Source organism: Lemur catta, chromosome 21 (assembly GCF_020740605.2).
Source record: "Lemur catta isolate mLemCat1 chromosome 21, mLemCat1.pri, whole genome shotgun sequence".
In the NCBI taxonomy this organism is placed as follows: Eukaryota; Metazoa; Chordata; class Mammalia; order Primates; family Lemuridae; genus Lemur; species Lemur catta.
The window spans coordinates 19466941-19593180 of NC_059148.1; the positions used below are offsets into that span (position 1 = coordinate 19466941).

Below are 126240 nucleotides of genomic sequence, written 5' to 3' on the forward strand. Positions count from 1 at the left end.
TCCCTTGTTTTGGCTAGTTCTTTCCCAGTCTGTCTTCAGAAGAGTCAGTTACTAAGAAATGCTTGAGCCTCCATTTTTTTAGGTGACCAAAAGAAGTGGGAACGTTAGTGTTCACAATAACAAAACTATCACTGTGCTTCCGTCTGTCCACAGAACACCCCCTTCCCAGAATAACTACTCAGCTGTGCAGGAAGGGCTCTTGTTCATCCAGCTTTGGCAAAGAAATATTACCTGTTTAAAAATAACAAAAAAAGAATGTTATAGCCGAGCCTCCTGCCCAACTGGATCTACTGAGCTGATTACTTGCCTTGCATTGGAAAATAAGCAATGGGAATAAGTGTAGCTACTATACTATTCTGTTTTTCTAACTGTGGATATCTGAAAGAATCACAGTTATAAGTGAAGCCAAATTAATGCACACTTTTCAGTAAGGAGTAGAAATGGGTTAATTAGCCATTTAGATGCAGATAGGAGTTGAAGAAAAGACTGACTATGAACTCAGTCTGTTGCAAGAAGCAAAGTGGGAAGCATCTCTCTTTGGGAGATTGCACATGTGATCAGTAGATATGTCTGCTGCAGAGTGGCAACTATCAGGCTTTGAGATGGACAGATTATAAAATCTTATTTCTCTCTACAGTTAACTGAGGTGATTAAGTGAATAAGAGGCATGTTTAAGAGTTTAGCTTGCAAGTTTTCTAGCTTTCCATCCTATCCTTGTTTCAGCCAGAGTTTTCCTTTAACTGGCTGGTCTTGATCAAAGACCCCTGAGCTGACGAGGGCCAATGTTTTATATGGAGGCTGCTCAGAATGGTTCTTCCACAAGGGGCTATCCTAAACTGGAAGTTGGCCCTTGGAAAGCAGTCTACATGATTACTCTGGCTAGTCCCATTCCCAAATGCCCAGAGGGGTTCAGCAGCTCTGAGTACTCATCCATCTGCAGAGGAGGAAAAAAACGGTCAACCTACCCAAGGTTCTGGATTTTACTATTGGCACAGAGTTATTTTAAAGCTTCTATTTAAAATGTTTACAGTGAGGTCTAAGATGAAAATCTCCACACCAGGGGTTGCAAACCTGATGGTTCACAGGCTGCATCTGGCTTGCAGGAATGTTTTATTTGGCCTGCATGCTATTTTGTTTTTTAAATTTTGAATTGGTTGCCAACACTTAAAATTTGGGAAATATCACACAAAATGCCAGATATCAAGGTTGGGTGGGAGAATGGGCTCACATTCTTGCCTGGTACCAAATAAGAAAGTGGTGAATGTCAGCTGCCCCTTTAGGCAGAGCTTGAGCTCCAGATTGTCACCCACTGTACACTCTTCTCCCCAGTCCTGTTTTGCTCATTCCTGCTGCTAACTGGCCCCTAGAGGTGAGTATGACCTCCAAGTGCCTTCACATAACATCTTTGGCTCTCACAGTTCTTGCTTCATTCCTTAGGTCCCTGTGAGACTATCTGTTAAAACACTCTGGGCAACACATACCTGGGGGGGCCACAAAATACTCTTCCACGACACGATGAGAGTTTTGTAGTAGTTCTTCAGCACAGTTGCCTTCAACTACATGGTCGGATCTCAAGTATAGACATCTACGAAACCCAGAAGCTCAAGGTTACCTTCTCAGAAAATTGGTCTTCTAGGGCACAGTAGACAGGGCCGGTCAAGAATGGGAGAACAAGGGACCAGTGTATTTTTAAGTTAAGGGCACTGCTCAAAAGATAGAGCAGCTGGGGTCAACAGGAAACCAAATAACAGTCTACAGTTTATAGATTCTCCCCAACAACTCTGCACTAAGTGCTAATTATTTCTCAGGATTTGATATGTCTAACAAATATTTTTGGATGATTACTATGGACTTTTGGTGGGGACAGATAAAGGCAATTATAAAACAATGTGTTAAAACTAACAGAAGTAAGCAAAGCCTGTAAAGGGAATAGAAAAGGTTCCTAACTCAGCCTGGGTGAGGAGTACATACTAAGAATAGGTCGCATCAATGCTCAAGAATGGGCAAGAAATAGCTGGATGGGGTGTGTGGGTGGGGCGATGTGGATAGGCAATGCACTTCCTAGCAGGTACAGCAGCATAAATCCCAAAGCAAGAGAGAGAGCCCAGCAGATTCAGAGGCAGGGGGTTTATAGCAGGCTGCAGTGCGGCCCCCTTGAAGCAGAAGAGGAAGCTAGAAACCTAAGCAGAAATGGAGGAGGAAACTTGCTCAAGAGTGACCTGCTTAAGGATATTGGCTCCTAAGTCACAGAACTGGCATCTGAGCCTCTGGCACCCCTAAGATAAATGCTTTTCCCACCAGAGCCACGTTGGTGGATATAAAAATGCCTGTCCTTGAGCAAGATGTACCACAAGCATAGCTCAAGAAACTTCCAGTGTTCTCTGGGCCTTGTTGCTTTACTCGTCTTCAGATGGCAAACTGGTGAAACCAAACAGGAGTTTAAACAGGCATGAAGTGTCACTAACTGTTTCAAGGTATAAAAGTGCATGACAAGATGTCTGAGCCTGTTTCCAGATACTTGGGCTAAAAAATAAGCAGTCTTCTAAATCACTGATAGGGGGGCAACCAAGCTCTCAATGCCTTGAGTGGACACGGACTGAGGGCAAACCCTAATGTCTGAGTCACGTCACAAAGGGGCAAGGATGTGATGTGAACATCTCAGCAGAGGCTGCACATGAGGGCTAAGTTCTCATGATAAGATTCTTTTAGGAAAGGACTAGTTCTTCTCTTCTTTTGTGCACGCCGTCCAGAGCTAGACACAACAATATTTATTCACGGTGTGAAGATTGTGGAGCTGGAGTCTCTTCCAGAGTCTGGCACTGTCTTAACTGCGTGGCCTTGAACAAGTACAATCTGTCTAGGCCTTAAGTTTCTTGTCAAAAAAAGTGAGGGTTATACTAGGCTTTTTTCCCCCCTTAACCACACAGAGATTATGCATTCATTTAAGAGAATTTAGGAGAACAGAAATAAAATAAAAATCATCTATAATTGTACCATTTAAAGGTAACCATTAGACTTTGTGGAGTTTGTTTTCTGTTGAACAGTACAACAAAATGGCTAGGAGCTTAGGCTCCTAAGTCACAGCTGAATTCAAATCCCAGTGCCACATGTCACTTATCCTCAGCATGTTTAAGTTTCCTAATTTAAATGCTTCATAAGATTGCTGGGAAGATGAAATGATGTTAAAAAGTAAGATTTGGTAATGCTGAGCCTGCATGCTCATGGCAACAAGAGGTGGGTGCAGAGTGGCACCTGCTCCTTTCGGAAAGAGTCAGTGCCCCCAGTACACTTCAGTCCCCCCCACTAATTCAAAGTCTGCTCTAAACTCATAACCCGCCTAGCATTTGAAGATTTTGAGGTGACTCTACTACCACCAACAGGAGGTTAAAAGCTACTGCTTCCCAACGGTAGAACTAATAGCAACTGATTTATTCACTTATTTGGTAATCAAGTTTCCTATGTAAGTGTAATTTCCAGAAAAACATAATTCACTCCTTTGAATACCACACTTCTATTATTTGCTGTCAATGATGGAGTTGTTCCTAGAATAGACCCACACTTCCTTATTTTCTTGATCAGAGGCTATTGAACCTAGGGTCTCTGTGACGGTGGCCCTCTAAGCAGACCCCTCACTTGTTGGTAAGTTTCTTAATTTTCCTGGACCTCAGAATCATGTATAAAACACTTAACAGGACCAGATGAGTTCTTCAGGTCAATTACTGATTGACTAAATGTCTACCTCACCTCCTGTTTTTCTCAATCAGGGTTCTATTAATATAAGAGAAGTTAGACCAAATACCATAAGACAGCCATTTTCATGATAAATCATCTTCTCTCATACATCTGGGCTAACATTAGATATGTACTGCCCGTGGGAGAATTGAAAAAATAGTCACTTGAATCTTTTCTGTGTTCTGGTTCAGATGAGGAACCCTGGTTGAAAAGGGCTTCAACTGCAAACTAGCAATCCCTGCCCGCTGAAGCTCACAGACAACTCACTTAAGCCAGTAACTGTGGAAAATGCTGCTACAAAGGCTTCAGGAAGTGTGTGGCAGCACAGAGAAACAGGTGACTCTATATGTGCTTCTGTCGGCCCTTGGACTGTGATGGGACAGTTCTGCCATTGCTTTTCTTTCTTTCTGTCTCTTCCCCGGTATCTGGTTGTCAGGAAGAGTTTCTCTGGCTACCATCTACTTCTATCTAAAAGCCTTTTCCCTCCCTCCTAACTTATTTCTAGTTTGACACAGACTGGAATGGATTTGGTTAAGAGTTTTTGGTTCAAATAAGGCTCTGAGGGGCCGGGCATGGTGGCTCACACCTGTGATCCTAGCTCTTTGGGGGGCTGAGGTGGGAGGATGGCTTGAGGTCAGGAGTTCGAGACCAGCCTAGGTAACATAGTGAGACCCCCATCTCTATGAAAAATAGAAAAATCAGCTGGGGGCGATGGTGCATGCCTATAGTCCCAGCTATTTGAGAGCCTTAGGTGGAAAGAGGATTGCTTGAGCCCAGGAGTCTGAGGTTGTAGTGAGCTATGATGACTGGACCCTAGCCTGGGAAACAGAGCAAGAAGACCCTGTCTCAAAAACAAAACAAGACTCTGAGGGACACTCGAAGCATTGAATTATTGGCTTCAATTAGAGAGGCGGTCAGCTAAGTCGGTCTCCGGATTTGAGAGGGAAGAATAAAGTTCCCAGGAGTTGACTTTAGCTGGCATGTCCAGAGCAGCATTTGACAGCACAGGCCTGAGTTCTGTTTGGTTCTCTTCTTAATACCTATGAAACTGGGCATGTTACATAACCTTTCTGAGCCTCAGTTTCCTCATCTATTAAACAGATACTTGTATTTACCTTCTACGATTGTATGAGAAAACAGAGATAACACACATAAATTCTCAGTCCTCGGCATGTAAACATGCTAATGCTTTTTAGCTCAACCAGATGCTATATTAATGTGCAAAGAGATTTCTATTAGCCAGTCAGGGCTTTTACAGCTAGTATGGCTATTGCCTAAAACCATTTAATACCTGTCTTCACTTTAATGGGTTCTGTTTCAAATTCAGTGAGGCAGTGTGTTCAAACATTAAAGTCCTAAAAATGTCACATTAAAATGATTAATGGGAATCACTAACCCAAACCGGTTTCCAGATTTATGAAAAGAGTACAGATCACTGAATGCCAACTTGAGATGACAGTTACCAGATCCAAATCCCCTGTCATCTTTTGTCACAAACTCTTCCTTTAGTAATAATGGTTGCATTTCTTTATATTTACCCTCTAGATAACTTGGGAAATTCCGACTCCTCTTTGTGCTTCTACCTTCCCCAAAGATATTAATAAAGAACATTCATTCGACAAACATTTACTGAGTACCTACTCAGTACTAGCCGCTGTGAACACAATGAGCAAAAACAGACATGTTCCCTGGAACCTGGATAAGCAATAGGAAAGGGACAAAGTTCCCTCAAATAGATATATAAATACATGTAAATATCAGCCCTACTGAGTACCAGGAGAAAACCACAGATTTTGAAAGAGAACCTAACTCAGTATAAAAGAATGAAGACTTCCTTGAGGAAGTGACAGTTGCAATCTGAAGAAGAAAATTAAGCAGGGACACCACAGGGGTAAAGGCAAGGGCCCAGAATTCTAAGGGCAGAGCATGGAGAGCTAGAGGAACTGAAAGAAGTTACAAAGGAGAGGTGGGCAGGGGCTAGGTTAGATAGTGCCCTACAGGCTATGGCGAAGCTTTTGTCTTTACTGTAAAGAGCAGTGGAAAGCCACACGAAGGGCTTGGGTAGGAGAATGGCATCAGATTTCTGTTTTGAAGTGCTGTGTAACTTTGGGCAAGGACCTGAGCATCAGATTGCAAAGTAGAGAAATGATTTGCAGGAATCAAAGGCTGGAGGTGAGAAGAACAGTTAGGAGGCTAATAAATTTCACATAGCACTTTACACAAAGGTTTTGGTTACAGATAGATCTGGCTCTCTCTATTGTCACTGACTAATGGCAGCTAATCTTTCTTGTTCCCACTTGTAGTTAGGAGGTTTTTTGTTTTTTAATTCCCATCAGGAAAAGGCTAGAGTTACACATCCATCCTCCTTAAGAAGTTGCATCCCCAAACAGCAAACAAGTCTGCGGCTGGCAGGAAGTTTTTCAAAAAAGAGAATTTTCTTTAAAAATATATTAAGATTTGGCAATGATTAGTAGAGGTGAGTAGATCTTTCGGTATTCACAAACTAGTTTTGTCAATGACTCACCCCTCCCTACTGCATTACACTACATACTTCGCTAGTTGTATTACTCTGCCCTCTAAGGCACTTGTGGTTTTGGCCCCTGGTATAAAACGAAACATTAAAGCTTTCTTCCATATTCCCACTTTCTTTAAAACTTAACATTTTGTTAACAGTTTCTTGCACACTCATTCAGGAAACAAAACTTAATGCATACACTAGAATGCATAAAATACATTATATGTACAGTATTAGTAATACTGTTCTAACTGTACCTTTTTTTAAAGAATATGAAGGGGGGTGGAGAATGAGGTTCAATTTCCTTTTTTTTTTTTTTTTTTTTTTGAGACAGTCTTGCTCTGTGGCCCTGGGTAGGGTGTAGTGGTGTCATCGTAGCTCATTGCAACCTAAACTCCTGGGCTCAAGGGATCCTCCTGCTTCAGCCTCCCCATTAGCTGGGACTATAGGAGGGTACCAGTACACCCAGCTAATTTTTCTGTTTTTAGTAGAGATGGGGTCTCACTGTTGCTCACACTGGTCTGGAACTCATGACCTCAAGTGATCCTCCTGCCTCGGTCTCCCAGAGTGCTGGGATTACAGATGTGAGCCACAGCATCTAGCCCTAAGTTTGCCTTTTTTTTTTTTTTTTTCTTGAGACAGAGTCTCACTTTGTTGCCTGGGCCAGAGTGAGTGCCGTGGCATCAGCCTAGCTCACAGCAACCTCAAACTCCTGGGCTCAAGCAATCCTCCTGCCTCAGCCTCCCGAGTAGCTGGGACTACAGGCATGCGCCACCATGCCCGGCTAATTTTTTCTATATATATTTTTAGTTGTCCAGATGATTTTTATTTCTATTTTTAGTAGAGACGGAGTCTTCTATTTTTAGTAGAGAGGGAGTCTCGCTCAGACTGGTCTTGAACTCCTGACCTTGAGCGATCCACCTGCCTCGGCCTCCCAGAGGGCTAGGATTACAGGCGTGAGCCACCGCGCCCGGCCATAAGTTTGCCTTTTTAATTAAATATATCTTGGAGACCTTTCCATATCAACATATTTGATATTATTTGTATGCTGATATATTTATATCATACAGATAACATAGTTATTTGTTTCGTTATTTTTTTGCAACTGTCAAATATTCCATTGTATGATGTGTTTGCCATTTATTTAGGTTGCTTCTGGGTTTTGTTTTTGGTATTATAAACAGTTTTGCAGTGGACACTTGTGTATACATCTTGATGCACTTACAAAGGAATTTCCATAGAAAACCACCTGGTTAGAAAATACGTACATTTAAATTTTTGAGACAGGAATACAACAGCAAGCAAGTCAGACAGCTCACATTGTAATAAAAGAGACATAACAAATCAACAAAAGTAATAACAAATACTTTAAAAAACCCCAACAGGATAAATAGTGAGTGACTGGAATGGGAGAAGAGATTTGGAGTAGTCAGGAGAGGCCTGTCTTAGGAAATGAGCTGAGATCTGAGTGCCGGGAGGGAGACAGCCATGCAAATATTTGGGGGCAAAAAAAAGCGAACGGCACATGCAAAGGTCCTAGAGAGGGAGGAAACTTGGCTCGTTGGAGAAGCAGTCAGGGAAGCCAGTGTGGCTGGAGGATGCTGAGCGAGAAGGGCGAGCAGTACGTCTGAGTGGGGAGGCAGAGCCTCTATGAAGTAGGACCTCGAAGACGATGATTAACAGTTCGGATTTTGTTCCTACTAAATTTAGGAGTCAGGAGACAGGATCCATAATGAACAAAGGGAAAAGTGAAGCTATTTACCGGGGGGTGACCGCGGGCAAGTTCCTGAATCGCGCTAAGGCTCTTTCACCCTCTGGGAAATGGGTCACTAATCCCCACCGTACGCGGCTGCGAAGGCGCCAGCGAAGGTTTGGGGCCGCGGGCGCGAGTTACCTGTCCTCCAGGACGGACTCCATGGGCTCCACCCCGTCGGTGTGCACGGCGTGGAGCCGGTCGGCGAAGGCGATGGCTTTCTCCAGCCGCGCCACCGCCTCGCGGCTGCCGAAGTCCACGAGCGCTAGGCGCTCCAGGTGCTCGATCACCTCGGCGGTGACTCGGCCACTTCCCTAGGGGATGAGGCGCGGCGTGTGGGTCACCAACGGGACCTGCTCCGCCACCCGGCCTGCTCCGCCGCCCGTCTAGACGCCCCCGGCCTTTACCTGCGGACCCGCCTTGGAGGTGAAGCCCCGACGCCCGCCCGGCGGGGCCCGAAGGCCCAGCCACACTGCCCGCGCCCACATCCCGTCCCTTCCCGGCCCCCGTAACGCGCCCCGACGTAACGCCGAGCGACGCGCCTGAGAGTGATGACATCAGAGTGCGCTGCCGCGGCCGCCCAACTGTCGCCATGAACAGCGTCGGGGAGGCTTGCACGGACATGAAGCGCGAGTACGACCAGTGCTTCAATCGCTGGTTTGCCGAGAAGTTTCTCAAGGGCGACGGCTCCGGGGATCCGTGCAGCGACCTCTTCAAGCGTTACCAGCAGTGTGTTCAGGTGAGCCCTCCCGCATCTGCCACAAGGCCCCGCATTCTCTGCGGTGGCCCCCGCCACATACACCGCGTCTTGCGGAGGTTGGGACGAGGAGGATCGAGAAAAGCCGCAGTGGGGCAGTGGCAGGAGCCCTCTCCCCTGCCGTCACCACCGAGGCCGCTTGGGTGTCTCTCCGAATGAAAACGTCAAATGTTTTTGCAGTGCTTTCCTTTTTAAGGAGTAACACCCTTTGGTTCACTTGGTGCTCGTTCGAAACTTTCAAGGTGGCCATAGTTATCATATGTACTTTACACTTGGGAAACTAACCCTTAGAAATAGGAAGTGATTGGCTCAAGTTGACTAGAAACAGGTTTCCTTGATTCTTTTGTAGGTGGTGCACTTTTCCTACCATTGCTGTCAGGGGACTGGGCGGGGTTAGCCTTTCTCTGGCCGGTTAGACACTGTAGAGGGTCCCGTTGTTTTTGTTTTTATAATCTTTCATTGCCCTGTTTATCTTTCTCAACTAGTCCCCGCCGGTTGCAGCTAGGAAATTTTCATTCCGGCACAGTGGTGTGGAACTGCTTTGAATTATAAGAGCATTGGGCAAAGCACTTCCAATAAGTGAAGCTAAGACATCCTCAGGGTAACTCCACGGGATAGTTGCTATCTTTATCCCACTTACAGATGAGGAAACTGAGGCTGGCTCAAGGTCACACAGCCTACAGCAAGTCCTGGGACCCAGATTTGAACCCATTTCTACCACTAAGATAAAGTGGTGATACTTGCTTTCAAATTTCACTTAACGATTCCCTCACACACAACTCCTCCACTCTGTCTGGTCTTACACTTGATTTCTTCATAATGGCACTTCTGTTTGTTTGTTTAAAAAGTATGTGATTTGAATCGTGGTTGCGAGTCTTTACAGTCCAGTCTGGTTTTACTTTTGTACCGTCATGTCTTACTTACAAAGCTTGGTCCTCAAGTTTCGTATAGATCTTCATAATGTGTTTTCTCCTCCCATCAGAAAGCAATAAAGGAGAAAGAGATTCCTATTGAAGGACTGGAGTTCATGGGCCATGGCAAAGAAAAGCCTGAAAACTCTTCTTGACCTTGACAGTCACCTTGAAAACGGATTCCTCAAATCAGGAAATTGAGGACTCTGGATTTTGTCAACTAAGGCTGTGAAGATAGCCATCACATATGATGAGGAATTTAGGAGAGAGGAGTTTTATTTCCTCCTCCTTGATGTTTTCCTCTTTTAAAAGGCGATGAATTCTTTGCTTTGAGATGATTTCGCACTTGCTCTGGCATCTTGCAGGAACTCAATGTGCTAAAATTGAATGATTTCTTGGGGTTATGGTTGCAATATTTAGTCTGGGATCAGCTTTACATATACCTTCTATCTAGATAGTGATAAACCGGTCAGGATGATCAAGGTTGCCTGACCTCTTGATTTTTGCTGCAAAGGACATTAACTACACTGTACTGGGGTCATTGTTGATTAAAGCAATTGGTTAGGACCTCTTTTTGTCTCTCAGGGAACTAATGCTGTGAAAAGGGATCTGGGCACAACAGTTTCAATCAATGCTTGGGAGCACAGTTTTTATTTTTATATATAATAGTAACTAACGGTTAAGATGACTGGTGGCCTGGAGTAGCAAAGAGGAAGACAGCTTTTAACAATCGGATGGTTCCCTGCCTTAACAAGAGGCATCAGATTAAAATGTGAAAGCTTCAAGAATGTTGCAGTGAACACCATCTCAACTTGGCTCACAATGTAGTTCAGGAATGAAGATACTTGGAGCAGCTGTGGAGGAAGAACCTAAATTGTAAAGCTTTGCTGCTGCCAGCTTTCAACCCAAGTCAATGAATTAAGTCTACCTGCCTATCATAAAAATGCCAAAATGCTGCATCTGGTTAAGTGGGGGAGAAAAGGTGTTTGCTTTATTTGCCTTGTTTACCCACCTTGCCCAGTAATGTCTGTAATCATGAAGATGGAATAAATTGAACATTTAGTTTCTATCATTATTTGCCCCTGGAACTCGGTGCACTTTATCAAACAACTATTACCCTGTTACCCCACATCTCATACATACACTGGGGAGAGTTTTGTTTTTTATCCTTTAAAGGTGAAGATTTGTCTAAGCTAGGTGGTATGGTACAGCAATTAGAAGCTTCACTGATTTCTAAAATTTTTTTTCCACAGTAGGCTACACAGATATCTTATAGTAGATTTGCATTATGGTACCAAGAAGTGTCAGGATCAGGGGAGCACTTACATACTTTAGATTGTCATGTAATCCCTACAGTTGCCTATCTTGAGTAATTTGGTTTAACATTATACGCTCAAAGATAGTATGAAGGCTGGGCGCGGTGGCTCACGCCTGTAATCCTAGCCCTCTGGGAGGCCGAGGTGGGTGGATCGCTCGAGGTCAAGAGTTCGAGACCAGCCTGAGCGAGACCCCGTCTCTACTAAAAAAAATAGAAATAAATTATCTGGACAACTGAAAAAAATATATATAGAAAAAATTAGCCGGGCATGGTGGCGCATGCCTGTAGTCCCAGCTACTCGGGAGGCTGAGGCAGTAGGATCGCTTAAGCCCAGGAGTTTGAGGTTGCTGTGAGCTAGGCTGACGCCACGGCACTCACTCTAGCCCGGGCAACATAGTGAGACTCTGTCTCAAAAAAAAAAAAAAAAGATAGTATGAAACTTTATTTACAGAAGGCTGAAATTCTGTTATCTTCTCTCCACTTTACCAGTTACTACTACATATTTAATGTGACCAATCCCTTTATGTCATTTCAAAGCATTCTATATTTTCTGACTGGTTAAGGTCTGTTATGCAAGAATTATAAAAGAGATTTGGAACCCAGCTGAGGGAGGCCAGGTATATCTATCCTAAAATCAGACTGGCCTCAAGCAAAACAGCTTTATGGGGACTCGGAAGTGCAGGCTGTTATACCACAAAATGGCAAACATAATAACCATTCTTTCCTTACTGTATATGGCTTTCACAGTTTCTACATCCCTTACCTTTGCATTACCAGTTTAATATAACGTACTGCAAAATACCTTGTAGCCTCTTGAACCTTGCCACAAAACTGTCCCATTGAGCCTTGAAAATAAACCAGCTCCAAGCAACAATATTCCTTCATTGTAACTCATATTGAGAGGTCTGTTTGATGTGAAAGCCACATACGCTAGCCCAGAAATTCACTTCTGAACCTGCCTTTTGGGAAAATTGCAGGAAATATCTTAAGCAAAGCTCTTCAATTTCAACTGAGAAGGATGTTCTACTATAGTTGTCAGAACAGATTTAGGAATCGCTGAAGTATAACTCTGAAGCTCAAGCTCAGGTCTTACACCCTATTCATATTACTGTCAAGTCTGAAAAGACCAGATACTAGTAGCTACCTTGCTTTATGGACACAACATGCCAAAAGGAGTAACAGTGTACTACTGAGAGAATAATTCTTTCTGAATGTTCCTCACCCTATTTTGACTTCATGCTCTTCATAAAGTGACTCCAACTACCTCAGCTACTTCAAAGGTTTCAAGTTTTGATGAGTTAATTGTCTTTTCAGAGTGATTTTGTAACTGTTTCCCCTCCTAACTCTTAAGGCTAGAGGATAGTTTTAATTCCAAAAACAAATAAAGCCAATACTATAAGAAGAAATGTGTCACACTGCCTTTATTTCTCCAAAGATTTCTAACCCTGCCAGCCTTCAGGGTGCTGAGAGATGGGTCTTACCCCAAGGTAAGAACTTGACACCTTTAGAGAGAGTTATCCAACTACAGAGAAGATTCTGCAGCAAATGCTGGTGGAATGGGACAAGAGAAAGACCCAGAGGAAGCACTTCCTCTTGAGAATCAGATACCCCTTTCAAGTGTAAACCGTAGCCATTGTGCTGGCCATTCAATGTCTTTGACACCCAAAGTCTATCAAGGACCCAATCTTGATAATTAGCTCCATGGTACTCCTGGTCCCTTGACTTTACCCCCACCAGGCACAGGAAACCAAGGAGCCTGTTGCAAACATTGTTATTCGGCAGGCTGGACTGGACGCGAAACACTGTAACAGCAGCCATAGACCTTCACTACAGAAACAGAAATGACATTAATGCTAATTTCTGAGGAAGAACGCAACCAAAGAATGTAACTCTGAGCTCATGACCAATCTAAGTTTAAAGTGTTTATTTAAGCCATCTCCTGCCACAAGCAAAGGGATGGGAGATCAGTATACTGGTAATGATTTGATAAAAGGTGAGCGTAAGGTCCCGTACACTTTTTCTGGTCCGTGTGCAGAGTAATGGTCCAAACGGATGCTGTGGTCCCCAGTGTCTGAGTAGTGGTCCAGGTTCTCTTTATTCATCTTCATAGCCAGTAGGAAGCGGATTCACTTGAGGGTTGTGGAATAGAGTATGGTTACCATCTCCCCAGGGGAAGGGCTGTGGAGTAAAAGTGTCAATTAGACAATTCCAGAAAATAGTTCAGAAAGAGCCCTGCCATAAACCGCTTAAAACAGGGTGACAATATATAAAAACAAAATGGAAATTAGTCCTTTGTCTACTGGTGCATTTCAACCTTCCCATTATTGAAAGGAGCCCTCCTTAAAGTAGATAGTAGAAAAAGCAAGCACAAGCCTCTTCCTAGTAACTAATGTATTCAGTGCTGTGTTTATGAAAGTGTAATCCTCATCACCTGGATCAGAATGGTAGCAGTCGGTGTACAGAGATGCTTATTTAAAAGCAGATTTCTGGGTACCCTCCTGGACTTGAAACAATCTGTGGATTGGGAAACCACGACTCACCGTCAATTATTTTGCCCACCACCTTTGAAAAACATTGCTCTAGGGCAATGGTTTCCAGCCCTGGTGATTTTGCACCTCCAGGGAACACTGGGCAGTGTCTGGAGACATGGGTGGCTGGAATGGTGGTGCAGGTACTACTGCCACCTAGTGGGCGGAGGCCAGGATGCAGCTAAACATTTTACAATGCACAGGACATCGGCTAACCTACCCCAAACAATTACCTAGCCCAAAATGTCAATAATGCCAAGGTTAAAAACCTTGCTGTTTGGCTTCTAATTCCACTGTACAAGGGTGGGAATGGTGCTCAAAGACTCAAAAATTTAAGAGTCGAGTTTAAGTTTTTACGAGGCCAGTCCTGCAACAGACTAGGTGATGGAGTATTCATTAAAGAACAAGAAAAGGCCCTTGTTAAAGATACAGCAAACAATGGAGATCATTATAAGATATCTATATCAATAGCCAAATGATAAAATAGTTGAGAAGGTATTGGTGAGGAATAGAGAAACCTGTCAGTCTCTTCGTTACACAGCTGCCAGATGCCCGGGTCTTAGAAAGGTGAACCATCCTCAGATTTTGCCACTCTAATAAGGTTTCCCAAACCTCCAAGTTTTCTTCAACGGACAACTGTATCAGAAGGCAGGAGGTGAGATAAATCGGATAAAAGGGAACTGAAGGGAATTTGTTGTTTGACCTTGAAGAAAACTGAGACATAACCCCAAGTCTCAGTTTCCCTTCCATAAAATGGGAAATATAAATTCTGTTTTGTGAGGACTAAACAAGAAACTACACGCCTGGCACTCAACGCTGTTAGGGAACGAAGAACTTGGAGGAGGGCATTATGATGAAAGGAGAACGGACGTTTGGAGAGACTGCAAGGGCGTACCTTGGTCCTGATGCGAAGATGCGGGTAGGGGATGAACTCGGGTCTCTCGTGCTCTTCGTGGCGCGACTTCAAGAAGACATTCAGCATGCTCACTCCCACCCCGGGGAGCGCGACGAAGAAGGTGAGGGCCCTCCACATGCGAGCTGCGGAGAGGCCACAACCGCTCAGCCCCGGAATGGGGCCTGCCTGGGTCTCACTCTACCTTCCCCAAGGCCTCACGCCAAGGTCAAGTCCCGCCCTGCCTCGCCCGAGTAGAGCTGAGGCCCGCCCAGCCGACCCCAGCCCCAGTACCTGAGCCCTCTTCGCCGTGGGCGCCACTCGACATAGGCCGCCCCAGCTGTGGGCGGGACCGACCCAGCAGCCCAGAAACCCTGGACACAGCCGCCGCCATTTTCAACCTGGACCACAGCAGCGCCGGAAGCGGAAGTAGAAATTAGACTCTGGGGGCGGGACCACAACCTCAAAAGGAAATTCCTATTGGGCGACGCCTTCCCAGGGTATTAACCTGCGCAGTATCTTCCCCGCCGACCCAGTCCTTGTCAAAGCCCTCGGAGTCCCTGAGCTAGAGCGAGCATGCGCTCTGCACCTCCCTTCAGGCTTCGCCTTTTCTTTCGTGCGCATGCGTATGCCGTCCTCCCGCCTCCCTAGCTTCTGCACCTTGGTGTGTAACCCCCAGAGAGGTTTGTGCAGGGCGACCTGGCATCTCGGGTCGCTCCCTTCGTTGGAGTCCGTGGGCAGCATCTGGAGGTTCCGAACCCAAGCCACCCTAACATTTCATTCCCCTTCCTTGCCATCCTCCGACTCTGCGTTAATTTTTTCATGGCACTATCGTCATCGTTATTATTATTTTGTCTGCCCTCTCCTTACTAGAATATAAATCTGTGATGCCAAGAGTTTGCCACTGCAGCATTCTCAGAGTAATCTGGGAATGGTGTGATCTGGAATCGTGCCTGGCACGGGCAGGTGTTTAATACAAATTTGCTGAATGAATGAATGGCAACAGGAACTAGAAAAAGCACTGGAAGTTCTGGATTCTAATCCTGGCTCAACATCCCCAATTTTTGCCTCTGGTCACAATGGCTTTTTCTCCCTTGAAATTCTGGAAACAAAAATTGGTATCTGTTAAATTTTGTCTATACAAATTTTTCCTCCCCATCCCTTCTTCCCTTTTCTTCCTTCTACTGGTTTAAAGCAGTTTTTAAAATAAAAAGTTAAGGCTCGCACTTGTAATCGTAGCATTCTGGGAGGCTGAGGCAGGAAGATCGCTTGAGCTCAGGAGTTTGAGGTTGTAGTGAGATATGATGACGCCACTGCACTCTACCCAGGGTGACAGAGCAGGACTCTGTCTCAAAAAATACAGAAATAAAATAAAAGTTAAAAATATATTGTTTATATAAGATAAAATGACAGTAAACTTTTTTGATTATAGGTCCCTTTAAGAATGTAATGAAAGCTTTGAACCCTTTTCCCCCAAAAAATGCACCTGTATGTAAACACACACAGTTTAGCAGGGGGTCTTAGGACCCCCTAAGAGTCTTTGGACTTCAGATTAAGAACCCCTGGGTAGGAAAACAAACAGGGACTGTAGTGTGAGAAGACTGGGCTCCTATCTTGTTCCCTTACAGCCTGTGTGGCCTTGGGCAAGTTAGCAGAAACAGATGCTTTAAGGTCATGCAGTTTCATGAAGACAAAATGTAGGATCGTATTACTAGAGCTTTATAATCTGATCTAGCATTAAATCTTTCTCTGAGTAGCCTGAGTTTTTACATTTCATGGTGCAATCAGGATCATCAAATGCCTCAAACACAGCCAAAGGGTATGTGAGGCCCCACAGTGTGGCCATAGAAAGGGTCCAAACTCGCAGATCAGGAGATCTTGGGTTCAAATCTCTGGTCAGCCACCAGCTATGCTTCCTCTTCTCTAAAATAGGAATGTAATATGCATTTTTTCATTCCTTCATCCAACAAATACTTATTGAAACCCAGCTCCACCTTGGGAAGTTACCCAACCTCCATCTGTATTAGTGAGGGTTTATTTAATAAATATTAAGGTGCCTACTATGTGCCAGGTGTGTGCAGTAGTCCACAAGAACTATAATCTCTCTCTCTCTCATGCAGCTTACATTCTAGTGATGGAGACAGGATTAAATGAAAAATACCCAATGCCTGGAATATATTAAAAAATTCAACAAATGTTCATTTTCTCATAGGGCTTTCATACACCTTGCAGGATGGCGCTGCTAAGTAAAGATTCTGTCTATCGAATGCTTGGCAGTACATACATACAGTATACACTTAGGTATAGTAGCTATGTTTTTTGTTTTTTGTTTTTTTTTAGCTTACCCAGAGGCCTTGTTCTGAGTGAGCTATGATGTTATTGCCAGGTATGCTCAGCATTTGCAGAGGCTTGGGTGAGTGAATTTAGACAGTCCAAGAAACCAAAATCATCAATACAAAGAATATCTAACATTTATTGAGCACTTATTTTGTGTCCATATCCCATGCTAAGCACTTTACATAATCTTCCCTACCTCAGTAAATGGCCACTCCTTTCCTCAAGTCAAACGCTTTGGACAAACACTCTGAAGTCATCTTTGACTCTTTTCTCTCTCCCTTTTTCTCTCTGTCTCTGTCTCTATCTCTCTCTGTCACACACACACATTTCATAACCAATCCACCAACAAATCCTGCTATATCCAATATCTGACCACTTCTTACCATCTACTGCTACCAATTTAGTTAAAGTGTTCTCATCTCTCACCTGGACAATTACAACATCCTCCTAACTGATGTCCCTGCTGCCTGGTCCCCTGGTGGTCTATTCTCCACATGGCGATCAAAGGGATCCTTTAAGTCAGAGCACCTCCCTCCTCTGCTCAAAATCCTCCTATGGCTCCCACCTCACTCGGAGTAAACACCCAAGTCTTTACATTGGGGTACAAGGCCCTACACACTGTCCCCAGTCACCTCTCAGACATCATCCCTTCTACCACCACCACCCTCTGCCCACCACTCTCCAGCTACATTGGCCTCCTCACCTTGCCTTGAACACACCAGGCTCTCTCCTGCCTCAGGACCTTTGCACAAGCTCATTTCTCTGGCTGGAAGAGTTTTCTCCCAGATAGCCCCATGCTTTGCTTCCTTATTTCACTCAGGTCTCTGTGTAAAAGACTTGTTATCAGAGAGGACTTCCCAGACCAAGTCTGGAAGACATTGAGCCAAGTCTGTATGGCATTGGGGTTAAAAGAGCTGGCTACAGCCCCAAACTGCCTGGGTCCACCAGTCACCTAAAGCTGTGTGACCTTAAGCAATTTCCTGCACATCTCAGAGTCTCAGTTTCCTCATCTGAAAAATGGGGAGAACAGTATCTACCTCACAGGATCACAGTTGGGATTAATATGCTCAGTGAGTGCCTATCATGTGCCAAGCGCTGAGGTCACGCCAGGGAACAAAACATAGTCCCTGCCCCACAGTGTTTCGGTAGAGGAAGGCAGACAATAAGCCTATAAATATTTAATACAGCAGATGGTGGTAGTATGATGAGGATAGATAAGGCACTCTAAGGAGGATAGAGTGTCAGGGTGGGGAGGGGATGTTTCACTTTAGGGTGGTCTTTTGGAAAACAAAAATATTTCAAGTCATCCTTGAGCGTGGACAGAAGCATCCAATGTGTCCTTGGGGTGCTTATGCTGCTGCTCACTGTGACCCCCACCCCCAGTCCCCCGTGCAGGGAGCTTTCCCAAGGCCATGGCCAGCCAGGCTTAGATTTGACGTCATCCTCTCTGGCAGCTGGTGATGTTTACGCTCGTGTTGAGGCCACTCAGGCTCTCTCTGATGCCCTATTTTCTTGCAACAGGGAGCTGGCGGGTGAGGCCCTCAGTACTGGGGGCAGCTGCTGGTGGTGGAGGGGGTGCCCTGGGGTAAGATCAGGGGGAGGTTGCCTAGCCAAGGACAGGGCTTGCCTACGGGAAAGTTCATCTGGGGCATCCTGGCTGCTACTTCTACTGTGGTTTCTCCCAGGTAGGAGTACATTTAGCTCCTGGACCAATAAAAATTTGTCTGCCAAGAGACTAATCCTGGGAGATGGCACTGAGGCATAGCCAGGAGGCTTCAGGGAAAGCCAGGGTGTTGTGACCACCACCTCTGTCCTCTATACAACTTACCCGAACTGCTCGGCATCTTCAATTCATTCAGTGAGGATCTCAACCGTGTGCTAAGACTAGGGCCACAGCAGTGCCTTCATGGAACACCCAGTCTAGAGAGAGAGACTGACAAGCAAACAGGTTACGACAACCAGTGTGACGGGTCCTGTAAAGGGGAGGCAAGACAGCATGGGCCTTGGCATGAAGTTCAAGTCCCAGGTCTGCTACTTAACTATGTAATCATGAGTAAGGCAGGAATGTCACCTCTTGGAGCCTCATCTGTGAATTGGGTTATTTTAAGGACCTAACAGGATAATAGATATTAGCTAATGTTTATTTTATTTTTTATTTTTAAATTTTTCTTTAGAGACAAAGTCTTTCTCTGTCTTTTTAAAGGGACCTGCGGGCCATGTTGAGTTCTTATCCAAAGGGTACTGAGAAGCCTCGACTTTAAGCAAGGAGAGAGGTGATCGGCTTTGCAATTTATAAATATCCCCGATTGCAGTGCCCCTGGAGGTTTGCATAGAAGGCTGGGTTTGAGGGTCTCTTTCTTTGGGGTGGGAGGGGGACCATCCAATCAGGGCGGGCTGAATAGTGTAGCTGTGCATGTTAGAGCACTGGATTCGGATCCAGAGCTACCTGGGTTTGAGCCTTGGCCCTAGTCCTTCCTACTAGGAAGACCTAGGGCAATCTGTTTTACCTCGCTAAGCCTTTCTTTCTTCATTTATAAGTGGGGCTAATAACTGCCAATCTTCCAAGGATGTTGAGCTTCAATGTGACCATATAGGTAGAAAGCCTGGCACCCAGCAGATGCACAGTGAAGGGTAGCGATTACTTATTTCCACACTTCCCACTCCCACCCCGCAACCCTCTGCCTAGCCAGCCTGTCAGCTTTGGAGAACAGACCCCTGGTATCACCCATAAAACTCGGTGCTCAACTATTTTTCCTTACTGGTCCCTGTTTATGTTCATCCACTTGTCACCACCCAAGGCTTGGCTCGGGCTAGCCCCTCACTGGAAATGCCCTCACCACACTGTTCCCTACCTCTGTCTGCACACATCCCACCTGTCTGCATACATTCTCACCTCCTCCAGGCAGCCTTTCCTGGTTACATCCTGCGCCCGGCCCCTGGTCCCTCAGTGATGTTTAATCTCACTATACCTTGTACAAGGACCATTCCATTTCTTCATTTCCACTGTGAGCTCCCAGAGACCTCATTTTTTTCCAGATTCCTCTGAATTCCCTTGAAGCCTGGCACAGAGCAGGCATAACAGAATGTTTAAGAACTCAGGCTTTCAGACAAAGCTGGATTTAAATCCTGGCTCTGACCAGGCGCAGTGGCTCATGTCTGTAACCCCAGCACTTTGGGAGGCTGAGGTGGGAGGATCACTTGAAGCCAGGAGTTGGAGACCACCCTGAGCAACCTAGCAAGACCTCCATCTCTACAAAAATAGAAAACTAGCCAGGTGTGGTGGCATATGCCTATAGTCCCAGCAACTCGGGAGGCCGAGCCAGGAGGATCTCTTGAGCCTGGAAGTTGCAGGTTGCAGTGAGCTGTGATCACGCCACTACATTCCTGCCTGGGCAACAGAGCGAGACCCTGTCTTGAAAAACAAACAAACAAACCAAAAAGCACCCAGGCTCTGATGCTTTTGCTGGACAAATCACTTCACCTTTCTGTGCTCAGTTTCATCTGCGGAATAAGGAAAGTCATAGTACCTACTATGATGGTTGTTGGGAGGACGATGTGTGTAAAACACTTAACACCTTGCCCAACAAATAGCAATTCGTTGCCTTGTTTTTGTTTGTTTGTTTTGTTGTTGTTGAGATAGAGTGTCACCCTGGATGGAGTGCAGTGGCATCATCATAGCTCCCTGCAACCTCCGACTCCCAGGCTCTAAGTGATCCTTCTACCTCAGTCTCCAGAGTAGCTGGGACTACAGGTGAGCGCCACAACGCCAGGCTGATTCTTTTTTTCTTGTCTTTTCTTTTTTTTTTTTTTGAGGCAGAGTCTCCCTCTGTTGCCTGGGCTAGAGTGAGTGCCGTGGCGTCAGCCTCGCTCACAGCAACCTCAAACTCCTGGGCTCAAGCGATCCTCCTGCCTCAGCCTCCCGAGTAGCTGGGACTACAGACATGCGCCACCAGGCCTGGCAAATTTTTTATATTTTTAGTAGAGACGGGGTCTCGCTCTCGCTCAGGCTGGTCTCGAACTCCTGACCTCGAGCGATCCTCCCGCCTCGGCCTCCCAGAGCTAGGATTACAGGCGTGAGCCACCGCGCCCGGCCTATTTCTTGTGTGATAAGAACAAAAGCATTTACCAAAAAGCAGATGGCGAAGTTGCTACCGGCACTGCCGTGGCTGCTGCCAGCCCCGCTAGACTGAACGCCCCGTGGGGACGAGGACCCCCCCAGCCGGGCGCGCGGAGGGCGCCGAGCGAACACTTCACGGCCCGGTGCCCGGGCGGGGGCGGCGCCGGCAGCCGCGCCTGCAGTTCCGCGCTCGCCCGGTGGGTGGCAGGCTCCGCGTGTGCCGGCGCCGCCCACCGGCCTGGCCGCAGGAGCCGCGCCTGCGACCTTCAACGTGGCTCAGGATCCTTGAAGCAGGGAGGGAGGTGGAACCTGCGAGAGGGATGGAGGGAACCCAGCCCGGGCCCGAGACCCTTTCTTAAGGCCCTCCCTCTGAGATTTCTCCTGCATCATCCGCGGAATGGCACGAGGAAAGAAAACTTCACGTCCCAGAGTGTCTCTCTGCACCCCTAGCCCCACCCCCGCCCAGGAGAGAGGCCCTGCCTAAAATCTTCATCATCATAGATCATAATTCACAGGGCGCCGCACAGGACAGTTTGCTAACTGGCCCCACCCAGTAGCTCCCTTGGTCTTGGGAGGGAGGTGTGTCAGCACCCCAGTTTTGCAGAGGTTGATTGTGACTTGGAGAGCTTAGTGCCTGCTTAGAGAGACAGACCTCAGCTGTGTCTAATTCCGAATCTCTTCCCTCGGCCCACCCCTGTGTGTCGAGCTGAGACATCCTTGCAGGGCTGAGTGCCCATTTAACTTCCTGCTATTAATTGTTAATGCTAATATTAAATAGCACCTACTTAGCCTACCCTTACTGAGGTGCTGGCACTGGGCCTGTATTATCTCATTTAATCCTTCCAACAACCCCACGAAGTGAGAACTACTACTACCCCCATTTTATACTCGAGGAAACCGAGCCTCAGAGAAGCAGAAATTGGCACAAGCTTGACAAAGCCAAAATGCAAATCCCCAAAGTCTGAGTTTTCAACCAATACATCCTTTTTTCTTAAAAATTAAGTATTATTAATAAATAGGTATATATCTATATAGTTCAAATTACAAAAAAGGATGAAGAATGAAAAGCCTTCTGCTTATTGTTCTCCAGACACCCCAGTTCCATTCCCAAGACAGTTGCCACAGTAGAGATTTCTTTTTTCTTTTTTCTTTTGAGACAGAGTCTTGCTCTGTTCCCCGGGCTAGACTGCCATGGTGTCAGCCTAGCTCACAGCAACCTCAAACTCCTGGGCTGAAGCGATCCTTCTGCCTCAGCCTCCCGAGTAGCTGGGACTACAGGCATGCACCACCATGCCTGGCTAATTTTTTGTATATGTTTTAGTTGTCCAGATAATTTCTTTCTATTTTTTTTAGTAGAGACGGGGTCTCGCTCTTGCTCAGGCTGGTCTCGAACTCCTGAGCTCAAATGATCCACCCGCCTTGGCCTCCCAGAGTGCTAGGATTACAGGTGTGAGCCACTGCACCCAGCCATACACTAGAGATTTCTGACATATTCTTCTAGAAATATTCTACACTTAGACAAGCACCTATTTCACTGCCTCTCACACACTCGACTCTGATTTTTCTAAAGTATGGGAAGGACCGTGTCCTCTGCTAGAACTAGATGTAATTTCTCTGCACTAATGCCTTGGGTTGGCATTCAGGGCCTCCTGGGGGCACCTCCACCCACCTTGTGCCTCAGTCGCATTGCCAAGCTCCACATCACGTCATTGTCATCACAGCGCCTTTGTCTCCACCTTCTCTCCAACTGGTCCGACTATTGTCATCTCTTTACCCTTTGAGGCCCCCCAGCTAGAATCTCTCTCCTCCCTCTCTGCCCCCAGAAACCCTGCCAGCATCTCTCTTTGGCATATTTCATTGTCCCGTGTGGTGTGTGAAGTGCGGCTGTCTCCATGCCTGGCTCTCCTGCTAGATTATTAATTTTAGGCATCTCTTGTCATCAGTCAGGTGGCCTTATAACGGCACCACCATCCATCCACCCAGTCCTCGAGCCAGCAAACTAGGAGTCTTTTTCATCATCTCCTTCACCCTCATCCCCACATGCAATCAGCCACCAAGTCCTGTGGATTTTACCTTAGAAATGTCTCTCGAATCCTTTCTCTTCCACCCCTGCTTTAGTCGCAGCTACTGTTCCATCTCCTCTGGACTGGGCAGTAGCCTCCAGGCTGGTCTCCAACCTTAGGGCCTCCGCCCTCCAATCTGTTCTCCACCTGGCAGCCAGGGGGAGCCTTCGAAAGTGCCATACCATCCTCCCCCGCCACTTTTTTTTTTTTTTTTTTTTGAGACAGAATCGTGCTCTGTCGCCCCAGGTTAGAGTCCAGTGGCCTCATCATAGCTCACTGCAACCTCAAACTCCTGGGTTCAAGTGATCTTCCCACCTCAGCCTCCCAGAGTGCTAGCATCACAAGTGCGAGCCACTGAACCTGGCCCCGCCATTCCTCTTTGAAACCCTTCAATGGCTGCCTGTCGCCCTTAGGATAAAACTCAGACTCCTTACTCCACCCTCCAAGGTTCTAAAGGTTGCAGTCACTGTCTGTGTCCACCATTACCACTAAGGACACCTCATTCATCCTCTGAGCTAGGCATCATTCTGTTTCTGGAATATGCCATGCCCCTTCCGACCTCAGGGCCTTTGCTCATGCTGTTCCCTCTGCCAGGAGTGAACTTCCCACTGTTCATCTCGCTAACTTCTAAGTAGCCTGGGAGCTTAGTAAGAGCAGGGCACTTGTCTTGCTTCCTCCTATACCCCAGCACCAAACGCAGGGCCTGACCCAAACCAGGTACTTAATCGAGTTGATATTTAAACCAGTTGATTTTTAAATGAGTTGATTCTGCTTCGTTAAGTTTTGACACAACATCTGGACTCTTAACATGCAATATAACAGCCCATGTCTTCCGTTTTTATCTAACAACTTTGTGGGCTCCACAGCTACAACCTAAACTCTACCCAATAGCCACACCCCTATGTCTATGTTTCCCATGACAGTCTGCCCATCTGCCCAGTAATAACAAATACTAATTGTTCTTTAAATTTTTTTTACATTGAAGACTTTCTTTCTCTCTCTCTTTTTTTTTTCTTTTTTGAGACACAGTCTTGCTCTGTTGCCTGGGCTAGAGTGCCGTGGCGTCAGCCTAGCTCACAGCAACCTCAAACTCCTGGGTTCAAGCAATCCTCCTGCCTCAGGCTCCCAAGTGGCTTGGGACTACAGGCATGTGCCACCATGCTCAGCTAATTTTTTCTATATATTTTTCGCTGTCCAGAGCATTTCTTTCTATTTTTAGTAGAGATGGGGGTCTCGCTCTTGCTCAGGCTGGTCTCGAACTTCTGACCTCGAGCAATCCTCCCGCCTCGGCCTCCCAGAGTGCTAGGATTACAGGTGTGAGCCACCGCGCCCAGCCTACATTGAAGACTTTCATTGTTATTTTGCTATTACTGTTCTTCTGATGACAAAAGAAAATATACCTATTATAACAACTTCAGACAGAAATGAATTAGAAGGGTAAAGTTCCCCGTGGGCCCACCCTTTAGAGCTATTGCAGATTTAAAGGCACCTGTAACATTGTTTCCATTTGTAGGTTTTGCAGGGGAGAAAGAGAAGGGCACCTGGCCTGTGAGGCTGGTCTTGGATGGTTTGTTTCTTTCTTTAATTTCTAGCCTCTTCTCCACCCCCAAGTTATGCACACAGCCTTGATCCCAACGGTATACATTACCTGTGTTGAAGTTGGCGCAATTGACTCTGGTGGAGAGGACGTCTACTTAAACATTGCCTGTGATGGAGACCATTCTCAGGCTTAAACAGACTCTAGGTCTCCACTCAAGTTCGTGAACATTGACTAAACTTGAACCCTGATGCAAAATGGTGAAATTAAAACACTTGATAAAATTCCAGGTCAAACTGAACCCAAGTTCAAATCTTGCCTCCATCACTTCCTGTGTGGCCTTGAACAAGTCATTTGCTTTCTCTGAGCCTCCTTTCTTCACTGATACCATGGTAACAGTAAGGATAGGATCACACTCAAGCCATATTGGCTTTTTGCTAGTTCCTTGAACAAGCCAACCTCATTCCCACCTCAGGGCCTTTGCACCTGCTATGCCTTCTACCTACAACCCTCTTCCCCCAACTTGTCATGTTTATGCCCCCACTTAAATATCAGACTTCTCAGAGAGGCATTCCCTGGCCACTCTCTCTAAAGGAGTCCCTCTTTTCTCTATAGTGAGTATCATATTAATTTTTTTCATAGCACACTTTTTTTGGTTTACTTTGTTGTTCATCTCTCCCATTAGATTATAAACTCCAGCTGGAGGTAATGGTGTGGGCCTGCAGTCTTAGCTTCTCGGGAAGCTGAGGGGGGAGGATTGCTTGAGCCCAGGAATTCAAGGCTAGCCTGGACAACATAGCGAGACCCTGTCTCAAAAAAACACAAACCAACAAATAAAAAATATATTATAAATTCCATAAGGGCATTTAACTTGTCTTCTGTTGTTATTGTATCTCCAACACTGCACAGTTCCTGGTGCATAAATGATAAAATGATAATACTTCACATTTTCTGAGGTCTCACTGTGTGCCAGGCACTCTTCTAAATATTTCATAAGAAAATTCATTCCATTCTGAGAACGACTCTTTGGAGGCAGTAGGTACTATTATTAGCCTCCTTTGCCAGAGAAGAAATTGAGGCATTGGAAGGTTAAGTAACATGTATCCAAGGATAGATGATTAGAAAGTGACCATATCTGGAATTTTTTTTTTTTTTATAGATGGGGCTTTTGATATATTGCTGAGGCTGGACTCGAACTCCTGGGTTCAAGTGATCCTCCCGCATCAGCCTCCTGAGTAGCCAAGACTGCAGGTATGTACCACTGCACCCAGCTCCCGTCAGGGTTTGAATCCAGGCTAGGCAGGGCCAGAGTTCTATTACCCACCGAGAGATGAGTTCTCCGTGGTGGCCATGAGGGTTATTCCAAGAAGGAGGAGAAGCTGAGCTTCCTCTGTAACAGCGGGGATCTAAGAAGCAGGTGTTCTCCGGGTCCCATTACAAAGGAATTCTCCCCTTATTCAAATGTCACCATTTACTGCTTGGCACTAAGGACTCCAGATAGAAGGACTTAGTTCAAACAAACAAAGGCTTAGCCTTGACAATGGAGGTGAAAACAGTATCCAGATTAGAAGATGATTCAGGCTTCCACTCACCACCAGTTGGCTGATAAGAAGCCTCTAGCATCCTGCAAGGCGCTCCCAGTCCCAGTTCTCTTGCACAGCCATTCCCAAGATGTGACGAAGCAGGTGCCTATATCTGGATGTTGAAAAATATGGTCAGCTCCTCAGCAGTCACCCCTGAGGCAGGGGCCTCTGTTGTTACTATATCCATTTCCCCTGGCTCTGTCAGCTGTGACCTCCCTAGAGCCAAGGACTGGGGCTTCTTCATTGCTGTGTTTCTTACCCCGTCTTCTTGGCCTGTTCACTCCTACTCATTCCTCAGGTCTCATCTTAAAGGTCACCTCCTCCCAGAAGCCTTCCTTGGCAACCCTCATAATCCATATGGAAAACTTTCCTCATTGTGCAATTGTTTGTTTGCTTGTCTGGGTCGCCTCACCTCCAACTTTGGGGTTGCCACACCTCAGTGTTTATAAGTCACCTGGGAGCCTTAGGATGCAGATTCCCAGGCTCTGACCACAAAGAGTCTGATTCTGCGGGACCCGAGGAGGGCCTGAGAATCTGCATTGTAATAGCTCACACCTGAATCTGGGGCAGGGGGTGTCAGAAGAACAACAGACAGGGCCGCTTGAGGGCAGGAACTGCGATTGCCCTGAGCCCCCATTAGCCAGTCTGTATCTGGCATGTGGGAGATGCTCGTCCATGATTGTTGAATGAATACTTGAGTGAATGAACGGTTGCCAGTGTCTTAAGGCATTCTCCAAACACAGCAGCTTGACATTGGCCTTGAAAGCACCACACAGAGGTCATATGTTTACACCAGGGATGGGGAAACTTCATGTCGGAAGGCTGCATTATTTAGCTGTAATCAAATAAGGCCACATTCAAGAAACCTCAATTAGATATGCTTAGAAGTGTGCATTATTTTGTAAAAAAAAAAAAATCTAACCACCGTGTACTTAATAATTTCAAAAAATGAAAACTATTTGTTAATTTTAAAGTTAACTAACCTTTTAATGCCTTTGTTGGGTGTACTCTTTGTTAGAAAGCGTTTGAATATCTGGTTGCAGCAGGGAGGTCCACAGTTTCAGCTGATCCTCTAGATGAGTATCAGTCATTTGTGACCTTAAGGGTGTCTTGATTTAGGTTAGGTAGGAGAATGTAGATTCACAGCGAGAAGTGGCTGAAAAGCAAGAAACCATTTTTCAGACATGTTGCCAAAGGCATGGGTATTCCACTGCATTTTTCCATATTTCAATTGTATGTTTCTTAGCATCAAACAATGACTTTAAAATGTCATCTACTGAGAGCTCAATCAATTCCATCTGCAGTTCTTTGGGTGCCTTGGTGATAACAACTAGGTGAAGCTGAAATGCTAATTTGAGTGTGATGTCATGATTCCCAAAGTCAGTGAGCCTTTCATTGTATTCTCCAATTAATAGGTCTATAACAGCTGTGTATTCTTCAGATGATTCACATATATCATCCTGCTCATCAATGACCTTTGCTAACTGAGGAAAATGTTCATCCGAAGTTTCCTTTTGAAGAATAAGTATTTTGGAAAAAGATAGCTTTTTTCAAAATGCTTGGATTTTTTGCCACATATCTTATATAGACTTAGTTTTACCTTGCAAAGAAATATTCAAGTCATTTTGATTTGACATGGTATCACACAGAAATGTTGCATTCCTATAGAAATCTTTTTTCAAAAATTTAGATTGCTGATTCTATTATTCATAAAATTTAACTGTCCTCGCAGAGATAAAATTTTGGCTAACACTTGTCCCTGTAATAGCCAATGCATGTTAGAATGATAAGGCAAATCCACACTGAATATCTCATCCTTCAACTTTAGCATGTTATGAAACTGACCAGGCCGTGTTGCATTTGCACCAGTACAGTTAACAATACTTATAATTTGTTGCAAAGTGTGGCTTAAAATAGTGGCTTTAGCACAGAGATTTTGCTGGTGCAAGATACAGTGAAAAGAAATGAGAGCATCTGGATCTGTGAACACTTTTTTTATCTGTGCAATAAACCCTTCATGTTTTCCTGTCATGGAAGGTGCACTGTCTGTACAAACATTTATTAAATTTATCAAATTCAATCCAACTTCACCACATTTATCTTGAAAGTTATCGAAGATATCTGTTCCCTGTGTTCCATTTGCAAGAGTGCCCAAAGCTAGTAACTCTTCGTAGCAAAGAATCTTCTGTTATGACCCGGATGAAGTATAAAACCTGCACCAAGTCAGTAGTATCAGTTGATTCATCCAAAGCGATTGAATAATATATATTTTCCTTTTGAAGTATTGCATGAAGTTGTTCTGTTAAGTTGAAGGCTAATTCATCCTGCCAATCAATTATGGTTCTCCTTGAAAGAGGAAATTGTTTATTTATTTTATTTATTTATTTATTTATTTTTTGAGACAGAGTCTCACTGTGTTGCCCGGGCTAGAGTGAGTGCCGTGGCCTCAGCCTAGCTCACAGCAACCTCAAACTCCTGGGCTTAAGCGATCCTTCTGCCTCAGCCTCCCGAGTAGCTGGGACTACAGGCATGCACCACCATGCCCGGCTAATTTTTTATATATATATATTTTAGTTGGCCAGATAATTTCTTTCTATTTTTATTAGAGATGGGGTCTCGCTCTTGCTGAGGCTGATCTCGAACTCCTGACCTCGAGCAATCCACCTGCCTCGGCCTCCCAGAGTGCTAGGATTACAGGCGTGAGCCACCACGCCCGCCCAGCCAAGGAAATTGTTTATACTTTGAAACATTATCGGGGTCTAAGCATCCTACAACTTCGACAATGCATTCTTTCACAATTTCTACATCGCTGAATGGCTTCCCTTTTTTCCCAAGTATATGAGCTACTTTATACGTTGTTTTGGTGGCATTATTTCCAGTTCTCATTGCTATTTGAAAGAATTGTCTTTGCTTTTGTTTTTCATCTTTTAATTTCTGCAATACAACCTTTGGTCTTCCTCCCTCTAATTTAAAATATTTGTAGTCCTTATGAGTGTTATAATGCCGATGAGAATTGAAATTTCTTTAACATTGATATTGCAGTATCACAAAGCAAGCAAACCATTTTATCTTTAGCAGAAACAAGATGATACTGTAATTCCAATCCTCGTTCAAAAATCTGTTTTCTTCCTTCAGCATTCTCTTGGTCTTCTTTGACATGATGAACTATTAAGCAGACAGGATTAAAAAATACTGTTGAGCTGTTTGACTGTTCACAAATTCTGCTTCAAACAGAAACACAGTGCACTGTTGTCAAAAGCGGATAACAGACTGGCGTGCTGGACCCCCATAAACTCTGGCCAACCATCCTCTGGCAGTAGTGGCCCCAGTCAGGCGGAGGAAGTTAGAACTAAATCATGAGCATAGCAGCTGTCAATTTAGCCCTTATGGCTTACTAATGTTCTATTGATGATTGTGCTGGTCAATCTGGGAGGATTATTTCATTGAACTTATTTATTCTTTGGTATTTTAAATATGTTCACTTTGAAAATAAAATAAAAATATAAAAGATGAACAAAAACATATTCATAAAAACAAAATAATTTGTTCTGTAAAATTTAGATTCAGGCCGGATGCGGTGGCTCACTCCTGTAATCCTAGCTCTCTGGGAGGCTGAGGAGGGCGGATCGCTCGAGGTCAGGAGTTCGAGACCAGCCTGAGCAAGAGTGAGACCCCGTCTCTACTAAAAATAGAAAGAAATTATCTGGCCAACTAAAAATATATATAGAAAAAATTAGCTGGGCATGGTGGTGCATGCCTGTAGTCCCAGCTACTCGGGAGGCTGAGGCAGGAGGATCACTTAAGCCCAGGAGTTTGAGGTTGCTGTGAGCTAGGCTGATGCCACGGCACTCACTCTAGCCCAGGCAACACAGCGAGACTCTGTCTCAAAAAAAAAAAAAAAAAAAAAAATTTATATTCAATTGAAAGACCTGGTTTATACTCTTCTGGAATGGAGGTGGGTTACTGTGGAGGCTTTAGTGTCCACTGGAAACCAGGAACCCCACTTTCTTGCTGTGCAGTGTGAGCAAGTTACTTAGCCTCACTAAGCCTCAGTTTCCTTATCTGCAAAATGAAGGTGACAATAATAGTGCCTGCTGCATAGGGCTGTAAAGAGATTAAATGAGATAAACCTCTTAGCACGGTGCCTGGCCTAGGTTCAGTGTCCAAAAACTTCTAGATTGACTGGGCACAGTGGCTCAAGCCTGTCATCCTAGCACTTAGGGAGGCTGAGGCAGGAGGATCGCTTTAGGCCAGGAGTTCACCACCAGCCTGGGTAACATAGGGAGACCCTGTCTCTACAAAAAAATAAAAAATTAGCCAGGCATGGTGGTATGCACCTGTAATCCCTGTCAACATCTCCCAGAGTGGTGCATTTGTTATCAGTGAGGGACCTACACTGACACCTCAGTATCACCCAAAGGCCAGTTTCCATTAGGGTTCACTCTTGGTGTCGTATGTCCTATGGGTTTGGACAGATGTATGATGACATGTACCAACTGACTTTTTAGAGTCTTTCCAAAGCATTCAGCTTCATTCATAGAAACATCAGTTTTCTTTTCCAATCATATTTCACCAGTTGGTCTTCCCTAATAACATGATTTACTTGCAAGAATAACTGACTGGGGAACCCACCCAGATGACCCTTGGTACAAACAAGTTACATCTTAAGTCGGCAGGAGGAGTTAGCGGCTGATCACACTAGCAATGAACCCACCAGCTGTTGGGGGCATCGCATTGTTCTGGATTTTTTACAGCATGCAAGGCAAGCCTTGGTTAGTCTAATGAGGCATCTCCAGTGAATTCTTAATCCAGTGAGTTGGTTAATTCAGAAAGTTTCAACTATTAATATATAACCATGTGTGACAAAAAGCCACCTCTCTGGGTAATTGGAATGACCAGAGCTGATTCTGTCCTTCTTCTTCTTCGTTTATATTTTTCAGTTATTTTTTGCACTTTTAAAATGGATGAAAGTTGGGTGTTTTTTTTTTAAGACTTAATTAAGACTATAAGGTCATATATGCCAAGTGCTAAATGAACTATACCAGGCTTCAAATTCCTTGAATCGAGCCTATTGTAATAGACTGGACGTGACATAACATGCCTAATTGGCATAATGACAGTGGAGAAATCTTGGTATTAGGCAGCGGTTCTCAAAGGACCAGAACCAGCAGCGGCAACATCACTTGCTAGAAATATAAATTCTTGGGCTCCACCCAGACCTGCTGCATCAGACACTTTGGGGGTGGGGCCCAGCGATCTGTGTTTGAACAAGCCCTCCAAAGGATTCTGGTGTTCCCTCAAGATAACAGATGATTCATCTCCCGGGCTTACCACTTAAGAGACTGTGTGATCTCGGACAAGTCACTGCACCTCTCTGAACCTTTTTCCTCTCTGGACAATAAGAATAATACACCTACCTTACAAAGTGATTTTGAAGATTAAATGAGATGATACATGTAGGCACAGTGCCTGACACAGCACAGCAGATGCTCACTAAATGTTAGGACTAGTTAATATTATTAATATTGTTAGGAACTTATAAGTGGTAGCTCTAATTAGGATGAGAAACATTTGGGAGAAAAGGGAAAAGATGTTAGAAGCTTTAAAATATTTCTGAGCAGGCACATTGACCTTATTATGTCCCTTCGCTGTCCTAATAAACATGCTGAAGTAGAAGTAGGTATAATTATATTACGTGTCCACTTCATGGATGTGAAGACTGAGGATTGGTGAGGCTACATGAAGGTTAAGAAGTAGCAGAGCTGGGACCTAGCCACATCTGTGTGCCCCAGCCTCGAACAGATGCTGACAGATTGCCCACTGCCCAGTGCCTCCTGCTCACCACCATCTGCCCTCTGATTGTTTTCTTGGGGATCTAGAAGTCAGGCCTTTCGGCTCATCTCCGCGGCACAGGGATTTCCTGCTCCTCTGCCCGGCCCATTTCTGCTGCCTGGGACCCTTGCCCAGCCCTAGCCACCACCAGCATGATTCAGTTTTGGACCTGAGATCAGAATTCATAAATGCATTAATTTGTTAATATATCAGAAATTCCACCTGCTGTGTGCCAAGTACTGGGGGCACAGAAATGAGCAAAACAGACATGGGCTCTACCGCAGAGAACTTGAATATTCACGTGGAGGACACACAGGCCCAGACAAATATGATCCTTGCAGGGATGGGAACACAGCTTGGCTCCATGAGAGCCCAGAAGAGTCCCCAGACCCACTCTCAGAGTAGGAAGAGATCCAGGAAGGCTTCCTGGAGGAAGTGATCTTTAAGCTGATTGGGAGGTTCTCACCTTAGTGTTTCATCAGTTTCTCATTTTATAGATGGAGAAATGAGTCCAGAGAGAATTATTTAGCCCACTTTTTCATTTAAACAAGCAAACATTTCCCTAATATCTACATTCCCCAGTATTAGGCCCTGAGCCTGAGGATACAGAGGTAACTAAGGTAAGAGCCTTGCTAAAGAGTCCCCAAGTTCCCAGGGCACCTCACCACCCACTGCTCATGGCATCTTTGGTCTTTGTACGTATTTTATTTTGTTTTACCTTTGTAAAAGTCAGGATTATTGCAGTCTACTTTACGTAGAGTAAAATTTTCCCTTTTTAGTACATATGAGTTTGACAAATGCGTACGGTCCTGTAACCACTATTGTAACTGAGACGTGGAACATTGTTTGCATCTTATGATCATCCCACTTAGGGAGTCCAAGTTTCATTCCTAATGCTCTGTGTTATCTTGGGCAACGCTTCCCCTCTTTGAACCTCAGTTTCTTCATCTATAAAATGGGACAATCATGTCTCCCTTACAGGGTTGCTGTGAGGCTGCCTGGCACACGGTAAGCACTCCATAAACCCCAGCTTTCATTCACACTCCTTCTTCTTCCCTGTTCTAGCACTTTCAAACTCTCCCTCTGCCTCAGGGTCTCTCTCTTTCTCTCTCTCTCTCTCTCTCTCTTTCTCTCTCTCTCTCTCTCTCTCTCTCTCTCTCACACACACACACACACACACACACACACACACACACACACAAAGGCATTTTTTTGAAGCCTCTTGTTTCTCAGAGAGGTTTTATTTATAGGCTGTGTCTCATTGTGAATGTGAAAAGGAGAAAGCCCAGGCCCTCCGTGGACCTTTCATGTGTAAATCAGCCCGGGCCAGGAGCACAGGGTCATCAGGAGGAGGATTTCACTCTTAATTACTCCTGGAGAAAGCAGCCGGAGGGGCCCTCGCCGGGAGCCCCGCGCCTGGCCTGGCCCCGGCCCCTCGCTCCCCAGGCCGGCCCTGGGGGCCCGGGTCGGGCCGGAGCTGGGGCGGCGTTTCCTAGGCCTGGCCTTGATTTCTGCTGAACCTGGGCCAAGGCCGAGGCGCAGGTGCCTCCGGGGAGCAGGGCCCCAAGTAGGTTTCTTTGAGGGCAAGTTGTTTGGACACGGAAAGGGGGCAAACAGCTCGGCAGAGTGGGAGGTAGCAGGGATGACCGGCTAGAGTGCCGGCGAAGGCGGGGGTAATTAAAAAAAAAATTTTTTTAAAGGTCTTTTATTCATTGTTTCTTTTTTGTTGTAAAAATAACATGCTCTAGAAAAAAGTATGGAAAGATTCCCATCAGGCCTTTAACATTGTTTACCTCAGGGGCTGAATTTGGAGGTGAGAAGAGGGACATCATTAACATTTTCTTTACTTTTTTTTTAACTTTTTTTTTTTGTTGTTAGAGTCAGGGTCTCACTCTGTCACCCAGGCTGGAGTACAGTGACAGGATCATAGCTCACTGTAGCCTCGAACTCCTGGGCTCAGGCGATCGTGAACCATCAGCCCAGCCAACATGTTCTTTATACATTTACTAATTTTTTACTTATTACAATGACTATGTATTGCTTTTTGTAATTTTTAAAGGATAATTTTTCATAATATCCATGGTATTGTTCACAGTCAGCATAAGACACTGACAAAATAAAGCATAAAAACTACCATGGCCCCACCCAAAGAAAATTACTTTTAATATTTAGGTATATGGCCTTTGATGATGTCTTCTTTTTTTTCTAGAATGAATGATGATTTTCATTTTTATTTTTCTCTGTTTATTTTGCATGCTTATAGTGCACACTTTTGGTACAACTTATCGTAGTGAAGTTTTCTTCCATTCATCTTTTATCTTCCTGTGGTTTTTTTTTTTTTTTTTTTTTTTTTTTGAGACAGAGTCTCACTCTGCTGCCCAGGCTAGAGTGCCGTGGCATCAGCCTAGCTCACAGCAACCTCAAACTCCTGGGCTCAAGCAATCCTCCTGCCTCAGCCTCCCGAGTAGCTGGGACTACAGGCATGCGCCACCATGCCTGGCTAATTTTTTCTGTATATATTTTTAGTTGTTCAGATAATTCCTTTCTATTTTTAGTAGAGACGGGGTCTCGCTCTTGCTCAGGCTGGCCTCAAACTTCTGACCTCGAGCGATCCACCCGCCTCGGCCTCCCAGAGTGCTAGGATTACAGGCATGAGCACCGCGCCCGGTCTATCTTCTTGTGTTTTAAACACAGTTGTCCTTCAGCATCCTTGGGGGACTGGTTCCAGGACCTCCCTGAGATACCAAAATCCCTGGATGCTCAAGTCCCTGACATAAAATGGTCAAATATTTGCATAGAACCTGTACCCATCCTCCCACATACTTTAAATCATCTCTAGATTACATATAATACTTAATACAATGTAAATGCTATGTAAATAGTTGTTATACTGAATTGTTTAAGAAATAATGACAAGAAAAAACCCCGTGCGTGTTCAGTACAGAAGCAACTTTTTTCCCAAATATTTTCCATCCGAGGTCAGTGGATACGGGGGACCAACTGCATATATTTATGGTACCTGACAGCAATAGCTTGAAATATAAAATACACAAACCCTTGCGTTCCAGCAATCCCACATCTAAAAATCTATTCTACAGATAGATTCCTGTGAGTAGGAATAGGTAAATAGTGGAAATGAATTTGTTCATTGTGACAGTGTTTATAAAAGCAAAAGCTAGCAACAACCTTCGTGGTCACCAGTAGGGGATTCATTAAATAAATTATCACGTAACTTTGCAGTGAAATGTTTTATAATTATTATAAGAGTATATCATGTCTGGAGAATGAGAATGGACGCGCTTGGGACTCTGACTCGGGGGGATGGGCGGGACATGGACAATGTATATGACCTGAACTTATGTACCCCCATGATGAGCTGAAATTAAAAAAAAAAAAAAAAAAGAGTATATCATACATGCAAAGATACCCAAAAGTCTATACTATGCTGAATAACAAAGCAAGTTCCAAAGTGATTCATACTGTGTGATTCCATATCTATTTTTTAATTGAATAATCATACCTAAGTATATAGGCACAGGAAATTTCTGGAAGAACACATATGACACTGGTAACCATTACATTTAGAGAAAGACTAAGCGGGTAAAAAATAGCCAAGAACTTTTATTTTTGCAAATTATACCTTTGTGTACAGATGAAATTTTTCTTTTAATGTGAGCATATGTTTTATTTGTCATTTTTAAGAACTAGCTGATAAAAATGTGGTTTACCTATGTATAATTCTAATATATATTCAGTAAAGGAAATACAATGCTCATCAAATAAACACAACGTTCATTAAAGAAATACAATGTTGATTAAAGAAAATATAATCCCTCTATACCTTTCAAAGACAACCACTGTTTACATTTTGGTTTATTTCCTTCTAGTTTTAACTCTAAATATATTTTTTAACTTGAAAAAATATACACAAATAACACATTTGTCAAAAAGTTAAAAAATAAATACCACTCAAACCCTACTATTCAGAAATAACCACTGTTTACATTTTCGTGTGTAAACTGAATCCTTCTCTGCAGAGGTTTCTTTAGGGAGTTGATTTTGGTCTTTTTACACCATTCCTTCTATATAATTTGTGTTTTGCTTTTACTCATTCGATATTCCTATATGTTTTTCCATGTCTTTATAAACAATTTGCAAATATAACTTCAATAGTTATAAAATATCCCAGCAATAAACAATCCTTTACTTAAACATTTCCCTGTTAATGAACCTCTAAGTTGTTTCCAAGTTTTAATGATTATAAACAACTCAGATGAACATTTTATACTTATATTTTTTTCTCTGTGTCAAATAATGTCCTTATATCTCAGCAGTAGAGTCATTGGGCTAACAGACCCATTTTCCAGGGTCTTGAAAAGTACTGCCAAATTATTTCTCAAAAGTGTTATGTTTCTTGGCTGGGCACAGTGGCTCATGCCTGTAATCCCGGCACTTTGAGAGGCTGAAGTAGGAAGATCACTTGAGCCCAGGAGTTTGAGGTTGTATTGAGCTATAATGATGCCACTGCCCTCCAGGCTGGACAACAGAGTGAGGATTGCTTGAGACCAGGGATTTGAGACCAGCCTGGGCAACACAGCAAGATCCTCAACTCCACAAAAAATACAAAAATTAGCCAGGCACAGTGGTGCTTGCCTGTAGTCACAGCGAGGCTGAGGCAGGAGGATCACTTGATCCCAGCAGCGAGCTCTGATGACGCCACTGCACTCCAGTCTGGGCAACAGAGCGAGACCCTATCTCAAGAAAAGAAAAGAGTTATGCTTCTCTATATCTCTGCACACAGTATGTGAGATGTCATGTCCATTTCACTATGTGTGAAGGGCTCAAGCATTCTGGAGGGGGAGGAGGGATGGGAGGGGGAAGATTTCAGCTTAGCAAAATTAGGTGGGGACACCTGAAATTTAAATATACATCTCTGCCTGTTTGCTGCTAGCTTTGCCCTTTCCTTCCTCTTCTAACACTGCAACAATCACCACCAATTATCGAGCATTTACTTTGTGCCTGGCGCCGTGCTTTGCACTTCACATGTACGATCTCATTTATTTCTCACAGTAACTCTATCAGGTTGGGGAATCTTAGCATCCTCACTTTATGGATGAGAAAACTGAGGCTTAGAGAGCTAAGCGTCTTTCCTAAGGTCGTGTAGCTGGTAAGTAATGCAGCTAGGATTAGAACCAGGCAATCCGACTCCCTTTGCAAAATTTGGCATGATCAAACTCCCCTTTTACTGGTAGAAAAAGTGAGTCCCGAAAAAGGGATGTGACTTGCTTAATGTCAGGGAAAAAGCCCAGCCCAGATTACTGGACTTTTTGCACTACACTCCTTTGTCTGGTTGCACGGTGCTGATCTTGGGAGTCGGGACTGTAAGAACTCCAAAACATTGCCTTGGAAAATCTTCCCGTGGGGCTTTTGGGTTACAGCAAGACTCAGAGCCTCTCAGAACCACAGCACCAGCTTTGCGTCTCCCCTCCAGGGCTGGGTGCTGCCTGTCCGTCATAAAAAAAGGAAATAGCAGTTATGCACCCACATGCCCAGACAGGGAGGAAATCGGGCAGCCCCAGTGCTTGCATGTTCAGCCACGGCCATTCCATGGTTAAGACTATGAAGAATGAATAGGAACAGAAAAGAGGTGAGAGAAGAGAAGGAACATGTGGGAAGGAGGAGAGAATTCCGGAGAAAGGCTGCAAAAATAAGCAGTGGAGAGAAAATGGTGCCTGGAAGAAGGGAATTTGGAATTGCCTGGCCCCTGCAGGCAAGAGGACTAAATGCCCTGCCCTGGCCCGAGTTCCCACTTCAAAGAATTGTAAGGTGTCTGGACTAGAATTTCCAGCTGATACCTTTTACATAGGAGGCTTCAGCAGCACAGAGAGGAAGGCTCTCCCCAGGCCGCAGAGATTCTACCCTTGCCTCTATGGTCCTGTTCAGTAACATTGGCCCGTCATTTCTTGGCTGGAGCCCGTAGTCCCAGGAAGTGAAGATCTAGATCTTTCTTCCTTGCTAAGGCTGGGGCCCTGCTCCCTGCAGGTGTGGATGTGGATTCAGATGCCCTTATGTCAAGATGGACAGACAACTAGTAGGATGGAAATTTCCAGGAAGGCCAGGATACTAGGTATCCATCCATCCATCCATCCATCCATCTGTTCCTCCATCCTTCTGTCCATCCATCGATTCATGGAGACCCATCATGCATGTTAACACTAACCACTAATCACAGGGCCATGCTGGTTAAGACTATGAGTTCTGAAACCAACTCTTTGACTTAGAATCCTGGCTCCACCACATACAAACTATGTGACCTTAAGCAAATCACCTAGCCTCTCTGGGCCTTAGTTTCCTCCTCTGTAAAGTACAGATAATATTATGACATAGAGTTATTGTAAGCATTAAATGAGTTCATCCACTTAAAGTTTTTAGACCTGGTTCATGTCTATTGAGTAAATGCTCCTTAATGTTAGCATCACTGTTATTCTTCAAGAATGTGCGAAATGGAACCCTGAGGTTTGAACAAGGTACTGTGGAATACTATAGAGGCAAGAGCAAACTGCTTCCCAAGTCTGGAAAAGTTCCTGCTCCTTGATTTGCTGTTTTCAGGGGTCCTTGTTTGGGGTCCAGAGATGAGAGGAGGAGAGGATGCCCCCCTTCACTGTGATCTGGAGGGGTCTAGCCCTGTCCCCTTTCGGGCGCAGGCATGCACTTCCCTAGCTGCTGACAGCTCGCAGCTGAGTCCCTCTTTGTGCCCAACCCACACTGAAGGTGGCCGTCACACGGAGATCATCCTGCCTTCCCACAGTGGAGCTCACATCCTTGGACTGGTAGCTGGAAGTTAAATACTCAGCCCCTCATCCCAGCTCAAGACAATGCTGGTGGCCTGTCTCAACTTCAGGACTCTCGGGGGGTGGCTGAGGCCTCCCTCGAGACCGCATTATAACCCAGATCTTCCCTCTACACAATCCTGCTTCCTTCCCTTCCTGGCTACAGATGTTGCTCCCAAGAGCACCTTCTAAAAAAACTCTGCATCCCAATTTCCACCTGAGTCTGCTTCCCAGAGAAGTTGACCTGTTAGATAAAGGATACAGCATCACTTAAAGGCTGTTTCCCATATGTCGTGTGTGTTTATATATATATAACACTCCTGAAAGCAACCCAAGGGAGCAGGTATTATTATTACTCCCATTTGCAGATGGGGAAACTGAGGCACAGAAAGGTAACGGGATTTAGCTGGGTGTGGTGACACATGCCTACAGTCCCAGCTACTCAGGAGACTGAGGCAGGAGGATCGCTTGAGCCCAGGAGTTTGAGTCCAGCCTGAACAACATAGCAAGACCGCCATCTCTGGGGACAAAAAAAGAAAACTGAGAGGATTTGCCCAAAGACACAGCTGGGATTTGGCAGAACCAGGATTTAAGCCCAGCAGTCAAGAGCAGAGTGTGTGCACTGGACCACTACACTACTGCCCTGTGAGGTTCTGACCAAGTCCAGGGATTCTGTGCAGGGTGGGTGAACATGTGAGTATCGGGGGGTTGCATGTACTTGTGGGGTCACACATATGCGCCTGTGTACTCGTGTGTTCACTGGCAGCCTTGCTGCATGGGTGCATACACATGTTAGCCTGTGCTCTGCTGGCATGACAGCGACTGAGCAAGGCATGTGGGGACGTGTGCACACATGGTTTCCCTGTCTGGGTTCCCACAGGACCTATCTCCCTGGCTTCTCCTTCCCGTTAGTACACAGGAGGCGCAAGCGTCCAGGGGGAGCCGGGATTTGGATATTTCAAAGCCAAACTGCCATTTCCTTATTTCCCCTGTGTGTTCTAAGAGCAGGAAGGGTCTGAACTCGGACGATCGAGTTGTCTGTGGAGTAGAGTTGGTATGTGGGCCAGGGAAGTCAGAGCACAATGAGGTTTTCCCCAGGACCCAGCACCCCCAGCCTGTAGCCCTGTGTGGCCTCCAGTGGGGTGGCTGATAGCTACTAGCACAGTGGAGGCCACATAGTTATGGTTAAGAGAAAGCTCGTGGGGTCAGACTACTGGGTTCAAATATCAGCTTTGCCTCTTAGCTGTCAGATCCCAGCAACTTACCCTCTCTGATCCTCTGCTTCCTTCCCTGTAACGTGGGAGTATTATATTATAATATTAACAGTAACAACTTCGAAGTGTTTGTTGTAAGGCTGAATCCCCTTGAAATAATGCTGAACCACAGTAAGTACTCAGTAAATGTTAGTTTTATTATTATTTTGAACCCGTATCAGACAAGCAAAGGGCAGAGCAACGTGCTTGTCCAGAGGGAAGTGCTTTTGTCAAGGAGTTACATGATCCTACCTTGTGAAGCAGGTACTGTCATGCCCACTTTACAGATCAGGAAACTGAGGCTCAGCAAGATGAAGTAACTTGCCCCGGGTCACACAGCAAGGGAGTGACGAAACCAGCTTTCAAACGTTGGTCTGCCTCCAATTCCAGCGCTCATCCTACCACCCCACAGCTGCCTTGTTGTGTGGCCTAGAAGCTTCTGGGTTGTGACAACTTGTCCTGTAAACTCTCTTCTGCACAGATATTTGCCGCCTACGTGTCTCTCTCTCTGTGTTGCCTACTCGCAAGAGAATATGGAGGGATTTGCAGGTGGTCAGATTTTACGGAAAAAAAACCAGACATTTCTCATTGTGCAGAAAGAAATGCGAGTGAGACAGTGAGCAGGGAGTTCTTAGAGGAATATGGGAGGTTCAAAAGGCAATTAATGCTTCTGTCTGAAACTGTAAACAGATAGTTACTGGCTCTGACACCACCAGCACACAGACAAAAGGCAGACAGAAACAGCGCACCACAAGGAAGCCAGGGATGACTACGCCCAGGGTGGAAATTAAATGTTTTCCTGAAAGCCGAAAGGAAAACCATGGTTAAAGCCAAGCTATGACTCCAAGTCCGTGACGCCATGACAGTATAAGTTTAGTGAGTAAAGGCCCTTAATTTGTACCTAGGTGTTGTGAATCTTAAAGTCTTACTTGATATTCTCTCTTGACCTAAGTTTGTAAAACAAAAGTAATAATTAGAAGTGAGTCTTCAACATACGCTGTCATTTTAATCGAAGATGGATGTGTGTGTGTGTGTGTGTGTGTGTGTGTGTGTGTGTATAGGAAGAGAGAGAGGGAGGGAGGGGGAGAGAAGGGAGAGAGAGAGTGTGCACAACATTGGCACATTTAGTCAGAAGTCTTGGTTGTAAGTGACAGAAAACTCAAACTGATGCAAACAAAAAATCAATAGTAATAATTATTACTTACTAATTTATAACTACATCAAACAGTTCAAAGATTTCAGTGTTCTTGCCATGTCTTGGCTCTGCTTTCTTCCGTGGCTTCAATCTCAGACATTCTCCTTCCCAGGGTGACAAAATGGCTTTTCAGAAGCTCCACGCCTGCTTTTTCCTCCCAGCGGAAAAGAGCGCCTCTCTCCAGCAAAAATCTCAGAGTTTTCTCTAATTGGCTCTCGTTGGGTCACATGCCCATTCTTCAGCCAATCCTGTGGCTGGGCGGGATGACAGGGCCAGCCCTGGAGCCAAGGGCAGGCGGAGTAAGCTCCATCCAAGGTCCAGGGCCTGATACTGGGGAGGGAGAGTTCCCCAGGGAAAACTGAGCTTCTGTTTCTGGAAGACACATGTTCACCATCTGGTAGTTCCTGACTCTCTGTTACCCAAGCTTAATGAGAGGCTGTCATCAGGAATAGTAATAATTAATAATAATAATAATGGCAACACTTGCTGAGCACTCACTATGTTGTCAGGCATTATGTTATATGCTTTATACACTCTATCATCTTTTTTTTTTTTTGAGACAGAGTTTCCCTCTGTTGCCTGGGCTAGAGTGCCATGGCGTCAGCCTCGCTCACAGCAACCTCAAACTCCTGGGCTCAAGCAATCCTTCTGCCTCAGCCTCCCGAGTAGCTGGGACTATAGGCATGCGCCACCATGCCCGGCTAATTTTTTCTATATATATTTTTAGTTGCCCAGATAATTTTTATTTCTATTTTTAGTAGAGACGGGGTCTCGCTCTTGCTGAGGCTGGTCTCGAACTCCTGACCTCGAGCGATCCACCCACCTCGGCCTCCCAGAGGGCTAGGATTACAGGCGTGAGCCACCGCACCCGGCCCACTCTATCATCTTTACTCCTCACAACAGCTCACGTTTAGTTCTTATCTTCTTCCTGCTCCATCGATGGGCAAACTGGCGCTTAGAGAGTTTAAAGAACTGGCCCAAGTTCGTGCCGATAGTAAGGAGTGGAACCAGGCAGCCCTGTTCCGAATCCCCTGCTCTTAGCTTCCCCGGGAGCTCCACTTAGAGCTGGTCTATCTCCTAGAACTGCCGGCTTCGTGCCAAAGAGGAAGTCCTGAACCTTCTAGAAAGGACCAACTCTCAGGGTTAGCGGGTGTGGGATGGCAGACAGCAGCCGGATGCTCCCGATTCTCAGAGGGCTTGTCCTGGGAGCAGCGTGTGAACACCGAGAGGTCTGACGACCAGGGAAGTCCAATCCAAGGATCCTTGGGGACTCAAGAGCCAGGGCGCCTTGGTGCCCCTGCCTCCCCACCCATCAGGAGTTGTGGAAAAAGAGTGAGAGATGGAGAGATGTGCCAGGTTCGAGTCCTTGTCCTTTCGCTAACCAGCTGCATGTGCCTTGAGTAAACAAACTCCTTTGCTAACGCTGAACCTCAGTTTCTGCAACCGCAAGGTGGGCATGGTAACACCTTCCGCAGAGGTGGATTTGTGAGGATGCTATTAAATGTTTCAGGCAAAGTAACGTCACCTGCTGAACAGCCGGCTGGTGCCCCATGAGGCTAGCTCGCTCCTCTCCACCCCGGACTTAGCAAGGGCAAGGCAAGGGGAAAAAGGAAAGTACCTTTTGTCTTTTCCCAGCTGGCCGGGTGGGCGCTCCTCCCCTCCTCCTCCCCTGTCCAGCATCTACAGCTGCAATAGCACAGAATGAGCAAGGAACGCCAAGCGCCTGGGTTCGAATCCCAGCTCAGGTGTCCTCCCCCTATGCTTGTGACCTTGGGTAAGTCCCTGTCACCTCCCTCAGCTGAAGAACGTACCTCCCTCACCAGGTCTGATGAAAACCCTCTCTGTAAACGTGCCTGGTACATGGCTTGTTTGTTCTCTGGGTCTGGAACGGTGAAAGGGACCGAGCTGGGTGGGGACAGGCTGCTTTGGGCAGGGCCTGAGACATTCTGGTCAGCAGAGGGGCCGGCTCCACTCCACTTCCCATCTCCTGAATAATTCATGACAAACAGAACAACTGGGCCAGACCTGGGCCCTCCCTCCTCCTGCCAGGGAAGGGAGAAAAGTTTCTAATTACAGATCAGCCGGCCAGGCTCCCCAGGGCCCCTGGGCGCTGCACACAGGGGGTATTTATGGGAAGAGACCGGAGGGGAGGGGTTCAGTCCCAGCCCCTTTCCAGAAGGAACTCAACTCCTTTTGAAATTGTAGCCTTGGCCTCCTAAGGACTGGGGAGGGACTGGAGAAAGAAACTTAGAATAGACAGGAAGAGAAAAGCCCGCTGAGGGCTTAGAGAGAAGCAGCACCCAGCAACATGCCAGGTCAGGGAGGGGACCTGGGGAAGTCCTGGCAAGTAGGACACACAGGCCATCAAGGGAAGAGATTTGCCCAGGTCCCACGGAAAGTGTGGCAAACCTGGGCTTCAAAAGGAAGATGTCCTACAAAAATAGTTAGCTAGAAGGAATGAGATCTAGTGTTCTATAGTATGGCAGGGCGATGGTAGTTTAGTTAGCAATTTGTTGTAGAGTTCAACGATGCCACAGGAGAGGAGCTGGAATGTTCTATTTGGGGTGGTGAACATCCCGATTGCCCTGATTCAATCATTACACATTATATGCATGTATCAAAATACTGTAATGTGCACCCCCCAATATATGTGCAACTATTATGTAGCCATTAAAAAAAAAAGATGCCCTGAGTCTGAAGCCACAGCCTCTCCACTGCAGTACAATGTCCCCATCTGTGAAATGGGGAGAAGTCCAGTACCTGCCTTGCTGCGTCATTGGGGAGTTGCATGAGTTAATATATGTAAAGGGCTTAGAATACTGCCTGCACATCAACTAAAAATATATATATTAGTAGTAGGAGAGTTGTTTCTCACGTTATGCTGCGTCCATGGAGCAGCCAGTAAAAGTAAAGGAGACAAGAAGAGAAGGTTTGGGGAGATTGTCAGAACAATGACTTATGAGGCAGTTTATTACAGTGATTAGGAGTAAAGACCGCATATGCAATACCATAATATTTAATAATAATAAAAATAAAGAGTAAGGACACCAGGACTAGGCTGCTGGGTTCAAATCCCAACTCTGCCTCTTATTAGCTGTGTGATCTTGGGCAAGTTGCTATACCTCTCTGAGCCTCCTATTCATCTACAATAAATAGTAGCCATTGCAATTAGTGCAGAATAGTGAACAAAATAGACAAGGTCCCTGTCCTCATGGAACTTACCATCCAGCAGAAACATTATACTAATCAAGAGCATTCATTTATTGCATGCCTACTGTGTGCAGGTCCCGTGCACTCTGCAAACGTTCTCTCAACTACATCTCGTAGAATCTACCCCCATTTTATAGAAGAAGAGGCTGCAACTTGAAGTCAGGAGCAGAAACAGGATTTGAAACTAAGAGATTACTCAACAGCACGGATGAATTGCCAAATTAGCATGTTGAGGGAAAAAAGCCAGACGCAAACAAGTACACACTGTATGATTTCATTTATATGAAATTCTAGAAAATGCAAACTAACCTATAGTGACAGAAAGCAGATAGGAGTTGCCTGGGACGGGGTGGGAGGAGCTTGGATTGCAAGGGGCACAAGGAACTTACTTGGGAAGATGGAAATGTTTTGCATCTGACAGTGATACTAGCTACATGGGTATACGCATCTGTCAATGCTCATCAAACTGGACACTTAAAATGGGTGCATTTTCTTACATGTAAATTACACCTTAATGAAATTGATACTATAAATGGGGGGGGGCGCGGGGCTGCGTAGCATACTCCAGAGCCCTGCACCCCTTCTTACTTTATTTGAGTGTCTGATTTCAAGCTCATTTGTGGGCAGAAACTGTATCAGCTTCATCTTTAGGTCTTCCTCTCACTTCCCACCCCGGGGCCCAGCAAAATTCTTAAACCCAATAGTTCAGATCAACAAATAAACCTTGGCCGCCTTCTTTGTGTTGGGTGCTGAGGTCACAGAGCAATCAGTCTAGTGGGAACACACAAGAAAATAGACAAATAGACACAGCACAGTGGGTAAATGTTCTGACAGGGTAAGCAATTCATTACTGGGCCCCAGTAACAAATCCTGCTCTGAGTCCAGAAGGAACTTGGGATGTGAAGATTCCGGGCTCTGGAATCTACTGCCAGAGTTCAAATCCCCACGCCGCGGCTCACTAGCTGTATGTGACTTTGGGTGACCACCTTGGCATACCAAGCCTCAGTTTCCACCTCTGAAAAAACCATCACAGTAGCTCCAGCCCAGAGGGCTGTTGTGAGAGTTACAGGAGACAGCAAATGTCAGATGCTTAGCCGGGCAGGCCACAGTAAGCACCTCATAATTGTTAGCTGTTCCTAGCATGATTGAAGCGTAGGAGCTGGCAGACAGAGGAGGGGGGCTCCCCTCCCCAACCTGAGCTGGGAGAGGGGTCAGGGGTGCTTTCCCAGAGAGGTGACACTGGGAGGAGGAACTGGCCAGTTTAAGTGGCCGTGGGGGTAGGAGGGAGCGAGAACAGCTTGGAGCAAACGCTCAATAAATATTTGCTCAATAAATAAAAAAAAAAATAGAGACTATGCAAGGCCTGCCTGTAACCAGGGGGACAGAAAAGGCCTGCCAGGAGGACTGGGGGGTCCTCAGGAGGCCGGGGCTGGGTGGCTGGCCCTCGTGGCAGGCCCCAGATCTTGCTGGCCTGGCGAGACCGCACCCTGTGCCCTGCCCACTTCCCCTGATAGGTTCAGGACGTCCCCCAGACCTGAGGCCTGGAGCCCACGACAGCGGGGACGGTGCTGGGGAGGGCTGGCGGGACAGGGGGTCCTCGCGGGCCTTCTCCCCCCAGTGAGAAAGGGCCAAGTCCCCGCGAGGTGCCTCCCGCGCCCCCGTTGTCCGAGCCACAAAGGCCTGGGATCAATGGAAAGCAGGAGCGGGCCGAGGGGCCTCCTCTTTGTGCGGCTGTCTCAGGCCTGTTTGCGCCGCCGTCTCCGCGCCCCCATTGATCAGGCATGTGGAAAGATTCCGCCTCCCGGGCTCCCTTTGTGGCCGCGTTGCCAGGCTGCGCCCGGCGTGACTGCACCGAGCGGCGCTCCCGCCTGCGGTGGGCACCGGGCTGCGGGACCGGGCGGGGTCCCCAGAGGGCGGGGTTGCCAGATCCAGCAAAACACAGGGCTGCTCAATGACATCTGAATTTCTGATACAAAACAGATAAAAGAAAAAACAATTAAGTATAAGTATGGCCCAAATATGGCGCGGGACATACTTAACACTGCAAAAGTATTTGTTGTTTAGCTGACATGCAAACTTTACTCGTTGTCCTATATTTTATCTGGTCCCCTGCGAGAGGGAGGAACCGATAAAACTCCATTGCCTGGCACTTACCTCACCCCAAATTCTGGTCCTTGGAGTTGTGTTTGTTCACTTTTTGGTTTTTGGCCATATGTGAATAGCCCCTGAACTATTATTTAGATACTGTTTTTCTTTAAATAAATTTATTTTTAAAAACTTAACTTATTAGCGGTGATTTATTGATGTATACCTTTTTTTTTTTTTTTTTCAGACAGAGTCTCACTCTGTTGCCTGAGCTAGAGTGCCATGGTATCAGCCTAGCTCACAGCAACCTCAGACTCCTGGGCTTAAGCGATCCTCCCGCCTCAGCCTCCCGAGTAGCTGGGACTACAGGCATGGGCCACCGTGCCCAGCTAATTTTTTCTATATATATTTTTTAGTTGGCCAGATAATTTCTTTCTATTTTTAGTAGAGACGGGGTCTTGCTAAAGGTTTCTCTTGCTCAGGCTGGTCTCAAACTCCTGACCTCGAGCAATCCTCCTGCCTCGGCCTCCCGGAGTGCTAGGGATGTATACTTTCTATACATAAACTTGAACAAATATTAAACGTACCCCTCGCTCAATGCATTTACACCTATGGGGACGCCCATGTGACCACTCCCACATCGAGATATAGAACATTCCCATCACCCCAGAAGCTTCCCTTGGATCCCTTGGTAGTAACCTCCCCGCGGGCAGCCACTATGCTGACTTCTGTCACCTGAGATTTGCTTTAGCTATTGTTGAACATTTTATAATCTGAATCGTGTAGCTTGTACGCTCTCGAGTCTTGACTCCTTTCGCTCGACATTATGTCTGTGAGATTTGTCCGGGTTGTGAGTTGGATCAGTTGTGTGTTTCCTTTTGTTGCAGGCGAAGTATTCCGCTGTATGGCTCAACCCCTGTTGGTTCATCCATTCTCGTGTTGATGGGTGTCTCAGCTGTTTCCAGTTTGGGGCTACTATGAATAAAGCCGTTATGACCATACTTGAACTTGTCATTGTATGGACTTCAATATATTTAATGCAAGTGATAGTATTTGTAAATTCGTAGGCTAGAAATGCTACTTTTATTTTTTTCCTCCTGCACATTAAGCGGACAACTATTAGACGTATTTCTGCGAGCGTCTTTGTACCAACCAAGCTCTCCTGCACCATCAATGGTCGTGTACCAAACTGCAGGACAGAGGTTAAGAGATCCGACTGGCTTTGGGTGGATCCAGGCAAGTGAGTTAGACCCTCTGGGCCTCGGTTTCTTCATCTGTAAAACGGGGGTGATAATGTTAATTAGCTCACACAGTGGCTGAAAAGGCAAAATGGGATAATACCTTATAAAAGTACACAGCACAGGGCTGACACATAGTGGGTGCTCTACCCAAGAGAGCTACTATCAGGTGCTCCATAGACAGTAGCAGTTAAGCTGGGCAGGTTAGATGCCTGCTCTCGTTCCATTCTCATTTCAATCCTTTGAGGTAGGTACTAGTATTAGCAACCTATTTTACAGAGGAGGAAACTGAGGCTCTGGGAGGCAAAGTCACTTGCCTAAGATGGCATCGTTGGTAAGTGACAAAGGCACCACCCGGTGTGGTTTCCAGAGCTCAGTGTCAGGAGGGACAAATGAGGCTCCTTGCCTGGAGATGACACTGGATTATAAAGAGTCCTGCCTTCCTGTCCCCTATTAGCACCCAACCCCAAGGCAAGCAGGTTTCTCTTTGGAGGGCAGGAGAGCTAGGCTGGACATTTCTCGAGAGGCCGAGCTTTTCAGCCAACGGGCAGGTGGGAGGACAGACAGGCAGGGCGAGTTTGACAGGGTGAGGGGGGGACAGAGGAAGCAGGAAGCAAGAGGAAGAGCCTGGCCCTCCTGCAGCCGCAGCAACTGGGCAGAGCCCAGCATCGCTACCTGGCATCTGAAGGGCAAGGGAACTGCTGATCTCAGGCGATTAGCATAACAATCCCTGATCTGCGTCCTCGGGGCCCAAAGCTGGGTCTGCACAATCCCATTTCAAGCCAGCTCTTTCTTTAGCCGGCTAATTAGGGGGGGCGGGGGTGGGGGTGGTGGGGGGAACAACCTTCTTAAAGGGCCCCAGCACCCAGGGCCCCAGGCTGGAGCTGGAAGCAGGAGAGAATGGGACAATAACTTCAGCCCTGGCAAAGTGTGGGTACCCCCACTGTGCCTCACCCCAGACCGGAGTGAAAACATCTGCCGCCACCAGGGATTTCACTGGGCTTCTTGTTCCCACCCTGCTCAGCCCCATTGGTGCACAGCTGTAGGACAGAAACATCCCGCTCACAGCTGTGTGCCAGGGCTGGGTACTGAGTAGGTGCTCAAATATAACTCTTGTAATAAGTCACCGAAGCATGGCACCCATGGCCCAGAACTCAGGACTCCACCGACTAATATAATAAAGTCCCAGGCTGGATGCTGACTGGGGTCCTGAAGCCCTCCTTCCCCCGACCCTCACCAGCCTCCTGGTGCTAGAAGTCATTGAGCCCATTGAGCCCATTGAGCCGAGCACAGGCTTTGGGATGAGACAGAGCTAGGTTCAAATCCTGACTCTGCTGCTTCCCGCCTGTGTGATCTTGGGCAGGTCTCTTAACCTCTCTGAGGCTCAGTTTTCCCAGCTGTAAATGAAGACAATCCAAACCCTGCTCCAAACGTTGTTTACTAGTATTTGTTAAAATACCACATGGGAGTGCCTGCCACACACACTTGGGGCTCAGCGAATGGAGGTCCTCTCTCCTTCTTTTCTAGAAACATCTGCATGACTACCAATGTGGCTGTTGGTTATCAGATGCCTAGTATATGCCTGCAGGGCTCCTCCGTGCTTAAATTCTCTCTTCCATCCTCCTAACACCCCTGGGTTCTGTAAGTACTCTTTGAAGAAAAGGAAAATGAACTCCAAGAAGCAAAGTGACTGCCTTAGGCTACATAGCTAGAAAGTTTCAAAGAGAGGCTTGAGCTCACCTGACCCTAAAAACAATGGCTCAGGGGCCAGAAAGGGATGGGAGTTATTGTCACCACCACCGCTTGCCCACCCAGCCACCCACCCGGGGCGTCTCAGGTATCTTTTGATCATCGACTGTGTGTTAGGCATTGTGCAGAGAGCTGAGCACGTAGTCAAGTAATTTCAGTGGGTGATAAGGGCCTCGTAGACAGTAAAACGGGCTGTAGGCGAGAGTCCTGGGGGTCTAGGAAGTCTTCTCCCAAGGAGGTGATACTTGAATGGCAGGATGGCCATGGAAGGTGCGGGTATGTGAGTAGGAGACATGCCAGGTTGCAGGAGAGCAAGGGCAAAGACCCTGAGGCAGGACTGAACTTGGGGTGTCTGAGGAAATGCAAGGCACGGTGTGCCTGGAGCACTGGGAGACGGGGTGAGAGTGGAGTGGGCCAGGCTGGAGAGGGAGGAAGGGCCTTAACCAGGCGGGGCCTAATGGGACATGCTAGGAACTCCTCCCTCCTTCCCTCCTTCACTCCTTTCTTCCTTCCCTATTTCCTTTCTTCTCTCCCTCCCTACTTCCCTCCTTCCCTTCCTTCTTTCCTTCCTTTCCTTCTTCCCTCCCTCTCTCCCTCTCCTTTCCTTCTCTCCTCCTTCCCTCCCTTCCTTCCTTCCCTCCTTCCATGCCTACTATTCTCCAGGCACTGACCCAGGGGCTGTGGGCTTCTGAATTTCTCCATGCCTCTCTCTCTTCCCATCTCCCTTCCTCTCCCCTCCCCCTCCTCTTTGGAACAGCTGCCCCACCCCCACTGGTCCAGCCCTCCCCCCTCCCACCACGCCACCCCCTCCCCCTGACAATGAAGACGAACCCTGAGCTCGGCTCCCCACAGTATTGTCCCTTTAAGGAATCCCTAAATCCGGACACCCCTCTCCTCCCCCACCTGAGAACCAATTAGGGTTCCCGAATTCAAGTAGAGGCTTTTGTGTGTCACGTGTTTGGGGAACAAAGCCCTCTCCGGCAGGAATAAAAGCTTCTATTCAGGAGCCAGTTTGTTCTCATTCTAATCGTTTCCACTCCAGCCTCGCCTCCTTCCTGGGTTCCCAGGGCCGCCCAGCTCGGCCTCACCTTCCCGCCTCGGCACCCCACATCAGTGCCCTACCCAAAAGCAGGTGGCCACAGACCCAGGGCTCTGCCCGTCTTTTCATCCCGAGAGATCATATGACGCCACCTGGCTCTAAGCTGGGGCCTGTGCTCCAGCGCTTCCCTGCGTTATTAGGACTGTTAATATCCTCGACTCGGCTGAGGAAACTGAGGCTCAGAGAGGTTAGGGCACTTGCCTAAGGTCATAGAGCTAGTAAGAGGGGGAGTCTACACGCTTGGGCATTATTCTACGGTACCCCCAGCTGGTCCTAGAGTAGCACAGGGCGAGCCGGAAGGGAGCTGCCTTGTCCACAAAGCCCACGGGGCCAGGCACCTGCTGGGTGTTAGAGACTCCTGACAAAGCCAGGAGCGAGGATTGAGGTCAAAGTCACAGACAGGTCTGAGGCAGGATGGGCGTTGGAACTCAGGACTTTCAGGGAGACAGACTCTGGTGGAGCCCTCAGGTCTGAGAATGGAGAGACAGGGAGGGTATGGGACATGCATATAATGGAGCCATTAGGAAGAATGTATTTATATGAAATGGTAATTGACACATTGCCAAGAGAAAAAGGCAATACGCTAAACGTAATACAACCATTTGCATACGAGAAAATGGAGCTATCCACACACAAATACACGTGAACACATACTGCACATTTCTATATGCATAGAAAAACGTTGGAGATGAGCACATCATAAATTGTAGAGTGTGTGTTTATTCCCCATGCAGACTGGAAACGAGGAGTGGACAGAGGTCACTTAGTACCATTCTGTGCTGTTTGGAAAAAATATTTTCTTCCCATAATCATGTATTATTTTATAATAACTATTTTTGTTGTATTGAGGTTAACCATTTAAACATGTGCAATTCAGTTGCATTTAGTACACTCATAACATTTTCATCACCCCAAAGGCAAACCTCTAACCCCACACCCATTAAGCAGTTACTCCCCTTTCTCCCCTCCCTCTAGCCCCTGGCAACCACGAACCTGCTTTCTGCCTCTAGGGAGTTACCTATTTTGGATATTTGATATCAATGGAATTATATCATCGATTCCATTTCATATAAATGGGATCAATATGTGACTTTTTGTGCCTTGCTTCTTTCGCTTGGTGTAATGTGTTTGAGCTTCATCCATGTCGTAGCATGTATTGGTACATCATTCCTTCTTATGGCTGAATAATATTCCATTCTAGGGGTAGACCACGTTTTGTTTATCCATTCGTCACTTGATGGACACTTGGGCTGTTTCAATCTTTTGGTAGTTGTCATTGGTGCAGCTATGATCATGTATGTACAAGTTTTTCTCTGAATACCTGCTTTCGGTTCTTTGGGGTTATGTACCTAGGACCTGAGTCATGTGGTAATTCTCTGTTTTACTTTTTGAAGAACCATCAAACTGTTTTCCACAGTGCCACATCATTTTACGTTCACACCAGCAATGTTCCGAAGACTCCAAGGTTTCCACATTCTTACCAACACTTGTTATTTTCCATTTATTTAATTATTTATTTATTTATAGCCACGGTAGTGGGTGTGGGGTGGCACTTCATTGTGGCTTTGATTTGCATTTCCCTGATGGCCAAAGACGTGGAACATCTTTTTCACGTGCTTATTGGCCATTTGTGTATCTTCTTGGGAGAAATATCTGTTCAAGTCCTTTGCCTATTAATTAATTGAGTTGTCTTCCCCCCTGCCATGAAAAGGATGCATGGGTTGTCTTGTTGTTATTGAGTTGTAAGAGTTCTTTATATATTCTGGATACTAGACCCTTACCAGATATATGATTTGCAAATATTTTCTCCTATTCTGGAGGCTGCCTTTTCACATTCTTTTTTTTTTTTTTTTTTTTAATTTCAGCATCTGACAGGGGTACAAATGTTTAGGTTATATATATTGCCTTTGCCCCACCTGAGTCATAGCTTCAAGAGTGTCCATCCCCCAGATGGTGTGCACCACACCCATTAGGTGTGAATATACCCATCCCCTCCTCCCCTCTTTTCACTTTCTTGATAGTGCCATTTGATTGCACGAAAGTTTTTAATTTCAATGAAGTCCAATGTATCTGGTTTTTTTCTTGTGTTGTTTGTGTTTTTGGTGTCATAACTAAGAATCCATTGCCAACTTAAAGGTCATAAAGATATACCCCTATATTTTCTTCTAAGGCTTTTATAGTTTTAGGTCTTTGGTCCATTTTGAGTTAATTTTTGAACATGGTGTGAGGCCCAACTTCATTCTTTTGCAGGTAGATATCCTATAATAATTGTTTTTAAACCTTGTCCTTGCCATCTTGACCAATGAGCTCCAACTTTTGTGATCATACATCCCTAAGAGCAAAGAACTTTTGAGTCCATGTCTCTAACATACATAGATTTACTTATTTACAAAGTGTATACATATGTGCTCTACTGTTATCATAGCTGTTACAAAACATATGCAAAAGAAATTTTGAAGAGATGAAATAGAAAAAAATACATAGAGAAGTCCTGATCTTTTCTTGGTGGATTATTTTGAGTGCTTGGGGGTGGGGGGGGGGCGGTTCTCACACCTCTGGAGCTTGCTGGTGCTGAAGACAGGGCAAGGTCAGTCCTCCTTCTGAAGGCACAGCCGGAAGCCTGCTGCAAGACACGGGAGTGACCACTCCGGGTTGGGTCTGACTTCCCTCTTCTGGGTCACAAAGTCTGATGTCAGAAGGCTGAGTGTTTGGATCCTGGTTCCATCTATTTCCTAGCTATGTATTAATATTATATATTAAGGAGCAAGGTCCTGTCCTGATCCCCTTCTGCTAGCTAAAGAATTCAAGGTAGGCCGGGCGCGGTGGCTCACGCCTGTAATCCTAGCACTCTGGGAGGCCGAGGCGGGTGGATCGCTCAAGGTCAGGAGTTCAAGACCAGCCTGAGCAAGAGCGAGACCCCGTCTCTACTTAAAAAATAGAAAGAAATGATCTGGCCAACTAAAATATATATAGCAAAAATTAGCTGGGCATGGTGGCGCATGCCTGTAGTCCCAGCTACTCGGGAGGCTGAGGCAGGAGGATCGCTTAAGCCCAGGAGTTTGAGGTTGCTGTGAGCTAGGCTAACGCCACGGCACTCACTCTAGCCCGGGCAAAAAAAAAAAGCGAGACGCTGTCTCAAAAAAAAAAAAAAAAAAAAAAGAATTCAAGGTAGGAAACCCCTCACGGAAGGAACTGAAAGAAGGGACAGGAGAGGGAACAGAGGGAGACAGTCCTGGAAGTGGCCTGTCCCACCCTCTGCGAGGCAGTATAGGGTATGCGAGAGACATGCCTGGAATGGAGGGGCCTAGGTTGAAGTCCTACTCATCCTCTTACTAGTCATGTGACCTTGCCCAAGTGGTGACACTTCTCTGAACACTCCTCATCAGTTGTATGGAGCTGCTAGTAATTATACCTGCATCATAGAGTTGTAAGATGAGTCAATGAAATAGCATGTGAAAGTGCTTACCCTGCAATAAGAACTCAATAAACAACAGTGATTATTATTATTCCTTAAGGCATAAGGAGGAGAATGTGCCTACCCCCACTATTTACCTATTTGTTCATTCAACCAAGATGTGGAGAGTGCCTACTATGTGGAAGCCATATAATGGGGAACAAGAAGAGAATAGCCCTAATTTCAAGAAGCATATGGCCTAGGGATACACAGGCATTAGCCAAGTGACACACATGCAAACACACAAATACACATTGTGGCAAGTGCTTCAGGGAAAAGCAATGGAGAAAAGGCAAAGGAATATAGGATCAGAGAAGTGATCAGGGAAAGTCCCTGTGGGGAAGTGTCATTTATGCCAAAAGCTGAAAAGTGGAAAGGAGTTAGAGAGCCATGGAAAGGAGAGAGGGGTGTTCCAGTCTGGGGGAAGCATGCTTAGGCTGGGGAAGAGTGCCCCACCTAAGGGTAGAGTGCTCCATGTTGGGAGAAGGGTGCTCCCCCCAGATGAGGAAGGGTGTTCCAGGCAGAGGGAAGAGTGCTCCAGCAGAGGAAGGGGTGCTTCTAGCTGAGGGATGGGCGCTCCACATTGGGAGGAGATTGTTCAAAGGTCTTGCATTGAGAAAGAGTTTGGTGATTTCCAGGCTGCAAATGGCCCGCTGACTGGAGGGAAGAGAGGTGTGGTGATGAAGCTGCACAGAAAAGCAGAGGCCAGATCATGCTGAGCTTTGTAGGCCACTGTAAGGGTTTAGATTTCATTTTACCAGTGGACAGGAGTCAGTGGAGAGTTGAGCCGGGGTGGGGAACAACAGTGGCCGCTGGAAGATGAGGTATGCAATCACAGACATCTTCCTGGAGGAAGGTGGTTCCTGGACTTGTATGCTGGACAAGAAGATGGATGGAAGTTATTGGATCCAAGAGTGGTTTAGACCCTGTGTTCAAATTCAAGCTCCTTACTTCTTTGCTGTGTGGCCTTAGGATGTCACACATCCCCTCTTTTTCTGGGTTTCCCCTTCTGTCAAGTAATAAATGTACCTATCTCAGTTTTTGAGGAGGTGGAGAATAAATAAGTCAATTAGTGTAAATTGCTTAGCAAAGCACCTGGCACATTGTAAGCTTGTGAAAAATGATAATTATGGCTACTATTAATACTGTTACTGTTATCGTATGTCAGATAGACAGAGGTAGGCTTGGTGAGGGCTAATATATTAATATTTGACTCAAGTCCCAGTAAAGCACTTAGCACTATGCTTGAACATAATAGGCATTTAGTAAATATTTGTTGAATGAATGAATGAATGAATGCATCTTTCTCTTTCCATTTCTGATGAATGAGCTGTATTCTCGGGTTGGGCACGGTGGCTCACACCTGTAATCCTGGCACTCTGGGAGGCCGAGGCAGGAGGATCACTTGAGGTCAGGAGTTCAAGACTGGCCTGATCAAGAGTGAGACCCCATCTCTACTAAAAATAGAAAAAAAAATAGCCAGACAACTAATAATAGAAAAAATTAGCTGGGCATGGTGGCACGTGCCTATAGTCCCAACAACTCAAGAGGCTGAGACAGGGAGGATCGCTTAAGCCCAGGAGTTTGAGGTTGCTATGAGCTAGGCTGATGCCACAGCACTCTAGCCTGGGCAAAAGAGTGAGACTGTCTTCAAAAAGAAAAGAAAAGGAAAGAAAAAAAAGGAAAAGAGTTCTATTTTGCATCAGTCAAACAACACTGGTTGAAACTTAATGTAGACCCAGCACCACACCAGACACTAGAGGCAAAAATTGGGCCGATGGGAAATACACAATTCAACTCAGGTGCCCACTGGCTCTCCTTTGGGGAGTGTCTACTCCTCCATTTCTGCCTTTCTGATCCAGCTCAAATGCCAGCCTTCCCTTTCTTCTCCAACTTCTGCACTCTCTCTCTCTCTCCCTTGAGCCTCCAAAGCTCTCTTAGGGCCCTCATACTTTGCTTCTTATAATTTGTCCCTTTACTGGAGCATAAACTCCTCGAGAACTGGCAGCAAGCCTTATTCAGGTTTGGGTACCTCCAGAGTACCTGACACGGTGGAAAAGGCACATTTGATTCATTGAGTGGGAAGTGAAGGTGCAGAGATGGAGCCACTGATTACTAGCTGTGTGACCTCGGGCAGCACACTTCTTTCTTTGTCTCTCTAAGTTTCTTTATCTCTAATGCTAGAGGCGGGCATCAGAGGCTCTCCAAGGTAGCCTTTCTCAACCTTTTTGAAATTGGGACACTCCCGATGAATGACATTCCCACATGCTTCCATGGGCATTCAGATAAGAAAGCCTGAATTCTACGTAACCCCAGCTCTTCCTCTCTCCCTCCGGAGACCTGGTCTAAAGGTGAGGGTGCAAGAGTTACGTTATTCATAGACAACCTTGACTCCACTTTTCCTCATTTGTTTATTCCTTTTTCTTCTTCATTTATTTATTTAAAGCAAGGAAAGCATCATCAAGCTTCAGTAGAAGTAGTGGTTAAACATACCAGGCCAGAAGCCAGAGAAACCTGCCTTTAAAGCTTCCCTTTGCCATTTCTGAGTGGGGTGTCCTTGGGCAAGTTACTCAGCCCCAGTTTCCCCATCTGCAAAATGGGAGAATCATAACAGAACCAACCTCAGAGAGCTGCGGAAAGGAAAGCTCTTAGCACCATCCTGAGCATAAGGGTAGGGCTCAGTAAAGTTGTCAATATCTACTTTTACATATTTCACGTGACACACTAGAAAATTGGGATACAATACTAAAGACCGAAAACTAAACTCTCTTTTAGAAATTTGATCTGTCATGGTTTTATGACCCAGTCTTGGGGACCCTGAGGGCTGGTGGATTTCTTTGCTGGTGGGAATATATTTACAGATGTAGCTCAGTCTTTCTTTGCTTTGATTACTCTATCTGCACTCTCTTAATTTAACTTAAATCCTTTAATTTAGTCCTTTAAATTTCTTTTTGCTTTTGCCTGTTTAGTAAAGCATCATTCTCTTTTTTAATGAGGTGTAATTTACATAAGGTAAAAGGCACAAATTTTAAGTGTATAGCTTGATGAATTTTATAAATAACCACAGCCCAAATTAAGAAATAGACCTATATTGTCCATGACAGTGACTGGTCACCACGTGTGGCTACTGAGCACTTGAAATGTGGCTGGTCCACCTGACCAGTGCTGTGAGTGCCAAATATACATTGGATATCAAAGAATGTGGAAAGTGAATGTAAAATATATCATCAATAATTTTATATTGATTACATGTTGAAATGTAAAGTTTTGAATATATTATTAAAATAAATTTTACCCATTTCCTTTTAGGTCTTTTTAATGTGGCTCCCAGAGGATTTAAAATTACATATGTGGTTCACAACTGTGACTTGCATCTTATTTCTATCGGACAGCACTGATGTAGAATTTTCCTTCTTCCAGAAAGTTCTTTCTTGCTTCTAAGACAATATCTGCTCCCCTCCCTCCAGAGATTAAACAGTGTTATGACTTCTCTCTTCCCATAGATTACTTTTGCCTGTTCCAGAACTTCTTATAAATGGAATTTGTTTATGTATTTTTTCACTTCTGGCTTCTTTTGCTCAACATACTGTAACAACATCTGTAATGTTACATATGTCAGTCATTTATTCCTTTGTATTTTTGCATAGTATTCCATTGTGTGAATATATCATAGTTTATTCTCCTGTTGATGGACATTTGGATTGTTTCCCATTTCTGGTTATTATGGGTAATGCTGCTATCAATGTCCTTGAACAATCTTTAAATAGCTTGTTCAAATTATTTTTACTCTGTTTTTTGGTTGTTAAGACGAATCTAGTCTCACAGAAAGAATCCATACTCATACTAACACACTATAGGTGCCCCTCCTGTCCCCTACCCCACGTTAATGGTTTGATGTCAATTTGTTTCCTTCCACATATAGAATCATGTATTATTATTATTAATACAATTGTCACTTTGATGGTTCCTCCCTTGGTTGCCTGACTCCTAGGGATGCTGCGTAGCTCTTAATCCTTGCCCATCTTGTTCTAAAGTCTCTAGAAGACCAAAACTGGAAAACATGTGGTGATCATCTAATCCAGAGAAGGCAAACCTATGGCACACCTTCCTTTATTCTAATTCCCTGCATCCACAGCAGACATCACTAATCAATCTCAGATTTCTATTCTTGCCCAGCCCGGAGCCACTACCAGTCAATAGAAAAACTTAAACCAGTTTCCCATCTCTGCAATAATCTGGCCACTTTCCATTTTGCACATGAATAAATTAGGGCTCAGAGAGGGGAAGAGCCTGCTTCAAGGTCAGGGATGGAACCTCAGGCTCCTGATACCCTAATACTTTTTCCACTATGTTCATTGACTCCAAGAATTCTTTCCCTCATATCCCTGAAAACCTGGTCTCTAGGGAGAGAGCATTTTTGTTCCCCAGACAGGGAGTATATATGGGACCCTCCTCTCTAGCCAGACCCTCACCTTCACGTCCTGCTTGAGTATAACAGAAGCCCCTGCCTACAGCCTGGCATCCCCTCCCCTCCAGTCACCACTGACAGACCTGCGGTTTCAGTTCTCCAGGTCTGCAGTTTCAGTTTCCCAAAATAAACATTTAAAAAAATAAAAAATAAAGGAGGCATGCTCTTAACATCTTTGTCTTTGGCGCCCGAATTGTGGGATGATCAGTTGAGCAGACCGAATCACATAGTTCATTACAGCAGAGGGGTGACTTCAGATGCTGAAACCATAAAACTCCGAAAGCAACCCCCGTTTCACCAACACATCAAGCCAGCGCTGGCTGTCATTGGAAGCGACAGTGAGAAAGTGAGAAAGTGGGAGAGTCAGCAGGTCTGGACAGACTGTGGGTGTTCTCAGCTGGGCAAGCAGAATAGTTTATTTAATTCCCTCCCTGCCAGGGCAGGGGGGAAAGTCAGGGGGGAAAAAATGGAGACGGAGTGTAGCATAACGTTTGAGTCAGGTAGAGCTGGGCTCTTAGACTGGCCACCTGCTTGACCTTGGGCATGTCACTTCAGGTATCTGAGTCTCAGTTTCTTCATGTATAAGACAGGCATATTAATAGAACCTACTACATTGAATTATTGCAGTCATTAAAATGACCTTGTTAAAAAGATGTACATGAAACTCTCGTGAGTGTCTCTAGATTGTAAGCCCTGTGAAAGCAGGAAGAGCTGTCTATTTCATTCACCATCCATCCTCCAGCCCTAGCACTGTGACAGTTTCTAGGCAAGTAATTAATAAACAGCTACTGAGTACGTAGCATAAGATATGATCCTGAGCATGGGGGTGGTGGTGAAGGAGAATGCAAAGAGGTTTAGCACAGAGACCTGCCCTTGAGGAGCTGTCATTTCAGCATAACAGACAGTTCAGAACCATCTATAATAATAGGTGGATTGTATATGCATTAAATAGGTAGATAGTATAATGTAGTGGTTCATCATGGAGATTGTGGCATCAGACTTGAGTTCAAATCTCAGCTCCCCTACTTGCTACCAATCTGATCTTTATTAGCAAGTTTACCTCTCAAGGCTTTAGTTTCCTGATCTGTAAAATAGGGACCTACCTCAGAGAGTTGTTGTAAGGATCAAATGAGTTTCCTGATGCAAAGTGCCTGGCACGGAGTAATAGCCCAAAACGCCTTAGCTATTACTTTATAATTTAATACAGTTGATCGTGGCTTACAATGGTTTGACATATGGCTTTTGACTTTACAATGGTTTTATCAGGGTATTAAATGCATTTTTTACTTAAAAAATTTTTTTGAGACACAGTCTCATTCTGTCACTCTGGGCAGAGTGCAGTGGCATCTTCGTAGCTCAATGTAACCTCAAACACCTGAGCTCAAGAGATCCTCCTGCCTGAGCCTCCTGAATAGCTGGGACTACAGGCAGGCTCCTGGCTAATTTTCCTATTTTTAGCAGAGACAGGGTCTTGCTGTTGCTCAGGCTGATCCGAACTCCTAAGCTCAAGCAATCCTCCCACTTGGCTTCCCAGAGTGCTAGGATTACAGGGGTGAGCCACCAAGACCGGGCAATATATTTTTGGCTTTATGATGGGTTTGTCCGGCTGTGACCCCATCATAACTCAGGGAACATCTGTATATGACTTTGGACAAATTACTTAACTTCTCTAAGACTTATTTTCCTGATCAATAAAGTAAAAACAGTAGTTCCTTGTACAATTGCTGGGAGAATGAAATGGGAAAATCCCTGAAAACTGCTTAGCATAGTGTCTGGTATATGGACAATGCTTAATAATTTATAGATAATAGTAATAAAGGTAAAAGCAAAGTGCTATGGAGAAAAGAGAGTAAATTCATTTTGATGGATAGGCACTGGGATCAGGGAAAGGTTCATACTAGGTAAGTGTTGCTGTTGTTTTTTGAAACAGCTTTATTGAGACATAATTAACACACCATCCAATTTACCCACTTAAAGTATATAATCAATGTGTTTTTTTGTATATTCATAGAATTGTGTAACTATCACTCTAATTTTAGAACATTTTCATCACTCCAAAAAGAAACCTGTACCCATTAGCAGTTGCTCCCCATTTCCCCACAAGTCTTCCCCCATCCCCCAAGCTCTAGGCAACCACCAGTTTACTTCCTGTTTCTGTGAATTTGCCTGTTGTGGACATCTCATGTAAATGGAGTCATAAACTATGTGGCCTTTTGTTTCTGGCTTCTTCCACTTAGCAAAATGTTTTCAGGGTTCATCCATGTTGTAGTATATATCAGTACTGTAATTACTTTTTTATTCATTTTTTTGTTTTTTGAGACAGGGTCTCCCTCTATCACCTGGGCTAGAGTGCAGTAGCCTCATCATAGCTCCCTGCAACCCCAAACTCCTGGGCTCAAGCAATCCTCCTGCCTCAGCCTCCAGAGTAGTTGGGATTATAGGCACATGCCACCATGCCCAGCTAATTTTTCTATTTTTTGCAGAAACAGAGTGTCAGTCTTGCTCAGGGTGGTCTCGAACTCATGGCCTCAAGTGATCGTCCCACCTCGGCTTCCCAAAGTGCTAGGATTTCAGGTGTGAGCCACTGTGCCTGACCCTGCATTCCTTTTTATAACCAAATACTATTCTATCGAATAGAGCTGATGGACAGCTCCATCCTTACCTTTCCCTAGTGCTGCAGAGTTTTTAAGGTACTTTCATAGACATGATCTCATTTAAGTCTTGTAGCAACTCTGAGAGTAAATGGAAGCGCAGAAGACTGAGTGGTGTATCCCTAGAACGACCCAAACAGGAACAGCGGTAGCGCCAGGACCAACCTGCGGATCTTTTGACTCAGTCAAGTGTTCTCATTACTCCAGGTGATTGCCTCCTGGCTGACTCCAGAAATTTGGGAGAAGGAAAAAGTAAAGAGAAAAATTAGGGCAAAAATGCAGGAGATTGAAAACCTATGTTTACATAAAAACCTGCTTTATTCATAGTTGCCAAAACTTGAAAGCAACCAAGATGTCCTTCAGTAGGTGAATGGATACATGAACTCTGGTACATCTAAGCAGTGGTCCCCAACCTTTTTGGCACCAGGTGACCAGTTTCATGGAAGAGAATTTTTCCATGGAGGGGGGAGGTGGAGCTCAGGCGGTGGTGTGAGCGATGGGGAGCGGCTGTAAATACAGATGGAGCTTCCCCGGCTAGCCTGCTGCTCCCCTCCCGGTGTGCGCCTGGCTCCTAACTGGCCTCGGACCAGTACCAGTTTGGGACCCAGAGGTTGGGGACTGCAGATATAAGGCATGGAATACTATTCAGCACTAAAAAGAGATGAGTTATGAAGCCATGAAAAGACATGGAGGAACCTTAAAATGCTTCTTACTAAGTGAAAGAAGCCAATCTGAAAAGGCTACATACTATCTGATTCTGGCTATATGACATTATTGAAAAGGCAAAACTGTGGAGAAAGTAAAAGGATCAGTGGCTGCCAGGGGTTGGGGAGAAGGGAGGCATGAACAGGTGAGGCACAAAGGACTTGGGGTGCAGTGAATCTACTCTGGATGATACTATAATGGTGGATACATGTCATCATACATTTGTCCAAACCCACAGAATGCACAACACCAAGAGTGAATGCTAACGCAGACTATGGACTCTGAGTGATAATGATGTGTCAGTGTAGGTTCGTCGGTTGTAACAAATGTCCCACTCTGGTAGAGGATGTTGATGGTGGGGGAGGCTGTACATGTGCGGGGGCCGAGGATATATGGGAAATCTCTGTCCCTTCCCATTAATTATGCTGAACCTAAAACTGCTCTAAAAATAAAGCCCATTTACAAAATAGCAGGAGAAGGTTGTAAAATGGACCGATTATAAATGTATGGCTCCTTATCAGTCTGTGATACATTTTCCCTTCTCTTGCACGGACAAGGAATGGGATATTCTGGGTAATTCAGGGCTTTGCTTAGGTATTGCATTTTCAAAGGATGAGAACACAGTGAAATACTCTCAACACTAAAACCACATGGACCATAATTTAATCTTTAATTTTGTTGTTGTTGTCATTCTCAAAGGCTCTTCAGTACATTTTGGAGCTGTGTTTCTCCAAGAGTGGTCCAGGGAAAACCTCAGCTCTCTGCATCATTTGATAAAGGTCCTTGTTTTAAAATGCCATTTTCTGAGCCCCTATCCACCCTGAGTCTACTGAAAATCACTGGGTGATTTTAAGCACGCTAAAGTTTGGGACCCACAGTTTTAGAGTGGTGAAAGTCAAAATATGAACATCAATTATCATTGCACTCAAGAGATGCAGACATTGTGCTTAAATGAGAGTTCTAGATAATAAAATACATGCACACACCTCATCTCCTTCAAGTCTTTGCTAAAACATCACCCTTCCTGTAAGAATTTTCCGGATTTAAAATTGCATAGCACCCTCTTCCCCATGCCACCCACCCTCCCTATCACCCTTCCTTCTCCATAGCACTTACAACATCTAACTGAGCACACCACTTATTCCTTTATTCATTCATTCACTCACTCACTCATTCATTCATTTATTTATCTGACTCCTGTCTCTAGAAAGCAAACTTTACAAAGGTAGGTGCTGGGAATACAGCACCTAAGACAGTGTCTGGTATACAGAAGGTGTTCAGTAAATATTTGCACCAAGTTGCCCCTTGGTGCTTGGGCATCATGTCATTTGCCCCACTGTCCTTCTTGAGAGGATTAAAAAAACTATAAAGCAAATTATTCTTTTATTCTTTGAGCGATGCTGTGTGTGTGTGATACTAGAGAGAAAGAGCTGGAACCCCATCCTCTAATCTCTTAATTCTGGAGTCTGGGCCAGTTGCTCTAAAGATCATTTTCCCTTAATACCGCTGAGATCCTCAACTACTATGAGGATCATGTATTTACAGCTGCATTGTCCTATAAGGGCTACTCCTAGAAGGACTTGCTGCCCCTACTGTGAACAAAGTGGCCTGAAGCTGCGAGGCTGAGATAAACCTGCAGTGGGAAAGGGCTTCTCTAAGCTGACCCCATATGTGACTCTGCTACAAACCCGGTATTGACAAAAAGAGGTAGAGGCTTCCTTCTCTGAAGTCCTGAATGAGGATGCTAATAAATAGATCCTATCTCAAGCTACTTCTTACACAGTCTTGGCTGGCCCTGAACAAATGACCCTCACCCCTTTCCTGTCCTCCAAGCCACCTGCCCAACAGCGCCAGCACACAAACCAATGCCCATGAACACCTGGAGATCCTCACTCCCTGCACTTCTCCCCTGACCCCATTTTAAGGTCAGACCTGGGAATGGTCAGTTCCCTAATGCTGCAGATGCCACCTGCTGACCCTCATCTGTGTCTTTCTTCCAACACACCTGATGTTCCAGTTTGTGTTGCGATGCCCCCAGCATCCCCCCAGGGGATGCTGAGAAGCTGTGGGGCAGAGGGGAGGATGAAAACAGGAAAAAGCAAGTTTGTTGCTAGTGTTATGCTCACAGGGTGGCAGGATATACCTGCTGAGCACTCCCAGAAGGTCCCCAAGAAAACCATTACTGTGAATCTCTCACGTTCTTCCAAGTATGGTGGCTGGGGTAGGGGGAGGGAAGGTGTGCTAAGAAGAGGGGGATGGGCACCCTTCCAGAGGTCAGTTATGTCGCCCAGAGCTGCTCTACACATTAATAAAAGGTGGTTGGATACAGGAAGGATGTGAAGGTAGATGCAAAGAGCTTGTCACCAAGGGTTGTCACTGGGTTACACTGGGTGGATTAAAGTCTAAAGTCGGCAGGGGAGGAGTGGGAGGTGAGTTGGGAGGGAGGGGCTTGTGAGACCCCCAGCAGGGATGGGGATGAGGGTGTTGGTTGCTTTAGCTTCCTGCTTTGACCCTTTCTGGGCCGGTTTCTTTCTTGGCTGGATCCTTGGCTCGGATATGGAGAGGTGGGATAAGAATATGGAGAGGTGGGATAAGAAAAATGACCCCCAACTACCCCGGCGATCCAGCATGGACTTTCTCAGGGTTGTTTCCAGGCTGGAAAGAGGGAATTTGGGGGAGTTGTGAGGTGGTTCCCGGGGGCACTGGGTGAAAGGACTGGGGGATCCCAGAGACCAGAAGATGGGGGTGGGGAGGAAGGTGTTAGCCTTCATGGGGAGTAAGTCTCAAAATGAGACAGGCGGAGGGAACTAACTCCAAACGCAGTGGGTTCTTCCAATCGGACGGGCTGGAGCTTAGACCCCTGCAAAAGAAGGGGGTCATTCGGAGGGGAAGGTGCACCACCGAGCCAGCGGGTTCCTAAACTGGAAACTGGAGCCTCTAAGAGGCGCTGACTTCTCCCCCAGCCTCGGTGGGGAGGGGCGGTGAGCGTCTGGAACCGGGTTTCCCGAATCCGGACGGACAGGAGTCTGGATGGGGCTGCCGAGAGTGAGCCAGGGAGGGAGAGAGACAGGGGAGACTCCTCACACTGGGGGGTGAGGGTGGCGGCAAACTGGGATCCCAGGCGTGGGGTGCGGGGTTTTCTCAACGGACCACAGGGTCCACAACCTTGGGCGGAAGGGATTTGGGGGAGCTGAGGGGGATTCTCAGTCCGGACGGCGAGGGCTGCGGAGGGACTGGGGAAACTGATGCGGTTTCTACTGGGGTGCTGAGGGAGGCTCCCCACCCGGGACGCGAGGCACGGAGAGGGTTCCCCAATTTGGATATGGGATACTGGGAGTGGACTGAGGACTCTAAATTAGAGCCCTGGGGTGGGGGGGGACTCTGAGGTTCGGAGGAAATTGGGGGCTCCGAGGGAGGCTTCTCGCTCCGACTGGAGAAATGGAAGGATTCTCACCAGTTGGAACGTGTGAGGATTTGGGGGCACTAGGGCTGTCTCCCTCCCGACCCAGGGAGATGGGGGAATCTCTTAATTCTGGATAGCGGGGACCAGGAGGGAGGACTGGGGGGGTCCCCGATCCGGAACCGAGCTACCTTGAAGGCACCGGGAAGCGCTTCATTCCGGGAGGGCGTTCCCGCGGCCCGGCCCCCGCGCTGGGGTGGGTGGGGGGTGCGGCCGCACCCTGGTCCCGGCCCGCACCGGGATCCGGGGGTCTCTCTCGGCCCCGGGGACCCGGGAGCCCCGCAGGAGGGGGGTCCCGGCGCCGCCGCCTCCGCGGGCGCCCGGGCGCGCGGGCGAGCGCCGGGCTTTATGCGCGCAGGGCGGCGGGGGGAGGAGTCGGCAGGTCGGCCCCCGGCGGGCCCTCCCCTCGGCCGTCCCCGCCCGCCCGCCCGAGCGGGGTCGGGGGAGGGGGCAGCATGGCCTGTCCGTCCGGCCCCCTTCGCCGCGCTCCTCATCTGCCCCGCGCCGAGCGCCGCCGCCGCCGCCGCTCCGCTGCCCGCGCCGCCCGCGGCTCCCGATGGAGACTGACGCGCCCCAACCCGGCCTCGCCTCCCCGGACTCGCCGCACGACCCCTGGTACGGCCCGGCCCGGCCCGGCCCGGCCTGCCTGGCCCGCGCCCGCCCCGGCCCCGCCAACATGGCCGATCCGGGTCGGGCCGGGCCTCCCCGGGGCCCGGGCCCGCGCCCCCTGCGCCCTGGCGCCCGGCGCTCACGCGGGCCCTTTGTGTCTCTCCTCCTCCCGCAGCAAGATGTTCATCGGGGGACTCAGTTGGCAGACTACGCAGGGTGAGCGAGCCCGGGAGCGCCCGCCGGCCCGGCAGGGCACCCCGGACCCCCTGGCGCCCCGGACCCGGACACCCCAGCCCGGCCCTGCGCCCTGCTGACCCCGGGCGCCCTCGCGCTCTCTTTCGCGCCCCGCCCGGGGACCCCGAGAGCGCAGGGCGATCCGCGAACGCACACGGCCCAGCGGGTGGAGGGGAGCAGAGGAGGCTTCCAGGGGGCATCGGGGGGTGGGCTGGGCCCCCGGGACCGGCCGGCGGCAGCGCCAACTCCGCTCGCACCTGCGGCTCAAACTTTTGTGAGGCTGCTCCCGGAGCGGCGGGAACCCGGCCGGAGCCGTCCCCCCTCCAGCCCGGCTCGGCCCTCGGTTTCCCGGGGCCCGGGTGGGCGCTAGGAGGCTCCGCGGGAGCCGGGCGAGGGCGGGAGGGGGCGGCGGCAGTGGAGAGCGCGCGGGCAGCTTGGCGCGGGGGCGGCCGGGCCGCTCCGGGGTCACCGGGGGCAAAGGACGGGGGAGGGGGGAAGGGCGCGGGGGCCCGGGCTGGTCCGAAGGCGGGTGTGTGGTTACAGAAGGGCTGCGCGAGTACTTCGGCCAGTTCGGGGAGGTGAAGGAGTGTCTGGTGATGCGGGACCCCCTGACCAAAAGATCCAGGTGAGCCCCTCACCCCCTCCTCCTGCTCCCGGCTCGCCCCCCTCCACCCGCCACTCACTGCCTTGTAACCATCTGCCTCTCCCTCACTACCGCGCGCAGGGGTTTCGGCTTCGTCACTTTCATGGACCAGGCGGGGGTGGATAAAGTGCTGGCGCAATCGCGGCACGAGCTCGACTCCAAAACAGTGAGTGGCCCTCAGGGCTTCGGGGGTCCTTTGGGAGAGGGAGGCTGCCGGAGGAGAGGGTCAGGACTCTCCCCAGGGGACAGTTGGACTGGGTCCGTGAGGAAGGAGGAGGGAGCTTTCTGAGTAAGAGGGCTGCCATGCTCTGAAACTTTGTCACTAGAGTTGGGGGGAGAGGGAGGAGAAAAGCCCCAGGCCTGCGATGAGATGCTACGTGCCCCCTCCTCTATATGGGCCAGGGAGGAAGCCGCTGCCGCCCTCTTCCTATAAGTACTAATCTTGATGCCTCAGAGCAGAGCTTGGGGTGGGGCTAGGTCCCTCCCCTGGCCCAAATTGGGTGAGTCAGGGTTGCAGTGACCCACCCGGTGGCTTCTCTGAACTCTAACTAGTATTTGGCTCTGCGACACCCCCCTCCAACCCTTCATTCCAGACCAATGGCAAAGCATCACTGAATCCCCCTCCCTCCCTTCCTCCCTCCTCCCCCGACTTTTGGTCAATGAGCTCCTTGCTTTGTGTGGAAGACAGGGACCTGCTTTGCCCAGGAAGGGGATTTATGAGACGGGGCACAAGCTTGCCTGGAAACGAGGCTTCTTCAGACTAGATTTTAGGAGAAGCTGCTTGTTTGGCATTCAAACTCCTGGAACATTTTGCTTCTATCTCAGTGCTCCCCAGTGTCTTAAACCCTGCAGGGGGCGCTGGCCAAGGATTGGCTCAAGGGGAGAGGAAAAAGAGAAAGTCAGGGGTTACTTTGTGATGGGGATGTCTGTCTGCCAGGGGGCTGGGACGGCGTGCTCTCCTCTCTCCACACTCCCCCACTCTCCCCCAACCCTGGGCCTCCCTGCTTGGGTCAGTCACTGGCTCCTGTTTACCTGCAACAATAGCTGGTTGTGCCCAAGAATTTGTTAAATTACCGCCTGTCCCCAGCTCCTGTTATCTCTGCCCAGTGGCTTCCACTCCCGCTCGCAGTAATGAGCAAATGAGGCCAGGCCTCAACTTTGCCGGCTCTGAAAGGATCTTCTTGGAGCTGCCTGAGTGACCCAAGCTGGAAATGGAGAGACAGTGGCCTATTGTTTTTGGTGATTATCTGCCATCAAGCTGCCTGTTCTCCTACCATCCCCTGTCCTCAGAATGCACCGATGGCTTCTGCAGTGCTCAGGAAGCTGAGATTTAGGGGCTGGGGCTGGGGGGCGGAGGAGTGGGAGATGGATAAGAGGAAAGAGAAGGAAGGAGGAAGGAGGGTGAGATGAATATCCTTAGGAGATGGAGACCGAGACTCGCAAGGGCAAGGGCTTTGTCTGTGTTTGGCGTCCCCCGGCCTTGGCAAGGGGGTGGGAGGAGGTTTACTGTGGGGAGTCTATTTTGGGTTCTAACTTTCACCTTTTATTTACTCATTGGGTTTTATTTATGTTGCCAGCTGTGAGTCAGAGTGGAGGTGGGGCGTGTCAGGGATTGGGTGTCCGTGGGGCTGTGGGTACGTGGCTTGGGTACCGTCTCCCCGTCAGGGTCTGGGCAGGGGACTGTGTGTGGTGTGTTGGTGACTGGGAAGGCTGCTTCTGGGAGAAATAGTAGGATGAAAACGTCCATAGAGGTATGGAATCAAAACTTGAGACGGGGTAAGTGGGCCACTGTGATTTTCTGTGCGGCCTAGTGGGACTTCACAGGAGAGGAGGCGTTGCCCTAGCACTGGTTTTGGAGGTTCCATTTCTGTGGACAGATTCCAGCTGCGGAGCTTCTAGGAAGCTGATCTCTGGTCTGTGCCATCCAGGCAGGGAGAAGCCAGAGCCAGTTGCCTAGAACGAGGCTGAGTTTTGAACAGAAGGAACTTTGGGAAAAGACAGATCTTCCCTGCGATTGGCTGGTGAACTAATGAATGATGTCCACCCATGTGGGTGGCAAGAAACTCTGGCATGACCCAGCCTCATAGGCCCTGTATGGATCACAGTGTGGCAAGCCCTGTCTTTTGCTGTTTGTCACTATGGCTACAGTACCCAGGAGCACCCAGGTGCATCTTGATTTATCCCTCTGGTTGTTCACAGCCAAGGGCAAAGGTGGCCTGCCGGTAATAGCACCTTTGTTTGTGCGAGGAAGGACAGTTCACAAAGGGCCGCTTTCACCCACGTTATCTCATTTGATTCCCCACAGTCAGTTGCTCCTGGGAAAAGCAGGTGTGATTGTCCCCAGTTTGCAGATGGGGGAACTGAGGCTCAGGGGGTTCAAGTGAATTCCCAAGATCACAGGCTTGGCAAGAGGCCCAAAGTTTCTAAGTTCAAGTCCCATGACCTTTCACGTCACCAAAGACCACGCTCTGTGGCATTATCAGGGAGCTATTTGCTCGGAGCCTCAGGAGGGCTGTTAGATGTTGATAGTACTGGGGAAACAGAACTGAGCCTACTCTTGGTGATTATGAACTCTCCTCTTGTGGCCTTTTGCAGGGAAAGAGGATTTCCATTCACATTCATTTCTGTTATTCCAAAGCCAAATTGCTGCCTTATCTAGACAGGTATCTGTGTGAAGTCAGCTGAGCAAGGAAGGCCCTCCACTCACCTGATACTTGGAGGAATAAGACCTGGCTTACTTTTGTTGTTGTTGTTCTTGCTGTGAAGTAGACAGCATCATAATCTGCAGATCACCCTTTGAGGTGTGTGTTATTTGTCCATTTTGTAAGTGAACTTGACCCTGAGGCTCAGAGAGCTGAAATAACTCATCGATGGTCTCACAGCTGGGAAGCGGTATAAACAGGATTTGAACCCAGCACTTTGGTTTTATGGCCTAAATGCTCAACGACTATACTTTCCTGCCAGAGGCTGTTGTGGTTTCTGTCACCTTTGTGTCCTGGGACAAGAGAGGTCCTGGGGGGGGCTGAAGGCTGTGTGGTCATCCGTCTGAAGTGTGATAACCAAGACCCCTTCTACCTTTCCCTTCTCTTCCAGATTGACCCCAAGGTGGCCTTTCCTCGGCGAGCACAGCCTAAGGTAGGTGTGTTTGTGTCTGGGAAGAGCTCGAATACCACAGGCAACTCTGGGCAGTGATTTTCCCAGCATACCCTGCTATGGAAGATGCTTCTAGAACCTCTGGAGCATTTCTGGAATAGGCTGGGGTGGGAGGAGGGGATTCTTGATGTCCTTGCTCTGTGGCCTGAAGACATTGTGCATCTTTCCATCTGAGCTCTGGGGTGGACTGGAGAGGGCCTGCATGTGGCGGGAGAAAGGGGGTCCCTCAGGATTCACTGTCCTGTATTTGAAGCCAGTACTGTTTGGAACCTGAGTCTAATTCCAGCCTCATAGATCACAGCCTTGGTGCCCCGGGCCTCAGGGGTCAAACACAGGACACACTTAGCCCTTGAGGCTGAGCTAGGATTCAGGCTAGGGAGCTACTTCAGATGCCCTGGTCATCCTCCTACCCCTGCAGAGGGAGAGAGGACCACAGAGGCTGTCGCCTGTTGTCCTTCAGCTTAGGTTTCTCTGGCTGATTTTCTCTCAAATGCTCTCTTACCCTGGTGTTCTGGTGAGTTTTCTTGGGGAGAGGGGCAGGATGCACAAAAAATGGATTTTTGAGCACTTGGCCAATGTAGTACTCAAAACTTTTGGTGCAGGACAGGGGCCTAAGATTCTATTCCAGGCCACAGGGCAACTAGCCAGGTCTTAAATTTTAAGTGATTGGATATAGGGGACAGGAGGGAAGACTGATTCCAGTACTGGGGGTCAGGACCCCTGAGATTGCTGACTTATCAAGTGTCCTAGGACAAAGTCCCTCTCTAGGTCATCTCGGTTTTCCCCTATGCAAGGGGGTTGGTAGGAACTAGAGTGCTTTAAGATTCTGAGCCAGTGAATTCCATCAAGGCCCCCAGCTCCTGCCAGGGCAAAGGGAGAAGAACAGTTTTAGGAGACAGGAAAGGGGCATCTCTGGAAGGGGTCCAGCAAAGGCCTGAAAACAATTATGGAGCAGGTATTCGAAGGAAGCCGCACCAGGGAGCACATGGTCGGAATTGGGTTAATTCCATTAAGCAGTTTGGTGACAGAAGGTGCTTTAGTGTTAGGATGGGGCTGGGAATTGCCACGGATTAGCCATGCGCTCCTGGGGTAATTAGGACCATGTGTTCTTCCTAAAACAGGGCTGGGGCCATGGGGCTGCCAGAGGTTGGGTTGGGAGGAGGTCGATGAGGAAAATGTCGGCGTTGAGTTCAGGGAGACCCTGTGATGGCCCTTGGCATCTCCCAGGAGTGCTGGTGGGGTCTTCGAGTTAGGCTGTGGGGCTGGGGCACTGGCCCACCCCCTTCCCTGTGGTGGTCCTTAGGGAATGCATTTTCTGGACATAGTCCCCGGGGAGGGAAGCTCAAGCCAGCCAGGGGATGGGGTGCACAGCTGCCCATGACAGGCCTAGAGGCGGGGGTCCAAGGGGGGAGCTTGTGGGGGGGTGGTTCTTCCAAGAGGCTGGGGCCACAGAGAGCTTGTCAGCTGGCATCCTGGCAGGGGGGCCTGAGCCCCTGCTGGTGGCGGTAGGCCACAGGACTCAGATGCCCACTTTCTCATTCCCTCCCCTAACAGATGGTGACTCGAACGAAGAAGATCTTTGTGGGGGGCCTGTCGGTGAACACCACGGTGGAGGATGTGAAGCAGTATTTTGAGCAGTTTGGGAAGGTGGGTCTAAACTGAGGGTGCTTGCTGGGGCTGTGAACACCCTGTGGAACATGTTGGTAGCAAGCGGGGTCCAACCAGGTCATTCCAATTCCTGCAAGAGGTGAAAGGGGGACTGGGTCTTTCTGTGGGGGAGGCCAGGCCCGTCCACCTTTCAGGCTCCTGGCCCGTTTATGGGCCTCAGACTCTGACATCCCCAGGGAGAGGAAGCCACACAGTAGCTATCCCTGTTGTTGCTTTTCCCCTGTATTTTTCTCTGACTTATCTTCATGCTCCCAAGGGAGGCTGCGCTCCCGCAGCCAGTTCAATCTAGTCGCCCCTTGGCCTCCTGGGAGTTTGCACCTGTCCAGGCCACTGGCGGGCGGTTGCACCTTCCCCCACCCTTCCTGGTGAGGATGATAAGGAGGCAATAAATGTGATCCCCAACTGCACTCAGCACCCTGCTTGCACAGGTGGGGAGCTTGGGGCAGGAGCTGGGGGGCAGCTGACCCCCTAGACATTGGGGGGAGCAGGAGAGGGCACCCCCAATCCCTGATCAGGCCCAGAGGACTGGCTCTCAGCTCTGAGGTGCGTGGAGCTTTAATTTCTGGGGCTATGAAGAGGTAGGTGTGGCGACATCAGACAATAGGGTGTCCTCTGAAAGGTGAGCAGTATGAACGTCAAGGTCCCATGGGGGAGAGGGCAGAGAGAGGCCCAGGTTTGAAGTCTGGGGGCGGAGGGCTGCTGCTTTGCTTGGGGCGGGGGTCCCTGGTCTTTCTTCTCTTAGGTGAGACAAGCTGGAGGCTGGGTCTCTCCTTTCCCATCCGGGCAGACCCAGGGGGACGTGGCTTGGGAAATGGGCTTGGGAGCCGGGGGGCTGGCTGGTTGGGGGGTCCCCTGGCCCGCGGACGCTGGCGGTGTCGGGGCCAGAGGCCCCGGCTCAAGGCCCCACCGTGGGGACCGGGGTGCAGGACGGAGGGCAGGTCGGGCGGGCCTGGGCCCCAGAGGGAAGGGCGCTCCTGGGAAGCAGCAGGCCCGGCTCGGCTCCGGCGGGGTGTCTTTGTGTCTGAGCGCCGAGCATTAGAGCTCGCACTAATCTGATCCAGCAGCTGTGATTGGAGGCCGCCTGCCCCCGGGGCCGGCGTTGCCATGGCAACCGGGCCCCAGGAGAAGCCGTCAGCGGCCGCGTCTTTTGTTCGGGCCTAAATCGGCGTTGGCATGTGAAACCGGCCCGGGGAGGCCAGGGGGAGCCGGAGAATAGGCTGCCAGGGAGCGAGGGGGACAGCCGGGAATGCCAAGGGCCCCGCGGCGGGGGGCCCCCCGCCCGGATCGAGGGGCCGCCGCCGAGGGGGGAACAATGGTCAGCCGCCATGGCTGCCACTCAGGCTTAGCGGCCGCCGAACTTGGCGGCTCCCACTGGTCAGCAGGCCTCGGCCGCCTCCCCTCCCCCCGCCTGATCCCCCCTGCCCTTGGGTTCCCATGGAGACCAAAGCCTATTAAGGACACTGGGCCGGGAGCCTCCCTCCCCTCAGCCGGCCCCAGGAGGGGACACCGATGGGGGTACCCTGGACCCCCAGCCATTTGCCTTGCCCCCTGCCCTGGCCTCAACCCCACTGCCCCGCTAGGGGTCTGGGCAGCCAAGGCCCAGTGGCTTCAAGGGTGGAGGGGCCAAGGATGATGGACTAGCAACGTTGGGTGGAGGAGGGCGGGAGGGTGGATTTGGGCTGAATCGGTTTGTAGGTCAGGCAGGAGCCCAGGGCTGTAGGATTAGCAAGAAGGGTGTGGTTGGTTCTTCCACTCATTCATTCATTCATTCAAAAAATAATGATTGAGCACAAGTCAAGGTGCTCCATAGGACGGTGATCATGGTCCTGACTGACAGAGAGAGATGCTGTCCTCTTGGAACCTTCCAGCCAGTAATGCCGGGCTGCTCTCTCTCTAGCCTTGCCACTCTCCATCACGTGACTGTGGGCAAGTCCCTCCCTAATAAAGATAATAATAATGGCCATTATTTATTAAGCATTTATCGTATCCCAGGTACTGAGTAAAGAGTGTTACACGCACTATCTCATTTAACTCCTTGCTATGAAATAGACACTATTATCCCTATTTCACAGATGAGGAACCAAAGTCATAGAGAAATAAAGCCACTTGCCCAAGGTTACCCAACCAGCAAAAGCAGGACCCAGGGTTCCAACTCAAGGCTGTCTTTCTCAAAGCCTGTGCTGTGATCACAACCATTCTTTCTGGGTTTCTGTTTTCCACTGGTTCAGGGAGGGGTGAGGAAGATGTGCTGAACCCCAAGTGTCTGTCCAGTTTGGACCATCCAGATGATTTGAGATTGGGACTCAGTGTGGGTCCCCATGGGGGGCTGCAGTGACCCCGGGGCAGGAAGCTCCTTGGGGATTCTTCAGGGACCTGGCTGCCTCCTGGCTCAGTGGGGTCCTGGTTCTCCCCAGGGGGAGTCAGAGGCCTGCTATAGCTTGATGCCTAAGGAGAGCTGGAGGACCACCCTAGTTCAGGGTCTGCCCTTCCCACTTGAATGAGGCAGGGGAGGCCCCTTATAAGGCAAACAGAGGGGAGGAGAGTGGGGAAGAGGCTGTGAGGGAAGTTTTCCTTTATCCTTTGGATGCCTGGCCATTTGGGGGAGGGTCAGGGGCCAGCAGGGAGTGGGGGCGGATTGGGGTGTGTATCAGAGGCAGCCCCTGATTTACACCAGGGGTGAATCAGACCTTAGCTAAGAGGGCAGGGAGGAAGCACCAGATGCAGGCAGAGGAAAGGAGGTAGGATTTGGGAGAGAAGCTAAGGCCTTTAGCTGTTGTGTGTCTAAGGGGATGTCTTGAGGGAGCAGCAAGAAGAGGAGACTGGGGTCCAGGAGAGGGTGGGTAATGAGGATGCTCCCCCTCCCTCAGTTCCTTTCTCCTCCCCCAGCCAGTGGGAGGCAAACAGCCCAGGCACTGAACTCTGCTTGCTTTAATTACAGCCTCTAGCAAAAGGAAACCTCAATTAGAGGAAAAGATCTGTACCAGGAGAGGGGAGTCCAGTCTGGCTGCTGTCCGCCTGGCATTTTGCAAAAAAGGGAAGAGGCCTTTGCTTCCCCATCTCCTAATCTTCCTCCCATATTTCCTTCCCTAGCTCCCACTCTGTGCTTTCTCCTCCCCTGCTTGGTCTAGGTCTTGCTGTGTGACCTTGGGCAGGTGACTTCACCTCTCTGAGCCCATTTCCTTATCTATGCAATGGGGGATTTTACCATGCAGGGAATGTTGGGAGGATGATGGGGCAAAATGCCAGGCACATATTTGGCATATTTGCAGCTTAATAAAGGCAGGCTAGTCCATTGAGAACCTGGTGGTTGCCTAGTGGGTGCTGTGGTGTCCAGTGGGGTTGCAGAGGGAAAGTTGTCCCCTGCACAGGGAGCACGTACAGGATAAAGCCTAGAGCAGACAAGAGGGGGGCAGGTTGTGGGAGCCCCTGTCCCTGGGTTGTATTGGAGGCCCCTGGTGTCTGGAGGGTCCTCCATGGCAGACTGTGTTTCAGGTGGACGATGCCATGCTGATGTTCGACAAAACCACCAACCGGCACCGAGGTGAGTGTGGCCCCCTCCCCCTTCCCAGGCTGGGCCCTGTGGTCAGCCAAGGGGCTTCAGGTCACAGCTGCCCTTTCATCTTGCCTCCTGACATCCTATCGCTGAGGATCAGCATCCTCTCCCAGGCCTGGCCTTACAGAAGGCTTTTGTCCCGCCGTTTCCTGTGCTAGAAACTTGCCCAATTGCAGACACCCGAGAGGAGCAGGGTAGTAACCCTCTCCCACCACCCCACCACCAGCCGAGCCTTCCACCCCTGCCCCTGGCTGGTGTCTGCCTCTGCCGGGGCTTGCCTTGTCCCTGGTAACCAGAGCTGAGGCCAGGCCGCCCCAGGGTCAGGCTGACTCTGTAGCCCCAGGCAGTCTGCTCCTACCCAGCCCCACCCCCACCCCGTTGCCCCTGAACCTGGGAGCATCTGGGCCACCCTGCATGCGCTGCCTGGTTGTTTTTTTCCCAAGGGCTTTACCTTCTGAGAAATCATTTTCCAGCCCCTGGGGCACACCCAGGAGGAGGCAGGGTGATTTCTCCAGTTGCCTCAGGGCTTTGGGTCTTTTGGTCTGTTTGGGGCATGGGGTATGCGCTGTTTGTGTGAGCCTGTGTGAGTGTGAGTTTGTCTGTCTGTGTCTGAATATTCGTGTGCATCTGGTATGTCAGGGTAATCGCACGTGTAGAGCACCGGTGAGTGTCTGTGTGATATGTGGGTACCTAGGGGTCTGTATGGTATATTTTGTGTGTGCCCACATGTCATGGGCATGTCATGTGTCCACATGTCTGTGTGCATTTGTGTGTTTGGGCATGTACACCTTTGTGTAAGTTTCAGTGAGTGTGTATTCTTTCTCCTCTGTTTGGAAAACATCTGGGGAAGAGAAAAAGCACGTTAAATGTATTCTCGTTGCAGCCCTGCCACTTTCTAACTTGCTGTGTGACCTTGGGCAAATGAGTTCACTGCGCTGAGCTTGTTTTTCTCACCTGTAATTTGGGACTTGAAACCTTGTCTCAGCTGGTAGCTGAGCGGCTCTTAGGCTGTGGGCAGAGCCTTTCATTAACTCTCAGACGCTCTCCAGAGAGAGAGGGGTGGGGATATGGGGTTGGGTTTTGACCGTGACCTGGCTCTGGTTCTGACCCTGCCTTTGCCCCTTGTCCAACCTCTAGGGTTTGGGTTTGTCACATTTGAGAGCGAGGACATCGTGGAGAAAGTGTGTGAAATCCACTTCCATGAAATCAACAACAAAATGGTGAGCCAGGGTTGGAAGGGATAGAGGCGCAGGAAAGCCTGGGGCTCCATAAGCATTCAGTGAACTATTATATGCAAAGCCATTTACACAGTGCCTAGCACATAGTGAGCACTTTATAATGATAACTATGAAATTAATAATAAAGAGGTGGCGAGGCGCGGTGGCTCATGCCTGTAATCCTAGCACTCTGGGAGGCCGAGGCGGGCGGATTATTTGAGCTCAGGAGTTCGAGATCAGCCTACCAAGAGCGAGACCCTGTCTCTACTAAAAACATAGAAAGAAATTAGCTGGACAACTAAAAATATATATAGAAAAAATTAGCCGGGCATGGTGGCGCATGCCTGTAGTCCCAGCTACTCAGGAGGCTGAGGCAGTAGGATTGCTTGAGCCCAGGAGTTTGAGGTTGCTGTGAGCTAGGCTGACGCCACGGCACTCACTCTAGCCCGGGCAACAGAGCGAGACTCTGTCTCAAAAAAAAAAAACCTTAAAAAAAAATAATAAAGCGGTGCCAGGGAACAGGAGGGACAGTGACCCTAGGAAGGACTGACCACTAGGTCTCGTTGCAGGTGGAATGTAAGAAAGCGCAGCCAAAGGAGGTGATGTCACCGACCGGGTCAGCCCGAGGAAGGTCTCGAGTCATGCCCTACGGAATGGACGCCTTCATGTTGGGCATCGGCATGCTGGGTATGTGCTAGGCCTGCACCTGCAGCTTCTCTCCGCCCGGGACCACTCCCAGGACTGGCAGGGGCTGCGTGGGTGTTGCTTCTCTGTGGCCTGCCCTCCTGTCTGAGTCACTGGGCTGGAGTGGGAACTGGGGAGCTGTCGGGTCTGGCAGTGCTACCCGAGGTGGGCTGGTTTGCTTGGGGGGCTACTGCCCTCTCGTGGTAGCCAGAGGAATGGTCCAACTGCTCCGTATGAATTGGCCCTTCTGTCAGTCTGTCCATCCCTCCATCCGTCCATTCATCCAGCCAGTAAATAGTTACTGAGCAACTGTATATGCCAGGCACTGTGCTGGGAATTACAACAATGATTTTCCTTGGAACTTTGTGGGCTGGCAGGGAAGACTAATAAATAAAAAGGTAAATAGATTTTAGATGCAAAAATGTAGGGTGCCAAGGGAGCGTGAGCATGGAGAACTTGCCCAAGACTTAGAGAAGCCGGAAAAAAAGTTGCATTTAAGTTAAGTCCGTGGGTTGAATAGGAGCCAGTTATGGGAGGGCTGGAGAAAAGGGAAGGGGGAAAGTGTTGCAGGCAGAGGGAATAGTATTTGCAAAGGCCCGAAGGCAAAAATAAGGCTGTCTCTTCTTATTCAGTCAACTGACATTTACTAAGCAGCTTCTGGGAGGCAGGACCTGCCTGCGAGGGCTCCCCTTCAAGTGGGAGACAGGAGTAAATGGGCACTGTCACCACAAAGTGATCGGAGGCTGTGGGAGGCCCATGGAGACACTTAAACCCTCCTGGAGGCTGGGGAGACTTCCTGGAGGAGGTGAGGGCTGTGATGGGCCTTGGAAGTTGAGCAGGAGTCAGCTGTGCTCTGGGTCCAGGACTGAGCTCAGCCCCCTGGATGCTCCCCATCTCCCTAGAGGGATCAGATGTGGACACAGAAAGAGAACAGGACAAGGAGGTCTTTATGCCAGGCACAGCGGAGGTGCTTTGGGAATTCAGAGGAGGGGGCATGGCGTGGGCTCGAAGGCCAGGATTGGGATCACAGAAAAGGTCGGGGAGGGGAGCCTCCTCCAAATGGGGCGCAGTCTTCCTTGAAGTTTTTTTTTTTCTTTATCTTTTTATTTGGAAGCAATTCCAAACTCCCAGAGGAGTTGCAAAAATAAAATAGTACAGAGAACATCCATATACCCTTTTGTCAGATTCACCTGTTGTTAACATTTTACCCCATTTACTTTAACATGTTAAAGCTCTCTATGTGTATATTTGCGTGTGTGTACATGTATGTATGTACACAGGTATATGTGTGATTTTTCCCTGATCATTTGAGGGTTAGTTACGTGCATCATGGCCCTTTATTCTTAAATACTGTAGTATGTATTTCCTAAGATTAGCGGTATTCTTTAACGTAACCACAGTTTAGTTATCAACTTCATACATTTATATTGATACTATATTTTTATCTATTCTACTTTCTATTTTCCAATATTATCCATTGATCCAGCAATGCTCTTTATAGCATGTTTTTGCCCTCCCAGAACGAGATCCAGGTTAGAATCAGGTATTGCATTTAGTTGTCCTGTCTCTTTTGCCTCGTTTGATCTAGAACATTGAGGAAGGTTTTTTTTGAGGTGATTCATGAGCTGGTTTCACCACCATTTAAAGGGTGAAAAAAAAAAAGAGAAAAAGAAAGAAATCCTCTAACAAATAGAGAGATTGGTGGTTAAGATGCTTGGAGCCAGTGAGATCTGAATTTGAATCTGAACTGCATTGTTATTTCTAATTACATGATTTTTTTTCTTTGGGAAGGCAGAAGGCACTTAAATCGTGAGAGATCAGTTCAGAGCATGAACAGAAGTGCTAAGAAAGGGAAAAACCAGGGTGACGTGATAGAGATTGTAGCTGATGGGAAGTCAGACTCCCATGGGAAGACGTCTTGGAGTCTTGCACAATGAGAGGGACTCAGGCATGCAACCGTTCTAGGTGGTGGCAACCGTTCTAGGTGGTGGCAACCGCAGGTGCAAAGGCCCTGAGGTGGGAATGAGCTTAGCAAAGTTGAAAAACAGCAAGGAAGCCAGTGTGACCGGAGCAGAGGGAGGCAGGGACAGAGTGCAGGAGTTGAGGACAGGAGTGAGCAGGAGCCACGCACAAAGGGGAAGGGTTCGGTAAGGGGTTTGGATTGTTCTCAGCCAATAAGCATCACCTTGTCTGACACTCACTTATAGTGTCAGCTTCCTTGTCTGTAAAATGGGGCTCCTAACAGTACCTACCTCTTAGAGTGCTTGTGAGGTTTAATGAAATAATAAAGTGTGCAGTGTGCTCAGCACAGGGCTTGGCATGTGGAATGGATTTGGAAGGTACGACTGACGACTGTTCGTGATACAAGATGGCGCAGGGGAAATGAGTGGCTCAGATCTTTCCCCGCTGAGCAGGGTCTGAGCTGTGGGCAGGACATCTGACAATGCCCCCTTGCCCCATCAGGCTACCCGGGTTTCCAAGCCACGACCTACGCCAGCCGGAGTTATACAGGCCTCGCCCCTGGCTACACCTACCAGTTCCCCGGTAAGTCCTGCTTGGTGTCCCTCTGCTGCCAGCATGTCCCCAGTTCCCGGGCAGTCTGACTCCTCAGGGTGGTATCTGGGGGTGCATGGCTGGGGGTCTGCCTGCTGGAGGATTGGAAGGAAGGGCATGTCTGAGGAAGGAGGGCCTCTCCCCACCCACCCCCTCCTCAACCCCTCCCCAGAAGCTGGGGCCAGGAGCTCCCAGCGCGGCCCTGCATGGCCCTGTTCTCTCCCAGGCTGTTCTCTGCCTGCCTCTTCCTGCCTTTCTCTCCACCCCACCCATCTCCAGGGTTGCCACTTCCACCAAAGAGGGCCTCGGGCTTGTCGGGGGGCCTCCCTGAGGGCCTCTGTTGGCCGTGTCTTCCTGGACACACTGATAATGACCAGGTGCTATGCCAGCCAAGGTGTCACACTGAGACCTTAAATGCTTAAAACAATTGAAAAGCATTATAATCACTGCCCTCATTTGTAATTCAACATAAAAGTAACACTAGAGCTTAAAATAAGCATTAGGAAGCCCAGCGAAGTTCTGGACTTTCCCACCATGACTACTCAACGTTGTTTTCTTTGAAATATCAGCCACGAAACTTTTGCAAGGCTTTTTATTTATTTACTTATTTGTGGTCTTATTTATTTGGAGTGCCCCTAAGCACTTGCATCTTCTGTCCCTGGGGCTATTCAGCTTGGAATCCTTCCTATACATTATATTATTTAATCTTCCCAATAATCTCATGGGGAAGCGACGATTACCCCCCAACAGGCTCAGAGGGGGAACGGGACTTGCTAAGATGACTCAGGTAGGAAGTGGTGGAGTTGGGACCCAAACCTGAGCCTGACCTATTCTAGGGCCATTGCTTTTCATCAAGCAGCCTCCCCATCGAAAAAGAAGCGGAGGATTCCGGGAGATGTTTTTGGTGCAATCCTAAGCCTTTCAAGAAAACACCCAGAACTGTAGGTTTAGCACTGCCCCGTGCCCAGGGTATAGGTGGCAACTCTACCCTCTCTCTCTTTCTGTCTCTCTGTCTCTCCCTCTGTGTCTGTCTCCTTCCCTTCCCCTGCCTACTGGGAATCATGCTGTCCCAATCCCCAGCTCTTGCGTCCTGTGCATGGCCTGTCCCCTCACCCAGTGTCCCTGTGGGTGCATTTGTCCTCCCTGGGCCATGCCTGAGGGGCCTCCCCTGCTTATTCCTAAGCTGTTTTACGTTTCATTTTAGAATTCCGTGTAGAGCGGACCCCTCTCCCGAGCGCCCCAGTCCTCCCCGAGCTTACAGGTCAGTTGCTCGGATTTCATACACCTCGCAGGCCACACGGGGAGAAGGAGAAGGGGCCCAGGGACCTCCCTGGGGAAAGCTAGCGGGACCCTTTTTTCCTGCCCGCCAGCCCTCGGTGCGGGGGCACGGCAGACTGTGCCTGGGCACTGGCCAGTCTGGGTAGCTACATGGCCCTTAAGGGTGGGGCACAGGGCCAAGCCAAGCAGATGGAGGCAGAGTCACTCATTCATCCATTTGGCAAATATTTATCTAGCACCTCCCGTGCGCCAGGCACCGTGGCGGCGCTGGGATGCAGCGGTGAACGAGCCAGGGTCTCAAACTCATGGCCGAGCGGGCCGGGTGGGGACTCCCGCAGACCGGAGCGGGCATGCCTGCACTCGGTGCCAGCCGGCTCCTGCCAGGAGGAGATGCAGACTCGGTACTCTCAGGTCTCGTTTTGCCAGAGAAGCCAGAAACCCAGCTTTGCTTTCGTAGGACATTTTTGATTATTTTTAAATATCAGCACCAAAGTCTACATTTTTACAACACCGTGGGTCAGATGAAACCTATCTGAGAGCTGGATCCAGCCCAGGGCTGCCCACTGGCGACTTCTGGGCAAGTGGGTGCTTGGTCCGTGGGGGCCGTGTCTCTGGCTGGGGGCTCCACGTGGGCCAGTGGGAGCAGCCGGGGGGCTGCGAGCATGTGGGGTGCACTGCGAGGGCTTTCTCTGTCCAACCTGCTTCTCCCTCACCTGCCCCCCGACTCTCCCCCCACCTGGCTGTGTGTGGAGGATGTGAGCATGGACGCTGCCTTAGACGAGATCTTCCTTCCAAGGGGTGCTCAGGGTTCCCCCAAAATGGGGGGATGCGAAGATAAATGGGGCAAAGGAAGGGGAGGGAAGAGAACCACAGAGATGGAGGTGACAGGCTCTTCCCTGAGCAGATGGAGACTTTGACCAGCAATCGCAGGGTTAGGGTCCTGGAAGGGGGTCCTTGTTCCTCATTTAAGGAACAACTGAAATTGCTGGGGACCTACTGTGTGTGGGACACTGTCAGGCCCTGGGGCCAGAGCGGGGACAAGACAGAGGCAGGCGCTGCTCCCACGGAGCTTACTGTCTAGAGAGGAAGACAAATACTTACTATACCAACAAGGCATTCTTTACGGCGCAGCTGCTGTGAATTTGCTCGGAGGAAATGCTTAAATGGACCCAAAACCAGACCTCAGAGCCCAGCCCTGGCCTTAAAAAACTTGGGGGAAGAAATGTCCCCTTTACAGAGATCTTGGCAGGGGCAGCAGTGGGTTCAAGGCTTGGCAGTTCTTGGATGTCTGGGGTCTGAACTTTTCTCTTGCCTTGACGAAAAGGAAATGGGTTTTTTTTTTTTTTTTTTTCATGCGTTCAGTAAATGTTTATCCCGACAGGCGCCGTTTCAGGCACTGAGGGTATAACAGTGAATGAGACAGACGAGGTCTCTGCCTTCCTGGAGCTGATATCTTAAGGAGGGTGACAGTCATATACAAGTAAACAAACAAGTAAATCAGATATTTTCAGAGGAAAACAAAGCAGAGAGGTGTGCTACGGCGATAGGGTTGGGGGCAGGGGGCTGCCTTAGCGCGGGTGGTCAGGGAAGGCTTCTTAGAGGAGGTGATGTCTGGGTGGGAAAGAACCAACTGTGTGAAGATCTCAGGAAAGACTCCTCAGAGTGCAGGAATCACGCAGTCCTGGATCTGAATCCTTGCCAAGAATGTTCCGGGGCCTTGCCTGGGGTCCCTAGCTCCAGGTCTAGTTCCAGTTCAGGGCCAGGGTCACCACAACAGCCTCAAGGGGCACCTCTTAGGATGGGAGACCCTCGCTCCTCGCAGGGGCATGGCAAGGCCACGGCTGAGCAGTAGGGGGTGCTCACATCTCAGCCCTGGGGCCCCAGGCTCAAGCCCCACCCGGTTATTTAAGCAGAGGTCCCTTCTGCTCCTTCAGCGGAAGGTTATTAAACACCTGCTGTGTACAAGGCGAGGCACTAGGCACTGGAGGTGAGGGCAGACAGCAAACAAGGGGGTAGCAAGGTGCCTGTGCCTACAGGAGGCCTGACGGAAGGGGGCGAGGGGACCTGGTGGAGCGAGAGGTTGCTTCTGGCAGGTGCTGGGAGGCCCGCCCGGAGGGGTGCTCTCGGAGGAGGGGTGAGGGACGCAGGGCGGGCAGCGGAGGCGCCACAAAGCCATGGCCTCCACTGGGGCCCAGCCTCAGTCTCACCCCACAGGGGGCTCTGGTGCCTGAATTGCACCAGCGTCCTCCCACCTTGAGGCGGCAGGCCCTGCTTGCTGTCCCCCGTGAGAGCCAGCCACAGCCACCTGGCGCTGGGAAGAGAGATGTCACCTCCTGAGCATCTCTGGCCTCGGTGGCCCCTGTTCTGCCAAAGGGACCCCGGAAAAGGGGGCAGCTTCTAGCCACACACACAGCAGCTGGGTTGGCTCCCTGCCCCCACCCTCTGTGGGTTTGGGGTTGTCCAAGTGTGTCCCTTGAGTCCAGGGGAGAAACTGAGGCTGAGCTGCTTACTGCCTTCTACCCTTTTCCATCCATTCCACGGGGCAGGACACAGATGGCAGTTCAAGGCAGCTCTTTCTGCCTGGACCCTGGGGCCGCACCGACCCGTTTGTGGTGGGTCCGGCTGGAGAGGCTCTGCCTAGAAGGTAGGGGCCTCCTGCACCCACCTCCTCGCCCCGCCGCCACCCTGACGTGCCCGTCCCTTTCCTTTCAGCCATTCCTCTCACTGCTTACGGACCGATGGCGGCGGCGGCGGCGGCAGCAGCTGTGGTTCGAGGGACAGGTGAGGCCTTCTGGGGTGCAGAAAGTGAGGGATGGGGGTGCAGGGGGCAGAGAAACCCAGAGGGGAGGGGAGGTGGCCACCACCCCCCCTTTGCAGAGGGACTCCTTTACTCGTTCACTCAGCAAGGATTAACTGGTCGCCTACTGTGTGCTGGGCATCTGCCTCCCCGGGACGGAGACTGAAGGGGTCTCTGCCCTCCAGAGCCTACAGGCTGGTGGGGCTTCGGGAATTAAAAAGGCCATAGTACTGGGCTGATGCCCTCGAGCTCCCAGTGGGGGCTTTAGGGGAGGCCAGGGGACACACCCAGGAGGAAGGGGCTCTTTACTCTGGATTTGAAGGCCGAGAAGAGGAAAGTGTTTCTGGCTGAGGGAATAGTGTGTGCAAAGGCTTGGAGGCCAGTGAGTGGGGGAGAGTGCAGGAGTGGGGCGTGGGGAGCCGGAGGTGGCAAGAGCTGGGTGCCAGGAAGACAGTGGGCATTTCAGTGGTCAGGCAAGGAACGGTGGGGGTCTGGGCTAGGATGGCAGGGGGCATGGACTTAGAGAGATCTCCAGGAGCTGGACCCTGCTGGGACATGGGGGTCAAGGTCAGGGTGGGTGGACAGGTACGAGGGGGTGCCGCGGGGCAGCAGTGGGTGCCAGGGCTATCACTATCTTCTTTCTGGGTTGCCAGGCTCTCACCCCTGGACGATGGCTCCCCCTCCAGGTTCGACTCCCAGCCGCACAGGGGGCTTCCTGGGGACCACCAGCCCTGGCCCCATGGCCGAGCTCTATGGGGCGGCCAACCAGGACTCAGGGGTCAGCAGTTACATCAGCGCCGCCAGTCCCGCCCCCAGCACCGGCTTCGGCCACAGTCTTGGGGTGAGTGGCTGGGCCTGGTGGCCTCCATCTCACACCCCTACCTTGGAAGACCCCAATGTTGGGGGAGGAGAGGCCTTGTCTGTCTTCCAGGGAAAAAGGAGGGCGAGGGAGGATGGATGGGGAAGGAGTCCCTGGGGGGAACAGTGGGGGTCGTCATTCATTCAGTTGGCACCTTGTCACCCCCTCTGTATGCCAGGCACTAGTGGGCTCTAGGGTTGTGCAAATGAGCCACATACCATCTGTGCCTGAATGGAGGTTAGATTCCAGCTTGGGGTGCCCTGGTTTTACCAGGATACTGGTTATGTGCAGATTCCCAGACCCTACCCTGGAGAATCTTCTAGCAGTGGGGGCGATTTGGGCGGGCAGAGAGGGGTCTGTGCCTCACCTGAGGTTTCCCATGGAGCGAGAAGGAGCCCCTGGGCTTTCCCTGCTTTCCCCAGGAATCTAGGAGTCAAATCCCTTTCTTTTCAGGGCCCCTTGATTGCCACAGCCTTCACCAATGGGTACCACTGAAGCAGGGGACAGTGGCAAGAGGTGAGGAGGTGGGGAGGGGCGGGAGTGGAGGTGGCATTCGGGGAGCGGGGGTCCTGGGCTGTCCAGTCTGGGACACAGACCCCAGCCCTGCCCTCGGGAACCCACAGTCCTCGGAGAACACAGACCTTTATACCAGCAGTGGTCAATAAACGTATGAAAAGCCGCTCAACCTGTGACATTTTAAAATATAAATCAAAACAGCAGTAAGGCCTCAAATTCTACCTATCAGGTTGGCAAAGAATTTTTAAGACTGATAATGCCCGGCACTGGTGTAGGTATAGGGGAGACAGTGGGTGGGTACACGGGCTCAGGGTTTCCAAGGGACAGTCTGGTAACATTTGTCCAGATTTCAAACACTTATGCCCTTTGACCCAACAGTTCCACTTCTAGGCATTATTGTTTAAAATTGCAAATAACTGAAATGCGCATGGAAAGGAGCGTGGTTAAATAAATTTAGAGCATATGCATACGATGGACTGTTACACAGCTATTAAAACAGGATGCTGGCTGGGTGCTGTGGCTCACGCCTATAATCCTAGCACTTTGGGAGGCTGAGGCGGGAGGATCACTTGAGGCCAGGAGTTCAAAACCAGCCTGAGCACGAGCGAGACCCCATCTCTATGAAAAATTAGAAAAATTAGCCAAGTGTGGTGGTGCACACCTGTAGTCCCAGAAATTTGGGAAGCCAAGGCAGGAGGATCGCTTGAGCCTGGGAGATTGAGGTTGCAGTGAGCTATGATGACACCACTGCGACACCTTGTCTGGATAAAACAAAAACAGGATACCGTTGCCACATGGGACCGTGTCACAGTCATCACAGTGTGTGCCCAAGTGGTGAGGGACTGTACGAACCTGTGACCTGTGACGTTGTGTTCACTCATTCATTCAAATGTTTATTGAGCCCTATTCCAGGGAAGGGAGGGTGAACAAGACACACAAGGCAATCTCTGGTTCTACAGATGAAAATCAAGTGAACAAATGACATCATTCCAGATGGTGTGGGAGGGGGGCTGTTTTAGATTAGGGGTTCAAAGAAGGTATCTGAGAAAGGGGACATCTTCTATATAAAATACATAAACCCAGCCGTTCAAAATCTAGGGAAAGAGCCGTCCCAACAGGGATCAGAACGTGCGAAGGCTGTGAACACAGCTCTTCTGGGAGGGCACTGGGGAAGGATGTGTGTGTTCTGGGGTACCCGCCCCAGAAAGGCCCCCCTAACCTCCCGCTGTGTTCCCAGCGCCCCGCCTGCAGCTGACTGAGGACCACGAGTGAGCCAGCGAGGGGGCGGGACACCTCAGCCGCAGCCGCCGCCCCCTGCCCCCGCAGCGACTCAGACTGCTACTGCCTGCCCCCCACGACGTCTGGCTCCCCTACTAACCTCCCCCCCTTCCGCCCGTGCCCTGTGCCCCCTGCCCCCTGTCCCGGCCCGCTTTTATTTATTTTGGATTAGCCGGTTGCCACCCACCCACCCTCTGCCCTGTCCCCTCGGTCCGCGCCCCCTCCCTGCCGCGCCCCCATAGGACTGTTTTGTATTTGTGCATAGCTAGAGCCAGGGCGGAGGGGGCTGCTCTAGGCCGTGGCCCTAACCGTTGTTTTTTTATTCTGATTTTCCCCTCTTTTATTCTTTTCCTCTTTTTTTTTTTTTTTTAAGAAATCCGTTTTTAAACTATTTCTAGGTTTGTGAATGTGAAGCCCCAGGCCGCAGGGGGCAAGGGGCCAGGCGCCCCCCACCAGCTGAGAACAAAGTGTCTATGTGGGTGTGGGCCGGCCGCCTCCCTCCAGCCCCGGACAGGAGGGCAGGGCTGCGGGCAGGCCAGGCCGAGCCCTGGAACCATCCCGTCCTGTATCATATGTAAATACTGTGAGGTGAAGCCCCCAGCCCTCTCTGAGATCCCCGGGGGTGAGGGTCTCCCCCCTCCCCGGTTTCTGTCCCCTTAGACACCGTTACTGTAAGCTTGCAGGCCTCCGCTGTGGCCGCGGCAGGCCCACTCTCTCAGGCCCTGGGGGGCCTGTTCACCCCGAAAGCCTGGTGTGGGGCCAAGGGGCACAGGAAGAGCAGGGCTTGCCCGGAGCCACAGCTGGAAAGGAATTAACTCTCCAAAGGTCTCCCCGCCCCTGGCCTCCGCTGGGCCTCCACGGTTTCTGCTCTGAGCCCCGCCCTGCCGTGAGTGGGCACCCGGGGGGCACTTTGGTAAGGGGCAGACCCCAGGGGAAAGCAAAGGGCTTCTCAGGGAACCCCCACATTCTCTCACTGAAGTTTCCCACCAGGATGGTCTCATGGCCAGAGCCCCGCTCAAAGAAGAAACAGAGGCTCAGAGTGTAAATCTTCACGAACAGTGGCTGGCCTGGCAGGGCTGAGGCCCCCACCGTTGTCACCCCCCTTCTCTGCGTCCCTCTCCCCCCCGGGTCTGAGGCTGAGGGCCTGAGCTCCCTTCCCCATCAGAGCCCCCACCCCTGAGACCCCCCCTTTGGAGAGTTAATTGTCTGTGTGAGGTGCTTTACCTTTTAGCCCTGAGAACACAAAGCAATAATCTTTGTTACTGAGATGCGCGGCTGTTCGTGTTTTTGGGTTTTTTTTTGTTTGTTTTTGTTTTTGTTAATGTTTCCTAATAAAAGAGAAGCTGCATTTTATTGGTTTTTATTTTTAATTTTCTACACGTTTGAGCTGAGTTCTGAGAGACTTGGCTACCCTCTTCCCCCAGGTCCCTGAGCCTCCCACCCCTCCTGGCCCCTCCTTGGGCTCAGGACCCTGGAATTCCGTTTTCTGATTTGTTTGGGGAATTTTTTTTATTTTAAAGATGTTACATGGTGTTTCGAAGCCAGCAAGTTACCGCTCTCCGGTGTCTCTTCTCTCCACATCTGTAACTTCTTTTTCCAGGTTTTATTTTCAGTTTTAAATTCCTAATAAATTATTTGAAAACGGTGCTGGGCTGGTGAGTGTCTTGTGTCTGTGTGTTCAGGCCGCGGTACCCTGGGGGAAATACCTCATTTTCCTGCTTGTAGGGGCAGCAGGAAACTCCGTCCTCCATCCACTTAGGGTCCTGGCTGGATCCAAGAATTAAGTTGACATAAGCTACATTCACAGGAGAAAAGCATACACATTTATTTATATATCTATTTTTAGAGACAGGGTCTCACTCTGTCACCCAGGCTGGAGTGCAGCAGTGGCACGATCATAGCCCACTCTGACCTTGAACTCCTGGCCTCAAGCGATCCTCCCGCCTCAGCCTCCCAAAGTGCTGGGATTACAGGCGTGAGCCACCACGCCCGGCCCCTAGAAAAGCATAGGAGTGTATTTAATACGCGTTTTACGTGGCACAGGAACCTTCATAAAGAAAGAAATGAAAACCCAAAGAAGCAGTCAGAGCCAGTTACTTATATATAATGAGATGGACAGAGAATAGTAAGTTGTGAAAAAAAACTAAATTACGTGGAGAAGCTTAAAAGATAAGAGTTATTTTAACAAGGTCTGCACAGAATTATCTTGGTCTTGACTTCCCGTCCTTGACGATAAGGCTGTTGCTTCTCCCGGTGCAGGGAGGGCGTCTTTGACAGGGGAATTTCAGCTGCTTTTAAGACACAGCACGAAGGTCAGAGTGATCCTGTTCCTGCTGTTTTTCAAGTGCCTTTAACTTAAATAGTCAATATGTCAGAGTGGTATATTTTTAAATCCTTCGCTGCCCTTGCCCTCTCCTGTTTTACTTCTGGAACGTTCTTGACTTCCCCGCTTGATATAGCTTTTATCTCCAACTTCCCCACCGTTCTCAGAGCTTAGCATTGACAATAAGATACCACTTCACACCCATTAGGAAGGCTATTATATATATATAGATATATACATATATATGTATGTATTTTAAAACCTAAAGAATGGAAAATAACCAACGTTGAGGATGTGGAAAAATTGAAACTCTTGTGCGTTCCTGGTGGGAATGTAAAATGGTGGTGTAGCTGCTGTGGAAGACATTGTGGCAGTTCCTCAAAAACCTAAACAAAGAATTACCATGTGATCCAGCAAATTCCACCCCCAGGTGGTGTATGGCCAAAGGAATTGAAAGCAGGGATTTGAACAGGTATCTGTACATGAGTGTTCATAGCAGCAGTATTCGTAATAGCCAAAAGGTAGAAACGACCTAAAAGTCCATCAATGGATAAAAGGATAAATAAAATGTGGTATGTCCATACAATGGAATGTTATTCAGCCTTAAAAAGGAAGGAAATCCTGTCACATGCTACAACATGGATGAACCTTGAGGACATTGGGTTACATGAAATAAACCTGTGGATGAAATACTATATGATTCCACTTACTTGAGGTACCTAGCATAGTCAAATTCCCAGAAACAGAAAATAGAATGGTGGTTACCAAGAGCTGGGGAAGGAAAAATAGAGTTGTTTAGTGGGTACAGAGTTTCAGATTTGCAAGATGAAAAGTTCAACAATGCTGCCAGGTGCCGTGGCTCATGCCTGTAATCCTAGCACTTTGGAAGGCCAAGGCCAGAGGATTGCTTGAGGTCTGGAGTTCGAGACCAGCCTGAGTAAGAGCAAGACCCTGCCTCTACAAAAAAATAGAAAAATTAGCCGGGCATGGTGACACACACCTGTAGTCCCAGCTACTCAGGAGGCCGAGGCAAGAGGATTGCTTGAGCCCAGGAAACTCCACACCACTGCACTCCAGCCAGACCAACAAATCGAGACTCTGTCTCTAAAAAAAATTTCAAAATCCTCATAAGCTTGAAATGCATATAGAAATGCATTACTTGATATGTATGATTTGCTTTAAAATATTTAATAAAAAAAGAAATCTGGGCCAGGCGCAGTGGCTCACGCCTGTAATCCTAGCACTCTGGGAGGCCGAGGCAGGAGGATCACTCTTTGAGGTCAGGAGTTCGAGACCAACCTGAGCAAGAGCGAGACCCTGTCTCTACTAAAAATAGAAAGAAATGATCTGGACAGCTAAAAATATATATAGAAAAAAATTAATCAGGCATGGTGGCGCATGCCTGCAATCCCAGCTAATTGGGAGGCTGAAGCAGAAGGATTGCTTGAGCCCAGGAGTTTGAGGTTGCTGTGAGCTAGGCTGACACCACGGCACTCTAGTCCAGGCAACAGAGGGAGACTCTGTCTCAAAAAAAAAAGTCTGTGTAGGTGTAGATATAATATGATTGGGAAATGTTGATAAGAACTGAAGCTGGATTTAATTACATGGGTTCACTATACTATTCTCTCTACTTTTGTATATCTGAAATTTTTATTAATAAGCAACAAAAAATTTAAATGAAGGAAAAAAGAGAAAAGGAAAAAATATGTGGCATGTATGAGTTTTAAAGTATAAAACTGTGATACCACCCATGAACCCCTACCCAGCCCAATAGTCATTTTTTAAAAAACCAAACCAATGGTTCTTAAAACTACAGAACCATCAGAATCACCTAGGAAAATTTAAAGAATAAAAAACCACGGATTTCAGATCCTTCTACTCAGCCTGCATCTTGCATTCCAAAAATCTGAATTACTCCGTAAGTTTCCCAGAAGAGTCCAAGGATCAGTCAAGTTTGGGAACCGCTGGCTACACATCACACCCCTTCTCTGGACAAATGGGGAGCTAGAGAGTGCCGTTCTAGCAGTTAGGAGGCTGTCAGGAAGATCCAGACACTAGGCATGGTGGCTTTGGATGTGGGAAACAGGTTGAGATACTTGGGTGCACTGCCTCAATTTACTTATCAGCACTTGATTGTAGCCTAGCCTAGGTAAGGCTCTTAGTATCTTTCCTGGCATAGCCTCAAGGCGTATTATTATAACTGCTGTTCCTGCTGCTGCTGTTGGAATTATTGAAGAGACACCTGGGCTATGAGGCAGGTAGATACAGGTTCAGATTTTTTCTAGGTGTGCGACTTTGAGCAAGTTCCTTAAGCTTTCTGAACCTGTTTTGTCATCTGTAAAATGGAGACGATGATGACAACAATGACAGCGATCATAACTATGTCAGAAGGTTGTTGGTAGGCTGAAAGACAACATATATAAAACAGTCTTTGCACAGTGCCAAATGTACAGAAGCACTTAGCAAATAGGAGCTGGTAATGCCAGGTGCGGTGGCTCACACCTGTAATCCTAGCACTCTGGGAGGCTGAGGCAAGAGGATCGCTTGAAGTCAGGAGTTCAAGAACAGCTCTGAACAAGAGCAAGTCCCTGTCTCTACCAAAAATAGGAGAATTAGCTGGGTGCACACCTGTAGTCCCAAGTACTTGGGAGGCTGAGGCAGGAGGATCGCTTGAGCCCAGGAGTTTGAGGTTGCAGTGAGCTATGATCATGCCACTGCACTCTAGCCAGGGCAACAGAACGAGACTCTTTCTCAAAAAAAAAAAAAAAAAGAAAAGAAAAAAAAAAGTAACTGGTAGCTGCTTAGAAGTTTTTTCTGGAAGCAGGAGCCTTATCCTTCATAGGCCGAGCAGATGTGACCTTGCTGGAGTGTGGGTACAACGTCACCTGAAGGAGTTAAGAGCTATCCTTAGCTGTTCTTTCCATTGGAGAGTGTGTTTTTCCCAGGCTGGGAGAGACTGTACTTTACACACCTGTGCATGCATCTGGGGCAGGAGAAGTTCAAGGTTCAGATTGTAGAGGCTTTGGGGAGGTTCCCAGTGTCCCACCAGGTCCCTGTGGCAGGGACCTCTGTGACCTCTGTGGCAGGGGCTGCAGAGGTTTGGGCTGTCACAGTCAGTGTGCCTCTTTCCAGGGGGAGTGGGTTGCGGTAGCACCAGGTAGGTGCTTTGCCTAAGCCCCAGCATGTGAGAATTCGTCCAGACTGCCCTTGTGGAAGGCTTCCACCAGCTGGGAGAAGGGGGAGTAGGAGGTGGGACTAATCTTAATCTCCCTAACTTCAAAAGACTTTCAGCACTCACTCTCCCGAGGTGGTGTCATGAGTACCAGATAACAACTCATATCTTGGTCCTGCTGTGTGACATTGGGGCAGTCACTTAACCTCTCTCAGCCTCCATCATCTTCTCTGTAAAATGGAATTTGCAATTGAGCTTTCCTCAAAGGTTTGTGCCGGGTTCTTAGCACGGGACCTGGTATAGAGTTAGTACTCAATGGTAATTAATAACTATTAGCCTCAGAGGACTGTGTAGTACCTGCTACTTCTCCTTCCTTGGACCACTCCCAATCACCCACTTAGCATCCTTCAGGCCCAAATCTGGGAGCAGAGCCCATTCCTCGCTCTTTTTATGTTCCCAAAGAACCCACACAAGAGAGACTTGGCATTTTGCTGGTCAGGCCTTCCCTTTGCTTGGGCAGCCTTCACTCATGCTGGGGCCGTGGAAGCTGCTATGTGGTCCTGCGCCATTCCAGTCTCTCTGCGGTGTCTCTCACAGTCCCCTCTGTCTCTGGGCTGGCCCTGAGACCAGCTCTGTGCCCATCTACAGCACTGTCCAGTAGAACCTTCTGTGATTATGGACGCATTCTATATCTGTACTGCCAACATGGCAGCCACTAGCCACGTGAGTCTGCTGAGCACTGGAAACGTGGCTAGTGTGACCGAGAGCTGATGTTTTTTTAATTTTTAAAATATTTTTATTCTTTTTATGTATTTATTTTTTGAGACAGAGTCTTACTCTGTTACCTGGGCTAGACTGCCATGGTGTGATCATAGCTCACAGCAACCTCAAACTCCTGGGCTCAAGCAATCCTCCTGCCTCAGCCTCCCAAGAAACTGGGAATACAGGCACATGCCACCATGCCCAGCTAATTTTTTCTATTTTTAGTAGAGATGGGGTCTCATTTTTACTCAGGCTGGTCTCAAACTCCTGAGCTCAAGCGATCCTCCTGCTTCGGCCACAGTGTGGCCAGCCTGGCTGTGATCCTGGAATAGGAAAAGGACATTCGGTGAAAACTAAGGATTTCTGAGTAAACTATGAGCTTGAGTTTGTTCATATTATTGGTAATAATAAATATTGATATTGGTTCATTAACTGTAGAACACGTACCATACTAAGACGTTAGTAATAGGGGAAGCTGTTAGAGGAATGAAGAGGGTGTGTAGGAACTCTCTGCTCAATAAAAATAAGTAAATGAATAGATAGATAGATACATAAAAATAGCAAGGCCCTCCCTACCTTGCAGGGTGGTTATAGAGATTCCATAAGGGAACTCAACAGTTTTGGCTGTAGAGAGAGAGTGAAGTCTTAAAACAAAGGAAAAAAAGAAAAAAGAAGTTAACAGAGCATGAAGTAAACCAATTATAAATATCACGTATGATATGACATATCCAGAATAGGTTAAAGCTATAGGGACAGAAAGCAGATGAGCAGCTGCCAGGGGCTGGGCAGAGGGACTGCTAGCGGGTACCAGGTTTCCTTTGGGGATGATGAAAATGTTCTGGTGCTAGATGGAGGCGATGGTTGCGCAACATTGTGAATGCACGATGCTAAATGCGCTGAATTGTTCACTCAAAGTAGTTAATGTTATGTGAATTTCACCTAAAAAATGTTATGTAGACATTGGATAGGACAGTTCTAAAACTGTTTATTATTCTGTAAGTCAGACCCAGGCCTTTAGAACTCCAAAGCCCAGGGCTTTCTCATAAACTCACATTGGGGAGTCTCGGAGGGAAGTGGTATTGGTGTGGTGAGAAAAAAATAAAACCTGTGCCTTGAAATGGAGCCCCTATTCTGCCATTTGCTAGCTGTGTGACCTTAGGCAAGTTACTGCACCTCTCTGAACCTGTTTCTTCATCTGTAAATTGCATGATGGATGGGACTATTCAATGAAACCCACAGCACAGACTCAGGCACTTGACAATATGTGGATGCAGCAATCATTCCTTCCTGTCCCCCCTTATCCCAGCTGCCCCGACTGGGTTGGTGGCTTTGCCCACCACCGATCTCCCCCTCCAGAAACCACACCTTTAGTTACAAGGTGCTGAGAACAAATACATGTCATTTTTTCCAGTGATCTCTTGCTGGCACACAGGTCAGGGTCATTCCTGCGGCAGATAGACTCAAGGCCAACCCAGGGTCAGCCAAGAGCAAAGCAAACACTACAGCCTTATCTCGGGGGCATGGGGCAACTGGCTATAAGGAGGTCGGCCACTGGTTCCCTCAGTCTTTCTTCTCATTCACCTCCTTGACTACAAGATGAAACTCCTTGTGCTGGCTGCTCTGCTGGCAGGTAGGCAACGCCCCCCAGCTCCGCCCTCCTTCCCCTTCCTGCACTAAGCTCTCACTCCTCTGGAATCGGGGACACAGGTCACAACAGACAGGGCTGGCCAACCCTGGAGTCTCAAGTCAAGGTTCCTGAGGGGCTTAAGAGCTGCCGGCTTGGGGGTTCCCTCAAATCCCTCCACCGCTGGCACCTTTTCAACCTGCAGTTCTGAACTCACAGGACCCCTCTCTGAAGGGCCAGCCCTGCCCACCCACGCTAGGAAAACCTGCCTTCTGTCTCCCTACCATATTGCCTTGGTGCAGTGTCTTCCCAGAACCTACCTTTGGCTGCAATTTTTATCTTGTTGATTCATTTAGTTTCTTCTCGCCCACCCACACTGACGGGTGGGCTCCGTGAGTGTAGACAGTGTTGTTGGCACCGTGTAGTGAATGAATTGATGGAGTCAGACACATTGGAATTCGAATCCCAGCTCATTCATCCGTTGTTCATTGATTCACTCAACGTGGATGGAGACCTCCAAGGTGCCAGGCTCTGGTGGAGACTGGGGACTCAGAGATGAGTGCTCACTTTCCCACTGGAGAAACGCATGCGTGCGCGTATACACACACACACACACACGCACACGCACACACACACATGCACACACACACGCGCACACACACATACGCACACACATGCACACACACACGCACACGCACACACACATGCACACACATGCACACACACACACGCACACACACACACACACGCACACACGCACATGCACACACGCACACACACACACACGCACACACGTGCACATGCATGCACACGCACACACTCGCGCACACACGCACACACACACGCACACACACACACACACACACACACACAGAGGAGCCGTGGCTTTGTGCAGGTCTGGCCTCAGCAAAGCAGAGCTGGCTGGGTTGGAAGGAGAGAGACAGAGAGAAGAGAAAACGAGGGAGTTCTGGAGACGGGCCAGGGTAGGCGGCCCCCTCCTGTCTGAGCAGACTCGAGGCCTCTGCTCCAGGCTGCAGCCTCTGTCAGCTGCCACCGTGGAGACCACCCACAGGGGACCAGCTGCATGTGGCCCTGGGGTTTAAACACAGTGAGTGGCCCGCCATGTCCAGCAGATGGAGAACATGAAGGACTAGGCATGGGGCAACAAGACAATGCTGGTGGCTAATTGAACAGGACCCTGAACATACTTTTGTGCCCTTTTCTTTTGAGGGCACCAAATCTTACAGGGTAGGGCTTTATGCAGATGGGGGGCAGGGTTCTGCTCCCCTGAGTTTGCTACACAAAGCCTTGTACTTGATTTGGGCAAACACCGTTTCAGCTAGAGGCAGGATTTCTTCACTCAGGCAACAAAAATTTATTGAGCACCTACTACGTGCCAGGCACTTTCTTTAATTCATTGATTATTTCACTCATTTAAGTCATCCTATATTGATTGAATGCCTACTATGTTTCAGGCACAATGCCAGGAAGCTGCCCTTGAGGAGATCATGGTCTGGCAAGAGGGAGACATTAAATAAACAGACGGGTACAGACTGTTAGAAGGACCATGAAGCAAAGAACATAAAGAAAAGTGACAGCAGGGGAGCCACATAGCTGGGATGTCCAGGAAGGGCCTCTTTGAGGAGATGGCATTTAACCCAAGATCTTCTTGCCTTTCGAAAATTGAGATGACGAAAGTGCCAGGCGGGGGAAACAGCAGGTGTGTACAGGACTGGAAGCAGGAAAGAGGTTGTCCTGTTGGGGACAGGGACAGAAGGCCAGTTGGCTACAGTGATGGGGGACGGGGAGAAAGGTGGTAGAAAATGAGACAGGAGACATGGGCAAAGGCCAGATCTCAAGGGCCTTCTGGAGTGGGACCAGGAGTTTGGATTTGACTCAAAGGCTAGGAATATCCATTGAAGGAAGAACAAGATTCAACTTAAGTTTAAAAAACAGGCCAGGTAGGCCGGGCACGGTGGCTCATGGCTGCAATCCCAGCGATTTGGGAGGCCAAGGTGGAGGATCACATGAAGTCAGAAGTTCAAGACCAGCCTCGGCAACATATCAAGACCCTGTCCCTACAGAAAATAATAGAATTAGCCGGAATCAGGCTAGGTGACTTACACCTGTAATCCCAGCACTCTGGGAGGCCAAGGCAGGAACATCACTTGAGCCCAGGAGTTTGAGACTGCAGTGAGATATGATCATGCCACTGCACTCCAGCGTGGGCGACAGAGCAAGACCCCATCTCTTAAAAAAAAAGAGAAGAAAAAAATACATGAACACCTGCCTCATCATCTTAATGGCTGCAGAGTACTCTGCTATAGGCCATACCCTGGTTTATTAACTAGTCCTCTACTAATGGATAGTTATGTTCAAAATATTGCTATTACAGGCCAGACACAGTGGGTCACACCTGTAATCATAGCACTCTGGGAGGCCGAGGTGGGAGGATCACTCGAGGTCAGGAGTTCGAGACCAGCCTGAGCAAGAGCGAGACCCCCGTCTCTACTAAAAATAGAAAGTATATGGACAACTAAAAATATACATAGAAAAAATTAGCCAGGCACGGTGGCGCATGCCTGTAGTCCCAGCTACTCGGGAGGCTGAGGCAGTAGGATCGCTTGAGCCCAGGAGTTTGAGGTTGCTGTGAGCTAGGCTGATGCCACTCTAGCCTGGGCAACAGAGTGAGACTCTGTCTCTAAATAAATAAATAATAAAAACTAAACTCAGTTATGCCCCTCCTTGGCCCAGATCCCTCCAATGGCTCCCCATTTCTTGTAGAGTAAAAGCCCAAATACTGGCCGGCCAGTGGCTCATGACTAGAATCCCAACACAGGAGAGCCGCTTGAGGCCAGGAATTCAAGACCAGCCTGGGCAACATAGCAAGACCCCATCTCTACAAAAAATTTAAAAATTATTAGCCAGGCGTGGTGGCACACCCTGTAGTCCTAGCTACTTTGGTGGCTGAGGCAGGAGGATCACTTAAGCCCAGGAGTTTAAGGCTGCAGTGAGTTGTGATCACGCCCACTGCTGCACTCCAGCCTGGGCAACAGAGCAAGACTTTGTCTCCAAAAACAACAAAAAAGGTTTCGTTACCAAAAAAAAAAAAATTCCTACTCACTTTACCAGGTTCCTGGGTGCAAAGCTCCTCTATAGAGGCAGCCATCAGGGGTCAGGGAGCAGACTGATAGTGGGTCCCTGGGGCGTTGGCAGAGCCAACCTGGGCAGATCTGAACCCTGGGTGTGTCTTCTTGCAGTGGGAGCTGCCAACAGCAGCATCAGCCCGCGAGCCTTGTGGCAGTTCCGCAACATGATCAAGTGTGCGATCCCCGGAAGTAACCCCTTGTTGGAGTACAACAACTACGGCTGCTACTGTGGCTTTGGTGGCTCAGGCACCCCTGTGGATGAATTGGACACGTGAGTGATCCAGCCGGAGGGAGACTGGAGTGTCTGCTGGGGCAGGGGCAGGGTACAGGCCAAGGATCTCTTCGAGGCACAGAAAGGGGACTTGCATCTCTGCTAAGGATAACATATTTTCAACCTCTTGTCATATAAAGAAATATGCTCCAAGAGGACCCTGGAAGCAGAATGTCTGAGATGTAAAACAGTGGGTGATGCTGTCCTCTAGTGGCAGAATGTGGAAACACACAACATCATAGGGACAATCCAAGTGTAACCTAGCGGTGGTTAAAAGTGTCACAGCATCTTCAGAACACAGGATTTTACTGTATTCACATACCCATGTGATAATCGCTTTCAGTAAACATATGATAAAAGGACTTACGTTTTTTTTAAACCATACTTAAAAGACCATTTCTCCCAGAGCATCTTGGCTAAGTCATCCCCACCTGTTCCTGAGAAACAGCAGGTGATACCTGTTGCTGCACCCTTGCTCCTGCCTCAGTGCTCCCTTCCCCTTTCCAGGTGCTGCCAGACACACGACAACTGCTACAGCCAGGCCATGAATCTGGACAGCTGTAAATCCCTCCTGGATAACCCCTACACGAAGAGCTACTCGTACACGTGCTCCGGCTCTGAGATCACCTGTAGCAGTAGGTTTACCTCCTTCTTGATCTATGGATTCTAGGAGGCCCTCAGTAGGCAGCGAGGAAATAATAGTACTGATAGCCACCACTTATTGATGATTTTATTGGTGCTAGGCAGTGTCTTCTTTAATCCTCACAGTAAAGCTATGGGATCGGTACTATTATTATCCCCATTTTACAGATGAGAAAACTGAGGCTCAGAAGGCTGAGCCATTTGCCTAAGGTCACACAGGTCGTAAGAGGTGGTGTTTGGTTTTTGAACACAGTTATATAAGGCTTTGGAGTTTCTTTTTTTTTTTTTTTAGACAGAGTCTCACTCTGTTGCCCGGGCTAGAGTGCCGTGGCGTCAGCCTAGCTCACAGCAACCTCAAACTCCTGGGCTCAAGCGATCCTCCTGCCTCAGCCTCCCGAGTAGCTGGGACTACAGGCATGTGCCACCATGCCCGGCTAGTTTTTCTATATATATTTTTAGTTGTCCATATAATTTATTTCTATTTTTAGTAGAGACGGGGTCTCGCTCTTGCTCAGGCTGGTCTCGAACTCCTGAGCTCAAACGATCCACCCATTTTGGTCTCCCAGAGTGCTAGGATTACAGGCGTGAGCCACGGCGCCCAGTCGGGCTTTGGAGTTTCTATAAGGCCTCTTCTCTAACTGTCCTGCCATATTCCTTCCTTATTTAATAAAAAAAACCAAAACTTATCATTTATTAGGCTCTTACTGCATGCCAGCTACTGGGCTAAGCATGTATACAAGACAGTTTTTATTATTCCTATTTTACGGGTAAGGAAGCTGAGGCTCAAAGACAATCATCTGCCCAAAAGCATATGGTTTATAAATGGACAGTTGATATTTGAATCCAGTTTCATCTGATTTCAAAGGCTCTGTTCTTAACCACGCACATGGTGAAACACGTCCCACCCTCCAGGAAGGCAGTTCATTTGTACTTCATACTTACTTTAATTTTAAGTCCATCCTAGTTTGTCCTATAATTTGTACTCTACTGGAAATTTACTGAGAAAGGAAAACATTTGTGATTTTTAAAAGAAAGTGTCAGAGAGAAACAAAACTTTAATAAGATTACTGAAGGTAAGCAGAGATACATACATTACAGATAATTAAGTTCAAATACAGAGAGCCGGCCGCGGTGGCTCACGCCTGTAATCCTAGCACTCTGGGAGGCGGAGGCGGACGGATCGTTTGAGCTCAGGGGTTCGAGACCAGTCTGAGCAAGAGCGAGACCCCCATCTCTACTAAAAAAAATAGAAAGAAATTAGCTGGACAACTAAAAAAATATACATATAAAACAATTAGCCGGGCATGGTGGCACATGCCTGTAGTTCCAGCTACTTGGGAGGCTGAAGCAGTAGGATTGCTTTGAGCCCAGGTGTTTGAGGTTGCTGTAAGCTAGGCTGACGCCATGGCACTCTAGGCCGAGCGACAGAGCAAGACTCTGTCTATAAGTATATACACACATCTGACCTTTGGCTAAACAACAAATCCTTTTTTGGTAATGTCCTAAATATTGCATTCATGGTTTATCTGAAAGCCACATTTAATTAGGCATCCTGATGTATTTTATTCACTTAATCTGTCAACCCTAAATGTGCACCAATGAAATGGCCACCAGTTTATTCCAATTAATTCTTCCTGTCCCTGGATTGTACAAAGCAGGGTCCGCTTTGGCTCAGTCCTCTTCTTTTATCCCGCTCCAGGCACAAACAAAGAGTGTCCGGCCTTCATCTGCAACTGCGACCGCAGTGCTGCCATCTGCTTTTCAAAGGCTCCCTACAACAAGGAGAACAAGAACCTGGACACCAAGAAGTATTGTCAGGACTGAGACTCACCCTTGAAAAGCATCATCCGTTACGCGCCTCCTTGCCTTCGCCTGACATGCTGCCCTCCAATAAAGCACCTTGTTGAAAGACCTCACGTTGGAGACTGTTTTATTCTCTGTCTGCTTTACATAACTAAGTATCTGCCTAGTCCTTTGTGAACATCATTCCTTCCAGCCTTGGAATTAGAAGCTGAATTAGAAGAATATTTCCAGGAAGAAGCACCTCTAAACTTGAATAATGATCAACACCCACCATCTACTGATTATTTACTGTGTACCAGGATTGAGTGTCCCCTGTGAGGTATTGGCACTATTAGCAAATCTTATTCTTCTAAGCTGAGGCTCAACAAAAGAGGTCACTTGCCCCATGCTATCATCTAGTAAGCAGCACAGAAGGTATTTGAACCTGGGGGAATCTGATGACAGAACACACATGCTGAACCACGACCCTGCTCTGCCTGAAGTGGGAGCTCTTGTTTAGTTTGAGCCAGATCTTTGCCCCCTCTCATGCCTCTGCCTCCATTTCCAATTGTGTTAAACCATTTTTTTCTACAACTATTTCCTTTTCTAAACCCTTCAAAGACTTCATTACACTCTATGAGCTGACTTTTACATTGTAGTCATCAAATATAATAATAACTGCTTTCACTTCCTGAGCACTGACTTTGTGCTACCCCATGAGGAAAGCTCTCTGCATCTCATCTCATTAAATGTTCAAACCAATTAGCCGGGCATGGTGGCATGACCAGTAGTCCCAGCTGCTTGGGAGACTGAAGTAGGAGGAGCACTCGAGCCCAGGAGTTCAGGGCTGCAGTGAGCTACGATTGTGCCACTGCACTCCACCCTGAGACAGAGCAAGACTCTGTCTCAAAAAAAAAAAAAAAAAAAAGATAAAAATAAATAAATGTTCAAACGTGCTCTGTGAGATTGGTATTATTGCCCCTCATTTATGGATGAGGAACTAAAACTTCATAGAATCCCATCTGTGTACAGTTATAAAAAATAAATAAACATAAAACCTCAGAGAAGTTGAGTCATTTGCCTGAGATCACACAAATGGCAGTGAGGATTTGACCAGGTCTGTCTGATAGCAATGTCTGGACTCTTAACCACTAAGTCACCACCAAAATTTCTCTCTGACTACACTGGCATGGAAATTCACCAGAGCAAGAGGGAAGCAGTAGAAAAAGAAACTGAATTAGAAAAGACCATTGATTATGAGAAGCCACCACTGAGCAGTGTCAGACCACTGGAGGCCAACAGAACAGCTGCCACTTCTGGGTGTGTGGTGGGCAGCAAAGGAACTTCCCTTTGAAGATAGTGTGTACTTATCTTTCGGCCTAATTTCTCCTTCATTTTATTCATCCACTCAATGATTTTTAAAAATTTTTTATTTCAGAATATTACGGGGGTACAAATGTTTTGGTTACAAGGATTGCTTTTGTACTGCTTGAGTCAAAGTTATAAGTGTGCCCATCACCCAGATATTGTCAACGATTGTTTATTGAACACTTACTCTGGGGGCCAGAGTACAAAGTGCTGAGGATACTGTATTTGGGGTTGGTGTCAAGACAATGACTTAGTGTTATTAGCTGTCTGCAATTCAGCCTGCTCTGAGACTTTTCTCTCTTCAAACTGGCATCCTTATATATGCCATGCTCTATACTCCCGATGATGCCATGCATTTTGCACAATTGTCTTCCTCAAAGTCTATAGCTGTAGGTACTATTATGTCCACATTTTACAGATGAGAAAACTAGCTTAAAGAGGTAAGTGATTTGCCTAAGGTCGCTCATTTTCTGAGTGGCACAGATGAGCTTGGAGCGCAAATCTGGATAATTCAGAGAAATGCCATCAAACCGTGAAACTTGTGGAAGGCAGAGTGAGATGTCTCAGTCACTTTTGTATCTCCAACTGCCTCGTACTGTACTTGGCACACAGAGGACACTCAAATGATGGCAGAATGCTAAATGAAGTCCTGGTCATCAGTGTTCAGGGTCTTTTTGATTCTTTGGCAGGCAACATTGGAACTATTCTCAAATTCAACAAGCATACATTGCATTCTTTGCAGACTATGCTACGTAAGACAGCCAAGAGATGTAAAATTAAGTTAGACCTGGCTTCAGCCTTCAACAAACTGGAAAGGCCATAATACCATCTTTCTTCAATGGAAAGAAACTGCAAGCCCCTTTATAGATGGAAGAAAGATGAGCTTATAGGAGATTGGTGCTTACTCCCGTTTTTCTTTTCAGATGACAAAACAAGAGCGAGAACAAGGTCATGGGGTACTAAAGGTTACAGGTGGGCTCAAAAAATATCCTCTGACCAGACGCTTGGGGGATCACCCTGTATTCCTAGCACTCTGGGAGGCCCACGTGGGAGGGAGGAGTTTGGGGCTAGCCTGAGCAAGAGCAAGACCCCATCTCCACAAAAAGTAGAAAAATCAGGCAGGCATGGTAGCACGACTGTAGTCCCAGCTACTCAGGAGGCTGAGGCAGGAGGATCGCTGGAGCCCAGTAGTTGGAGGTTGCAGTGAGCTATGATGATGCCACTGCACTCCAGCCAGGGCGACAAAGCGAGACCCTGTCTCAAAACAAAAACAGAAATAAAAAATATATCCTCTTATGAAAAAATCTCTTTTTCTCCATCCCAGGGCTTGGGAAAGAGAAAATAAATTGCTTTAACAATCTTTAAATGAGCATTTGCTGGGTGCCCATTATGAGAAGTGGGATACGGGAAACACAAGCACGGTGGCTAGGATGAGTTGAATGAACAAATAATTAAAGGAGACTGAGAGTTACACATTCTGATTAAATAACTGCTTCAACGATGGTACAGTGACCTAACGGTTCGCCCAAGCTGAGGGAAAAAAAAAAACCACGTGGCCGTATTTACCTTTTCATGTTACGTGACCCTGCCCGTAAACCTGGCATCCCACTCCACGACCAGAAGATGTGTGATTGGATAATTTATGGACACGTGGCACTGTCTCTGTTTTCTATTGGTGAAAGCGGCCCAGCCCGTTCCTACCTCCACACCCCCCAGGCTCAGGCTCCGCCTTTCCCAGCACGCACCGGGGCCCGAGCCTGCGCAGGCGCAGTGGCTGGCAACACTAGCTGCAGGTGGCGTCCGCGTGGTTTGGTAGTGGCGGCTCAGCTCCGTGGGGCTCTGGCAGCGCTCTTTTGCTGAGCCAGAATCCCGCAGGATGGACAGAGTGGGCGTTCGACTGTGAAAAGAAGGCACAGGCATTCTCACGTGGGCGTGACATTGAGGCCAGCTCTCCCGCTGTGCTTTTCCCTGTCTGGGTCACTCATCCCCTAGCCCCGCCTGTTTCCAAAGGTTGGCAACCTCTCAATTGCTTTTCTCCCGGGGAGGGATGAGGGGGCCGGGAAGGTGGGGTGCAGGGAAGCAAAGCGGGGGCCGTGAGGAGGGATGGCTAAGCAGAGAGGCAAGTGGATGTTGGGTGAGCCAAAGGCCTTTGAGGTGCCCCAAGTCCACACTTAAATTTTCCCTACCTTGAAGAGGGAGAAGGAGAAAAAAAAATAGTAAAGCGATTTGCTGGTCTAACCTCCATGCGTTTGCATTGGTTGTTTGCTCCGCCTTCATGCCTTGCCTTTTTCTGCCTGGTGGACTCGTGTTTATCTTTCAGGACCCAGCCTGGGTCACTTCTGGGAAGTGTCTTGAGTTTTGCCCTTCTTCCATCAATGCTCAGTTACCCCACCGGTTTCTACAGCATGAAGAGGCCAGAACTGGACAGACTGGCTTTGATTACTGGCCTAGTCACTGTAGATAACACCTTGGGCAGTTTACCCAAGGTCTCCAAGCTTCAGGAGCCTCATCTTTCAAAGGACAAAATAGTGCCCCTATCATATACCATGGGGTTGTGGGAAGGAAGTGCACAAGTACGTTGTGTAAATGATGCTTCCACCAATGCTTGTTGTATAGTAGATGTTCAGTAAAAATTATTAATTTTCCTAAGCGGAAAGAGAGAGAAAGATACTCATTTTTTATTTTCTTTAGAAAGGTTTTTATTACGTCAAGCAAGACTTGCTTTTGTAATCTTTTTAAAAAGACAAACAGGTGCACAAAAGGAAGTGAGGCTCTGGGGAAGATTATTGCAAAGTCTAGTTAAAGGAGTACTCAGCAGGGGACAAAGGTTAGGTAGATAGGATGATTTCTTTTCCTCCATCATGCCTTCCTCCCATCTCCTAATGATAGTGGCTGGCCTTTATTTATTATGTGCCAGGGTCAGACACTGCGCTATGAGCTTCACATGCATAAAGTATCATAGCTTCTGTTATCCTCATTTATACAGAAAGGGCCTGAAATTAGATAAAATAACTTGCTGAAGTTCACCTAACTAGTAAGTAGCAAGACTGAGATTGAAATCTAAGTCTGTTCCCTAAGAGTTTCAATTTCATGCTATATGCCTTTTCTGGTAAACTGAGGAAAAAATTGCTCACTGAGAGCACTCACTAGTTTGTACTCTAACTGGGGGCACGTACAGTGGGTTAGGAACTGCTGTGATGGTAGAAAGCAAAAGACAAAGTAAGGAGGCAGACATGAAAAACGTCAGTTTCGGGAGATACCAGGTTTCTCTTAGGACACATTTATTTATTTATTTTTTTAAAGAATTCCGTCTCAGGAGGAAATATGAACAAAGCAAACAATCCTAAGGCCCTGAAGACTTGATTTCATGATTTGTGCCTTCCTGGCAATCTAACCTGCTCTCCACTACCCACTATATTTTAACCATTTCTGGTCTCCTGGGCCAGGTGTACTGCTGGCTTTTACTTCACCTTTAGGCTGACCATAATTTGCCATAATCTAATCATAATCTGCAGACAAATGAGAGGCACTGTTGTTTAAAAAGAAAAGAACTGGAAGGAAAGTCGACTTGGATTCTAGTCCTGGCTCTGAAACTATGTAGCATGGCCTCTGGTAAGTCTGGATCTTAATTTCTTCAAAAACAAAATGAGGGGGATGGACTAAATTTTCTCTAATTCTCTCATTTGGTGGTGGTGGTGGGAACAGTGTTTTCTCTATGAGCCACTTGAGGACAAGAAGTTGTATCTTTGTATCCTTAGTACCTTAATACAGTGTCTGTCAATAACTGTCGATGAGATTTGTGGGATGAGAATGGCTTGAGATTCAAAAGACCCAGATTTTAATACATTTGTTGGTACTGACTTTGGGTAACTGAGGAAATCTGGTTCAAAGCACCTTAGGATCCCCATCTGCAAAAACGCTGCAGTGAGATTCACAACAACCTTACACCTCTTCAGAATTAATGACTATGAGCAAAGCTGCATTTGTTCAGGTGAAAAGAACTCTGTGTTTGCAAGATCTTGAATTATCCCAGTTAACTGAAGTTTGCCTCCTAGGCAGGTGCAGGACGAGCAGGTATTGCCTGCCCTAATTTTAGACAAAAAGCTATCCAGGAGAGACCGTGATTCTTTCATCCACCTCACTTTGTGATGAGATTGTGCAGAAAGCTTTAGCCTGGTACACTGATTCTTTACGGCTAACTCAGTAATCAAACAAGTCTTTCCTCCAACTTGAGAGCCCACATGGGAATTAACTTTCCTCTCTACAGACCAGGTTCAAGCAGGTGTCTCATTCTGACAGCTGAAATCAAGTAGAAATCAATCCTTAGAGAAGTGTCATAAAGCCCCATTCTCTTTTTAGCTGATTGAAAAATATATATAGGCTGGGTGCTGTGGCTCACACCTGTAATCCTAGCAAATCAATCCTTAGAGAAGTGTCATAAAGCCCCATTCTCTTTTTAGCTGATTGAAAAATATATATAGGCTGGGTGCTGTGGCTCACACCTGTAATCCTAGCACTCTGGGAGGCCGAGGCGGGAGGATGGTTTGAGCTCAGGAGTTCGAGACCAGGAGTTCGAGACCAGCCTGAGCAAGAGCCAGACCCCGTCTCTACTGAAAATAGAAAGAAATGATTTGGACAGCTAAAAATATATATAGAAAAATTAGCCGGGCATGGTGGCGCATGCCTGTAATCCCAGCTACTTGGGAGGCTGAGGCAGGAGGATCACTTGAGCCCAGGAGTTTGAGGTTGCTGTGAGCTAGGCTGATGCCATGGCACTCTAGCCCGGGCAACAGAGTGAGACTCTGTCTCAAAGAGAAGAAAAAAAAAAAAAAAAAAAAAAAAAAAAAAAAAATATATATATATATATATATATAAATGTGCAGCCTACTCCAGTGTGCAATTTATTTTTTTATTTTATTTTTTTTTTTTTTGAGACAGAGTCTCACTTTGTTGCCCCGGCTAGAGTGAGTGCCGTGGCATCAGCCTAGCTCACAGCAACCTCAGACTCCTGGGCTTAAGCGATCCTACTGCCTCAGCCTCCCGAGTAGCTGGGACTACAGGCATGAGCCACCATGCCCGGCTAATTTTTTTTTTTTTTTTTTTGTATATATATTTTTAGTTGGCCAGATAATTTCTTTTCTATTTTTAGTAGAGACGGGGTCTCACTCTTGCTCAGGCTGGTCTCGAACTCCTGACCTCGAGCGATCCACCCGCCTCGGCCTCCCAGAGCTAGGATTACAGGCGTGAGCCACCGCGCCCGGCCTCCAGTGTGCAATTTAAAAAGATTCCTTTAGTCCTTAGTTAATAAAAAATTCATTCATGCTGTCACGTATTTATTCAAAAAATATATCAAAATGGTTCAGTTAAAGACACAACCATTTGGATTGTAAATTATTTCATTTCCTTCTACCTTCACCAAGCCCAAATTAGTGAGATCCTTGGGTTAGCACTCCAGAGACCATTCTGGCTTACATATTTCCCAGGCCATTTCTTCTGCCAGGTGAGATAAAAAAGGAAGTGAATACAGTTTTCCTATCAAGAGCAGCTGCTTCTTGGAAAAAAATCTTTCTTCCAGGGCAAATCTCATCAGCCTGATGACCTTAGCCGGGCTCTGGCACCTGCCCAGGTCAGAGATGGGCTGGCAGACAGATGTTGGTTTGCTGCCCTCTCTAGGCTGCACTCAGTGAGCTTCGATTAGTTTGAGGGAAAAGGGATGAATCGGCCGGGGGCGGTGGCTCACGCCTGTAATCCTAGCACTCTGGGAGGCCGAGGCGGGTGGATCGCTCAAGGTCAGGAGTTCGAGACCAGCCTGAGTGAGACCCCGTCTCTACTAAAAATAGAAAGAAATTATCTGGCCAACTAAAAATATATATAGCAAAAAAAAAAAATTAGCCGGGCATGGTGGCACATGCCTGTAGTCCCAGCTACTCGGGAGGCTGAGGCAGTAGGATCGCTTAAGCCCAGGAGTTTGAGGTTGCTGTGAGCTAGGCTGATGCCACGGTACTCACTCTAGCCTGGGAGTGAGACTCTGTCTCAAAAAAAAAAAAAAAGAAAAGAAAAGGGACGAATCCTTAGGGATCTGTAAAGAAATGAAACAAGTTAATGCCCAGATGAGCTGGGAGTAGAGCAGAGAGAATGCCTGTGAACATCAGCCTAGTGTTCAAAAAACCATCGCATTTAGGACATGGCAAGATGGCCACTGTTACTGTTAAGTGAAAACAGGCTGTGTTTCATAATAAAACTTTCAGCACAGTTTGATTCAATTTTTGTAAAAACTCAGTTATACCAAAATGTTAAACTTTGGCTGTCTTGGTGGTGACATTATGGGTAACTTGTATTATTTTCTTTTTACTTGCCTGTATTGTCCATACTTTCTACAATAAATATATATTATTCTAATAATGTGAAAACTAGTTCAAAAGTATCTTTAAAAAGTAGTGTGCCAGATGGACTTCTTGGGTGCTAACGTCCTTTTCCTTAATCTGGATGCTTTAATACCTTATGCTATGTGGAGAAACCAAAGAGGCTACATACTGTATAAAATGTCCAGAACAGGGAGAAACAGAAAGTCCAGTTGTTGTCAGAGTCGGGGGGTCAGGTGGGGCAATGGTGGGGATGGGGAATGATTGATTATGGGCCCAAGATTTCTTCTTGGGATGATGGAAATATTCTGGAATTAGATAGTAGTGATCAATGCACAACTTTGTGAGTATCTAAAAACCAATTTACTATATACTTTTAAAGGGTGAATTTTACCATATGTGAATTATATCTCAATTAAAGCTATTATTTTTAAAAAATAGGGAAAAAGCAATGGCAGATTTTGGAACATTTAGTGTCTTCAATAGCTATGTGCATAGAATGTGAAAAACTATAGCTTAATGTACATTAAAAAATTAGTTTTGGCTAGGTACTGTGGCTCACGCCTGTAATCCTAGCACTCTGGGAGGCCAAGGCAGGAGGATCGCTTGAGCTCAGAAATTCAGAGACCAGCCTGAGCAAGAACGAGACCCTGTCTCTACCAAAAATAGAAAAATTAGCCAGGCCTCCTAGCTCATGCCTGTAGTCCCAGCTACTGGGGAGGCTGAGGCAGGAGGATCACTTAAGCCCAGGAATTTGAGGTTGCAGTGAGCCACTGCACTCTACCCAGGGTGACAGAGCAAGACTCTATCTCAAAAAAAAAAAAAAATTAGTTGTAATTAAGAATGGTCATTCATTAAGAAACTTAGAACCTTTTATAGCTTGTCAGTGCACCCCACAACTCTTGGTTGAATGGGAGCTGGAATCTGTTATCTGAGAAGGTGTTTACCTTTAGCAGCAGGATTCCAGTGAAAGACCCTGTTCCTGGCTCAGGAACACCAGGCTGTGGTCAGTATGGGTCTATTAAAGGCAGCAACTCTCCACAACGAGAGTTCAGTTTCAGACACGCCAAATCATCCGACCGTGTGGGCCCAATGTTCAGTATTGCAATCGGTAGCTGCTTCTCCCGGGCAGTGAGGATAAACCTGTAGCCAGAGTACACCTGCACGGGGAGGAGACACACGGAAGAGCTCTCTAGATCCAGGCAAAGTTAAACCAAAGAGGGACCCTCTCCAGGACTCCCTGTCCCGCAAACGGGGCAGCTACCACTCGGACCAAGTCAGATACCTGCAAGGACGATCCCACAACCAAGAGGGAGTCGGCTTCTTTTACACGCTTGTGCACAAAATCAACCTTGTCACGGTTCACTGTGTCCCCGAAGAAAACGACATCAGGTTTCAGAGGGCCTCCACATCGAACACAGGATGGTACCTGAAAGCTCCGGACCTGCTCGTCTGAGAGAAAGACGTCGCCATCGGGAGCCACGCCATGGGCCTCCGCACTCCAGGCGGGGTTCAGGATTTGGAAGCGCTCCTGCAGCACCCCCCGGGGAGTCTGTTCACCACAATCCAAGCAGAGGACCCTGACACCAAAGGAGAGGTGAATGAACAGCATGCCCCTGGAAGGCACACGGCTGCCCAAGATGTTTCATCCCCAACCACTTCCAATCCCTCCATCGCTGCTTTCTTTTCCTAGCACACAGATTCCGCTGATTTTAGGCATGCTTTCTCATGACCTCCTTAGCTACCTCCCTGTTTCTCACCTTCCTTCCACTGCCAACCTTCCAGAACAAGTAGTGTACCTCTGTCTCCTTACTACACACCCTCCTTCACCCTCTGCTAGCTTGCTTGCATCCTCAACACAACTACAAATACCTTGCCCGATGATTTCCTCAGTGCCAAAGCCAATGTTTTCCCCTCTATTCTCTGCTCTGTTCATCTGCTGTCATTGTCACCATCTATCACCACCCTCTCTTTAAGATACTTCCCCCAAAAGGCAGGAGGAGTCTTTCTCCAGAAAACCCTCAGCATGGGAGAGAAAGACCTATTCAACTCTGCTCAGGGGGAAGGATGCAGGGTCTTCAGGTTGGAGGCCTGGAAGGCCAGGGCCAGTCACCTTGGCTGCAGGCCAGGTTCTTGTCGTCAAAGCCACATTTGGGGATGTCACCAACTAGGCAGTCCTGCCTCCCCCCAGCTCTGTTTCCAGGGCCTATATCTGGGCTGTCAACTATTTACTAAGCCCTTGCTGTGACTGGATACAGAGAGACCTCATACCCATGTGCATGTTGTTAAAGTGTAAACACTTGAAAATTAAAACAAAAAACAAATACTTCTCCCCCTTGATTTCCATGACATGGTGCCTCCTGGTTCTCTCGGCACCAGAGCCCTCCGTGAGGGCAAGCACTTTGTGCCTTTTGACCAGTGCCCTGTGCCCACCACCTAGAACAGTGCCTGCACATGGTGGCACTCGCTAAACAGCTGTTGAGAGAAAATAGAAAGCTGGTTCCTCCTCTGGATGCTCCTCAGGGCTCCACCCTGTTTTCTTTCTGTGTTCCCCACCTTGGAGGGGTGCCCGTCCTCACTGCGTCCGGGCCTCTGTATAATGGTGTCCTCCTCTGTGACTCCACCCCTGCTCTGTCCCCCAAACTCTAGCCCAACCTCCCAGTCTTCCGGACCGTCCTGTTCAGCCACCCTCCCCAACTTCCCCAGCACCATCATTCCTCTGGGTACTTGGGCCAAAACCCTTGAGGAAAAAAAATGTGTTCCTCATTTTTCTCCTTTAAATCCTAGTCAGCCATCAGATTATGTTGATTTCTTCCCTTAAAAAGCCCCTGGGAAACATCAAGAAGTCTTGGATTTGTTTTAAAATATTTAAGAAGAGACAGGGAGAGATGGCATAAAGTAGATATGATGCATCTTCATAAAACCTTTGAATCTGGGTGATGGGATGTGGGAATTCATTACACTATTCTCTTTACTTTTGAGAATGTTTGAAATTTTCATCATAAAACAAATTTTTTTTCTTTTTTAATTTTTTTTTGGAGACGGGCCTCGCTCTGTTGCCCAGGCTGGAGTGCAGTGGTGTGATCATAGCTCACTGCAGCCTCGAACTCTGGGCTCAAGCCATCCAGCCTCCCACGTCACTGGGATTACAGGCACCCACCACCATGCCCGGCTAATATTTCTATTTTTTGTAGAGACAGGGTCTCACTATGTTGCCCAGGCTGGTCTGGAACTCCTGGCTTCAAGTGATCCTCCTGCCTTGGCCTCCCAAAGTGTTGAGATTACAGGAATGAGCCACCATGCCTGGCCTGAAAAAAAATTTTTTAATGAACCCATAGGCATCATTAACTAATTCCCCTGTACCACCTTAGTCTGGGTACTTCGGGCTGACCTCCCTGACCTACTCTTTCTAATCCTGTCTAGCTCTCCTCAAATGCTATTTTTATCATGTTGCTTTCTTGCTCAGAAACCACTAATAGTCCCCTTTGGTGTCTCACAACAGACCCAAACTGCACTGCCTGATTTTCAAATGTGACCATGATTTGGGTCTAGCCTTCCCAGACTGTCTGGTTTCATACTAATCTCCAGTCCAAACCCTCCAAGTCCAGGCCAGACTGCTCTGGGCTCCACAAATTCCCTTCATTTAGAAATCCCTGGCTGGGCACAGTGGCTCACGCCTGTAATCCTAGCACTTTGGGAAGGCAAGGTGGGAGGATCGCTTGAGGTCAGGAGTTCAAGACCAGCCTGAGCAAGAGCAAGACCCTGTCTCTACTAAAAATAGGTTTTCTGGAAGCCTTCTAGGGCGGAGCAGAGTCAAAGTGTTAATGGAGTTAATTCCTTACAAGGGACCCTTGACCAATGAGGGATGGGAGATGGTAGATAAATACCCCGGCTTCCTCGACTTGCAATGAGACAGCTGTGAAATTCCTGATAGTCAGAGGGTCCCGCATGAAACTGAGTCCCAGCAGCTCAAAGCTGTAACCCACTCACTAATGCACCCTTTCTTCCTTCCCTTTTTTATGTCCCCACTCCCTCACTGAATTTCCTAGGATCAACGCCAAAATAAACAACTTGCTCAAGGTCTAAGACAACAGTGATCAAGACAGCCCAGTTCCCTGCTCTCACAGAGCAACATACATTTTGGGGTTCAAACTGTTTTTTAGACCTTCTTGCACCTGTGCATGCATCCGTGGAGCTCTGTCAGGCGCCGACTCCCCGCTTTGGTGTGCAAGGCATCCACATTTTGGGTCACCAACCAGTGCAACTTTCCGAGTTTCTCCCAGTTGCTCAGAGCCCAGTGTGCAGGGTTAGGCTGGTGGGAGGAGAACTGCGGCCAGCCCACAAAATTCCTTGCCCAGTACTGTTGGCGGATTGGAGCACTCTGCACAAAATCCCTGTGCTGGATGGGCCTCCGGTCAGTGCGCGCATAGAGTCCCACATTTTCTGACCTGTAGTCTGGGATCCCCGATTCGGTAGAGATTCCCGCCCCAGTCATCACGAAGAGTCTCTTGGAAAGGGTGATGAAGCGCTGTAACTCTTTGACCTTCTGAGGGTCCAAGGGAGGACTTGGTGGCACAAATGACTCAATGGATCCATGCGAATGCTGCCAGCTGACGTTCTCAACCCAATGGCCTTTTGCTGACCTGAAAGTCAACCCAAGGCTCATCCTCATTCTAGAGAGAAAGAAACCTCATGTGAGAAACAGGGGTTTAAAAACAGAGGTAACCACCAACGGATGAATGACAAACAAAATGTGGTCAATCCATAGGATGGAAGAAAAAACTGTAAAATTGGACGAAGTGCTGATTGATACATGCTACAACATGGATAAACATTGAAAACATTATGCTAAATCCCCAAGTGGTGACTCGTGCCTGTAGTCCCAGCTACTCCAAAGGCTGAGACAGGAGGATCGCTTGAGCCCAGGAGTTTGAGGTTGCTGTGAGCCACAGCACTCTAGCTCAGGCTCTGTCTCAAAAAATAATAATAATAATACTTTTTGGGGGTCAAGAATCTCTCATGCCTTCCACAAAATAAAATCTTGTCTGCACACTGAACTGTTTCATAATAGCCGAAGCCAATCTTATCTTCCTGACCTCTTAAGAACCTAAGCCGGAATTCTATGCTGCAGTCCTCAAATGGAAATTAACTTCAAATGGCTGGTGAATCTGCCAAGGCTTTCTGCATCCGAGGGAAAGTATATTATTTTAAAAGGGGAGGGGAGGAAAGAAAAAAAATGATAAAGTGGGATACTAGCATAACATAAGGCCCGTTCCATCTCTTCCAGTAACACCTGGCTTCATAGAACTGAATTCCTTATAAACTTCAAAAGGTTAATGGCTTACCCCCAAAATCTTTAAATCTCATAATAGTCCATTATTATTCCATCTATGGCTACATCTAAAGATGTCTCTATAGGAGGAATAAATTTATCTATATTTTTAGTTAATACCATCCCTGGAGAGACTATGTGTTCCATAAACCTACTTTCTATTTTATAAATGAGAATTATCTTCTTTCTGCACAAGCTACAGAAGTATATTTGAGTTCCAATAGACTAGATTTGATGGAGTTGTTGCTCAGACCTCTCAGGCTTTGATTTTATTCATGATTTACCTTCCACGGCAAACTCTGCTGTTTGGACACAGCAGAGAGACAAGGCCCCTGCGTGTCAGCTTTTCTAGCTTTAAAAACAAAACTTTGAAATATTATTTTATATAATACAGAAATCCTCCCGTGACAGGCACCCCATACGTAAACATTATTTTGTGCTTTGCTTTCCAGGCCTGAGTTCAGGACCCGGCTTTCTCTTTGACATTCCTCAGCCGCCCGAGAGCAGCACAAATACATAGTCGAGTCTCCTGAGACCAAAGGGCCGGGGACACCCCGCCGAAAACGCGCTCCATTGGAACAGCTGCCGTCTTCCCAGTCCCACCAAGGGCAAAGAGGGGAAATGGAGTCCCTTAGGAGAAATCCACCGCTTCTAGAAACCCGCAGCCCGCACAGAACACACACTTACCTTCCACAGCTCAAGGGACTCTTCACACCCGACAGTGGAACTGTCTGGTTACGTTTGCATTTTGGGGAGTGTAGTTCATGAAGCCGAAATGATGCAAGGAAAACTACAAGTCCCACAACCCCCCGCGCCGCACCCTTGAGGACGGGGTCGTCCGGGAGCGCCCCCTGTCGGCCTCTCCTGGCAGAGGTTTTGAACCTTGGTTCGTTCTCTCAGAAGCGGTTAGAGCTTCAGTGCCAATGGCCCGAGTGCAAACTAGCACATCCAAACAGCGCGACCGTAGGAATTCATCCTGAGATAGAAGCTTTTAATAATGGATCTAGGCTGGGTGCAGTGGCTCCTGCCTACAATCCCAACACTTTGGGAGGCCAAAGCAGGGAGGATCGGTTGAGGCCAGGAGTTTGAGAACAGCCTGAGCAAGAAGGAGACCCCGTCTCTACTAAAAATAGAAAGAAATTAGCTGGACAACTAAGAAATATATAGAAAAAATTAGCCGGGCATGATGGCACATGCCTGTAGACCCAGCTACTTGGGAGGCAGAAGGATCCCTTGACCCCAAGAGTTTGAGGTTGCTGTGAGCTAGGCTGACATCACGGCACTCTAGCCCGGGCAACAGAGTGAGACTGTCTCAAAAAAAAAATCTGAAAAATTGATGTTTTTACAATCAATACAAACAATTAAAGACACATTATACATGGACTAATGTGCTTACCCACATGGCTTCTCCAATTTTATTTCTCATCTTGTATTTTAATTAATCAACACAATGCCTGTATCTCGCTCCCAGAGATTCTGATCTACAAATTTCCTATGTATAGCCATGAGAACTGCTGCTCTATTGCATCACCTACATAAGACATCAATTAATTTATAACTATCTTAGGACATCATCAAGGGGCAGCTAGCAAGGACCCTGAAGACCACCTGAGAACCCCCTTACCCCATCTTAAGATGAACTGAGATCTGGGTGCAGTGGTTTGCACTTGTAATCCCAGCGTTTTGGAGGCTGTAGCAGGGGGATCGCTTGAGGCCAGGAGTTGGAGACCTGGCCTGGGCAACACAGTGAGACCCTCCCTCCAAAAAAAAAAAAGAAAAGAAAAAAATTAGCCAGGCATACTGGCACGCACCAGCCCAAGCACTGGAGGTTGCAGTAGCCATCCTCCAATGGGTCCATCTTGCTACTACACTCCAGCCTGGGTGACAGAGACTGACCCCAGTCTCTAAACAAACAAACAAACTGAAGCCCAGAGGAGTAATATGGAAGTTGGAGGCAGAGTTTGGCTTCTGGTCCTATCATTGTATGTATGGAGGTAATATTGATAAAATGATTCATTTTAGTTTGGGATGTGAGACAAAATAGCAAACATAAGAAGCCATCTTTTCTCATTTCTGCTTGCCACTAATGTCACAAAGCCCCTGACTCTGTGACCATGTGCAGCTCTCAGAAAGACACTTTGAAGACAAAACAGGATAGAGCACACAACCGCCCAGGCCCATGTCTCTTGTCTGAGTCACCATATTCCTCAAAAGATAAATGACTCTAACCCTTACCTTTTCCTGCACATAAGGTAGCATCTGATGGGGTTAGTGATCACGCTTCCGTAGTCTATAGCCAGATGTACTCTTTCACCCAAATCTTGATGTGATTCTGTTTCAATGTAACTTCTGAGCAAGTTTGATATGATTTTGCAGGTACAGAACCCCCACCACCTGTATATAAGCAGTGGGCTGAACTACTTGTGTTGGAGCAGTCCGACAGAACTGCCCCCGGGCTATAGGCCTCAGTCTATAGTCCTCAGTAAGAGGACTTCAAATAAAACTGACTTTAATTCTTTAAAAGTTTGATTCTTTTTTCTTTAGTCGGCAAGGAGTAAGGCCTCCAGCAACAATGCAGGTAAGTCACTAGCTATAGGATCTCCTAGGCCGGGAGAATCACCCAACAGCCCTTTGTGGCTCAGATAACCTGACCATATTTGCTGAAAGAAAGGACCAGCATGTAAACTAAAAATTTTGTTAAATCAAAAAATTATAATGCAGCGCATTTTATGCACACATTTTATAGGTATTTGATGAAAACCTATAAAAGTGCCAAAACAGGGACCTTCTCCATCCCTATCTGTCCAAACTCATGTTACTTTTTCAGTTCTCTAAGTGGAATGAGCATCACTAATAGAGGCTGGCTGGGAATTCAGGACTATTGTGCTTTGAGGCCCCAAAGAATCTCATGTTCTGGGGAAAAGTTAGCTGGGTTTTCAATTTTTCTCATAATGCTGAGAAGTCATCCGTGGAGGGTGAAGTGATCCAAGACAGCCAGTGAAACACACAATTTCCCTTGATAGCTGCTGACAGAGTATAATGAGCCACCCAATTGAGACATTGTCAAGGGCTGGGCAGTTCCTTTTGTACCCTTGTGGGATTAGAGTTTTAGTCTTTTTTATTTTTCACAACTCCACCCCACCCAGAATTAATGACTAAGTCATTGATTGGATCAAAGTAAAATAATCTAAATTAATTAGATTGCTAGGCTTTTGTCTTTTTTTCTGCTGGTTTTTCCTACCCCACAGTAGTTATGGCTGTGACAAAAATAAATAACTACACATTGGCATCAAACAGGCCTTTAAAAATGTCATTTTTGTATATAGATGATGAGTACATGAATGTTCATTGAGCAATTCTTTGAACTTTTTGTGTTGCAAATTTTTTATAATAAAATGTTAGGGGAAATGTCACTTTCTTGCAGACTGCTATTTGCATTTTAATGTGTAGCAAAAACCAAAATGAAAGTATTTTGGAGAATATAGGGGGGAAACAAGTGCTGTTCACTAGGCTCCCTACTTGCAGTGTAACTATCCTCTCCAAAGAGGTTTTTCCTTTTGTTTTATTCTTGTTGTTTTATTGTGGTAAGGTATACATAACAAAACAAGTCCAGATATAGGTTTCTAACAGCGTTCCACTTCCCAAAGGAAAACAAGCAGTGAGGGTGAAAGTTACTTTAAATTTCATATACTGTGAACATTTCTATGAAAATAAAGCCTCTTTCTTCTGAATTAAGATATCCAAAGGAAACTCTTTTGAATTAAAGATAGTATTAACATATGATTCAGCAATTCCACTTCTAGGTACATACCCCAAAGAATTGAAAACAGGAACTCAAACTGATTCTTATACACCAATAGCAGCATTATTCGTAATATCCAAAAGGTGGAAACCACCCATGTCCATCTAAGAGTGAGTGGACAAACCAAATTCTATGCAATGGATTATTATTCAACCATAAAAGGAATGAAATCCTGATACATACTATAACATGGACGAACCTTAAAAATATTATTCCTAAATAAAAGAAGCCAGACCAGAAATGACAAACATTGTATGATCTATTTGTATAAGGAACCCAGAGACAGAAAGCATGATGGAGGTTGCCAGGGATTGGAGGGGAGAGGGAAATGGGGAGTTAGAGTTTAATGAGTATAGAGTTCCAGTTTGGGAAGATAAAATATTATGGAGATGAATGGCTGCAAAATGTGAATATATTCACTGCCACTGAACTTACACTTAAAAATTGTTAAAATGGTAAATTTTGTTATGTATACTTTACCAAAATAATATAACAGAAACAAAACAAAACAAAAACCTCTTTGGAGAGGACAGTTACACTGAACATAGGGAGCTCAGGGAACAGCACCCAGACTGACCCCATTTTTCTCAACCGCCCCTTGCAGTCCCTGAATTAAGTTTATTAGCATGTTTCCACCCACAATGCTTTGCTTCATTCTCCACCAAAACAAACTAAAATCACAACCGAATATTGCAGAACTTGCCTATGTATTTCAGAAAGATCTTCATATAATTGTATAATATGCAAGCAAACAATACTTGAAAGTTTTTTAAATGAGTCCCAAACTCGCCTTTCTGTAGTAGGAACCTGGCTTATTGGGAGTGATGAGCAGGGGACGGCATTTTTTTAGCTTTGCGCAGTGGCAGTATCGTAGCCAATGAGGTTTATCCGAGGCGCGATTATTGCTAATTGAAAACTTTTCCCAATACCCCGCCATGACGACTTGCAATATAGTCGGCACTGGCAATTTTTGACGGTCCCCACGGGGACTGAATAATACGTTTTACAAAGAAAAAAAAAACTATCTTTTATTTTGCTTTTTATGCTCATAGTTCTAGTTACCAATTTTTTAACTTGGTGGATAAAAGTTGTGTGCAGTGTCTCTTGCGGTTTGTAGTAAGCTTAAATTGTGGTATTTTACACTTACAGGTAATTAATTTATAGTAATGCAGTTTCTTTCTTCTGCCGACGCTGCATGTCTCTTCTGCTTTTTGCCCCAGGTATGTTTTAAAATTCGCTTTTCTAAAAATATCCCCTCAGGCCCTGCCCGCCTGCCGTTTGTGCAGGCGGGGGCACAGCTAGTTGTCCCCTTCGCGAACCTGTGTGGCTTACCGTGGCTTTCCCGCCGCTCGGTTTCTTTGTCAAATTTCAACCCTTAAACCCGGTCAGCCCTGTGACGTCAGGCTTATTTGCATAAGGTTCCCCAGCATCCCAAGCGAACCTTCCTCGGTTTCCAAAATCTGAATATTCCACACGAGATGTTCAACAACAAGAAGTCTCCCATCCAGGTGGGCTCTAAATATAACCGCTGGAGTGGGGACGCGTACTGGGCACAAATGCGCTGGCAGTCGCTGACCCTCAATGTAAAGGTAGTTGTCATCCGTGGCGGAGTGGGGCGGGCATCAATGATCTCCAGCTTTGCGCAGTGGCAGTATCGTAGCCAATGAGGTTTATCCGAGGCGCGATTATTGCTAATTGAAAACTTTTCCCAATACCCCGCCATGACGACTTGAAATATAGTCGGCATTGGCAATTTTTGACAGTCTCTACGGAGACTGAACTTATGTTGGTTTAAAAGCAGTTAATGGACTAAAGTTTTTCACTAATGAGTTTTCTGTGTAAGTTAAAGAGTTTATTTTTAATTATACATTTAAGCTGTGTCTTTGCATTTTGCGAAGAGTTGAAGAGTTGTTGGTATTTTACCTTAATGTGGATAACAGATTATGGGTGGAGTTGACTATTTTTTGTTACCGAAGTGAAGAAGTCTGTGCAGAGGATCCTGGATTTGCAGAAAAGAAGAGGAATTCTGAAGCCATCTTTTTATTTTTATTTTATTTTTTTTTTTTTTTAAGACAGAGTCTCACTTTGTTGCCCGGGCTAGAGTGAGTGCCGTGGCATCAGCCTAGCTCACAGCAACCTCAGACTCCTGGGCTTAAGCGATCCTACTGCCTCAGCCTCCCGAGTAGCTGGGACTACAGGCATGAGCCACCATGCCCGGCTAATTTTTTTTTTTGTATATATATTTTTAGTTGGCCAGATAATTTCTTTCTATTTTTAGTAGAGACGGGGTCTCACTCTTGCTCAGGCTGGTCTCGAACTCCTGACCTCGAGCGATCCACCCGCCTCGGCCTCCCAGAGCTAGGATTACAGGCGTGAGCCACCGCGCCCGGTCTTTAAGCCATCTTTTTAAAAGCGACCAGAGGGAAACAGGTGCAGGAGGCTTGCGCAGGTACTATTGTGGAGTCCCTGGCAGAGCTGAGATTGAACCAAGCCCTGTTGCCCCTGGCGTTGTATTACTTTCCACTACACCAGCCTTCTCCAGTCTTGTGTAGGAAGGCCTGGGCTGCCCGGAGTCAGAGGTCGGTCCCCAGGAGTCCTATCCTTCGCTGAGCGTGGTAGATCCAGCTAGACCTGCTTAGGCCACCACCCACCAAACACACCTCTGTTCTGTAGCAAGAGAATGTCACCAAGGGCAAAGGTGGTGTTCAAAAGCGGTACTGGGGAAAGCAACTCCAGTAGGAAATTAGACCCAATCCCTACCTCAGGGAACTCATAGTGTGGAGACAGACCACAAACAAGTAAACAAATAAACTAGATAATTACAGTGCTATGAAGATAATAAACAGGGAGAGGTATGATGAAGCCATCCAGGAGACAGGCAAGTTCCAACAGCATGATCAACAACTATTGAGCACTTACTGTGTGCCAGACTCCACACAAAGTGCTTAATGTGCTTTATTTCATTTAACTTTCACAGAAACCATTTCTTTTTTTCTTTTTTACAAACAATTTTGTTGAGGTATAATTGACATAAAAATAAACTGCACATATTTAAAGTGTACAATTTGGTAAGTTTTGAAATGTGTACACCGGCGAAAACATTACCACAATCCATCACTCCCCAAAGTTTCCTGGTGTTCCTTTGTAATCCCCCCTCCTGTCTGTCTCCACTCTCCCAATTCCCAAGCAATCCTTGCTCTGCTTTCTGTCACTATAGATTAGTTTGCATTTTCTAGAGTTTTATATAAAGGGAATCATACCATGTATGACTTTTTTTTTTTTTTTTTTTTTTTTTAGAAACAGGGTCTTGCTGTGTTGCCCAGGCTGGAGTGCAGTGACTGTTCACAGGCACAATCATAGCAACCAAAATCTCAAACTCGAGGGCTCAAGCAATCCTCCTGCCTCAGCTTCCCAAGTAGCTGGGACTACAGACATGCACATCCTCGCCCTGTGACTTTTTGAGATTAATTTTTTTTTTTTTACTAAGTATAATGTTCTTGAGGTTCATTCAGGTCATTGCATGTAATCAATCTCTTTTCCTTGCTGAGTAGTATTTCATGTATGGAGGTACCAGAGTTTGTTCACCCATTCACCCACTGAAGGACTTTTGAGCTGTTTCTAGTATTTTGCTGTTACAAATAAAGGTAAGAAAATTCCTGTACAATTTTTTGTGTGAACCTAACTTTTTAATTCTCTGGGATAAATGCCCAAGTGTGTGATTGCTAGGTCGTATGATAAGTGCATGTGCAGTTTTGTAAGAAACTGCCAAATTATTTTCCAGAGTGGCTATGCCATTTTATATCTCATCTGCAATCTTTTAAGGTGTAAATCAGTCCCCCTGCCTTTTCTCTTCCCTTTATGATATTGATTTCTTGAAGAGTCCAAGACAATGACTTGTACATTGTCCCCCATTCTAACTTCATCTGATTGTGTCCCCGTGGTGTTGTTTAACATGTTCTTCTGTCCCCTATATTTCCTGTGAAGTGGAAGTTAGACCTCATAACTTGATTAGATTTGGGTTAAATATTTTCACAAGAGAACTTCAGAGGTGGCGTTATGAACTTTGTACTTTTTAATTCTCTGAGATAAATGCCCAAGTGTGTGCTTGCTGGGTCATATAGTTTAAGTGCATGTCCAGTTTTAATTAACAGCTTTATTTGTAATAGCAAAATACTAAAAATAAAATACTAGAAATAACTCAAATGCATCATCTAATATTGGTGATGCTGAGTTTGAGCAGCTGAGTAAGGCAGTACTATTCTCTCTTTCTCTCTACTGTAAAGGTGCAGCTTCTCTGTGTAATCAATAGTCTGTGGGATGAACAACCTTTGACATAGTAACCAGTTAATACTAAAAGCTCTTTTCTTTCTTTGCTTTCCACAGCCACGCCCCTAAACCACTTCCTGATCAGGCATGAAGATGCCATGGCTGAGTAAGATAAATTAACATCACTTCTTTGGAACCCAGGGCAGATTTCCTAGGGCCTGGCTGTATTCAGGGCCTGGCAGCCCCAGGAAGCAAAGAAAAGTCTCCCAACAAGCCAATGTGTCAGAACTGAGCAAAAGTGATGGAAAGAGGGAGTTAGTGAGAACTACTCAAAGGTACATCCTGGAGACTCCAAGTTGATTACGGAAACTACAAGAGGAACCAGTGTATGCTGCCTAGAAGCTGAAATTTCAAGTAGCTGTAAATGTCCTTGAGAGTGTGGTCTGAAAATGCACTCCCATCATTTTTCAGCCTCAACTGTTGCTGAGATGGCCCATCTGGGTCTTCAAATCCAGCCCAGAGGAAATAGAAGATGGATACTCCCTCCCATGGCAAATTTTGTATTGACCAGGAAGTCAGATGATGCCTTGATTGATCCAAATATCAGAATTTTCTCCCATTTACCCCTCATAAGGTTGGAGAGGAACTCTTACACTTGTGGGTGTATGAGACTAAAATGAAGTGACTGAGATACACACCTTGGGAGCAAAATTAGGGGGATGCCTCAAACTCAGTAATCAAGATAAATAATATTTCCAAGCAAAATTAGGTAAATGAGGTCTAGATATGCAAGGGCAGAGTTGGATCCTATCTTTATGTGATTTTTATTTCATTCATCATGAAATTTTTGTGTTAATTTTTATTTTCAAAACTATTACATTATAATATTATTTATGTTGATTATTAAGTTTTTTTTGATACTCCCTTAAATTTTGCACCCAAAGTGAATACTGCACTTGCCTCCTCCTAATCTCAGCCCTGCTTATGAACCAGCAATTGGAGAAACTCACACCCATGTGCCCAGGTGACACATGCAAGGATGCTGTAAGAAAAATTATCCAAAACTTGGAAATGAGATGAAAAGAGGAGTGCATGCCCTTTCAAAATCAAACTAGAACAGTGTTTCTTAAATTTTGGCATGCGTAAAAATCACGTTGAGAATTTGTTAAGACACAGATTGTTGGTCGTTATTCCTAGACTGAGATTACGCAGGTGGGGGATGGAACCTGAGATTCTGCGTTTCTGACAAGCTCCCCACATGCGGCTGCTGCTGGTGGTTCAGGATTCAGAGCTTGAATAGTGAGGGAGGAGCTATAGCATTGTCCGGTAAGGGTCATTGACACTCTAGAGGAAAATGTGACTTATCATTTACTATTTATTTTTATTAGAAATGAGGTGTCACTATGTTGACCAGGCTGGATTTGAATGGCTCAAGTGATGATCCCATGTCAGCCTCCCAAGGAGCTGGGTCTACAGGCGTGTGCCACCACACCTGGCGATGTACATACACAGCCTCTTTTGAACCAGCCTTGTCATCATGCTACTTCCCCCATTAATGAGCTACCTTTGTCTTTGATGCACTGTTGCTGTACATTGATACAAGGGTCATGTTTTTAGCTTTAAAAATCATACTTTGAAAAACTCGCTTTAGGCCGGGCGCGGTGGCTCACGCCTGTAGTCCCAGCTTCTTGGGAGGCTGAGGCGGGCGGATAGCTGCAGCTCGCCGGTTCGACACCAGCCCGAGCGCAGTGAGACCCCGTCTCCGTAAACAAAAAATCACAAAAAAGACCAAAAAAATACTCAAAACCAACAAAACCCAGCCGGGCGCTCTGGCAAGCGCCTGTAGTCCCAGCTACCCGGGAGGCTGAGGCACGAGGATCGCTCACAGCCCGGGACCTGGAGCTTGCGGTGACCCAGCCTCACTGCACTCTACCCAGGACACCGAGTGACACTCTGCCTCCACAAAAAAAAAGAAAAAGAAAAAGAAAAACTCGCTTTCACTTTTAAAAAGTTATACTTTGACAATGCTTACTGTAGCATTGTTGGTAATGGTACAAAAGTGGAAACAGTTTGTTATTTATACAATTTATACAGCACTTAAAATGAAGGAAGCACATTTACACATATCAATATGGATAAATTACCAAAAACCAGGTATACCATTCATAAAAGTTTTAGAAGTTTATATATAGATATATCATATGTATTTATAAATCTTTAAAAGTGTGTGTGTGTGGCTAGTGGATACCTATACATGCAGTGAAAGTTAAAAATATTCATGGAAATAATACACAACCAACTTCAGGATAGTAGTTACTTCTGGAGAGAGAAAGTGGGGAGAAGAGATGGGAGGAAGTGGGACTTTAAATATATCTGTAACATTTTATTTCTTAGAGAAAGAGAAAGCTAAAGCAAACATTGCAAGAAGTTAACATCTGTTTAATCTTAGTGGCATCTGCTATCTCATTTTCTGGATCTTTCTGAAATGATTTATTGTTTGTAAAAAAACTGTAAAAAGAAAAGTAACGCTGTATAAGCTCATTGTAGACAATTCAAAACTTACAAAAAGATATAAAAAAATAATCAAATTGCCTTTTTAACACCTTGCCCTCAAACTCATCACATATTTCAGAGGGGACTCATAGTTAGCAGGGAAGGGATTTGCAGATATTTTCCTCTGCACACAGAAACCTGCAGAGACAGAGTGTGTGGTGGTTATTTTTATACAAAATATGGCACCAAATTGCATATACTGTTCCGCAACATGCATTTTCCCGTACTGTCGTCATGAGACAGCTTAATTTATTAGTGCACAGAAATGACCTCATTCTTTTTAACAGCTGCAAAGTATTCAATAGGATGAGTGTACCATAAAAATCCGTTTTATGTCACTTTTATGGGTTTTGACAAATGCACAGATTTTTTTTTTTAGTACCGGGGTCTCTCGCTCAGGCTGGTCTCAAACTCCTGAGCTCAAGCGATCCCCCTGCCTCAGCCTCCCAAGGTGCTAGGATTACAGGCGTGAGCCACTGCGCCCGGCCAATGCACAGATCATGTGTCCAGCACCCTTGCTCCACACAGAACAGTTCCATCACCCCCAAAAATTCCCCTTGCGAAGCCACTTTGTAGACAACCTCTCCCGCCTTCCCCAACCCCTGGCAACCACATACATGTGTGATTTGTGTATGTATGTGATTTTCTTAGAATTTTTTTTTTTCTTTTTCTTTTCCCTAATACCCACGGCTTTGGAGATTTTCTTAGAATTTTTAATCGTAAGTAAAACAAGCATGTATTTGTAAGCAAACACAAAAAAGAAAAGCATGGGGAAAATGCTGAAAAGATGAACAAACAGGTTAGGGAAAACAAAACAATGTTTAAAAATAAAGGTAAAATCTATAGAACCTACATGTGATAGTTTGCTCTTATCTCTGCTGCAATCATTCCTTGGATAATTTGAGTTACAATGACTTTTTTAAAAAATTGAGATAAACTTTACATAACATGAAATTAACCATATTAAAGTGGATCCATATGATTTTTACATATTTTCTGTTTCACAACCTAATTTTTTGGTCTGACTACAAAATTACTGCATGTTGGTATAGAAAATTCAAATGTGATATATATGAAGCAGGGGCAATCAAAGACCCCCACTGTAGTTCTACCTCCGCCCCTAGGAGATAGCCACAGGGAAGATTATTCCTCCAAAATGTTCTACTCACATGTCAACATAATTAGTAACAAAAATTGAATAAAGTTTTATTACTTCCTTCTTCTTTCTGCTAAACAATATATTGTGGACACGTTTTCCATGTCAGCACCTAACGCCCCTCCTTCCAGTATGGATTTGTCCTACCAAGGTTAACCAAACCCCTACTGATGGGCATTTGAGTTGTTTCCAGTTTTTCCAAATTATAAGCAATGCCAAAATGTATACCCTGAGGCTTCATCACCTTTGCCTACTCATGGGGTATTTCTGGGGAAATTTCTATAGCTGCGATTATCTGCTCAAAGGCCATGTATATTTTGCATTTTAAGAGGTTGCCCCAAATTGGCATCCCTGTGGCTGTACCAATGTATTGGCCCCAAAAGCCACATGTGAGAACACCGGGAGAATGTTTGAGGTATATGTTTGGAAGTGTTCTGCAGCTTTCCTGTGGCTCTTGTGGGTCAGGGAGTGGAAGAGGGGGGAGGATGAATGTGCACCCATTCTCTGAGGCCCCAGCTGTGCAAGCCAGCTCCAACATTTGCTTGTCTTCCAGCTCTTTTGCAGGCAGAGAGGAGGGTGAAGGGGCTGGGTTGGGTAAGGTAATCCTTGTCTTGGAGGAATCTGACCCTCTCTCCCTCTCCACCATGTGTGGAAATATCCTTGGAAACCTTAGTGCTCAATAGAGCCAACCCCCACCCTGTCTTGGAGCCTGCCTGGACCCACTGGCTCCAGGGGATGGAGAAGCCTAACTCCAGAGGGCCGTCGCAGCAGGAAAAGGGCCCACCAGCCCCCAAACAATCTGCACAGTGTTCAAGTCACTGCAGCATGTTTGCAAGAATCACCAGCTTCTAGGTTAAAAATACCCCATGCCCAGGGGCCACCAGTGTCTGTCTCAGAACAGAGTTGGCTCTAAGCTTTACAGCCTCTCCATCGGCTGGGGAAATTAACTGAAGCTAATTGATTTTATTTATTATTTTTTTGTTTTGTTTTTCCGTGAAATTTTGAAGCCAGATTTTCTGAGTTCAAGTCCACTATCACTAGCTTTGTGACACCAGGCCACTTAATTAACCACTCTGTGCCTTGGTGTCCCTGGCTGTAAAACAAAATCGTGATCTTATCTATTTCAGAAGCCAGTGGGTCTCCTCCACCCTAGCTGGACAGGAGAATTGCCCAGGGAGCTTTTAAAATGCTGATGCCCAGGCTGCATTGGGTCTGAGCAAAAAATATACCAATATTTTAAAGCTTCCCAGGTGTTTCCAATGTTCCTCGAAGAATGAGACCAACTGCCAGAGAGATTTTTGTTGGTATTAAATAAGATAATATAGAAAAAGTGCTTTCCATTGGTGCCTGGCACAGAGTTAA

The 126240-nt window shown here is 47.3% G+C and overlaps 6 protein-coding genes, 2 long non-coding RNA genes and 2 other non-coding genes across 12 annotated transcripts in view; 7 read left to right on the forward strand and 3 right to left on the reverse strand.

The window, feature by feature from the left end:
- The window catches only part of GATC (glutamyl-tRNA amidotransferase subunit C), a 9440-nt gene extending 915 nt beyond the window's left edge, over positions 1 to 8525 (reverse strand). The window contains exons 1-4 of the mRNA XM_045534672.1: positions 8408 to 8525; positions 8142 to 8314; positions 1482 to 1585; positions 1 to 231 (exon numbers count right to left, since the gene is read on the reverse strand). The exon at positions 1 to 231 is cut by the window's left edge and continues 915 nt beyond it. Of these exons, the coding sequence (XP_045390628.1) occupies positions 179 to 231; positions 1482 to 1585; positions 8142 to 8314; positions 8408 to 8488 (411 nt within the window). The 5' untranslated portion in view covers positions 8489 to 8525 and the 3' untranslated portion in view covers positions 1 to 178. The remainder of the gene's footprint in view (positions 232 to 1481; positions 1586 to 8141; positions 8315 to 8407) is intronic.
- On the forward strand, positions 3854 to 10743 carry TRIAP1 (TP53 regulated inhibitor of apoptosis 1). Its single transcript, XM_045534673.1, has 3 exons — positions 3854 to 4068; positions 7958 to 8739; positions 9740 to 10743. The coding sequence occupies exons 2-3, from the start codon at positions 8593 to 8595 to the stop codon at positions 9821 to 9823; spliced, it is 231 nt and encodes a 76-aa protein (XP_045390629.1). The 5' UTR covers positions 3854 to 4068; positions 7958 to 8592; the 3' UTR covers positions 9824 to 10743.
- Positions 10744 to 12895: 2152 nt separating this feature from the next.
- LOC123625931 (cytochrome c oxidase subunit 6A1, mitochondrial) lies at positions 12896 to 14985 on the reverse strand. Its single transcript, XM_045534674.1, has 3 exons — positions 14701 to 14985; positions 14410 to 14552; positions 12896 to 13164 (listed from the first exon to the last, which is right to left on the reverse strand). The coding sequence occupies exons 1-3, from the start codon at positions 14798 to 14800 to the stop codon at positions 13081 to 13083; spliced, it is 327 nt and encodes a 108-aa protein (XP_045390630.1). The 5' UTR covers positions 14801 to 14985; the 3' UTR covers positions 12896 to 13080.
- A 50810-nt stretch (positions 14986 to 65795) lies between these two features.
- On the forward strand, positions 65796 to 86455 carry MSI1 (musashi RNA binding protein 1). 2 transcript variants are annotated; one of them, XM_045534676.1, is made up of 15 exons: positions 65796 to 65887; positions 66057 to 66097; positions 66659 to 66740; positions 66840 to 66924; positions 69852 to 69893; positions 71466 to 71558; positions 75072 to 75120; positions 76270 to 76352; positions 76919 to 77036; positions 79497 to 79577; positions 80791 to 80847; positions 83577 to 83645; positions 84315 to 84502; positions 84974 to 85036; positions 86274 to 86455. In XM_045534676.1, the coding sequence occupies exons 1-14, from the start codon at positions 65829 to 65831 to the stop codon at positions 85013 to 85015; spliced, it is 1089 nt and encodes a 362-aa protein (XP_045390632.1). In that variant the 5' UTR covers positions 65796 to 65828; the 3' UTR covers positions 85016 to 85036; positions 86274 to 86455. The 2 variants fall into 2 exon arrangements, with proteins under 2 accessions (XP_045390632.1, XP_045390631.1); XM_045534675.1 differs by lacking the exons at positions 65796 to 65887; positions 66057 to 66097; positions 80791 to 80847 and having other exon boundaries at positions 66672 to 66740.
- LOC123625934 lies at positions 86456 to 87958 on the forward strand. Its single transcript, XR_006730687.1, has 2 exons — positions 86456 to 87227; positions 87305 to 87958. It is a non-coding gene; the product is annotated as an uncharacterized LOC123625934 (long non-coding RNA).
- Positions 87959 to 94167: 6209 nt separating this feature from the next.
- On the forward strand, positions 94168 to 100216 carry PLA2G1B (phospholipase A2 group IB). Its single transcript, XM_045534677.1, has 4 exons — positions 94168 to 94201; positions 97456 to 97615; positions 98123 to 98250; positions 99957 to 100216. Exons 1-4 carry the CDS (start codon positions 94168 to 94170, stop codon positions 100079 to 100081), a joined length of 447 nt encoding a protein of 148 aa, XP_045390633.1. The 3' UTR covers positions 100082 to 100216.
- Positions 100217 to 103195: 2979 nt separating this feature from the next.
- On the forward strand, positions 103196 to 114177 carry LOC123625937. Its single transcript, XR_006730688.1, has 3 exons — positions 103196 to 103417; positions 104923 to 105019; positions 113554 to 114177. It is a non-coding gene; the product is annotated as an uncharacterized LOC123625937 (long non-coding RNA).
- Positions 108589 to 113857, reverse strand: SIRT4 (sirtuin 4). Of its 2 annotated transcripts, none has more exons than XM_045534679.1 (4): positions 113789 to 113857; positions 112218 to 112442; positions 109055 to 109349; positions 108589 to 108929 (listed from the first exon to the last, which is right to left on the reverse strand). In XM_045534679.1, the coding sequence occupies exons 2-4, from the start codon at positions 112439 to 112441 to the stop codon at positions 108777 to 108779; spliced, it is 672 nt and encodes a 223-aa protein (XP_045390635.1). In that variant the 5' UTR covers position 112442; positions 113789 to 113857; the 3' UTR covers positions 108589 to 108776. The 2 variants fall into 2 exon arrangements, with proteins under 2 accessions (XP_045390635.1, XP_045390634.1); XM_045534678.1 differs by having other exon boundaries at positions 111945 to 112442.
- Positions 114178 to 117751: 3574 nt separating the features above from the next.
- Positions 117752 to 117892, forward strand: LOC123626300. The gene has a single exon (XR_006730790.1). It is a non-coding gene; the product is annotated as a U4 spliceosomal RNA (small nuclear RNA).
- Positions 117893 to 118537: 645 nt separating this feature from the next.
- On the forward strand, positions 118538 to 118678 carry LOC123626299. The gene has a single exon (XR_006730789.1). It is a non-coding gene; the product is annotated as a U4 spliceosomal RNA (small nuclear RNA).
- Positions 118679 to 126240: the final 7562 nt, after the last annotated feature.

What these genes read in the sequence shown, in the direction of transcription:
- PLA2G1B (XM_045534677.1), top strand. Translation starts at nt 94,168, where the DNA reads ATGAAACTCCTTGTGCTGGCTGCTCTGCTGGCAG. An exon ending in GCTGGCTGCTCTGCTGGCAG is followed by an intron (nt 94,202 to 97,455) that starts GTAGGCAACGCC and finishes GTCTTCTTGCAG; the next exon opens with TGGGAGCTGCCAACAGCAGC. An exon ending in CTCTGAGATCACCTGTAGCA is followed by an intron (nt 98,251 to 99,956) that starts GTAGGTTTACCT and finishes ATCCCGCTCCAG; the next exon opens with GCACAAACAAAGAGTGTCCG.
- SIRT4 (XM_045534678.1), bottom strand. Translation starts at nt 112,441, where the DNA reads ATGAGGATGAGCCTTGGGTTGACTTTCAGGTCAGCAAAAGGCCATTGG. An exon ending in CTCCACGGATGCATGCACAG is followed by an intron (nt 109,350 to 111,944) that starts GTGCAAGAAGGT and finishes CTTTGGTGTCAG; the next exon opens with GGTCCTCTGCTTGGATTGTG. An exon ending in TTGTGGGATCGTCCTTGCAG is followed by an intron (nt 108,930 to 109,054) that starts GTATCTGACTTG and finishes CTCCCCGTGCAG; the next exon opens with GTGTACTCTGGCTACAGGTT.
- LOC123625931 (XM_045534674.1), bottom strand. Translation starts at nt 14,800, where the DNA reads ATGGCGGCGGCTGTGTCCAGGGTTTCTGGGCTGCTGGGTCGGTCCCGC. An exon ending in CCACGGCGAAGAGGGCTCAG is followed by an intron (nt 14,553 to 14,700) that starts GTACTGGGGCTG and finishes GCCTCTCCGCAG; the next exon opens with CTCGCATGTGGAGGGCCCTC. An exon ending in ATCTTCGCATCAGGACCAAG is followed by an intron (nt 13,165 to 14,409) that starts GTACGCCCTTGC and finishes TTTACTCCACAG; the next exon opens with CCCTTCCCCTGGGGAGATGG.
- TRIAP1 (XM_045534673.1), top strand. Translation starts at nt 8,593, where the DNA reads ATGAACAGCGTCGGGGAGGCTTGCACGGACATGAAGCGCGAGTACGAC. An exon ending in GTTACCAGCAGTGTGTTCAG is followed by an intron (nt 8,740 to 9,739) that starts GTGAGCCCTCCC and finishes TCCTCCCATCAG; the next exon opens with AAAGCAATAAAGGAGAAAGA.
- MSI1 (XM_045534676.1), top strand. Translation starts at nt 65,829, where the DNA reads ATGGAGACTGACGCGCCCCAACCCGGCCTCGCCTCCCCGGACTCGCCG. An exon ending in CAGTTGGCAGACTACGCAGG is followed by an intron (nt 66,098 to 66,658) that starts GTGAGCGAGCCC and finishes GTGTGGTTACAG; the next exon opens with AAGGGCTGCGCGAGTACTTC. An exon ending in CTCGGCGAGCACAGCCTAAG is followed by an intron (nt 69,894 to 71,465) that starts GTAGGTGTGTTT and finishes CTCCCCTAACAG; the next exon opens with ATGGTGACTCGAACGAAGAA.